The 106,625-nt window shown below is 39.4% G+C and overlaps 3 protein-coding genes across 5 annotated transcripts; all 3 read left to right on the forward strand.

The window, feature by feature from the left end:
- The first annotated feature begins 15,259 nt into the window (after nt 1-15,259).
- LOC108930555 (uncharacterized) lies at nt 15,260-19,010 on the forward strand. Its single transcript, XM_018745844.2, has 5 exons — nt 15,260-15,753; nt 16,435-16,531; nt 17,404-17,557; nt 17,878-18,005; nt 18,389-19,010. Coding segments are annotated over exons 1-5 (702 nt in total). The 5' UTR covers nt 15,260-15,432; the 3' UTR covers nt 18,391-19,010.
- Nucleotides 19,011-22,579: 3,569 nt separating this feature from the next.
- On the forward strand, nt 22,580-37,855 carry LOC108930606 (PWWP domain-containing DNA repair factor 3A). 3 transcript variants are annotated; one of them, XM_018745959.2, is made up of 16 exons: nt 22,580-22,611; nt 23,501-23,607; nt 24,341-24,414; nt 24,925-24,995; nt 26,117-27,792; nt 28,233-28,506; nt 31,324-31,467; nt 31,687-31,757; nt 32,070-32,155; nt 32,932-32,992; nt 35,997-36,072; nt 36,205-36,255; nt 36,719-36,960; nt 37,081-37,296; nt 37,542-37,630; nt 37,731-37,855. In XM_018745959.2, the coding sequence occupies exons 2-16, from the start codon at nt 23,551-23,553 to the stop codon at nt 37,798-37,800; spliced, it is 3,258 nt and encodes a 1,085-aa protein (XP_018601475.2). In that variant the 5' UTR covers nt 22,580-22,611; nt 23,501-23,550; the 3' UTR covers nt 37,801-37,855. The 3 variants fall into 3 exon arrangements, with proteins under 3 accessions (XP_018601475.2, XP_018601474.2, XP_018601477.2); XM_018745958.2 differs by having other exon boundaries at nt 22,608-22,741; XM_018745961.2 differs by lacking the exons at nt 35,997-36,072; nt 36,205-36,255; nt 36,719-36,960; ... (1 more) ...; nt 37,542-37,630; nt 37,731-37,855 and adding an exon at nt 34,303-34,713 and having other exon boundaries at nt 22,608-22,741.
- A 2,239-nt stretch (nt 37,856-40,094) lies between these two features.
- Nucleotides 40,095-96,955, forward strand: wdr18 (WD repeat domain 18). Its single transcript, XM_018745784.2, has 10 exons — nt 40,095-40,382; nt 41,232-41,342; nt 41,732-41,865; nt 54,223-54,364; nt 61,909-62,052; nt 67,523-67,587; nt 72,489-72,613; nt 92,635-92,801; nt 94,797-94,865; nt 96,551-96,955. The coding sequence occupies exons 1-10, from the start codon at nt 40,173-40,175 to the stop codon at nt 96,677-96,679; spliced, it is 1,296 nt and encodes a 431-aa protein (XP_018601300.1). The 5' UTR covers nt 40,095-40,172; the 3' UTR covers nt 96,680-96,955.
- The last annotated feature ends 9,670 nt before the right edge of the window (nt 96,956-106,625 follow it).

Here is a 106,625-nt window from a genome sequence, read left to right on the forward strand (position 1 = left end):
TCTTCTGCCACCCTTCTAACTACTCTACCTAAATAAAACTCACAGGTATACAAGCAGTATAGAAGTGATACAAACAAAGAAGCAAAAATATCAAAATACCAGTAGGAAAGTAAACAGGAAGAGAGGGCTTTCAAAATCACAGTAGAATGGTTTTCCACAAGGAAGCTCTTCTAAATGGCCTCCAGGAAGCTGCTTTTCAACTTGTGGGAAGTCCCACCTTTCCGGTCCAGCAAATCATGTTCATCACACCTAGATTCATAATGGACAGGTGTCACTTCCAAATCCAAGTCAGGAGAGAAACCAGTAAGAGAAAAAAAACGGAACACCCTGTGGACATAACATGTTCCCCCCTTATAAAACGACATTTTTTACGGTCTCAAAAAACAAATATAGTTTTACACCTGTGAAAAATCATTCGCTAACATTCTCCAATCTTTTTTTTGTGTCTTATCTAGTTTGTAGCTTTGAATGACAAGAGATCCTGTCATAACAATGATTTTGTTTTTACCACCCAAGTGTGCAGAGAATTTGTGATCATGGACTAATCTTAAAACATGCTGGCAATAAATATTTGGAGCAAAAATCTGATACGCAGTGTTCCATTCCAAGTTTGAAGAAGTGGTTGGTGCCCATTTTCTTTTGAGACATGTACAGATACCTTTTCCTACAGGCTTTTCCCCAGCAGTAGAAGAAAAGAAAATCAAGGTTCAAGAGAACCATCTGCCTTCTGAGAAGCAACAAATTGCTGTCAAGACACAGGTAGCAATGTATCAGTTTTAACACCATCTACCTGAACAGTAGACTTCCTCGTGCCTGGTGAGTAAATGAGTAAGATTCAAGTATAGGCTGTGAAACGGTTTCAAATTCTGGAACAGCCATAAATGAATCAAAGAGATAAAGGACACTGCGAAACTTGTAAGAGTGAGCACTTGTCACAATACAGGTAGGAAATCAAATCAGAAAATTGTTGTGCAAGACTATCCGAGTCTTTGAGTGGTTTCTCCAAAACTTCTAAAATAGGCAACACAAACCAACCAACCAATGTCTACAATTGCTTATCCCAAGCGAGGTCAACCCGGCAACACAGGGTGCAAAGCCAAAGGGGGATCCACACCTTGGACGGGACGCCAATCCAATGTGCAACACCTTACCATCATAAGATTTAAAAAAACACTCCCTGGACAGGCAAACTGACCTGAACACCCACTTTCACAACTCCAGACCGCATCTGACTGCACGTGCATTTCATGCAAGGGAACCTTCACCTAACTAATCTTCAATAAGGTCATTTCAACACCCTACACTAACACATGAATTACATGCAGTCTTTTCAGACAAAGGAAGAACACTAGGAACTAATATTGTGCAGCACCAGTATCTTGTAAAATTTTTACTGGTATCTTATCATTTACATTGCCAGAGAGTGATTCTAACCCATCTAGAATGAATGGCTGATAGGAAGATTCAGGATTCTGCACAGTACCCAGGGTTACACTCTTACTCTGACTCAAGTACTGGTTTTTCTGCTTAAGAATCATCCAGTCAACAATAGCGTGCCCGACTTTGTGGCAGTAGAAACTCATGACGCTCTTTCACTGTACAGAAACTGGTCCAGTACAGCTGTCAACCTTGCCTGGTGCCAAAACATTCAACTCCTTAACAGAGTTGTGGTAAAGATTAAGAGCTGAAGTAAAAACATTTTTATGAGTCAAGACAAACTCAGCCAAAACAGCAGCTTTAGACAAGAAAACAATCTGATGTTCATTAAGATACGCAACTATATGTTCCCGCAAACCACACTTAAAATTTTTGTCTTTCTGAATGGCAGAACTCTAAGAGACAGACATTTGGCAATATTAAATAGAGTAGAAATGGTAGAAAATGAACTTTGTGTGGGCTGTGAATGCATAACACAAGAGTTAAAGGCAACAGTAGCCTGTTGTTTCAATGCATCCAGTTCAAGTTGCCTCAGTCTAATCTGCTTATCACCTTCTGCTTCCATCTCCAGCACGTAAAGCTCTAGTTTCTTCAGCTACAGTGCACACTGATGTGCTTTTTCCTGCACCCGTCCCTGAATTCTGGCCAAATGAATCTTCTAATGAGCGCCATGAAGGCGATTGAAAGAGGCAGTGGACACGGGAGAAAACAAACTAAAAGGTGACAGCTGGGTTTTGACCTCACCCTCCACCAAATCCACATCTGTCTGCTCAAAATCTCGGTCCTCCACATCCTTGGGGGGGGCACAACAGAGTTAACCTTCACCACAGCAGCATCAGACAAGACCAGCAATACAATCACCCCTCCCCCACCAACTTCTCCAGGAGAATAGCCTTTATGTCATGTTTCAGTAACTGCCTCAAATCAGGGATATCAAAGTGATCCACTATTTTCAATAGAATTTTTTTCAACATTTATGTTTTTCCAGGGTAAGACCATCCAGGAACATCTGTAAGTCAAACAAAGCCACCCTTTCTACAACTGTCACGCCCCCAACCTCAACCCAGTCGAGTGCATCTAGTAGAAATCTGCAGGGGCAAGTATAAAGGAAGCCACACCGCTGCTTCTAGGTTGCGGAATCTCAGTTGAGACAACTGTTCCCTCTTGCTCGTCGTCCCTAAGTAATGCCAGCCTCGTCTACAACCTTCACCTCGTTCTTCAACTTTGACACTGGATCATCCCTCAGTACAATGTTCGCTCCTCGATTCTTCGACCCATGCCTGCCCCAAACCATGATTTTTGCTGTGCCTTTTGGACAATGAATAAAAGATCCCGCACTTGGGTCCACCCCCTGTCTCCTGCCCTTGTATGTGCGACAATGACAAGCAGCAAATTTACAAGAACACACACACACAGAGTAGATCAACTGAAACCACAAAGCAGAACACCACGCTAGTCAATTCACAACAAATACTGTAAGTGGTACTGAACCTTTTGGGAAACTTCCTGTGAAAAGAGATATCCCAGACAAGCCCCAAGTTATGTTATACCCCAAAGTTGTTTAGGGGTGTAGAGTAGTGTGTAACAAAGTTTTAGTACCAAGTTATTGGTTATGGCTTGACAAGACAACAAATAGTGTATGCGAACAGGAGTGTGTATTTAATGTTTTTGTGAAAGAAAAAATAACCAGAGTACAGAAAAAAGAGAAAAAAGAAAACCTTACAAAAGTGAACACAATGCAAAAGGTATTCAAAAACAAAGAAAAAGTCTAACTAACCTAACCCTTACAGACAAGTCACTTCGTAACTCAAACCCAGAAACAAAAACGGGTCAAAACCCAAAACAAAGTCTTCTGCCACTTTTCTAATTACTCCACTTTTATGCCACCTAAAGAAAACAACCAACTGAACAGGTGTACAAGCAGTGTAGAAGTGATATAGACAAAGAATGAAGCCAAAAAAACGAATTTAACTAAACTAAAGCACAACCAAAAAGGTAAACAGGATGCAAGCTCACACTAGATTGCTTTTTTTTTGACAGCAGCCATTTCCAAGCACAGGTCAGGGGAAGGGAAACCAAAAATAAAAAACAAAGCGGACACCCCTGTGGACATAACAATTACTAAATAAAAGAAGACTGAACCATTTTGTAAAACAATGCAATATTTTCAAAATCAGCAAGCAAATAATGATTCCAGAAAAAGGATTTAGATTTTATTGTGAACAATTTAAAATGCAGTAATCTGTTCACAAGACCCTCTCCTACAACAGCACAATTCACAGAAAGCAATCTTCCAGGTGTTAAACATGAATATTCATAAACTGGAATGAAAACTATTTTCATGATAAGAAAATATTACAGGAGAAAAGACATTACTTGTAGTGTCAAACTTTCAAAACAGACACACTGTCTTTACCCGCTCACAGTGTAGTTTGTTTTCATTTCTTGGAGATCGCTGCTGGACAGCAGACAGTAATAGACAGCTGTGTCATTTCTTGTAGTTGCCAATATTTCTAACTGTTGCTGTTGGGCATTATCCTCCTTGGTTTGAACAGTAAACCGACTAGAGTCGATTCCATTGCCATATGACAGACGTTCGATTCCATTGCCATAGGACAGACGTGAGATGTTCTTGAGCGTGTAACTGAGAATGAACTGTGGCCCATCTCCTTGTCTCTGCTTGTACCAGCTCACAGTTCTTGTTCTGTTGTCCAGGGTCAGGAGACAGTCCAGAGTGGCCTTCTGCCCTTCTCCTACGGCCACTATGTTGCCATTGGTATCCAGACACCACAGACCTGCAATGGGTTTCACAAACTCCTTTTGGGTATGCTCTGAAACAATATGCGTGTATATATTTTTCTTACATATCTGTATATTCACACATAGGTATATTCATTTCAAAGAGAAATTTATACACGTACAGTGGTGCAATGGCTGAAATGATCCTATAAACAAATTTAGTATGTGTATCTGTTAGAAACTAGCATGCTTTCTTATATCATCACAGCCCCTCTTCTCGCAGTCTTATGATCAAGAACTCAATTCTTATTTTGCCCCTTCAGCCAGAAGATGCACATGAACTCATGTCGGTGAAACGCACTCCTCTTCTAATGCATATGCTGTGGGCCACTGGCTTGACTCATTCTAAGGGCTGCTAGTTTCACCAGGCAGCACTCAAACTGGAGAAGAGTACAGTTTGCTCAGCTCCATCTGTCAGCCTTGCAGGTGCCTTGCCAACAACTGGTATTGATTTGAGGAAGGAGAGAGAAAACTCTCCCAGGGGAACATGAGCTAATTTATGTCCCTTGGGCTTGTCCTGACCACAAAAAACAAGCATGACACCACTGGGACTTGAACTGAGGATCCAGCAGCAGGGCATACAACAATTTGCCAACAGGCCATTCAGCAACTCAGCTTCTTGAAACAAACACAACCAAGTTCAGAAATAAAAACCATTCTACATATTAAAAATTTCACAATGTATTGGTAATTAGCTGTAAAAATACAAGCGAAACACATAATTCTTTTCAGCACAATAAAAAGCTAAATTATCTCATTACAAATGCTGCAACAAAACTGTTGTACAGAATTTATCCCCTAACACACACACACACACAGTTTGAAGCTGCTTGTCCCAAGTTTGGTCACAGCAAACCGGAGACTAACCCAGCAACAAAGGACACAAGGAACACAGCCAGGACAGGACGCCAGCCCGTTACAAGGCACTCCAAGCGGTACTTGAACCCCCGACCCACCAGAGAACACAACCCGGTCAAACCCACTGCACCACCACACCCCCCATCCCCTTACAGATTCTGTAAGGATTACAGATTAATGTTAACCAAATATATTACATATCTCTTTAAGCTGCATTTTAAACGGCAAGGAACGTGTTAAAAGACTTACAACTCAGCAAAACCGACACCCGGAAGAGGAATTTAATCTTTTCCATCATATCGGCCATAACGTGGAGTCCTGAGAAAAAGAAGGAAAGCTGATGGTGGTTATGACTGGCCTCTTCCGCTGCTTTTATGGAGTTTTATCTGTCAGGAAACAAGACATGCCATAAGAACACCTTCAGTGCCAGGGGTGACTGCACATTGTTGCTGTATATAGAAAATCAGCAAGGAAATGAGACAAGGCACATGGTGTGGAGGAACTAAAGAGCCACCTGCTTGTGAAATCTTGTGCTGTGTATTTATACCAACTCTGAAATTCTCCCTGAATAGCTGAGGGTGCTCCATGTCTCAGAAAAAAAAGTCTTTAGTTTTAAAACGTGAGAACTTTGGCACCACCAATACAGAAAGATTTACAACATTATTCAATGTACAAGTATCTCACTGCAGATACAGTAACAGTGATGAAGAACACAGCACTCTCACCTTAGGTCGCTGGTTTAAGTCTTGCATGAGTCCTGCTATAGTATCCTTGGGAAAACACCTAGCTTTATGAACAGGAGAAATTGTAAGCTCTTTTGCTCTGAATTGTCAGGGAAGCAATGAAATACATATTTCAACTGTCCATGTGACTTTCAGGTTACCAGATATCACAAGATAACTCAAATCAACATGCAAAGTAGGAAGAAATAGCTCAGCCACTGTTTTCCTGAGTACCACCTCATAGCTGAGACCATATCCGCTAATTGTGAGCAGGAGTTCCACAGGAGCAGAGCAAAACTGGAATATTTCCAAGCATTTGTTGCTCCAGTATCTTCACTGTATGTTAAGCCCTTAATAACCCTGAGCCCACATGAACATTGCATTGTCTGCAGCCTGTCATTTCAGCTTTTATGTAAAAACAATTTACATTACAAAGCATCAATGTTATTACATGCTATTGTTTATTCAAATGAAAGATGTTAACAGAAATAACATTTCACAAAACAGACACACTTCATCATAAAGGCAGTACTTCTGTATTTCCCAGTCTGATGAATCTTCCTTGCAAGTCTTTGACCAGAGTTCCTCCTCAACACTCATTAGCTTGTAACTGTTCAGAATTGAGCTCAGGGGTCACTTGCACAAACATTGCATTAATTTCAGCTGCTTGCATTAATTAATGTGGAAGTCAGAAATTCAGATGCATGAGACCTACATCGAAGCACAAAATTCAAATAGAATTTTCCTAATAACCATGTACTTTCAAGTAACTCTTATGCCTTATCTTACATAATCAGATGTTCATTCCGAACCTGCTGAGTAAGTTTAAATGTTAAAATGAAAACAGAATAAAATGAGTCTATAAATTAATGGTTTCAGAAGCCTCGTGTACAGCATCATAACAGACCACCACATCAGGAGCCGTTGCCAGACTCAACAAATGAAATCTAACAAACCTGTTAGATCCTGTCCTGTAAAAGATCAAATGTGTGCCTGTATATATCTCCTACTCAGATGCAACATAGGTGTATCAAGTACAGAAGAACTGAACCAGGACCCACCTGCATTTATCTTACATTACAATGCCGAACCATTCAAGTTATTTGCGAAGCTTGCGGTAGCTATGGTGGTACCATGTCCTCGGTTTGAGCGACTTCTTGTCCTGGGTTTTGTACTGTGCTGTAGAGTATTACTGAAACCACAGGGAGACTGCTGATTCCTTCAAGTGACAACCACACCCCCCCCCCCCAGCCCTGCCACTAGGGGGCAGTTTCACTAGGACTTCGTATGTGGCAGGATGAGACCAAGTGTGGGCAGGCAGATTTGTCTGCACTCCAACTTTAATAAGGTTACTATCGATATATACCCAGTATATGATGACATGATACATGAAGAGGTGTTACTAACTCTAAATCCATGGTGTCTGACTGAGTAACACTGCCGCTGAAGGTGCTCTTCAAAGAAATTCCAGCTGATGCACACCAAAAGGGGTATGTAAAGGGCAGTCTCATTTCCTTATTCTCAAGCTATTCCGAAGTTGTAATAATTTCTGCACCCTCCTTGCTTTTGGAGACTACAGCAAAAATTTTTTGTAGTTGATTATGTCAACTAAAATGTTAACAGTGGCTAGTTAAGAGTGTGATATTTAAACTATTCTAGAATTCAAAAACGCCAGCAGACTGTTAGCAGGAAATATTTTGCCATGAATAAAACTGAATGAGCTTAGAGCAGGTGGAATTCTTATTCCTAAGGAAAAGGATGCTGTTGGGGTAGGCCAGTTTAGGCCTATCAGCCTTCTGAAAGTTAAAGGGAAGATTTTCTTTAGTGTTGTGGCAAGGAGGTTAGTAGCGTACTTGAAAGCGTACTTTAAAACAGGCTGATTGATACCTCTGTGCAGAAGGCGGGGCTTCCAGGATGCTCAGGGTGCTTGGAGCACACCAGTATGATCTGGCATCAGATTCAGTCTGCCAAGACGGAGAAAAGAGATCTCCGGGTGGTGTTCTTGGATTTAGCGAATGCGTATGGGTCGGTTCCACACAGTTTGCTGTGGGAGGCGTTCAGGTTCCAGGTTCCTGGAAGTGTTACGAGGCTGGTGAAAGCCTACTTTGCAGATATCCAGTTTTGTTTTAGTACGGAAAGCTATACAACATCTTGGCATCGGTTGCAGGTTGGGATCATGGCTGGATGTACAATTTTGCCATTGGCTTCCAAATGGGTTGTTGGTGGTGAGAGGCTGCGGGATGGGACGTGCCTATCCCCATTAGAGCATTTATGGATGATGTGACGGCCATTACGGCTACGGCTCCTTGTACGCGTCGTTTGTTGTCTAAGCTCAATGAGAACTTGAAGTGGGCTAAGCTGAAAGTTAAGCCAAGTAAATCGAGGAGTCTCAATTGTTGGTGGGAAGGTGGTTAAAGAGAACTTTTGTATCGATGAGGAAGTAATTCCTTCTATTTTGGAGAAGCCAGTTAAGAGTTTGGGTAGATGGTATAGTTCTGTGTTAAGCGATAAGGAGCAGGTGGTTGCACTCAGGGAGGTGATTCTGGAAGGCATAAAGAGCATTGATGCGTCCCTCCTCCCTGGGAAGTTAAAATTGTGGTGTCTGCAGTTTGGACTCTTGCCATGTGTTAGGTGGCTGCTGTCAGTGTATGAGTTTTCTGCCCGGGAGGTGGAGAAGCTTGAGCGAGTTATTAGTGTGGCGATAAGGAGATGGCTGGGAGTGCCATGCTGTTTGAGTTGTGTAGCTCTATGTGGTAAGGGCATGTTGGAGCTGCTGGCATCAAGTTTGGTGGAGGAGTATAAGTGTTCAAAGGTGGGTTTGGAGCTGACTCTAGTGGAGTCAAAAGTGTGTGTGTGTGTGTGTGTGTGTGTGTGTGTGTGTGTGTGTGTGTGTGTGTGTGTGTGTGTGTGTGTGTGTGTGTGTGTGGGGAACCCTGGAGATGCTGTTCAGAGTGCAAAAGAGGCGCTGATGTTGCTGGATGTGGTTGGGCATGTGCAGAGTGGGAAGGCAAGGTGTGGCTCTGGCCATTTGCGGCAGTTGTGGAGTGCTGCCCTGGAGCCAGACAGATGCCGGTTGGTTGTGGAGCAGGTCCAAGGGCAGGAAGAGGGGGTGAGGCGTGCAAAGGCGGTCGCTTTTGGTGAAACAGGGTCAGTGGGTAAACTGGGAAGGTGTGGAGAGGAGGAAGTTGTGCTGGCAAGATGTGTGAGTGATGGAGGTGAGTTGCCTTAAGTTTGTTGGCGCAACTGATCTTTTACTAACGCTACAGAATGTTAAGCAATGGGCAGGTGGCGATGGTTCTTGTAAAATGTGTGGTGGAATGGTGATGCTGAGGCACATCTTGTCAGGGTGTAACATTAGTTTGGGGCAAGGGTGCTATATGTGGTGCCATAATCAGGTTCTTGGATGTTTAGTAGGTGTGTTTAAGAGTAAGCGGCAAGTTGTTAGTTCTCTGCCTGTTGGCAGGTTAGCTAGAGCAATTGGTTTTGTGCGGGCAAGAGAGTAGCACTATGCAAGGGCAGATGTGCCCTGGTAGGTGCAATAACGCACGGGACTGGAAGCTGTTGGTTGACGTGGGCAAGCAGCTCCAGGTTCCACAGGTCATTGCTGTTACTTCACTGCAGCCGGACATGCTGTTACATTCGGAGGGTGAGTGTACTTTGTAGAGTTAACAGTGCTGTTCAAGGATGCTATTGGGGAGGCATACGAGTGGAAACTGTTAAAGTATGCTGCTCTGGTGGCAGAGGCAAGGGACCGTGGTTGGCGGGCTCATGTGAGGCCAATAGAGGTTGGTGTTAGAGGGTTTGTGGCTAAATCAACTACAGCATTGTTGTGGGAGTCTGATATTAGAGGCTGCTTGTTAAAGGGGGCAGTGATGGAGCTGTCTGAGGCAGCTGAGAAGGCAAGTCAGTAGCTGTGGTTTTAAAGAGAGCAGGGTAGTTGGGGTTACAGGCTGGAGGGAGGTGTGTGATGGTGGAAGATTAGTGGCAGGTGGTGATTAAGGTGTGGCCTTGTTAATTAGGATAGTTTAAATTTGTGGAGTGGCATGGTTAGAGTTGGTTTGGTGGCAGGTATGGAGGTAAGGTTAGAAGGTAAGTATAGAGCTGTGGTTTCACTGGTTGAGGTTGCGGTAGTTGTTGAGGGTGAAGGGTATCGAACGTGTGTGGAGGAGGGTGCGTCTGGGATGCTGGATTGTACTGTTGAGCCTTTTGGAGGTGTTGTGGGCCTAATTCAACAAAACACCGATGAAGGGAGGTGCCTACTTGAGAAACTCAATGAAATACTTATGCTGGTGCCTGGCCAGTGTGGTGTGTTGGTTTGGTTGGTGAGTCAGGCTTGGTCTGTTGATTTGGCTTTGTTGGAGTTGGTTGTTGGCTTTTTTTTTTTTTTTTGTGGTGGATCAGATGTGGTATGTTGGTTTGGTTTTGTTGTTGGGTGAGTTAGGCTTGGTTTGTTGGTTGGGTGTTGTATGGGTGGATGGTTCTGAGTTGACATGTTAGACCTGGTCTGTGTAGTTTTAGTTTTTGTGTTGGTGGGAGTAGGCTTGGTTGGTTTCTAAGTGGTTTTGCTTTGGTCTGGTTTGGTGGTTGGTTATTAGTGGGTTGGCTGGATGGCTGACTTGTTGGGTTAGTCTTAAGGTGTTTTGGTGGTGGGGGTGGCTTGGTGTTTTGTATTAGCTGGTTAGGCTTGGTTTGTTGCATTAAGTCTGGTTTAGTGGTTTGGATTTTGTTGGGATTTTTGGTTTGGTGGGTGGGTTAAGTCAGTTAAGCGTCTTGGTTTCAGGGCAGGAAGATGTATTGGCTTGGGTGTTCTGTGTTTTCAGGGTGGTGGGTGAACTGGGTCCTTGTGTGCAGCTGTTGAAAACTATGCACTGGGTATAACATCATTTCCTGTGTATCGTGAATGAAAGAAAAAAAAAAGTGCAGAATTTTTCACCTAAATTTCAGAAATGGCAACCTTACAGCAAGTTAAATGTAAACTTCTATTTTTTATATATATTCATTTAGCAGACACTTCTCCAAAGTGATGTACATCTCAATGTTTTGCATTGCATTAGGAGAAAGACAGTTGCACATGTGATTCTTAAGTGCAGTTAGTTTCCTTCACCATATGCACCAGCGTTCATCACACAAGTAGCTGTATAAAACTTTACCAGAAAGTTGGTTAAGAGGATGAAATGCATAGATGTGTAATTTCTTCTTATAACACTTGTACAACATACTGCAAAGTGAAGCTTGTGCTGCTTTGTGAATTGGCTTGCTAGAAAGAGTGGTCTATAATTAGGAGGAACTCTGGTCAAAAACTTGCAAGGAAGATGTGGTTCTAAATGTTTAGATGTCAGTGGTTCTTATAGGCTTCAATGTATTGTCAGTAGTACATTTATTTACTTGGCAGACATTTTTTCTCCAAAGCAACTTCCAATGAACTCTAGTGTTATCACCCCACACACCTTATTCACCAAGGTGACTTACACTGCTAGATACAACAGGTCACTCATCCATACTTCATGTTTTTGGACTGTGGGAGGAAACCCATGTAGACAGAGCATGCAAACTCCATACAGCCTAAGCAGGAATCAAACCCATGTCCTTTTGCACCACCCAGGTGCTGTGAGACAGCAGCACTACTCCCTGTGCCACCATGTTGCCCGTTGAATGCATACACCCATCAGCCTAAATGTTAAAACCACCTGCCTAATATTGTGTAGGTCTCCCTCGTGCTGCCAAAACAGTCCTGACCTGTTAAGGCATGGACTCCGCAAGACCTCTGAAGGTGTCCTGTGGTATCTAGCACAAAGACATTAGCAGCAGATCCCGTAAGTTGCGAGCGGGGGCCACCACTTGTTTTTCCAGCACATCCCACAGATACTCTATTGGCTTGACATTTGGAGGCCAAATCAACACCTTGAACTTAACAATTTTTACAGTTTGGAGGGGCTCATTATCTTGCTGAAAGGGGCCACTGCCATCAGGGAATACCGTTGCCATGAAGGGGTATACGTTGTCTGCAACAATCTTTAGGCAGGGGGTACATGTCAAAGTAACATCCACATGGCTGCCAAGACCCAAAGTTTCCCAGCTGAACATTGTCCAGAGCATCAAACTGCCTTTGCATGAACTGGAGAACATGTATGCTGAACACACACCAAGTAGGATTCAAACTTATATGTGCACATACATATCAGGAACTAAGAGGCAAGAGTGCAACCATTGTGCTGCTTCAAGTCAGTTGCGGTTAATACTTATTACATGTACTGTATGCGAATAGAATTGGTGTAGAATTTCCCAAAATGTGCAATACATTTAATTCATTATGTAAGTCTAAGGTGGGGGCATGGTGGCACAGCAGGTTTGGCTGGGTCCTGCTCTCTGGTGGCTCCGGGGGTGCCTTGCCATGGACTGGCATCCCGTCATGGGTGTGGCCTCTCCCCTCCGGCCTTATGCCCTGCATTGCTGGGTTAGGCTCCGGTTTGCTGCAACCCTGTTTTGGACAAGCGATTTCAGCCTGTGTGTGTAAGTCTAAGGTAGATATTGATAGATTCAAAACCCCAGAATGATGCCAACAGCCTTGTTATCCTTATGACAATAAATTCAGCTGAAACTAAACACATTCATGACACTCACTCTTGTAGGTGGGAGTTCATTTGACATATCTGTGTTCACAATGGCACTTCTACATTATAGGTTCAAATCCAGTTCAGTATGTCCTTGTGGGTTTCCACTCACAGTCCGAAGACATGCAATCCAGGCAAACTGTTGACTCTAAATTGCCAGTACTGAGTGCTACATTGCTCTCGTGTATAAAGAGGTAAAGCCCATTTACCCATCTAGCTGAAGTCTCAGGCATTTACACTTTACATGGTGTACTTTCCATGCTGAGGGAGTACTCCACTATGTAAAGATATAAATTTTTCTCGGCACTAAAAACTTTACCTGATAAAGGGGACAATGTGTTTGTTCGCTCAAGTAACTGAAAGCAAGTGAATCTCATTTGTTTTAATTTGAACTGTTAAGCCAGTGGAATATACCAGGCTCACCTTAGAATGTTCATATTGGGGGGTTTCTCACACACACGTTCTGAACCGCTTCTCCCATGTGGGGAGCCGGAGCCTACCCGGCAACGCAGGGCGTAAGGCTGGAGGGGGTTCACTTAAGTTAAATAATTTTCAGTTTTTTAAAAAAATTTCAAATATATCAACAGATATCTAAAAATTGTAATTGCACAGTGTTTCCTAGATTTATTTACATATATTTAATTTGACTTTGCAACACAATACAATGGAAAAATCATGGGAGTGAATGGTTATTGAAGCAATTTTATATTTTCACTCTTGGCTTTTAATGCCCATTCATTCTGATTTACCATTCCAGAGTGCAGTGGTGCCTGGTACTGCAGCATATTTGTTGTACCACAAAGCCATCTAATGGTAAGGTAAGGCAGAATAGCTGGAATCCTAGCATTTTTTTTCTGTTAAGTTATTTCTCACAGTATGAAGTACTTCATCCACTCTCAAAGCATTGTTTTGTGATAAAGATCATAACTTTGCCATGTCCCCATGTTCTTTCAATGGAAGAATATTTCCAAGAGAATCCAAAGCCTTGCAGACTCAATGTAAGCAAAATCAGTACTGTGTATTAACACTGTCACAAAATATGGTGTAAAAAGTCAATATGCAGCCATTGGCATGCAACAACAATTGTGAAAAAGGGCAGCACTCAGAAAATCTGACAAAACAAAATACTGGGCAATTAATCAGAGAAATCCAGTTATGAAATCACCCCATTTCACTCTACATGGTCCTATTAGGTAATTCTTTTCCAGTGGTGCTTGAATTCTTTACATGAGAATCTTCTGATATGAATACAATTCAGTATAAAATTAAGAATGTTACATTTATGAATGTTTTGAAGAATGTTAGAACCATGAAAAACTTCAAGGACAACACTATTGTCTCTTAACGAAAGGGAATCTTTAAAAAAGTCTTTACACTGCACAAAATATGAATTTACTATAAATTATAAGGGGGGTGCGGTGGCGCTGTGGGTTGAACTGCAGTCCTGCTCTCCCGTGGGTCTAGGGTTCGAGTCCCGCTTGGGGTGCCTTGCGACGGACTGGCGTCCCATCCTGGGTGTGTCCCCTCCCCTTCCGGCCTTATGCCCTGTGTTACTGGGTAGGCTCCGGTTCCCCGCGACCCTGTATGGGACAAGCGGTTCTGAAAGTGTGTGTGTAAATTATAAGAAGAATGTACAGTGTTATTTTTCCTAAGTGCAAGAGAGCATTCATTGAAAAATACAGAATTTAATATTTTTAATATTCTGACAAGGGGTATGTGGTGGCATGGCAGGTTCAGTGGGTGCCCACTGTGTGGTCGGTCTGGGGTTCAAGTCCTGCTTGGGGTGCCTTGTGATGGACTGGCGTCCCGTCCTGGGTGTCCCCTCCCCATTTGGCTTTGTGCCCTATGTTGCCAGTTAAGGCTTCAGCTTGCCGTGACCCCTGCTTGAGATTAGTGCTTGTTGATGATTGATGTCAATTCTGACAGAGAAGATTTCATATGGTAGATTCCTTTCACCATCTTTCATTTGGTTGTTTCTGGACATCACATGCTTAAACTTTCCCAAAAGAAAATTGCAAAGCATGCACTGAGAAAAATCTCTCATTAGTCACACAGAGTGACTAAAAAGGAGACGAGGAGAATTGAATATTAAAAGAAATGATTCCATTAGTCCTGTTGGTTTATGCTTTTTTTTTTCCCACATTTTAAATAGATAAAGCATTTAGACAGATTTTTCTTTAAATAACTGTCTTATGTTCACGTTTAATGTTTAATCAATTGTCTCTGTTCCCAGAAAAAGAAAGAGGCATTCGGGACGGAGGGCTGGTCATTTCCTCGTTGCCATCTGAAAGTAAGAGCTGAAAGAATTAGTCACATAGCAGCAAGGTTGCAGGGTGGGAATGGGAACTCAGGACACGCCAGCCAGGGAGGCAGCGCCTCGCCTTCCCCGGCCCTGGCACCGCTTCAGGAAACACTGAGTCGCTGCTGCACTCAGCTTCTCGGGAAACTGTTTAAAGTAAGAAATAGCTGAAGAACCAAACAAGTTCTGCAAGTCCCCCTATGAAGCCACACTCAAGGCTAACTGTATCTGGTGCTGGGAGTTCTGCCAGGAGGACTCTCTGGGCTGAGAAATGGAAACAGAAACACAGACTGCACGCACTGCAGGGTTACCTAAAGTTTCTATTCCCCCCTAGTGCACCCTGGAACATTCAAAATGCAAATATATAGATCTATGTATATCTGTGCGTGAGGAAGCCTAATAGATGCGAGTGTCTCTCTTTAATTGTCACTTTTCATTAATACAAACTCCACAGGGCATCGCACTAGTGTGACGATGGAACGAAGCAGGCTCGGCTATTTGGCATTGCTGGGAAGTGGGCCACACCCCTGCTCTGCTGTTAAGATCGAGTCTTTGGGGGAAGTCCATCTGAAAAAAGGCTCAGCGCTCAGTCTGTGAAAACCTTGTTGCCTTCAGACAGAGAAGCCACACAGGCTGCAGGAAGCTCACCAACTGACATCTGAATTTATTTCCTTTTCTCTCATCACCACTGCCTTCTGCCTTCAGAATGGCCAGCGCCAAGTCCCAGACCACTCGGAATGTCATTATTGCACTTCTTGCTTTGTGGTTTGTAATTTCACTTATTGTTATTGTTGTTTGGGCAACCTCATCTGACATGAAGAGTGCGAACAAGTGCCGAGCAGAACTGGAAACCCTGACTGAGAAGCTGGAGGGAGCCAAGGTGGTGTGGGCAAAGGACAAGAAAGCACTGGAGGAGCACCTGGAGAAGAGCTGGGACAACCAGACCCTGCTGGGCAGACAGATTGAAGTGCTGATGGAAAACTTTCAAGTGACCAACGCCTCCCTCATTGACTATCAGCAACAAAATGTGAGTGTAGTTTCACAGAACTGTCTATGATCACAGATGTTTTTTTTTTGTACCTCAAAATTCAAATCATGATCATATTTTTTTAAGTGTGTGTGTGTGTGTGTGTGTGTAACAGAAGTGAGATAATGCTCTTCTCATTCAGTTTGCTAAGAAGGAAATTACATTTGCTGCTATATTTTTTTCAGCACAGGTTTACTCTCACATCCATAGTAAACAAATATCTATAGGTTAAGAAATAAGGACGTTTGAAGCGGCACGGATTTTTATCCTTTACATAAGAGGCACACACAAGGAACAGTATTCTTTAAGGATGTACGGTTATGCAAATCCACAAATCAAACTATTTAACTGCAAAGACAGATCTTTCCAGTTGGCTAAAAATACTTGGCTCCAAATGTTCCAGGAAAAAATATAGTGATAAAGCTTATCATGTCCATTACAGGTGAACAATATTCACATATTCTTAGTTTTCAGTTTGTAATTATGCATGGAGTTCACACTATTTACCATTTTGCAGTTTAAACAGCATAATCAGTAATAATGCATTGAAATGTCTTATACTGTGAGCATGTGTGCGAAGATAACAATTTTATATATCCAGCAATCCAGTCCTAATGTCCTGTGTTCTGTTGATTTTTTTTTTTTTTTTTTTTTACTAATACCGTTTATGCCTGCTTACAGATCATTCTACTAAGAAATGTTACAGCGCTGGAAAATGAAACCGATATGTTAAGAGACGCTGTGGCAAACCTCACTTCAGCGATCCAACAACGAGATGGTAGGAAAATTTAAGTTGTACTGGGCAGAGAGATGTTTGACTGGTATGAATTTTTTTTTTTTTCACCTAAGATATTCTTAGCAGTGTTTCCCCCTCAGTAACCATAGAAACTTGTAATTTAGGGAAAACAGATGCTCAGTTTGTTCATATGCTTTATAGGAAAGTATTTGTAAGAATAGAAGCCTGTGAGAGGCCTTGTGTAGGTAAATGGTTTAAAACATTTTAAGTATTTATTTCAAATTCATATTTGAAAGTCCCAGATTTCAACAGTTAGCCCCAAGATGTTACAACAGCACACTGAAAATACAATTGGAGTAATAACTGATATGTCTCATTTGGAACCACATCCTGAGGAAGCCAGAAACTTATCTGAAAAAGCAGCAAAAAAAATAAAAATATTGGTAGCATGGTAACTTTCTACTTGAATTAGCTGAAGTAGGTCAAGATCAAACCATTTTAATTTCAGGGAACACTGGTGAACAAAAAAACAGGATATGTATGTTGTTTGTGCTGAGTTACATTTAAATCATCTTACAAGCAACTCATAATGAAACATTGAAGAATTTGTAAAATCTCCGCACGGCTCTGCCATCTCCCAAAATAACATTGAGACGTCATGGAGCTCTGGATGCACTGCCAACTGATAAGCAGTTCCAAAGAGAGACATTGCCTTATAAGTTAACAGTACAATGGTAGTTAAGATCTTCCTTTTTAAATTAAAAAAATGTTTTTAAAAATCACCGTATGTTCCTGATATTAATGTATCAACAGTCACTTTTATATGCTATCAGTTTGGTTTAAATCATTTCTTTTTTGTAATTTTTTCTATGTTTACATTTTGTGAGTCTGACTGTCCAGGTGTGTGATTTCAGATCATATCAAATACCTGTCTCTCAACCTCACTCAAATGTCCCACCTGATGGAGTCATGTGAAGCTCTGCGTGTCGCTGCCGAAAGCCAGCAGAAAGCTGCAGAGAGCCAGAAGAAGGCCTGTGACAGTGTCAGTCAGCACCTGAGGGGCGAACTGTTAGTACTATTAATATTTACTCTCACTTAGTTAACACCGCTGTCCGAAGCAGCTTACAATGTGAGATAATCAACTTTACAATGACTTACCTGTGTAGACAGTATGGTATTCTTGCTGTATCAGTTTATACCTTAATCAGGGGTCCTGCAGCAGGACCATGGATTCAGACCAGGAACCCTGAGATTACAGGGCAACAATGTGAACCTGGACAGTACCTGTGGTCCCAGTACCTGTGGTCCCAGTACCACCTATATCAATGAGTATGGCATATGTAAATACTTGAAAGTAACGATTTATGAACTGATGTTAACATTTACAGATCACAGTGCAAAATTAAGGACAAAGGAAGCAGTGCCCAGGATCACTCTCAATGTAGTGGGTCAATGGGACAGCACAGCAGCGCCGTGGCGATGCTCCTCTTCGTCAGCCTCAGCTTCATTTTATCCTGTGAGTTGAACACCTTTAAAGTTCACACATAACATAAATTAAGCTTTGTTCACTTGTTGGACATTGTTTCTGCATGATAGTAATGACTGTGGCTGTGGACAAAGAATGAGGGTTGAATTCAACTTGAAATTATATTATGATGCTTGAATAATTCATCTTATCAGGCCTGGTGCTCTTATGTCTCAATTCATTGACTCATTAAGGTCATTTGCCATTCAGGCTTAATATATACAGTTTCACTGGAACTGAGAGTATGATGATGCTTAAATGATGATATTTATCTGAGATATACAGTACATGCAAATATTTTGACACTATTGGAAGTTTAGTTTTGCATGATTTTTTTTAACAATTTCTGTAATGTTTCCTGTCACCCAAAACAGGAGATAATCTGGACTCATAATCCAGTTCAACACTGTTCTTCAGCGTGGCAAGGTGATATATTGTCTACCTGGACTTGAAAGACATGTAAGAAACACTGCTGTAAAAATGCAATAGTTGTGCTTTAGAAGCAAAACAAGAAAAAAACTATCAATGATTCAATATATGCAAGAGCAGAACTGCTTGAAGATTCAGATGGTAAAGACTGTAAATTTTATCAATTTATTTCAGAAAAAGTTTAAATGTTGTCAATAATTTTTCCTACCGCATTGAGCATTAACTTCACCAGTAGTGTTATTAAATTTGTAGTTTTACAATAACAAACTGATACCCAATCAACCCATGCGTTTCTTTGTTGTATGTGATGAGCTGATATGTAGGATTGTGAATTATATTTCAACAATTTTGTTAAAATACATACAGGGTGAATTTATATCAAGCACATCATTTAAAGATCCTATCTGTAAAAGAAATTACAATATAGTGTCAACACTGTTTCAGGTAGTTGAGCCAGCAACTTTATTGCTCTTGCATTACATCATACTATACAATACAATTTAACTATTCACACACACTGTCTGAAACTGCTGGTCCTGAGCGGGGTCGCAGCAAACCAGAGCCTAACCCAGTAACACAAGGTGTAAGGCAAGAGGAGGAGGGGACACACCCAGGACGGGACGCCAGTCCATCACAAGGCACCTCAAGCGGGACTCAAACCCCCAGGCCTCCCAGAGAGTGGGACCTAGCCAAGCCCACTGCGTCACTGTGCCCTCCTTTAACTAATCATTCTCTACTTTATTTTGTGTCTCTAAATATGCATCATTCTTGGTAAGATACAGAATGTCAAAAATAAACTGCATTCCCCATATCTGAAACCAGTATTTAAAATAGTATGTTTAGAATATTTTGTAAACGTTTAAATGTTCACATTTCAGTAGATTTTAGTTTTTTAAGTTTACATTAATTTAATAAATTGTTCCCAAAAAAATTTAAGATATGAAAACTTTAGACAATACTGATTAATTCACCAGTGTGGTGCAATAAAGCTGTGTACCAGAATTTCCTTGGCTTTTCAAGTAATCAGTCAGGTCAAGACACTTAGTTTCAAGATTAAAAATGGGCTTTTAAACCTTCCCAACTTTCTTTTTCTTTATTAAAAGAATGAGTAACCCATGAAATATAAACTCTTCTAGACAACATACTTGGAAGTGATTTCAGGGTAAAAGTCAATGTGTTATTTTTAACCCAGGAGTTTAGCAATATTTCATTATTCATTTGGACTGCTGTGTTGTTCCAACTATTTCCGTTTCAGAAGAATGGAATTGCAGTATGGAGCATGGGTCAACAGTGGCTACTGAAGGAGTGGCATGTGGGAGATCTCTCACAATTCCCATATTGCATCTCCCACATGCCAAACCAGCCTATAAGATGTATTGATCTTTATACAATAGTGTAGATTTATCTGCCACAAACTTGAGGTGATGAATGATGCCAGCCATGTTTTGCTGCTGTAGAATTCCTTTTTCCTACTTGAGTGATATGGTGACTCACTGGGTAATAGTTACCACACAACTCCAAGGCTAGGGTTTTCTATATTTGCATGCTTATGTGTATTTACAAAGATTTCCTCCTATATGCCTCCACTCAGTGTTTTGAAGTATTTAAGACTCCTCTAGTTCTCTCAAGATTGACGGCATCAGCCAACTGTGATCGCCTCTCATTAATTAGGGCTACTATATTTGTTAAATTTCAGCTGACTATTGCTTCCTATTTTCTATGCCAATATTTTTTTTGCTTAAGACTAGATTAGATAACGTGACTTCACGTGAGTGAAGGTCTGTATGTGTGAATTCCATCCAGACTCTGCTGTGCCTTATGGCTTGAACTTCTTGGGACTGTCTCCAGATTACTGTGACCCTTACTCTATAAGCAATTACTATGAATTATTATGTTATTTGAGTTGTTCATTCCATTACCCAGAGCTGGTTTTGCTACATTACATTTGAAACTATAAAGTGAATTCCTTTACAAAGTGAATCATACTAGAAACTAAACATTAAAATAAGACAAGCAGGGTCACTAACTGGAATCAAAGGAATACCAAAAGAAGACCAGGATGCCTGTCATCAGAGATCCCCCTTATGAAAACATTTGGGAATAAATGGAAAAGAACAGCTGAAGAGGGGGAACTATGGAAACCTGCAGTGTGGGAGAAATCCAGACTGAAAGCATGGGTGAATTAAGAGATAGAGGGACTAGGTGAATTGATACACCTTACAGAATTAAATTTTTTCATAGAGACAGCAGTTAAGAAAAAAATAACACAAACAGCAGTGCAAGAAAAGACTGTAGGTACAAATTGTTTAAAAAGTACAGCATGAGGAGATGTTATATAGCCTAAAAGTCATTGGCAAGAATGACCTCAGGTAGCACTCTTTGGAACAGCCCAGTTAAGCTAGAAGTAGTAGAGTACTGGAGCTACAAAAACACTTCACACCAGCCCTATTATTACCTGCTAGAGCATTTCACACAGCAATGTAAATTTCTGCCAAGCATTGGGGCACAACATTGACAGGACAAATAAACTTACATGGAGAGTACAGTTCACTGGGAGGAAACTCTCAGCACTGTTAGAAGACTGACCTGTAACCGCACATGTCAAGACAGCTAACAGACTTTGACTAAAGATTTACGATTAAAGACTTCATGACTCATTAATATTCCTGTTTGCTGTTGTGACAGTTTTAAATTTACGATGTACCAATTTTAACATGCTTTAAAACATTTCATAACAGACAAAAAAAGCGATAACTTAGAAACTTACAAAAGTGAAGAATCGTATTTTAAAATAACAAAACTGCCTGTTCATGCCAAGTTAAAATATCACATCGACCAGTCAGTGCATGCAATATTAGACAATTGTTTTCACATTTGCTCAAAACTTCATTCTGAAGAGCTAATTAGGTCTTATTAAGGATTTCAGCTTTTCTTATCACTGCTTAATTTCTTGTATGATGCATGATTAGAAAGTAGAATAGTGTTCTTAAAATGTTTAATTTCTTACAAAAGGGAAAGAAAGACTTTGGGTTACTAAATTTAAACTTATTTATATAACATTTGGTTACTAAATAGACAAGATTAATTACATTACATAATTGCTACCTATTGTCATCTCTCGTATTTGTAAAATCCAAGCAAAACATGCTTAAAAGTAAAGGAGAAATGAGAGGAAAACCAGGTTTCCACTGCATTGAGAAGGTCCCACAAGAATTTTTGTGCATATCCACAGAATGAAAATAGGATAAGAGCTGTTTCTGAGGGACCTTCACAAAATGTGCTCCTGGTGTCTTTTTAAAGTGTTTAGATAAAGCACTTGGGTAAACTTTGTGAATTAGTTTATAGGAGACTTCTCTCACTTTATTAGTCAAAAGAAATTTCATGGGTAACGTCCAGACTTTTTCTTCCAAGGGATCTTATTGATACATTTATTTATGGAACACGACCATGATCGCTCTGTTATTTCTGTAAAAACTGGGTGGGAAAGAGATCTTGCCCCCCAGCAGAGGAACACAGATCTATGTCTGGAGTGGCAGGGGTTAAAGAAGGCTATTGGTTTCTTAACAGCATGATGATACCTGAAGGTATTGCATCAAAAACTATGGTAAATTCCTTTGGCGTAATAGGCATCTTATATTTAGTCAGGAATTCATCGTGCATTAGTTGTCCACTAGAATAAAGAGCTGTTTCACCAATAAAATGTCATTTTTACAAGGCTTTCAAGAAACAAAGACTTATGTTTATGATATATTCATGTGGAGAAAAGTTGTGCTTAGAAGACAATGGCCAGGCTAAGAGAACCTGTTTATGGAAATTTAACAGTTTGATGGAGATTTTACTAACACTGTAATTACACATTAGCCTAATTAGGCTAGCAGAAATCGACTGCCACCTATCTAAGGAAAAACATTATGAGGGATGAGATTCCACACAGAGGATGGAGTATTACGGAACTGTTTGAGCCAGTTTATTTTAAAGGCATTATTCAATATTGCAAAGTCAAGGAGAAACATAGGCCCACATGCAAGCAGTAACAGCCACATTACTACACCAAGGCTTCTAGATGCCGCGAAACGTGAATACGGTACTTCCGTTTACGCAAACACGTCGCCGGAAGTACGTTTGACGTTATGGGAGTGTGCGCGTGTGTGGAAATGAGCAAACTGAGGTAAACATGAGTAAGAGTGGTGGAGCGGGCTGTGTTTCGGAAATTGTTCCTTTTAAAAGCTGTGTTATCGCGAATCCATTTTCTAATGAAATTCTACACATCCTTTGTTGCCGACTGCAATACAGCAAAGGTCAGCCGCCTAACTCAGTAACTGCAAACTTTATATTCGACAGAAATTTTATTTTTGAAAAAAACACGACGACGACGTTAGTTAACTTAAGTAACATCCTCCTGACATGATTTCAGAGTGGAGTATGAACACGATTCTAGACTAAGAAGCTTGTCATCTGCGTTTTATTAAAGCAAAAGAAAACCGTGTGTGTCAGGAGCTGTGTATTACAAAAACTCAGTCAGTGTGTCATAACGTTTTCATCGCGTCATTGATTCGTCAGCGACTCTGCCGGTTTTTCACAGTCATTCGCATCTGAAACGCCACAACCAACGGGCATAAATAAATATAATATATAGTTCTCATGAAAACAACAACTTGCATACCTCGAAATCGAATGATGATGCCGAAAACGGTGTAGTTGAGGCTGTAGTAGTATATGCAGCAGCCAGGCCTGATAGTGTGAATGAGCTATATATCGTATCGCTGAGTAAGCGAGGATGATTCCTTTTTTCGTGTAGGTCTGTCTGGTATGAGGTGCGTGTGAAATGACAGTGCCGCCCGGCTTAGTTCAGAAGTGTCGTGCATGTTTGCCTAAACAAACATCCCTTTTCATTGTGGATCACTGGTCCACTTCCTGGGTTTGCGGTGTGCAGGCACAAGCCAAGGGGAGTTTGATGAGTGTAATTAAACATGTGAAAAAGAACTGACTTGTTCTGAACTGTTTAACTCTTTTTATGTTCAGTAGTTTTTTCTGCTTTGTTTATGGCCTGTGTGTAGTACCCCCCTTGGAGCCCAGGCTGTTGCTGCTAATACAAGGTCCCTGATGAATGATGGAGGAGCAGTTGTACTTCTGCAAATGGAAAGGTCGGCAGTGGCCGGCTAAGGTAAAAAAAAAAAAAAAAAGGCAAGATATATGAGCACTGGAAAATCTCATGTCAAGAAACAAAAGGAAAAGTGTGAGATTGATATAATCTCTGTTACTATTTTATTGTTTAGATCATTTGTTCCTAGACCTGGCCTTGGCTTGGTCAATAAAGTAAATCTAAATTTCTCTTGATTTTAAGTATCATGGGATTTACATTGCTTTCAGTCTAACTTGTTAGTTGTGGACTATAGCAGTAGCTGTGATACAAAAATGTTTTCATCATTATATTTATGGCATATGCTAGGGCATCTTTTTAGGTTGGCTGTCCAGTAATAATTACATGAATAGCATGCTGATTAGTTTTATACCCACATTACGAAGGTAGGTTCAAAATCATCCACAGTGATCTGCATTCAAATGGATACAGATTACTGCAGGCACTTTTTGACTTACCTTAATATATCCTGGCAGTGATTGGATGAACAGTGTATCTCTCAGTGATGGTGTCCTGTAAACACCTGAGAGGTTCATAAGAAGTACGTAAGCAAATGTATTTTCGGCAGTGCAGCTGAGTGCTGGCAGTTATTTTATGCCGATTTCCATGTGACACAACTCAGCCTGTAGGGCTCAGTCAGTTTACTGAAAGGTCTCTTTCCTTTTTGAGCAGCTCAGAAGTGTTAACTTATTACTTTGTGTACTGAATATCATTTTCCAGCTAAGTAAAGTGTTTTTGTATTGTTTTCTCATACAAGATTGTAAAGGAAGTTGCTTGCAACTCCAGAAGAAAGAAAAATGTTGAAGTGGAAATATTGGGTGAAAAGAAAAGGTAGGTTTAATTATTTAAATAGATATAAAATGCAATATAGAAAATGCAATATCATGTTTATGCAATATGAATCATAATAAAAATACTACTGTAGAATGGGTGAAAATTCTTGTTTTGAGTTAAGATTGATACATTATTGCACTAAGATTATCAAGTGATAAATTTCACATAGTAGTTTTACTTGACACCTGAGTTCAATCACATTGATTGGAGTGAAGACTTAGAATTGATGAGACTTTGATTCACTACTATAGTTATTATAATAGTATGTAATTATAATATATTATTATTATGTAATTGAGGACAAAATATATCAGGATTTAATCTTATTTGACAGAACAGTAGAAGCAGAAAAATATGAAGAATACCTATGTCTGAATTTGTGATAACCTGTACACAAATTTCTTGTACCATGTGATTAACTTGAGCCTAAAGTTGACAGGATAAAGAAAGCAGATAACTCCTGCCTTGATGTGGGTATGAAATGTAACAGTGTACTGCTGCTCACAGGGTGTGGGTGCAGCAGGGGCACATCTTGCCAGTAACAAAGCAGAGGATTGAGGATGTGGCTCTCCAGCTGGGTGAGTGCCATTCAAGGCTTCAGTGAAAGAATCCTTCAGAGTTTTAAGATTTGTGGCCATTTACCAAGGTGATGGTGACTCACCGGCTCAAACCGAAAAGACAGAAACATGGGTGTCAAAAATTGTTTTTGGCAGGCAGCTCTTGCTTTGACACACCTGCTCAAAATACGTTAAGCTTTGGAACTACTTATCTGTATGGCGCTGACAAAATACCTCTCTCTTTGCCAAGTTTCCTTCTTCTGTCAGTCCAGTGCACTAATTCTAATGTAAGCTTACTGGGCTTTTCAGTTTTGTCTACTGTAAATTTTTATATTTCATCTAAATTCTCTTGTGGGATTTAAGACATATTATTTAGTTAATGTTCAAAGAACTTAAGATCCTGGGCTCAGAACTTGGGCTCAACTTTGAATTAGTGGCAGTTTAAATGGCTGTATCAGCCTCAGATATACAAAATGCTAAGCATTTGTTTTTTGTTGGCACTTGCACGTTTTATGTTGTAGTTCCCCTTTTTAAACATTATATTGCTCTGTGCAGCTAGGATTATCTTATGATTGTGAAATGCTGCCATATGTCAGCTGTTCTTATTTTCCATTGGACACATGTCTCACCAGTCATGGTTTGCAATCAACGTAGATTTTCAGATAGTATATGTAATCTCAAGCTGGTGAAGGGTTTCTCTTTTACATTCATACCTTAGATGTTTTCACCCAGGCTTGTGTTTTGTAATTATGGAATCTTGTAGGGCCATGAAATCTTGTAGCAATGTCACATTTTGTATGCTCGTTTGTATACAAGATTCACTTGGTGTGATACAGAATGCACTTATAAGACAAGGGGGCTGAATTGATGGTTAAAGATTTTTTTATGCATAATTATATACGTGTTTTTTGTACGTTGAACCAAAAAAATTGATATTTTTCCCTAATGAAGAAAAACAATTTCAAATTAAGAAAAAAGGGACTTTTTACTCTAAAATATAAAAATGTAAACCTAAAGTATTTTCTCTACAAAAACATTAATAATCATAATACAGTGAGAATAGAATTTATACAGTCTTAAAATTTAAATGCTTTTTTTTTTTGTTATTACATTAATAAACTAAATTTTCCATGATTCTGCAGCTGGTCAAAGTGCTGTCGAAGTGAAAGATCCTGTAGAAGAGCTGAAGTATCGGAAGGTGTTGCGCATGGTAATCAACCTTTTACATATGACAGATGAGCCAGCTTTGTCCACATCAGCATCCCCACGGAGGTCTTTGCGGCTTTGTTCCAGCCCACTCCCAGCTTCCCCTTCATCAGCCATAACATCAAGGGTCAAATGTAAGGACAATGAGAAGGCAAGTGATGTGGGAAAACTTGCTCCTTGCACTTCCCGGAAGAATAAAGGGTTGTTATTGCAGGACTCTTTGAGCAAGCATGAGGTGGTATCGGGCCGGCTCAGGAAAAGAGACCAGTTGACACAAAGTGCCTTATCTGCAGAAACTGTCCAAAATGCTCATCCAGTGTCACCTTCAAGTCCAGTTCAACCAAGAAAAAGAACTAGCGGCAAAATGAAGGCCACTGGTGAATCTTTTTCATCGGAGAGTATTTCAAGCGAACATTGCTTATGGCCTAAACGTGGCCCAGCGGACATATCTAGAAGCCCTGAAAGGACAAAGAGCCAGTCAGATCAGGGAGCCAAGTCCTTGCCAAAGCCGACTTTTACCTCCATGCCAAACATGGACCCTCACAGTCTGTCCCCTGGCTCATCAAACACAGGAACATCTAGCAGTCCTAAGAGGAGGAAGAAGCAGTCAGGACCCCAGCATCCGACCACAGGGGCACAGCAAAATGAGGAGGGGATCACTGAGGAATGTGCTGATAGAGGAGATTTGGACAAGTTAACCAGACATGATGGCAAAGGCCTAATGACACTTCGTAATTTAAAAGCTGTGAAACTGCCAAAAGGATACGAGGGCAGAAAAACTCCATCCAAAACTAATCTCAGAAAAGACAGAGATTCTAGTAGAAAAATGCTGGTAGAAAATGCAGGAGGCTCCAGTGTAATGTTGTCACCCTCCACAAGGTCCAGGTCCAAAAACTGTATAATGTTGGGCAACAGTCTCTCCTCCCTCACCAGCTATGACTCCACTCCCTGTAGGAGTACACCAGTTACGAGCAAACAAAGAGTCAAGCCCTTGTCAAAGCGGACTTTTACTGTGTCAGGCATAGATTCTCACAGTTTGTCCTCTTCCTCATTTGACCTGGCCACACCTAGCAGCCCTAAAAGGACAAGGGGCCAATCAGATCCTCAGTGTCCAACTGTAGCTACACAGCAGAGTGACAACGGGAACACTAAGGAAAGTGCTGATGGCGGGGATATAGACAAGCTGGCTCGATGCAGTGCTAAAGACCTAACGCCACCTGGTAATTCAAAAACTGTGAAATTACCAAAGGGGGTCCAGAAGAAAAAAACCCCCACCAAAACCAGTCTCAAAAAGAACCAAGATTCCAGTATGGAAATGCTGGTAGATGAGGCGGGAGTGCCCAGTGCAAAGTCATCACCTTCCACAAGGTCCAAAAATAGTGTAATGTTGGATAACAGTTCCTCCTGCCTCACTAGCTCTGATCTCAGTCCCTGTGTGAACACGCTGATTTCGGGCAAGCGGAGATCCAGGTCCTTGCCAAAGCCCACTTTCACCTCTACGCCGCATGCAGAGCCTCACGATCAGTCCTCCACTTTTGACCTTGGAACACCACAGCGCAAGGTGATCAGAACGACACGCAAGTTGTTCAGATCCTCTGAACTGACAAAACAGGTACTGCTGCCCTCAGAAACTACCTTTTAAGATATTTTACACCAAGCTGTTAATGTTTTTGTTTACGTTAGCATGGTGTCTTTAACATATAGTCCTTTGCAGTTTTGCCTATTTGTATACTTTACATGTTAAATAGACTACAGTCGTAAATTAGGTATCTTGGAACAGGAACTAAGCTCCCTAGTTGCAAGTCTGTATGTTTCGCAGCGATGCTATCTTATGGCCAGGGTACTTTGTGGTTTCAGTATGAGAGCAGACATGATTCTTCTTTGAATTTCTCTGCAGCAATTAGTAAAATACCATCCCATCTTATTCCTATGATTTTGCTCTTTCCTAATAGTTATTAAAATACCTGGGAGATGATGCTTTACAGTGTCATGTTTTCACAGTCAAATAAGCTTTTTAATCATTAAGTTCTCAGTGTTGCTTATCACTTGCAGCTTCCATCAGAAGCAGTGCCAATTGAAAGGAAAGGCCATAACCGAGGCAGGCGGAGAAAGGCACAGGCAGTAGGAGAGGAGCGATCTTTTAAAGACGAGGACCAGGAGCAGGGCGAAGGTTTGTGCACTCCCTGCTCTAGGAAGTGCACAAGGTTGAAGGTGGACCAAAAGGAGGCAGGCAGCACTGAAAGGGAGCATATCCAGGAGAATGGTTTCAGTGCACAGGCTCCCTCCCATGACACACCCCAATCTGACTGCCAGGAGCTGCAGGCAGGTAGTAAAAGCTTTTATTTGTTTTCTCTTTTTTAGTACACAGATAATTTTTTCAATGCATTTTGATTGCCAGTGTTGGATCTATGGAAATAATTTGGGCATACAAGGAATAAGAAATGATTTCGAACTAAAGAAAATTCTCAGTCTGTTTAGACAGCACTTGCATGTTTTTTTTCTACATTGCCTTATTTAAGTACATGCTTGGCATTAACTTTTTGACCACTCATCTACCTCCTCTGGGTACACTTGGGTTCTGTCTTATGTAAAAGGTAGCTTAAAGAACTATAACACTTTTCTCTTTGTTGTCAAGAAGTAAGAAAAAAGTTTAAATGAATAAGAACTTGTCATTGAAAAATTCAGGGTATGTGCACTCTGGAATTATTGAGCAGACTCACAGAAACCTGTCTGGTTCCATATTTTTTCAGTGTTTGACTTAATATTGCTCAGTGGTTCAGTATTTTTTAATACTTTTTCAATCATTGTATGTGTTTCAAATGCATACTTTTAGATGATTAAAATTTCTTAATTTGTCTGATAGACCTAATACTCAAAGAATCTGGCCCTGACACTTCTTGCCGTTTAAGGAATTCTGAGTCTTCCACAAAGTGTGGTGAATTTCATGCTTCATTTCCAAATCTGTGATTAGATTCAGTCTTATTATCAGTCCTGGCTCTAGAACATAAAATCAGTCTCCCTTTGGAGGCAAATTTAATTTTATTAAAACTATTAAAAAAAAAAAAATCACTTGCAGGTAGCTAAGGATTATAAAAAAAATTGTCTGCATTCTCCCAATCTACCCTACAGCATATTAGTTTAAGAAGCAGATTTATCACGCTTCTGTAATACAACATTTGCTGCTGTTCTTTGTAGTGACATTCATAATTTTTAACATTTCAGTTATTATTTCTTAAAGAAAACTGTGCAAATGCCTGGTAAATCAGGCCCTAACTTTGGTTTTATTCATTCACGCGATTTCTCCGATATGGATATTGTTCATGGTTTTTTGCCATATCATTGTCACTTGTACAGTTTCCTTTTTATTCAGTCTTTCCTTGATCATTATAATCTGTCTGCTGTGAGATGGTATCCAAATGCTGTTTTCACCTTTTACGTCTTTCCTTTATCCCTTCTTTCTTGTCTTGTGGTAAAAGGGTAACATTGGGTTGTTTTATATGTCCATAATATGGTCACAGTATGGTCCCTTTTTCTGTGCTCCTGTCTTGATGGGGTTAGTTTTTTGCAAACCTATTCTTTTAACTACTCCCTCAGTACATATAGTTTCTGCCCATTCCAGTTTCATCATAGCACCACATTTCAGAAGAGGATATTCGTCTTTTTTTTATGGAGCACAATATATGGGCATGCAAGAAGACTGCCAGAACATAACATTTAAGGGTTCCAAGTCTTCTTGAAAAGCCTAATTGGCAATAGCAAAAAGTGCATTCAAAGTTATTAAAGTTTAATGTTACCAGTGCTATTCTTGACCTAATCTTGTTCCTAGATCTATCTTCAGTAGTTAAAACTAGCAAATATTCGTATAATTCACCTTCTTCTGTTATGATTCCATCAGTTCTTAAGATTATATTTTCGTTTAATAATTATTTGCATTTCAAATTTTGGAGTTTTAATTTGTTTTTTTTTTCTATTAGCATTTATAACCTCTGCTATTTCTCGAGTTTTTTTGCCTGATATATTTATGCATACAAGGTTATCTGCTTGTCTGATTATTGCTAATAAATTGATCATTTATTTTTATTCCTTGCTTACTGAATTGGATCTTTAAATTATGGCTTCAATATAGGCATGGTGATGATAAATGATAATCGCTTCAGGTGTGGTGCTAACGGGTACCACTGTACATCTTTTGTAGTTTCACAGCAACCAGTTTTATTGGGGTCGATGTGTGTATTTGCTTTTTGTTTAGTTTATAATAAAATTGAAATGCTTTTTAATACTCTATGTAGCCAGAAAAATTCTCCATAGACTTCTGCTGTTTCTTCACAAATAAATCTCACAACCATAATGACATCTCTTGTTCTTTTTTTTTTTGGGATAAAACAAAATCAAGTGTTACTTATTGTACTGTTGATCTTACTTTCTATTCTTTTGTAATAATTAAGAGCAATTTAAGAGTGTGGCTCATATTTCTGTACTGACTGCATTTATTGATGCTGTTTTTTGGCATATGAATAAAAGTAGGATCCGTGTACGTTGCATTCATTTGTTTTTTGATTTGAAATGGAAAAGCAAAATGCGAATTACGATTCCTTCATTCGTTTTTTTGTTTTAATATTGAAAGCAGAATAATAGGAAAACGGCTTTTATTGTTTCTGAGCACACACAAAAAAGGACTTGTTTATTCATTTTCTCTTTTCGTTTAATCATACAAAGATTTTGATTTTTAATCAAAATCTCACAATACCAAATATGTTGAATGCCCTAAAATGCACAATATTTCCAATCTAACAGGTAGCCTAACCTAGAACAGGCGGCACAGTGGCACAGTGAGTAGCGCTGCTGTCTCACAGTCAAAAAACGGCAAGAAACTATAAATGAGGCATATTTTAAATATTTTATATTTTGAGCAAAAAATTAAGATGGTTAATTCATAATTTTTCATTTTTAAAACAAAAACAAATCAAGGCATCGTAATTTGCATTTTGTTTTTCAATTTCAAATCAAAAAATGAATGCAATGTACTTGGACCAAGTGGATATAAAGTACTCTGAACTCTGTAGGTGATTATAAGCTAGGGGAATATGTTAAAAGCCATTAAATGAATTCAAATTGCCATCACAACTCAAAATATATCTGACAGGAGAGACTTCTTTATCCTCTGACCTGTCCATTGAGCTGAGCCTGCATGAAGACACCATTCCCATGATGTCTTCCTGGCTGCAGGAAGAAAATGAAGAGCAGGAGGAAGAGGAGCTGCCCAGTATCTTATTACAGGAAGAGAAAAGTAGGTGCACTCTGTTCTGCAGATGCCTGAAGCCATTTGACTAAGAATACATTTTATTCAATCTTGGGCTACTAGATCCGGACTTAATCTGTGTTATTGTCACTATTGTGTACTTAAATGCATCTCTCTGGTGTGGAGGGTAGTTGGTTTTCTGTTGGAGAGGATGCTTATGTAAAAAAAAAAAAAAAAAGTCTTACTTTTTTGTATCCCTACTTTCAGAGCCTTTATCCGTCAAAGAAGGAGCCTATGTCTGGTGCAAGTTCAAAAAATTTCCTTACTGGCCAGCTGTTGTAAGTGTAGTACACTTTTTTCCAGCTCTTATCTGTTCAGTATTTATGTTGAACATTTCCAGATGTTTGTGCAGCAGATGATCTTAAGTAGCCAATTTTTCACATTAGCATAAGGAAAATGTCTAGTTCTACTCTTGAATTTTTAACGGTAACATTCATATAATTTATATAAGACTTTTAAAGAACCATTCAGGTAGATATGACTTATTTCTTGTAATTACATTGTACTACAAAACTTACCTAATCTCGATGTTGAAAACCATCTGTATCTATGATCTATTTGTGTTTTACCTGGTCTCCCTTCCTTGACAGGTGAAAAGCGTGAATCGCAAGCAGAAAAAAGCTAGCATCTTTTTCATTGATGATATGCTTTTTGATCAGAAGAGATCTAAAAAAGGGTAAATACTCTGGATAATTTCTAATTTTGAAAACTCATCAATATGCCAGTTTGGAAGACTGTTGTAAGCCCCATTGTAGGAAACCTGCAATTTACAAGTGTCCCACATTAGAGTACATTGTCTAACATTCAGTTGAGGCACTTTGATGGGTTTGAAACTGTTTAACTCTTAGCTGAATGATGCCACTCATTTGAAATGCAACAGAACTGCACAGTCTAATTCTACATGATCAACCGAAGAGGTGTGACCTAAATAAAAGTGACTATCTTGCTTTAAGGAGGGGGCTTTGACTTCAGATACACACACACACACATTTTCAGAACCGCTTGTCCCATACATGGTCACGGGGAACTGGAGCCTACCCGATAACACAGGGCGTAAGGCCGGAGGGGGAGGGGACACACCCAGGACGGGACGCCAGTCCGTCGCAAGGCACCCCAAGCGGGACTCGAACCCCAGACCCACTCGAGAGCAGGACTGTGGTCCAACCCACTGCGCCACCGCACCCCCTCTGTTGACTTCAGATAATTAAGTTTAAAAAAAAAAAAAAAAAAAAGACTTCATCACTTTGGACTATAAGGCCATGTGTACATCAGCTTGTTAGGCTTTAAGCCACCAAAAGACAGTCATTGTTACTGCTTCTTTTCTTACTCCTTTTTGGCAAGGTTTTCAGGATTATGTGCTGGTATAATACTACTCATGGACAGGGCCATTTGTTGAGATGATTTAAACTACATCATATTGCTATTGTTTTACCTCTCTCTTTTTTTCCTTAGATTCAGTGTGTCCTGGAAAACTCTTAAGCCTTTTGACTGTGAAGAGAAAAACAAGTTGAAGGTATATCAGTAATATTTTCAATGGTTGTTTAGATTTAGATTAGCTTAAATCAAGGGATGTCTGTATATAATGAGCTGTCTTCATCCAAAATTTCGCTATAATGCCGTTTGGCTTTTGATGATCATTTTTTTATTTAAAAAAGCAAAAAAAAACAGTATAACAAACTCTATCCAAAGCGTCTCCAAAAAAATTGAAAATGACACTAGTGAAGTGGAATTAATTAAAATGTCATAAGATATTTTTATGAATGACCATGGTAACATCTAAATATTATACAATATTTCTAACAAAAATTATTATCCAAAGCAGGATTACGGTGTTCTGGAGTTTACCCTGCTTGCATAGGTTCTGTATACACCCTGGACAGTGGCATTTTGATCTTTTGGCTCACAGATGTTGTCATTGTAAAGAACCAGAAGTAATTCATGTTCTCACCCCAAATGTGTGGGGGAAAAATTGCAACAGTTGGGGGATTTACCCTCCAGAAAAAAACTGAAATAAAATGTGACAAGGTCAGCACTCATGATACTGACAGTATTTATTGTAAACACCAATATTAATAATTATAATTCTTAATGAATTATACCAATAGTGTTGAACCAGCTACTGCAGTTGTGATATTAGTTGCATTAATTGTTGTGATTTTAATTGGTTCAGATTTTCAGTGTAATAGAAAATATGAAATAGTGCTCAAGTGCTGCCTTCCACCAAGGAAAATTCTGTATACATCAGTTCCCGGGTGATGAACATCCGATTTACATACAGCCCGTAGTTACGAGCCACCCTCGTTTAAAAAGAAATATGTAGGAAGGTGATCAGCAATCGTGGATATTTTGATAAAGTTTTATGCAGCTACTTGTGTGATTGTACATTGGTTCATATGATGAAAGAAACTAACAAACTGCACTTAAGAATCCCACATTTGCATCTAAGTCTCTCTTTCTGCTAATGCACACATTTGATTTTCTCTGAGATGTACGTCGCTTTGGAGAAAAGCATCTGCTAAATGAATACATCTAAATGTAAAGCCAACTATATTACAAATTCAAATTACATACAATGTTTCTAATAACAAATGGGCACTACTTTGTGACGCGCATCAAAACGTTGCGCATCTACGGTGGTTTGTCAGATAGTGGGCGCGTCAGTCCGAGGTAGGACAAAGACTTTGTTCTTTTCAGTTGGACTGTCACGCCCACAGCTTTGCCCCAAATATCCACACCTTCCCGAAATCAGAGCAGCAGGGTATAAAGAAGCCGCACCTACAAACCCTGATTGCAGAATTTAATTTGAGAAACCTGTTTCTCCAGCGCTGTCGAGTGGACCCACGGCAACCTACCTTTCCTTCCAAGTCCCTCGTTCTTCTCAATCCCTTGTTCCCACTCGTGATGTCCGTGGCTCCCGACACTTGCATTGCCTCCTTGACTACGACATCAGATTCTCCCCCAGACCTGCTTTTGTGCATTGACCGACCCACGCCTGTCCCTGACCACGAATCTCGCATGCTTCGTTATGTACCAACAATAAAGATCTCGCAATTGGGTGCACACACCTACCTCAGTCTCCTGCCCGCTCAGTATGACACGGACCTTGTTGCTGTTAAGTGTCTCGTGTCTGGTACTGTAGTTGGCTTTAATATTTTTGTTTTCACATGATTTCAATGAAGCGATTGGTGGGGGCGCGGTGGTGCAGCGGGTTTGGCCAGGTCCTGCTTTCTGGCGGATCTGGGGTTTGAGTCCTGCTTGGGGTGCCTTGCGATGGACTGGCGTCCCATCCTGGGTGTGTCCCCTCCCCCTCCAGCCTTCCGCCCTGTGTTTGCTGGGTTAGGCTCTGGTTTGCCACGACCGCGCTCGGGACAAGTGGTTTCAGCTAGCGTGTGTCTGCGCACGCGTTTGGAAAAAGGTGAAACGCCAATGAACATTGGAAAAGCGAACATTAAAGTTTTTGTTTTTTATGCCCATTTTTATACCTCTATTATAAATACTGTAGTAACGTTTTTTTATTTCTCTCTCTCTGTATGATAAACACTGTGTAGTTGCATTTACTACTGTAGTTATCATTACATCATTGCATTGTACTGTTATTATTGTATTGTTATATTAAAGATGTTTTAGTATATTCCAAAGTGTTTCTTTAATATTTTTTTATGCATAGAAAGGTACACAATATATACTAAGGGAAACATTGTCTAATTTACGTTACACACGAACCTTACCTAACTTATCGACTTGCGTCAAAATCCGACCAAAAGACTTCGGAACGGAACTCGTTCATAATCTGGGGACTGCCTGTATGTTTAAATTGCTGTTTTGTGATTTTTTGATGTTCCCGTGAATGTTTCTTTGATGTATACTTTGTTGTCTTAAATGACTTCTCTGAATGGATAATTGGAGTCAGGATTGTTGACAGGAATCACCTACGCAGAATAGAGTGTTTACATGTGCTCCGCATCTTTCCCAGTATTTATTTTATTTATCGTATGATCAGAAACAGATCTTTAGCAACATAGGACAAGCTTTAAGCTGTAAAATTAGCTTCATGTAGCCAAAGTTTAACATCTGTATTGTAGATGTTCGTCAAATCCACTGGTGTGTGCGTGTACGTGGGGCAGTGATCCAGCAAATGTTTTGCAGTTTCTTGCTGCTCTGCATGGGCATTCAGGGTTTTCTGTTAATCTTTTCCAAGGTTGCAGTGTGGTGTTTTTCTTTTTTATGTAGGACTTAGATTGTGCATTCCTTTATTGAATTTGTGTTTCTTGAATGTTTATGAAAGTACAATGACCATTTATTAAAAAATTAAAATTGTACTAAATAATCAGCCCTTTGAATGATCGGTGAATGAATACTATTGCTTTCAGTAGCAGTTTGTTTTATACACAACCTGTTATATAATGGTTGGGTGTGTATGTGTATATATTGCATACCCATTGCGTACATGTAATGTATATAACTGAGCAGTTGTACGATTAATGAATTGATTTCGGATATTCTGCTTTTTGTTGCAGGCCACTGCTGGAGAAAAATACGCCACTGCTATCAAATGGTGTTTAGACTTGATTGAGGACTACAGAATCCGTATAGGTAGATTTGAAAAAACATACTCTTCTTTATATGTTTATAGTAACAAAGCTTACTAAAGCTGCATTTTAATTGATACTCCTACCTATTTTTTGATCTCATTGGCTAATTTATGTTTGTATTTTCACTATTCAGCATGTGGCTCATTCACTGGCACCTTCATGCAGTACTTTGCTGATGATATCAGTAAGTTATGGGTGAACCTGAGGCGCATGAAAATGTTTCCTTCATTTCAAATAATTTAAAATCCTGAAATTCATACCTAGATCTATGAGAGTCATTTATTATTTATTGTATTTAATTTGCTACTGGGTTACATTCCCACAACATTAATTGGGATAAAGGAATGAAACAGAAAAGAACCAGAAGCATATATACATATGAGCTCAAGGTTCTTGCAGCGAATGATTGTTTTGTTTGTTTTTTTTGTATTTTTTTTTATTATTAAATGCCAACCACAACCCAGCTGATGAAGATTCATGGACTGTGTGTAATCTGGTAGTCAGCCAAGGGCTTTTCAACTGCAGCAATGAAGCTGTTTAAAAACCATAACTGTAGAAAAATGAATCACTACAACATGTTTTAAAAGTGAGCACCAAGATTGTTTTGACAGCTCAAATATTTACTGTGATTATGCTGTAATATGTAGGTTGTCCAGTTCGGAGGATGTTCCTTCAAGATGCCTCTGACTTGGCCTTTCCCAGTAAACTTATCATGGAAGAGCACAGTGCCTTACTGGACAGTGAAAGTGAGGCCTGTAGTCCTGAAAAACAAAGTAGCCTTCCTTGCAGGAGGGTGCTCCCAGACCGCACCAGGGCTGCACGTAACAGAGCCAATGAGAAACTTGTGCAGTTCATTGTACATCAACGTGGTGTAGAAGAACATTTACAGGTGAGAGAAGTGCATAAATTAGATGGAAGATCTAATCAGGAAGAAATATAATTTGTATTATTATTGATGATTGTGGTAATAATAATAATACCACCACCTTCCCTTTTGCATGACACACAGGCCATTATCAGTGGTCAGGTGCCGTCCAAATGGCTAAGAGAGTTAATGAAATCCAGAAGAGAAGTTGGATTTTACAAGACTTACTTGGAGGATGAAGAACAAGTACACCAGGTGTACAAATACTTGGAAAATGTGTATAGAAAAGCATCCAGGACTGTTGCATGTCTCCCCAAAATGAATGAGGTTCGGTTAATCCTGGACGTATTGTTTCCTGAGGTAAGCTAAGAAAAGGATAGTAATGCTTTACGTTTTGTAGGTGTCCGCCGTCAGCTTCTCCATATTATGTTTATCATGTTTATCAACAGATGATTCTGATACCTTCTTTGTGTTCTTGTGGTAGTACCTTTTTTTTTTTTTTTTTTTTTTTAAAACTAAATACCAGCTTCTAAACTAAGGTATAGATATAAATGATGAAATCAATAACTGCTGTTCATGCTCTCCTGTTTACTTTTCCACTCCAGGCAGTTGTCCATGCCATTGCTGGAGTTGACAAGATATCACTAAAAAAAGCAGAAGATAAATACCTTGAGGGACCTTTATTTAGTAAAAGGTGAGAAGGTGTATGTGTATGCTCATTTATGAGCCTCCTTTGGAATTGATTACATTTCCCACAAAATAAGAAATATGCATTTTTTTTTTGTACATTTCAGAGAAAGAGATGAATTTGACATGATCATAGAACAGCAGACAAAGAGAGTCACTTATTGCCCAGCATCTTGAAGACAAAAGGCTAAAAGGTTCCCCTTGTTTTACCACTGTTAAATTGCTTTGTTTTCTGGAGTTAAGCTTGAATTTATTTCAAATGAATTATTTCTACAAGTTAAATGTTATTTTTTTACTTAAAAATAAAACTGTGATCTACACATATATGTATTTTCTGAATATAATGAACTGTGTAACAAGCTGATTTGCTGTCTTGTAACTCTAGGCTAACAGTGAGCCTAATAATGTTTCATGTTATTTGCTGTATTTACTTAATATAGGAATTTTAATAAAAGCCATTACATACATACACAATATTCCTCAGGTTCAGAGTTAAATGCTATGAAACAAGGGCTCTCATTCTGTATATGAATTTATTTAATTCTTTTCCGTTCTTTTAGAAATAACCTTGAGTCAAAATACGACTAATTGATTTACAAACTTCTCTTTAGCTTTATAATTTATGATGTTGTTAATGATTCTGCTTACTTTTACCAAAATGTTTTCATACTGAATTACAATCTAGGTACATTGAACATTCAGAGTTGTGATTATCATACTAACATTTACTTTACTTACCATAACCATTGCTCATAATTCTCCGTTTCCAAGCAGCTGCTAAGGTCTCCATGCTAATGAACTAACTTCCCTTAAGTTTTTTTGTTAATTATTTGTTGGTGTAATTTACAGAAGAGAATGTAAATGTTGATATTCTGAACGGAAAAGCATTAAGAAAAGATAATTTTCATTGTAACTAATTTAAAATCAGTTTTGTTTTATTAATTTTTGTGCTTTGTGAAAGGCAACACAAAATACTTCCATTTAAAAGTTTCTGTGGTTTTAATATTGAGTAATTAAGCTGAGGTAAGCTAATGTTGAACTGTTGCACAACACTTTTGTGGCGACATTGTATTTTTAAGTAGCTGTGATGTGAACAATGAACATCTGATTTTTTTTTTTGACTATGCTTTTGTTAATCATGTATGAGCTCAGCAATTTACTTTTATTATATCAGCATCATGAATTTCGGAGAATGTTGTGAATTTTGGCCATGCTTGCATTAAAGTTACAAATCATGGTAGCTTTTGCTTTACGTGCAATTAGATGTGTGCAAATGTTTTTGCATTAAAAGTTTGTCACAGTATAGATTTTGTACTTATTTGTAATTATTTGAAATTGCTACATTATAACTTAGTGGCTTTTTTTCCAGTTTGGGCTATTGGAAACGTGCATCTGAAACATATAAAGAATATGCACATTTTTTCAGGTTTTGTGACCACAGGCCAAAACTTATGCGGCAGTAGCAGTAGCTTTTGAACGGAGGACTGTTGAAACTCATTACCCTGCCCACTCAACTTCTGACTGCCCCTTAGTATGAAAAATCAGACAAAGTAACAACCAATGTCAAAGAACTAAACAATGGAAAAGACCATTCAGTTCAGATGCTTCACACCCAAAGAAAGGTAGAATCAGTCAAATTCTGGGTACTTGCTTTACTCAGTCAGTATAATTTGGTAAGTTTTCTACTTATGAAATGATTTATTTAGGAAATCAAAATTAGGCAGACAAGCTTTGGTATTCAATTTCTCATAGAGCACTCTTCTCACACAGTGACACAAAGCGCTGAACAAAGACATAAGATAACTTAGACAGTTGACTATATACTACAGTAATACATTAGCCATGCAGTTATTAAAGCTGTAAGTATTTCTACTGGCCACAGAGGAAAGGAACAAAAAAACTCCCGACTGAAAGTCAAGGGGGGAAAAAACCTCTGGGGTCCAAGTACCAGGGGCTGCTCAGCCCTCCTGGTCATTCTGGAGAAACAAAGGCTTTCAAGTCAATTTATGAATAATAACATTGTATTTGAGCGTTAACGTGATGTCCCAGTTCACATAGGTACGTCTTGTCCATCATGGCAGGCGGTCATCAGCTTAGTCAGCATGGGATGCTGGTATGATGGCCAGCTAGTCTCCTCTGGTTTTATCATAGGGAACTAATATCGTGACGTCAGGTTCCCTTAAACATTGGTACTATGGTAAATGGTTTAGTATACAGTAGATGTTTGTGTTTGGTGTTCTTTAGTTTACAATTTGGTCCATTTTTAATTTTCTCTGGATAATTTGTCTTGGTAACGTTTAATTTTTAGCACTGAGTTAAATCTCAGACATCGAAAACGCTGCATATCTTGCGCATGACACGTTTGCCTGTCATGTACCTTATTGCACTGAACTCCATATGCTTTACTGTGCTATGCTGCTTTGCCTCTAATTTGCATCGCGCGCTGTACTGAGTGCTATACTGATTCTTCCCACAATGCACCGCTGTGGGTATGGGAACGGCCAGTTCTGACGTCACCACGCAGGCTTCACTCTGAGTCAGAAGCCAAGATGGCGGCGCCCATGGAGGTGGTGGTGTGTGCCGATTCGGCCGGGCAGCTGTGGAACTGTGCCGTTTTTGACCTCCACTCCGGCACGAACCTTTTTTCTTATCGAGGCGGCAACAGCTCGGCGAGGTCTCTCACTGTACTCAACGGCGAGTTCATTCTTGGAGCCCAGCTGGGCAAGAACTTTATTAATGTTTGGGAGATACAAAGAAAGGTGATGAACGGTCCAATGAAATGAACTGAATAATCATGTTCTTATTCTGGGCTCATTACAAGTACTACATCTATGCACACTGACTATGTTCAGAACAGTTCCTCTAACTAAGTCTGCCTGTCTGTCTGCGTATCTCATGCTGCTGCATGAGATACGCATACAGACAGACTTAGGAACTAATTGTTATGCTTTGTCTTATGTTTCTCTTGAGCTAATTGAATTAGCTTCTGTTTTCAGTTTCGTGCTGTAATATTTTTGGGTCTTATTATGAAAATCAGATGAGCCTGTTCTCTTATGGAGTGTAATATTGAAGAGAAACTTAATAAATGTTTTTTTTTTTTTTTTCCTTTTCCTAAAATAGCTGTTTTTACGTACTCTGAAGGGTTTTTAACTTTTAGCCTTAAATTACCATGTAAAGGATCCAGAACATGATATATTCCCCAGTTTAATGTAACCCTCACATAACACTGTTCTTTTTAAAACCCAGATGAAAAATCTGCGTTAGTCGAATAATTCAGTATTGGGCTGTTCTGTTAGCACTCGTTGATCAGATAATAAAAGCTTGTTTTAAAAATCTCCTTTAAAGGCATTTACTAATATGCAGTGTGTTGAAGCTGAGAAACTGAAGGAGAAAGCTGGTGGATTTAGGCAACAAAATGTTTTTAAACTAAAAGGTACACCTTATGCCACATGTGTAACAAGGGGGTGTGTGTCCCCCAGTGCTGTTATCTGAAACAGATGCAGGTCAATTTATCCGTGGCTTTGGAAAAGGATGATATGTGTTTCAAAGGAGTTCTGGTTTCTTTGTTGTTCAGCATTTATTTTGTCTGTTTTGTTCTTTTGTTACAGGATCAGCTGCAGCAAAAAATAGTGTGTCCTGGGATTGTCACTTGCCTTACAGCTTCCCCAGATGGGCTTTATCTGCTGGCAGGAATTGCTGAAGCCATTTATGTGTGGGAGGTGAGGATAAACAAACTTTTCACATGCATTCCAAGGATGCGTTCTAATAAAAATTGTGTGTGGAGGGTTTGTTTTCAAGCAGGGGGTGCGGTGGCGCACCGGGTCGAACCACAGTCCTGCTCTCCGGTGGGTCTGGGGTTCGAGTCCCGCTTGGGGTGCCTTGCGACGGACTGGTGTCCCGTCCTGGGTGTGTCCCCTCCCCCTCCGGCCTTACTCCCTGTGTTGCCGGGTAGGCTCCGGTTCCCCGCGACCCCGTATGGGACCAGCGGTTCTGAGAATGTGTGTGTGTGGGTGGGTTTGTTTTCATGTCTGCTATGTTAGGAGTTATATTCGTTGTTTTTACTTTCAGCTTTATGGCGTTTATAATAATACTGGCGTATGGATTTCAGGTGTCGTCTGGGAGCTTGCTTGCGATCTTGAATCGGCATTACCAAGATTTGACCTGCCTGCGCTTCACTGATGACAGCAGCCACTTCATTTCTGGCGGCAAAGACAACCTAGTGTTGGTGTGGAGTCTCACCAGGTAAATTTTACCCCTCATACTCTGCAGTCTTGTTCCTTTAGTTCTTAAGTGTTTTATTACTGGTCATGTAGAGGTCATACTGTAGGTATAACAATGGAGTGGGTGACATGTCCATCAATATTCAAGCAAGCCTAATATGTCCCCACAATATTTTTGTGTAACTCTGATGAGGCCTATTTGTTATATTTTCTGGCTACCCTGTATCTGACAAATTTTTATGTTTGTGGTTAAGGAAGATGGATAGTGGATTCTTAGGTGCTCTTGCGGCATTTCAGCATCAGTTAAGATCTCATCAGTGTGAAGAAATTTAAAAAGGGGATAGTGTAAGCACTGTGTTTTCACTATCAGGGCGATCTTGATAGGTGGGCATTCGTGATTACCTGCTTGGTTTGTCACTAACCTTGACCCTTTGCTGCTGACCTCTTTGGGCTCCCTGGTGTTTTCATCTCGTCCGTCCCAGCTGATCCTGCTACTCAAACTCCTTACCTTTCACTGACTTGTGAACAGCTTTACATTGCCTACACCTTTTTTTTAAACTGTCTCCATGCTCAAGATGCCATCTCAAATGTGTTTAAACATCTGTGAAGGAATGGCTTAGCCTACAGGCACCAAAGAATCTTCCCCTCTGGGGCGACCAGTCTTCTCCCTTATCTTTAACATGGATAGTTGAATTTGGTCTTGTAAAAAAAAGTCTTAGGCTTTGATACATGAAAGGCCCATAAAGTTTTTTTTTTTTGCGTAAAACCTATATACACTTAAATATTTCCATCTAGAAATCTTTTCTTTTGGTGTGCTTTTAAAAATAATTTGATGATATTGAAGTTGATTATCGCCGATCAGTTGACTATGGTTACGTCTTGAGTTTTTACATTTTTTGTTTATAGTAGAATATTTAGGTATGAATAAATCACTCTTTGGTGAATGGTGTTTGTAAAATTATGAATGGCTGGAGCAGTTTCTGTAACTGTCAATGCACTAGTTCTCACCTTTGCCAGTAGGTGGTAGTCTTGGATTTGCTATTTATATAGTAACGGGGATGTGAAAACATCTTTGAACAAAGTGGAAATTTCCAGGTTGTAGTGAATAGGAAGATTTTAGGAAGGTAGTCCAGCCATGCTTTATATTTCCAGCATTAGTTTACATACAAAGAAGGCAAGATGAGCAAGAATTAGAGTGCCACCATGAGAATTTCTCCTGACAGCCGGGAATCTCATGTTATTTCGATAAATTTCTCAACGTCATTTGTTTTCTTGCTCTGTAACATTTTACTGACAATGCTTTTTGTCAGTATACTATGGCCAACAGTTCAAGTTTGGTGTGGAAATACCACAGAGTTATATAACTTGTGATTTGGTCTGTGTGTTTTAAGTTGTAACATATCTTTGCATAAAATTGTTTGGTTTTCCACTTCAAATGCAAAATGAAATGGGTTGCAGTGGGGTTTTATGAGTAAAGGTTGCAAGGGTGTTAATTAGGATATACTGTAATTGGTACAAAAACTGGAAGAACTGTCCTGCCTAATATTAGTGTCACCTGATTGCCCAACTGGCACAAGTCTATTAAAATGTTATCAACTTCATCTAATAGCTGAAACAGATTATAATTAATCTGATTCATGTACTGTGGCTGTATTTCTTAAACAATGATTTGATTTTAACAAAATAGATTGGAAGCAGCACGTGATGTCTATCACAGTGATATATATCAAATAGTGTGTAGTTGGCCTTATAGTTCATGAAAGAAAAAAAAATCAAGAAGCTTAAAAATCAGGATGAAATGTTCTGTGTTCTCAAAGTTTAATTTTACTTTAAAACTTTGTTTGTGGCCTTTCATCATGACATTTGAAGCACAGCAGTAAGTTTAGTTATCTTGGAATATTTACAGCCTTCCTTCACATTATAAAGGTAATGTGTTACTGAAAAACCCTTTGTAACATAAGCTTGAAACTATAATTAGTGTAATGTTAAAAGTTATCCATTCCTGAGTCCCAAAAGTAACATCCATTTATGTTAAAATATCACCAAATCCCATTGAAATGGACGAAATTACTTCAATAGTAAGCATTAGTTATCACTACGTTTACTTAGCAGATACTTTTCTTAAAAGCGACTTCCAGTGACCTCTATGTAGTGTTATCAGCCTGCACACCTTATTCACCAAGGTGACTTACACTGCTAGATACAGTAGGTCACTCATCCATACATCAGTGTAACACACTTTCTCTGTGACACTCACACAGTATGGGTGAACTTGAACAGCATGTCTTTGGAGTGTGGGAGGAAACCAGAGCACCCAGAGGAAACCCACACAGGCATGAGGAGAACATCCAAACTCCACACAAACTGAGCAGGGATCGAACCCATGTCCTTTTGCACCACCCCGGTGCTATGAGACAGCAGCACTACTCCCTTTGCCACCATGCTGCTGACCACAACAAAGTAGTTTCCCTTCAGTAATTGCTCTGTAATACTGTGTGGCTGTGTACCGGCACTCCTTTACTTCTTTCCAAGCTCTTACTAAATGTGCACTTAAATGCTCGCAAAAAACTTGTATGATCATAGATATTATACTCGGTGTTGATGTATGAATTCAACCTTTAATGCAAAAAACACCACAGGACAATAAAAACAAAAGATATATTTGAATACAGTGTAAATTAATTCTCACTCACTGATCAAGCTGATCTAGTGTCTAGAAGCACCTGGGCTGTTTGACTGGATGTGTGTTTCATCCCTGCTCAGTCTATATATAGTTTGCATTTTTACCCCATGTTAATGTAAGTTGTTTCTTAAAGACATATTTCAGGTGGATTTGTGACTCTAAATTGCCAGTTCTGTGTGCATGTGTGAGTGTTACATTTCTCCATATAGATAAGTGAGAGTGTAGGTAGTTTACTGTAATGTATTGGACACTAAGTCATCCTGGAGAAAGATGTTAGCTAAATGTATACAATAAACACAAGATGAATCAGTGTGAGACACCATGTCAGCTTGTTCAGTGAACATGGATTTGTTCCATTGCTTTTGCAGATTTCTTTTGTCTTTACTAAATACTTTCTAATAATCATTTTATGTGTCATTGTAGAAAGCATCTGCTGAATAAATAAAAGTAAATGCGTGCAAAAAGTTTGATTGCTCTAAATGCTGAAAAATGCTTCCTAAATGGCCAACTGGCAGTATAGTGGTTAGAACTGCTGTCTTTGGCTGCAGGATCAAATCCCACCTCCAGCTATAGTACGCTTAAGTCAGGTACTTAACCTAAATTGTTCCAATAAAATTCTCCAGCTGTATAAAAGGATAAATAATTGTAAATAGCTTAACATTATAAGTTGTTCTGGAGAAAAGCATCAGCTAATTGAATAAATGTAAATGAACCTACTTGTTAAATAAAATTCTTGTAACTTCAAAGTGTGTATCTTGAGGGTTTACTGTACATTGTTTTGCATCGGGCTTTTTTGATATATTTAATCATTTCATAGTTTTATAACAAGCTCAGATTTATATGACTTAGTGCTAATAAATGCTGTCATGGTGCATTTCACTGGTGTTTTTTTTTTTCAGGGCTCACTTTAGGCACCATGTGCTTTGCAGTAACGTAAAGAATTGTGTATACAGGAGTCTAATTAAACAATTTGGGACTAATTGTAACATGTTTGTGCAAAGTAGTGAGTTTTTATAAAAGTCATTTTCCGCTTCAGTGATAAGTAAATGCAGAGTAACATCTTAACGTAATATGTAACAGGATTGTTGTGTATGCTTAACCCAGGGTAAACAACAGCTGTAGCTCAACACTGGAAAGACCAAGGAGATGATTGTGGACTTCAGGAGGTTCAAGGGATTGTTGTGCCTAATGAGAATTGATGTAGTGGAGATGGTGGTAGGTGGGACATATTGAATCCCTGGGAGTGCACCTGGACAACAAGCTGGATTGGACATACAAGAGTGAGGCCCCATGCAGGAAAGGACAGACTCATCTGTACTTTTTGAAGAAGTTCATATGCTTTTGAATATGCAGGTCACTTGTTGATGTTTTCCCGGTTGGCTGTAGCTGGTGCAGTCCTTTTTTCATTGGAATATTGTGCATCATCACAGGCTATGCTAATAGATTGCAATAGTTAATCGGAATGGTTGGGTCAGCCCTAGAAGTAATGCTGGATTCTGTGAAAGAAGTTTCCTTTCTTTTCTGGAACCGATCAGCCGCAAGAGATCCGTACTAAAGACTCAGACCCATAGATACTTTTCACGACAACATCAGTTGACGGGAATGCTCAGTGCAGCTGGATGTCTCCCCAGTCGGTTTACGTTGCCTCCTTTTAATAACAAGCTCTTACACAATTCATCACAAGGCATGGCAACACTTTCGAAACTTCCTTTGTGCGCGACACAAAAGTGATCTACTCTAAACCAAAGAAGTGTGTCAGGACACATCCTAAAATTTCTTTGCGTCTCGTTTCCCTGCCAAAATTTCCCCACAACTCCCTGGTGGGAGTAACACAGAAACAGACACTGAACAAACTTTATTCCATCATGGGCAGTTTTTTTTTCCATTCTCCTCATGTCACCTTGACTGAATACAGGAGCACTTTCTGCTACAGGGTGGTCCAGTTGCGATGTTCCAAAGAGTGCTACCACGGCTCATTTCAACCAGCAGCATCAGGCTCTACAGTGAGTCCTCATGCTGCCAGTGGGGTGACTTCTTAATGACCGAGTGGCTCAGAGCTTGATTTGTGCTGTCTTATTATACCTTGCACCACCTTGCCACATTTTGCCATCTCGTGTGAATCATGGACTCAGGAAAACACATGATGTTTCAGCTGGCTGAAGGGAAGTATTTCAGAAAGCTTAATGGTAAAGAGGAGACACTGATGTGTACAAATGATCATTTAAAAAAGTGGATCACCCATAAAGTCTTGTACTGTTTTCATCCACCTCAAGAAAAATATAGTACAGCAGATAGTCTAGCTGATAAGGGCATAGCTTTGTAATGGAAAGGTTACCAGTAGAAGTCCCATTTCCTGCTCCTACTAGAGTACCCTTAAACAAGGTACCAAATTGCTCCAGTGGAATACATGGATGTACAAATGGGTCTAATACAGTAAATTGTTTTTGAACAAAGCAGCATCTAAGCAGCAAGTTAATAAATAAGGAATTCTAAGATCTAGTTATTACTTTTTTACGATGGTGTACCTGCTTAGCTACAACCACTCTTGTTTCAGTCACTTTTTTTTTTTTTGACTAAACTTTTTCCGTTCACCACCTACTTAAAGTTTTTTTTCATTGTCTTTATATGGATATATCAATTGTTGCTGCATTGTCTTAGATGGACAGTGTCAGTTGTCATTAGACATGTTTTGGTCTTGGTTTTATTTATATAATTAGTTTAATATTAGTGTGAGTTGAAGGATTCACTGGTACAAGGGCTTTAAAATAGTGGCCTCAAAACACTGGGACCTGTGTATACCTATGAGAGCAATTCATTAGAAATCCAACAGTTCTAGTGTATCTTCTTTTGACCTTATGGTTCTCTCTCACCTCTCAACTGGAGGCCTAGGAGGTTAATACTGCTGTCAATTTCATGAGCAAAAAGAACCTGAAAGAATATTTAAACAACAGTATAATATTGTATGATCTGGATATTCCAGGTCTACAGGACCAAGTCAGCATTTAAGGACCGTCGTTAGCTAGTGATATATGGGGAAAAGCTAAAACATCCATAACACGACCTTGAGATGGGAATAAATAATTCAGGATCACTCATTCAGTGCCACTTTGAAGGGGCAAAATGTGCATATTTATTCTGCCTCAGTGGCAGTCTCCGTGGAAGCCTTTCAGGCATGCAGTTCCAGAATCTAAATTCACTGCCGCCTTTGGAGAAGGAACACAAGCTTTGGCCCTGGATCGAAAACTGCGGGGCTGTAGTTTTTTTTCACTGGCTTGCTGCTGTGCATCAGAGCCCAAGTACAGTACATTTTTTTGACGATTCTTCGCTCTGTTCTCAAAAACGGTTGCTTTGGTTTCAAGGCTAGGAGATAAATGAGTTGTGCAGGGTTAACAACAAACATTATGGACCAGGAGGACTGATGGTGAACCCCCTAAGGTGTGGTGGTCTGTGAAGTGTTCTTTTCGCTTGGTTCCCAGCAGTGGCAACAGGCAGTTGGACAAGAGCACCCTGTCCTGTGGTTGGATGCCTGTGAAGTGTGTTACGATGTAGGCAAAGAAAGCGATTGAATGGAATGAGCTGTGCTACGCTTCAATTATAGCCATAAAGTAAAATGTTTGGCTTTTGGCCACTTATTTGTGAAGACATGAGGAAGGGTTTATTCTTCTTAGGATTCTGTATATAATCTGCCATAGCAGAAGCCTGCCTGAACAAATAAAAAATATGGATATTTTAAACCACATCTACTCAGTTCTTGTGGGGGGCATGGTGGCGCAGTGGGTTGAACCGGGTCCTACTCTCCGGTGGGTCTGGGGTTCGAGTCCCGCTTGGGGTGCCATGTGACGGATTGGCGTCCTGTCCTGGGTATGTCCCCTCCCCCTCCAGCCTTGCGCCCTGTGTTGCTGGGTTAGGCTCCGGCTCCCCACGACCCCTTATGGGACAAGCGGTTTAGACAATGTGTGTGTGTACGTGTACTCAGTTCTTCAACTCTGCAGGCTACAGTGCATGCAGACCTTTCCCCGCAGTGCTCTTCGTGAAATTTATTTCTGTTAATTACTTTGAATATTATGCACCACACTTCAGCAACAAAACAGTTCACCCCATGAATTTAAAAATTGCACGTTTCTGAAGAATTAAAATACACTGGTTCCTCATGTTACAAACACTTGGGTTACACATTTTAGAAGGTGCAAATATTTTCCAGTTTTTTTGTAAATTTTTCATTTACTGTTTCAAAAATGTATGTGTCTTGTGGAGCAAACGCAAACTGCATTTTCGTGCCAAACTCCTAGCTGCAAGTAAAACACACCAGAAACGGAACAGGAGAGTGAGATCCTGTCTGCCATCCGGGAGAAATTCAGAGTAGAGCCGCTACTCCTCCACGTTGAGAGGGGCCAGTTGAGGTGGTTTGGGCATCTGGTAAGGATGTCCCCTGGCCGCCTACCTTTGGATGTATACAAGGCATGGCCAACTGGGATGAGACCCTGAGGTCGGCCCAGGACCCGCTGGAGAGATGATATATCTCAGTTGGCCTGGGAGCGGCTGGGGTTGAGCTGGAGGAAGTTGCGAGGGACAGGGATGTCTAGGGTTCCCTACTCTCCCTATTGCCACCGCGACCCTAGAAGGACTAAGTGGCCAAGAAAATGGATGGATGGCTGGTGTCCTGTCCAGGCCGAACCCTGTCTTGTGCCCTGTGTTTCTGGGATAGGCTCCAAACCACCATGACGATGCTGACTTTGCTCAATGTTATGTCCTGGAGCTTCTTGAAATTGTTTTTGTGTGTTTTTTTGTGTGTGTTGAATTCAGGGGGCACGGTGGCGCAGCGGGTTTGATCGGGTCCTGCTTTCTGGTGGTTCTGGGGTTCAATACCCGCTTGGGGTGCCTTGTGACAGACTGGCATCCTGTCCTGGGTGTGTCCCCTCCCCTCTCCAGCCTTACTCCCTGTCATGCCAGGTTAGGCTCCGGTTCACCGCGACCCCACTTGGGACAAGCTGTTTCAGACTGTGAGTGTGTATTGAATTCAAAGACTGTCCAAGGTCTCTTTATGAAAGTGACAGAGAGAGCAGCCGTGTGTTGGGTGGATTCTGGGTCTGGAACCTTGTTTGTCATCATTTTATTGGAGAGACAGATTGTCTCTGAGCCCCTGGCATTTGCCCGGTGTAACTGACAGAATGAGGCTGGGCATTTTCCATACCTGATCACCATGTCAGACTTCCTTTTCTGTTCCATTATATCTTTGTCTTCAGCTTGCCTTATTTTCACGCCATCGTTTTCCTGTCTTTGTCCCTGCCTCTTTCTCACCTTTCTGAGCACAGAACTACACACGTTGAGCTTAGAACTTTTGCAACATTTCCCCTTGAAGGGGCGAGCCAGTAAACTGAAAACCCGTAGAAAGACAGGAAAAGGACAAAAAATTTTACACTGTAAAAATGACACTTTCATAAGATTTATTCATTTTATCTGTCTTGGCTGCAGCATTTTTATATTATTCTTTCATACTGCATGGTCAATATTTCTGTAATAGATAAAGGGCAAACTAAATTTTGTGACCAAAACCAGTTCTTCACAACCAACATATGCCTGTTTCAGATAGATAAAAACTTTATTAATCCCAAATGAAATTGCACACCATTGAAATATTGAACACCTCTTCATTGTGCTTCCTGCTTTAGTCATATTTTAGTTTTTGAAAAAGCTAGATAACAGATTGCATTCTAATTTTTTACATTATCATGATTGAATTTTCTGGAAGTGAAAAAGATCATGTGTACATTTTGATGTACACATTTGTCATACTTTTGGAATAAACAAATGTTCTACCTTATGGAAATTCCATGTCAACTGTTACATGTCAGTAAAGTGGTTTAAGAAATTTTTTTATTGGTTCTAGGTTCTTCTGTGGATAATCTTCTTCATTGTGTCATAACAAAAAATTAAATTATGGGGGTTATGATGTTGCTGAAATTTCTTTATGATTATTGCAAGTTGCACCACATATATGGCCATTAGTTTCATGCCAGGAAAGTGTGTGAAAGTCACCCCTGGGGAATCTGATTTCTAATTTTCAGCCAGTTGGTATTCCACAAGTGTGAAGGTTATCAAGTCTCATAAACTGCATACTCCCTTTTTCATATTTACTACATAGGCTCCCCGCTGTATGATGTGTTCTTATACGTTGTTACACAGATGCATAGCTCCTTTTTTATGACCATGTCCCCTTATAAGACATTCCTACCTTGCAAATAGGTTACTACATCTCAAGATGGAAAAAAAAATCTCGCAGTTGGATGGATTTTAATGTGGTGAAAAGATACAAAAACAAGTGTATATTTAGTTTAAAATTTGTCTTTATGATTACAGAATATGTTTTTGAAGAAAGTACTGTAGTGGTGCAGATTTTTTGCTGCAAACTACTGTACACTGATCCCTTGTTGTTCAGTGTTCCAATATCAGATTTTTTTCATGTATGTGGTCTGCAATTATTAATATCAAATAATTGTTAATAGGTCTGATTTTTACATATCCATTCTGTGACATCAGTTTTGGCCCCAGGACATTCTGTGTGGAGCAATTAGCTGAGACCGTATTGGGAAACTGTGCCAAACGGCTTGAGAGAGAGACTGTGACATGCTGCTTTTCGGGAATAATGTACCCACGCTCTCAGCTGCATTATGGTACTCTGTGAGTTCACTTCATTAGTCACATGGTTGTGTTGACATCTTCTGTTTTGCACCATTGGTTTGCTTCAGCTGCCTTATTAATAATGTACTTAAATGTGACACATAGCATTTGGCTTTTACAAACCAGTCCATGCACACTATCAGGGTAAGTATACAGAATTATTATTTCTTAGTTTATTTTATATACGTGACCTTGTAATATTATGCAATTTCCATGAGTAGCTTGGTGACCCTATAGAACAAATAAATGTTAAAGGAACTATAAAATAACAGATCTTTAAGTAATTTTTTTTCATTTATTTATAATTTACAATAGAAAGAAAAAGATGTTTAACAAGAAGAAATTTGTAGAATTCTTGCCTCTATTCAAATGTAGTCTAAAAAACTCTCAGCTCATAGAATGGTGATATGTAAAGGCCTATGGTTGCTATGACAACTGCACTTGCAATTCAAAAAGACTTAGCAAAATCAGGTGATTCCAAAAAATCTCGGCAGAGAAAAGCAGAATTAAAATGAAGCTAAGGGGACATGCGTAATTAAAAAAGCCTCACACTGGACAGAAAAAATAACATAATACACAATTTTTTCCTCTTGACATCCAAGTTAAGAATTTTTGAAGATGCAAACCTATTCTAGTTCGTTTTGTTTAACTGTGTTTTCTCCATCATTTGGTTTACTGAAATTTCTTTGTACAGTGAAAAATGGTGTTTCTGCCATTAATAGGCAGCAAAACAATCAAAGAAAATAGAAACTCAAATGGTTCTGTACAGGGGGACTTGGAGTTGGAGTGGGAGTTTCACCAATTGATTTGTCACTGTATTTCTAGTTTATCGTATGTTGTTGTTGAAGACTCTTACATAAAGTACCCAGCAAATAAATAGAGGTATGTTTCTATTACTACACTTTTTTGGCTGAAAACTTAACCACATGCTGTCAAACATGTTTATATTATGCATACTTATTTGCTTCCTGTGGCTTGTTTTGTTAAATATGTCATGAGGAATGTGGTTAGAGTTTAGGGTGAAACACAATACATTCTCCCAGCGCAATCCTCCATTACACTGTACCTGGCAGCATCAGTGGTGGTACCATAGTGGTTAGAGCCATTGCCTTTGAACCCAAAGGTTGCAGGTTTGAATTGCAGCTGTAGTACCCTTGAGTAAGGTACCTACCTTAAATTGCTCCAGCAACATTACACATAAATGGGTAGATAATTGTAAGTAGCTTAAGATTGTGAATTGCTCTGGAGGAAAGTCTCAGCTAAATGAATGAATGTAAATTTAACTCTTATTCTACTCTGTCACCTGATGTGTGGAAGCAATAGCTCTGTGCAATGCAAAACACAACACAGTGAATACATATGGGGACAGCTGGTAGTGTAGTGGTTAGTGATGCTGCCCTTGGATCCAAAGGTCATAGGTTCAATCCCACCTCTGGCTGTAGAATCTGTGAGCAAGGTACTTGCCCTAAATTGCTCCAGTAAAATTAGCCAGCTGTATAAATAGGTAAGTAGCTGAACATTATTAGTTGCTTTGGAGAAAAGCATCAACTAAATAAATGTAATACAGGGTCTGAGAACCTAGAAACCTGTAGTGTATAAGCTCTTTTCATAAAGAGAATAAGTCTTACAGTAAGTTTTTAATTCATTATAACTTTACCTGATGTTTTTCACTGAACCTAATTGTGAATACATTGAGGGATTAAGCTTTATTAAGCTTTTATTGATTGTGACATGGTGGGTGGACTTTTCCAAGTCAATTCCAAGTTATGCATGGATTTCTGGTCCTAAGTGTTGTCTGTAAGTTCATGTACAAATTTAATTAGAATTTAAGATAAGGAAGAAAATCTCAAGAAAAGCACTGGTTATATAAAAATGTCTTAAAAGTAACCCATGCTGTGTCAGACAGGGACAGGGCACACATTGGGTTAAAATCCAATCCAGTTTGACTGAGATGGCATTGCATCATAGATTATGTCTAACAACAAAGGCAACTGGACTTGACTTGAGTTTTCTTGAAAAACATTTCACCACTCATCCAAGTAGCTTCTTCAGTTCTGAAGGACTGGTGGGGAGTTTAGGTTTTTAATTTAGAACATCTGTGGGTGGTACCCACTTGAAACCCACATGACTAAGGTCTGTTAACGATCCAATAATCACCTGCAATTAGATGGATATTGTTCAAATTAACCTAGGTGATGTGCTGTTTTTTTCCACAATTAGTGGTACTCAAATGGCCCATTAATGGCCAGAAACTCCAGACTCAAGGTGTGAATGAGTATGAAACTTTTTGGGGACAGATGCTAAAACTGTGTTATATGTGGCTGATAAGTTATGTCTCAGTCCACCTCCACTGTTCAGAGATGGGTTTTCCAATTTTATATAGATCGCTTCCTTTACTCCTCTTTCAAACCATGGGTTATCATCAAAGGTCATTTCAAATCATAGGTTATGCTCAATCAGATGCACTGAACAATTAAAAAAGTAAACATAGAGCATTGATTTTAGTAATTCATCACTGAATCATTCTTTAAAATGAGTGCAGAGAAATGTTCTATGATATAGAGATAAGACATGTAATAGTAATGGCATAAAATCCAGAAAGCCAGGCTGTTCTGTCCCATATAGAATATGGTCTAGATTATTTTTAGTCCAGAATGTAATTTCTAAATTTAAGTAAATTTGTGGAAACAATAAAATAAAATATTAAAGGGATTACAGTTGTAGCACAGTTTTCATACTAAGTAGGAATGCTGCATATTATTATCCTGAAATCATGCAGTATTGACGTTGTCTCTTCAAATGAAATGGGATGTCTTTTGTCGGAGCACTTTACACGGAAGGTTTTTTACTTTTTGTAGAAATGCTTATTCACAAAATGAATTAAAATGTTTTGAAGGGTCTAAAAAGCAGAATACAAAGATTCCATTAAATGTATGTATAAAATGTAACACGTATGGATGCATCAGGTTACCTTTTCTTTCTATAAATTTTTGAACAGATTGATATTTTCTGTTCCAGTGTGGTGCAGCTGGACTCGTCTCATCCTCCTGAACCTCGTCACGTCTGGGCTCGTCACTCACTGCCTGTCACTGACATCCACTGTGGGCTGATGGGAGCTCAGGCCAGAGTCGCTACGGCCTCCCTCGATCAGACTGTTAAGGTATTCTGCAGTCATATGTTCTGAGATGAGCTGAAAGCTTTGCAGTACTTTCAATCATTACTTCAGTTAAGTTACACTAAATCATTACAGTTTTATTACAATTTTAATTTGTTTCTGGGGTGTCTTCCCAAATGAACGAAACTCCAGACAGCTAGACATTATATTAGGTTTCATCAACCTCTGATCAAATTTTATATGCGTGTTTGTTTGTGAATAGTATGAGTAATGCTTAGTCGAAGGAAATAAATTATTCCAATGGAAATTTAATTAAGCATATTTTAACTATACTATAATTCATCAAACTTCCCAATAAGTCTTAATATTTATGGAGCTGCAGATATAAAATAAAATTGTAATGTAAATATGTTAAATGTAAAATGAAATTATTTGATTTTTATGGTACGTACTAAGCCTGTATTCCTGGCAGTAAAAAGGTATTAAACTGATGAACTGAGCAATACGCTAAATTTTAATTTAAATTTTACACTTATCACTCACATAACAGGGTCGCCTACAATGAAAAATCACTATAACGGCTCGTGGTAATACAGGCATCCCTCAATTTATGAAATTAATCCATTCCTGAAAAAGGTGCAGATATCAAAATTTCAGATACCAAAAGCTTATTTTCCATTATTTCAAATGGGGGAAAAAATAATATTCTCTTCCCAGCCCATTTGAAAACTGCAAACACATTGTCCAAAATATCACTGGAACACTGCAAAACACCTCTATAAAATGAAAAGTGTATATTTTCTCATACAGCTGGATTTTTGTATCTTTAAGGATTCCAATTCAGGTTCAGCAATTTGCAATGGTAGTGAAAGGGATAGGAGAACATTTACAATTCCCTTACAGATCTTGACTTAATGGAAGGTCACCTTGAACCAGCTATTCCGTTTGACCATGAATGTTTAAATTGGATAACAAATAATCATATCCTCCTCTTATGCAAAGCATAGCAGCTTCTTTTCCTAGGTGATTTTTGGAGACATGACACCCTGATTGAAAGGAGTAGTCAGGGATCAATAAAAGAAGGAATCAGTGCTCCTGTCTCAAGTGGGTGGTGTTGCTTCCTGGATGATTGAGAGGTGAAGCACAGCTGGGGGGACTGAGGAGATTAGACTGGTCTGAAATGATCTCCCTCCCCAAAATAGACACCTGCACACAAGCTGACGTGATATGTGTGTACACACAGCAGCACTGAAAATAGTGGGTCATGTTATAATGTTAAATGCATCATTTTTCTTAGGCTGCATGACTTTGCTGATCTGTATTTTAATGAATCAAAGTGCAATTTAAACATTCTTTTCAAGGTGCTAAAAGTGTTTTTTTTTTTATGGTTTGTTTTTTCATTGTCTCAAATGACTTTACTTTTTTGTGAGTTATTTTGTTTTTGGCCTCTTTAACAAAAGAGCAAATGACAATGACGTGACATGCAAAAGGGCTTTCACAGTTATTTGACTTTGTTTTCATTATCATTGACTTTCGGATGACAGGATTTGTTGAAGTAATCAAGCTTATCAAATGAAAGGGCCATGACAGATCCAAGGGCTACTGAGTTGAACTGTTTCTTGTTGTCTCTAAGGGACTTGACAAAACAGAGGTTTGATGTCCAATCTCCTCATTTCATCCGGAGGCCAGGGGTTTGGACGTAGTGACGCTGATCAGCTCAATGTCACAGATGGTATTCTCACACTGGATTGGGCCTGCAGCGGCACCTCCGGGTCTTCAGCTTTCACTGCAGTGCAGAGCGGAGAAGAAAGTGACTGCTTTTGGGCAGGCATCATGGATAGGTGGATGATTCAGCTCATGCAATTTACTGTGACTGCAGGATAATGTTTAGTCACAGTTCTATAAATAACACACGGGTATAGATTCTGTTATTTCTAGAGGCTTGTGGTATAAATATCAGTGGTAATTGATTTTCCTAATTGTCATTTTCTGGAAGACATTAATAAATTTAGCTTATCTTGCAAATAACATTGGATAAAGATTATGCTGTTTAAATTTTTGTAGATTTTTCTAATGATTGAAAATATCGATATATAATACAGATATAATTCAGCTGACAAACTATTGGTTATTTGAATTTGCTTTTAATGTCATGTTTAGGTATTTTGATCAAAGTACTTAGATGCTGTTTGTGAAGACTGATACGGTTAGATCTGAAGTGGTGGTCATTACAGAGAAATACTGACTGATCATTAATCAGAATTGAATACTCAACAAAGCCATGAAATGAAAAGGAAGGGGGGGATACAGGGAGTGAATCAAACAATGGAAACGTGACATGAAAAAGGACTCTGGCTTGACAATAACAATGTCAAGTCACAAAGGAAGTGTGGTGGCAACTGATTTTATTAGCAGTATGCTCTACCACAGATGAAGGATTTTAAGTTTTTAGTGGTCTGGTAGAGTGAAGTTATTGCCAGGAGTGCTTTGTTTTTATGGTACCTCACTAGAATTCATGTTTTTTGGGCTATACAATGTAGGATAAAAGCATAGATGTTTTTATATCTATTAAGTCCACAGTCAACTAATCATCTGTAGCATTTGCTGTCATTACCAATATTTTAGTGAAATCCTGAAGTCTGTCTGATTCAACTCACTGGACACAAAGGTTGGGTTTAGAGTCATGGATCAAAGGTTTGATCGTGGCTCACATCCAAGCCACTCCGATATAAATGGTAGTCATTAAGTTTAAGTAGGCTTATAACAAAATTCTATTATTAACCTTGTCAAAAGTCGAAAGACTGACTGACAATTTCAAACCACATTTTTTGGTCATTTGTCTTAATGTGCACTTTTTAATGGTTGTAATAAAAAATCTATCATTGTAGATGCATTTTTTTTGGAAAAACACCCATCTTTCTTCTAGATGGATTCATTCACTCCATGAACGCAAACCGTTCCTGTTGTGAGGAATTTATGGGAATTGTTATTTCTTATGGGAAAAATAATAGGTTTCCAGACAAAAGCTGTGTCACCGAAAATTTCTTATAAACTAAGAAAGGGATTTTTATGCAGGACAGTGGGACACAGTAGCGTTACAGAGAAATCTTTAACTCTAGGTGGTCTTAACTTCTTCACAAGATTAATGCTGTATTTATACTGTTATAAGGGTATTCATGTTATTAAAGCTGTTTGACAGTGACACACCTGTGTGTTTCCACATGCACATAGCCATGAAAGCGCAGAGGGAAGAGGGAGAGGGGGACAGTGTACTCATCAGCCTTATTTAAACCTTTCCTGGCAGTAGGAAGGTGTGCTACCCTGAGAATGAGACCAGAGAGCACATCCCTGTCAGAAAGAATATGCTTCCCAGACCTTCTCATTGTCTAGCCCATCAATGTTATCGCTCACCAGTCACCATATTTATAAATAGCACCAATATAAGCACAATTTTTACATGCACCTTTAGTCCATGTTCAGTCCTTCTCCAGGGAGGAACAGTATGTCACAATAATTTAAGTAATTGAGTTAATAGTTACATTTTTTTTCTGTATAAGGACTCAAAGGACACACAGTTGAATCAAATTGTGCTGCATTACCCTTGAGCAAGGTTCTTCCCTTGAAATGACATAGTAAAAGTTACCCTGCTTTATAACTAAAATATTGTAAGAAGCTTAACAGTGAGAAGCATTGGCTAAATACATTAATAATAATATTGTATCTGTTGTTTAAGTCGTGAAAATACCCTTAACATTAATTGATGGTTGTGATTAATGGAGACTGTGTGATGGGACATTGTTCTGTACTGCTACCTTGCACTAAGCATAATACTTAAAAGCAATTATTGTATTCTGTCATTTTCTCAGATGTTCCCATGAGTGGCTTTTCCATGTTTACTTTGTTGTTGAAGTGTTGAATGACTGCCTTGAACCAATTACCAGGGAGAGGAGTTGTCCTTGCTAGTCATCTGTGGGGCAAAAATGCTATTGTACTGACTGTTAACCCATTTTATGAGAAAACATGTATTTTTGCAAGCTGTTGTACCATTTTTTTCATTGGGTGTACCCTGTTATACATTACAGGTGTATTTATTGATTCTTTTTTGGGGGGCAGAGGAGAGGTTAATTTGTATTGCCTCTTGTAAATTATTTTTGTAGCTTGTGTTGAGTTGCTTTGGAGAAACCCCCAGCTAACTAAATACCTTATTAAGCTGATAAGCAGAAATTTAAAGTCAGAGTCAGTGTGATTTTTAACAGACAGCTGAACAGCCTCATCACTCGTGTAGTATGTTGTGAAGGCAATGAATTGCAACTCCTGGATCAAGTCAGTATCGGAGCAGAGAGTCACTGACGCAGCCCGTAGTCTGAGTCACGCGCTCAAGTAACACGTCATTACCTCACGCAATTACGGACAGTATTTCCACTAGAATTTCAACAGTCAAACCCCAAGTCTCCTTTTTTTCTGTCTTGGCAGGTTTTATACCAGCATTTTCTCCCCTGGGTGTTTGAGCAAAGCAGCGCTTCATTAATGTGATGACAACTGTTCTCTGGCCAGGAATCCCAGAGCTTCCACACTGATCTGTCCACCCCTCCCCACCTTCCCTCTCCTGCAGCTCCTCAAGCACTCCTCTTTTAATTACAGACATGTTTTTGCCACAGTAAAGCCTGGACACTGCTTTCAGTTCCTTTGGTTCTGATAAACCTATCCCCCTTGTGTAACAATGGGTACCCAGGCTTTTAATTTTGATTCAGTTGAACATTATGCTTGGAGGGCAGGTATTGTGATGCGTTTAAGTGGCGCACTCGAGCAATTTGGAATAAGCGAGGCATCTGTTGCCTCAGCGATTAATTTGTGTTGCTCCGAGCTCCGGTTGAGGATTAACTGGCGGAGCATGGCTGTGTCAATTTTAACTCCATCCTTTTGCCTTGGCTTTCACAACACGGTTCAGTGTGTTAGTTTCCAATGTGGAATATCAGTTGTGGCTTCATTAAACAAGGCCGTAAGTCTGTTGCATGGCATTTAAATGATGTTTTACATTAGTGTGTTTTAAGCCATCGGGGCTTATAGTTTCTTCTGTGTAGAGGTAGGTTTTCCCTAAAGAAGGTTAAGTATCCTGCCACATGGGTAGCAGCCCTGGGGACTTGATCTTGTGACGTTTCGGCCCTGAGCTCCAGGATCACTGTTGTCTGCTCTGCGTGGAACCTAAACTGCTGATTTTTGTGAGCGTGTCATTTATTCCGAGGATTTTTGTTTTTGCAAACTCATTATTAGGGGAATTTTAGCATTATATTGTAGACTAAATGTTCATAGACTTTAAGTAATTTGTAGCATCCTTCAGCTTTGAATTTAGAATTCCTTTGCCACGTTTAACTTTTTTGTCAAAATGATTACTTGACTATCTTCTCCATCCATTTTCTTTAAATAGGTTGAGCTAAATAAGTAGAAGACCATTTTTTAAAGCACTTGATGAACTTCCAGATTAAATTTTATTTTTGCATCAAGGGCTAAATGTTGGATACTGAATATTGAATACTTTGTCCACTCCAAGACATTGTCTCTGGTTTGAATGTTCCTCTTTTTTCTACTGCTGCTGTAGTTGGTCCTCTGTAGCTCTTTAATCGCTCTTGCTCCTGCAGTGGCAGAGCAACATTTTTACTGCAGTGAATATTTGTGGTTTTCAGATTTCATTAACAAAAAAATTTTTATTATGTTGGAAATAGTGGGTGCGGTGGCGCAGTGGGTTGGACCACAGTCCTGCTTTTCGGTGGGTCTGGGGTTCAAGTCCCGCTTGGGGTGCCTTGTGACGGACTGGCGTCCCGTCCTGGGTGTGTCCCCTCCCCCTCCAGCCTTGCGCCCTGAGTTGCCGGGTTAGGCTCCGGTTCCCCGTGACCCCGTATGGGACAAGCGGTTCTGAAAATGTGTGTGTGTGTGTGGTTGTCACTGATTGTTACTGATTTATACACTTTACATTTTAGTTTTACTTATGTTTTGTCAAAGACAAGTTACAGGCAATGGAGATCTGGGAGCAAAGATCATAGTAAAACAAGAAAAAACTCAATGTGGTCTATCTGTTAGGTATTTTGCATGGTCTATGAATTCAGATGTTTTATGGATATAATGTTTTTGAGACTTGTCTCTTGTGTGGTTGTAGTTAGTTGCTTAGGCACATTTTCTCGTTATTTCTTTCCTCTGCGTGAGATTTGTCATTGGCTCATGGCATTTTATTCTGTATCATGTGCAGTTATGGATTAGGGGCTGCCAGTCTCTCCAGCGAAATTATTGAGCCCAGTGGTGGTGAGTCTAGGCTCAAGGAGAACGAAAGGTCAAAGCTTTGCTCCAGGCTGGTTAGCCAGAGGCCTGTATTATAACCGACAAGCACTTTCTTACCACTGACAGTCAGAATAGTATGCAGATTAATAAACATTCTTAATCTCTCAGCATCATCTGCTTAGTGTTAGTGCGCTTTGAACTTTCCATTTTTTTTTTTTTTTTTTTTTTTTTTTACTGCATTTGACCAAGGCCAATGACCAGTGCCAAATTTATCATTGTTTGGTGTACCCTATTATATATAAAATATGGTAATGTAATTGTGACATTAAAAGAAATTTTTATTGTTTTCATTTTCATCAATATACAAGACAATTTTAAACATAAGCAGGTAATTTTTTTCTTTAAGTATTCCTTGATTAAGAAAACAAGATAGACTTTTGTACAGTTTCTGATTAACATTGTCCTTTTAATTACAGTTGAAAAGAACATGTCCTGAATGTCATTTCCACACTTTTTTGTAATTTGTAAAACATTTTACAAAGGCATTGGTCTACTGTGTGAAAGTCACTAGCTCAAAATCTGTGACCATTTATTATAAAATGAGAAGGGCAGACTTCTGGAACATTCTGTGGGGGCAAGATTACCACGAAGGCTTGCCAAGTGTACATTTCCATATCTTTACTTCAGCATTTTGCTTTATTATGAGCTTGTATGGTTTAGCTATGGGCAAGAGTCCAGAGTTATTCTACAGTCAGGCCATGCCGTCTCTGAGGGAACATAAGCAGGAGAACATGGGAGTAATACTGATGCTGTCCATCTATCGAGTTTACATCTTTGTTAATATAACCTGCTGTTGTGGCTGCCCTTCTGGGTGGTGCCTTCTTGTCCCATGTTCTCTATGACATTTATAGATTCTCACACACAGAAGAATTCATCCAAGATGCATCTCTTTTAGCAGTGAAACTTCCCAGCCATTACACCTTAAACAGAGGGGTTCCACTCTGATCCAGTATTGAATGAGTTTCCCACATGCCAAAGTTTTATGTCTGCTTAGCAGCCAGTAAGTGATAGTTTAAGTTCCTTTGGCCAAAATGTTAAGTGTTCATATGAGGGAAATAATTGGATCTGTCAAGTAATTAATTTGGAGCTGGAACAAAAAAATTGCAGACACAGCTCACACGGAGGTGGATTTTAATGCTATGAACTGTTCACATTTTTGCCGATAGGCAGGGTTTTCTGGACATCTCTCCAGTGATGAGCTCATGTGTCATTCATCTCTTGCTCACTCTTTCTCTGTCTTTCTCCCCCCCCCTCTTTAGCTGTGGGAGATCTCCTCGGGCGAAATGCTTTTATCCATCCTCTTTGATGTGGGAATCATGTCTGTGACCCTTGACCCCTGCGAGTACTTCCTCTTCTGTGGTGGCAGTGATGGCAATATATTCCAGGTGTCCCTCTGCAGCACGGTAAGGCCTTGTCCTGTTCTATTGAAATCTGAGCTCTTACTGCACCAAAGTCAGAATAAGTTAACATTTAAAGCTGTGTTTGATGTATTTTTCCAGTTAGACCTAATACTTGATAAATCTGTCTTTAGTAGCCTAAGGTTTTATGTTTTTTGTTCCCCCCCCCCCCGATTGTAATAGTAAGGGAGCACTGTGTGCTTTATGAATTTCCTCATAATGGAAAACCTAGGTACAGGTATTTTCCAAATATGCCGCTATACCTAATAGGCAAAAATTTGCATCAAAACACATACAAAGTGTGTCTAGATTGGGCTGTTTGAAGTATGGGATCACGGTTCTTACATGCAGCACATTCCCATGAACTGGACCATTCTGGAATGACTCAGACCAACACAAATTCCTACAGGTATATTCTACTTCATGTAGTTATGCTCTTTTGTTAGGTCTAGGTGAACTGTATATATTGCTCCTGCTCATTTGTTGCTGTGATGTGAAGGTAAATATTTGTTTCTAGGTTCCTGGGATATTGTACATTGTGCCACAGTGGTCTGTCTGTTTTAAAAATACAAACTCAGCTGAGTAGTTTTACTTTTTCCATGATTTTGCTGTTAACTTTCACAGTGTGTACTTAGTCTTAAGACATCATTTTTATTTCATAAGGTGGTTCGTCTGATCATCTCCTTGATGTCTTATATCGGTGCTGTGAAGGGCCTCAGCGGTTGTGATTTGTTAGATGGGTATGGACTGTGAGTGATGTTCAAACCCAAAGCACTGACTTCATGGAGAGGTCAAGGCAGGGCACATATAAACTCACAAACAAACCCATATCTGATAGGATTGAGAGAGGAGATACAGTGCACCCTCTCCTGTACATTCCTGTCTACACAAGTACATATGATACAAGTTTAAATCAGGGCACAAAGTTCTTGTTACCTTCATAAACTATAAAGTCAGCTGGATCATTAATGGAGGAAGTATCGCATGCATGGTTCAGCTCTGCGTTTGCTCAAGGCATCCAACTGAGACTCTTGGAGAGGTTTCAGAGTGTTTAACGGTATTGCGCTCCCGGGAAGGAGTAAACCCTCAAGTGTAAACAACTCCGACACCCTGAAGGAAGCAGAATCTCCAGTAAGGTTACCCTGGTGATGTTTGTGTTGTAAATCAGCCATGTTCTTTATTGGTAATTAAAATCCCATCCCTGATGACTGTATCCTTTGCCCCATGTCCTGGGACACAGTGAGTGAGATGAGCAATGACAGCTCCCATACATCATTACCCTGGCAAGGTTCTTCTATTATGGGCTGTTCTCATCCAGGCAGACACTCACTTTCAGCTGCAGCACTATTGACAGACGCGTGTCAGGCAGGGTCTGAGCCTGACAGGTGACACATGTCTCTTTGCTCTCAGGTGATGAAGAAATGGCTTGCCTGCGATAGCCTGAGGAATGCTGGCAGTATGTGACGTTAACTTTACCCTTCTATGCACTGCACTGTAATATATTTCCCAAATGCTACCCTTGTAGTAATTACAATTTAAGATGGTTAAAATGCAGGAGAATGGGTTTGCACAGTTTTCCTAATGTGTACTTTTAAAATGGCATAATTATAGACTATTATGGTTTTTGTTTCTTTTTACCTTGAAAACAGGCATAGCGGTAACTCGGATGCCTGCACTTGGAGTTGATTTTATCCCCCTTGCTTTAAAACTGAAGAGCATGTGCCTGGATTTCTAGAAATTACTTTCAGCAGAGGATCTCAGTCCTGTTTTCCTTTTCATCAGTTGTTGACATGCTCTTCTTTTCATTTTTTCTCTTAAACCTTAAACCTTTTTTGTGGTGGTAGGTGTGGAATTATCTCCCCTTCAACATCCTTTATTTGCATATGCCCAAGTGAACCTTTTCATTAAGGCACTGAGTGCAGCCAGTTGGATTTGCACTACCTATAACTCACTCTGTGCCTGTCAGAGCACAAAGCTGTGATCGAGAAGAGAGCTGGATATGCATGTAAAGTGTCTGCCTTGTTGTAATGAAGAATTAGGGAGTTGGGTGCATTGTGGTGTTCTACACCAGATTTTCGATCTCCCCTCCACCAGCTGCGTCTCTCCACTCCCCTGCTTTCCACCCTCCCTCATCTGTCTTGCCTGACAGTTTGGGGCTCTCCCACACAGCCCTCACGTGTCAGCCTCCACAAAGGGAAGGAAGTTATTTCAGGGAATTGATCTATGTAAGAAAAAAAGGTTGAAATGGCAAGCTTACCTTTCAGCCTGCACAACAGCAATGGCTGTTACCTCTCTGTGTTTGCTGCCTGCGTCCTGTTTGGAATTCCCTTATTCTCATGAAATGACAGAAAGGTGTTATGGTTCTTGCATGTTTATTTGTTTCTCACAGATATGTTATTTGGCATTGAAGTGTTACGCAAGACGGTTTTTAAAATTTTATGTTTACCATTACTCCATTAGTCATTTAAACTGTAATTCTCTCTAGCCTTTCTGTGGAATGGATTTTTATCAAGGACGCTTGACTGAAAAAATGTTTGTCTGCTTTAGAAGAAGATAGTTTAATTTGCTTTTAACATCCCTAGCCATGTGTGTTCAAGGTGATTGAAAAGCATTTACCAGAAAGTGTTTTGCATTAACTTTTATGTCTTTCTGCCTCTGCTAGAATTAGACATTTTCTCATCCCACTCTGCAGCTATACCTGTCACATCCAAACTTCATATATATATATATAAGCATTTTTAGCTTCCCTTTTAAGGACTCTACCATCATTTTTTTTAACGCTTATTTTATCTAGGTAATCCAGTTTAAAGGTATTTTTAATTAGGATAATTATAGTAAGTAATTAAGTGGTTGATATTAAATGAAAAATGTTCGTATTGTTTCCCTCTCACTTTCTTGTACAAGAACTGGACAAGCCTGTTACTTCATGTTTGCAGTCAGTGTTCTTACAAGACACTGGACATTGTATTCTTACTTTTGACAACATCTGGAATAATCTGGAAAGATCCTACTCATCTGTCAGAGCGCTGATATTAATGAATGCTAGTGCTCATGACTATAGCAATGTACCAACTAGAATAACATTCATCTCCACAATCCCTCTTGCATCATATCTGCTTTTCTGACACATTATGAAATATTGAGTATACATCCAGTAATCTAACCAAGTGAATCATGACATGAAATTATTTTACTTCTAGCCTACATCGATTATCGAAAGAAAGAGAAAGTAAATTCTGTGTGTGTGTGTGTGTGTGTGTGTGTGTGTATTTTAAATTGGTAAGTAGAAAAGCAAAAGTGGTTTAAGGTTTAGGGTTGATGCCTTGTAATTTGAAAGTGTCCTCTTCAAATTTCACTCCTGCTGCAGTACACTTGACCAAGGTACATACCCAGGATTGATGCAGTAAGAATATCCTGCTGTATAAATTGGTTTGTTGTAAAATCTGCCATTCTAAGTCAACAGGTATTCATTGGCTAGACCTCTGGCATACTGGTGTCAGTATTGTACTCAAGAATTCATTATTTCTTATTGGCCACATCTCCTCTTCTGCTAAAATAACAGCCCTCCCCTGCATTTTATCCATTTCCCCTTTCAACCCTGGTCCTCGTAAAATATGATTGGTCCATTTCCCTCTGCAGTTCATTCAAAATGAAACAACTCATCTTTTTCCAGTTCGTGACAAACGGCTGCTGGTTTTTCCCAAAAATTTTAATTTTGGCCTTTCATCTGTTTGCTGTGTTTGCCTTAATCTTTAAAATTTCAGTTTGTGGATTTTGATAGTGGCACTGTAAGCCTCTTTGCTGTCTAACTACTAAGCAACCAATAGCTTTTAGGCAGACTGCTTCTGGCTTTGTTCAGCTGTTGCTGTGTGGTTCTCTGTCATCTTAGTGTATGTTTATTTTCCCCACACCCAACATTTAGTCTTGCAACAAAATTGACTTGCAAATATAATGCAAGTGGATTATGCGTTGACAGATCCTTAAATGTGGGGCTGAGACGTTGATTTGCTCATTGTATGTACCTGTGTGCATTGGGATGCAGCCCATCTCTTTAATTATGGAAACTGTAAAAGCCTCAGGTTCTGCATATGCTTCATATGTATCTCTCATCTAGTTACTCCTCATTCATTTGCTCCCTTTCTGTTATTGTTTATCTTTGGAAAGTTGAGTTAAGCTGTATCCCGCACAATTTTTCTGCCGTCTTAACGCTGTTGTTTATCTGACTGTTTTAATTTCCTAAACAGCTCTGAATGCAGATTTTTATTTTTATTTTTTTATTTTTAAAAAGAACTTAATATTGTAGTAGTATTATAGCAGAGTACCTATCCTTATGTTAAGTGAATAAAATTTGACAGAATTGTTCAAGACAACAGCAGCAGATGAGGATGCATTGGGAATGGTGGGGTGCTGTGGTCGGTGGTTGATTGCCTCGTTGCTCAAATGTTCTAGAGATGACCAAGCATGGAATTGCAGTATTAGTGAGAAAATTAGGTCCGCTGACTGAGGATTCCCCCCTGTGGAGAGCAAACAGTAACATATGTCCACCCCTTTTTGTAGTCTGTATGTATTGAAGTCCAATGCTGACATTTTTTCTGTCTTAGAAACTACTTAAGAAAAAATTGTATGTCGTCTTTGGGCAGTTTTCAGAAAAGAGCAGTTATTTTTTTTTATGCTTTTAACAAGCTGACACAAACATTTTTTTCCCCCCCTCAGCTGTCAGATAAATTACTCCCCTCCCCCCAGCTTATTTCTTCTCTATACATTTGAACAAATTATGGTTTCAATTCGCCGCCATATTCACCATGATGATTTCCATAAAAAGTTGGTCTGAGGTCTTAAGCTCTTGGATGTCCTCGTGGGCCTGGGAATGTATTCTATTTTTTTCCAGTCACATTTACATTTATTTAGCTGATGATTTTCTCCATGTTAAGGTTACAGTAATCACAAGCTTACAATTATTTACCCATTTATAAAGGTGGGTAATATTTTTTACTAGAGAAATTCAGAGTAAGTACCTTGCTCAAGGGTATTACAGCCAGGGGTGGGGATTGAACCTGCAACCTTTCGAGCCAAAGGTAGCAGCTCTAACCACTACCCTACCAGCTGCCCCCTCAATTTATACACAGTATGATACATTAAGGAACAACTGTCTTTCCCTTTAACACATTTATTGCTCAATCAGCATGTTTGAGACTGTTAAAGAGAAGTGTTAAAATGCAAAGGTAATGATCTGTTATTGATTTAGTTCAAATTCAGGAATTTTTGCTCCATCTTGCCTCTGTACTATTGTAATTCACCTACTATAATTCAAGCAGTGTTAACTGAATCAAATTATTCTGGAAGTGAATATAGCCAAAGAAATGGAGGAACACATCTATATATGTACACAACATGTGCAGTGTCTAAAGGAGTTGATTATTTAAGTTTTCTTTACCCTCATGAAATGACTCAACTTTTCCTTTCCTCTGATCTGCAGCACCTCAGCCGGGAAAAGACCTTCCAGTCTGACAATGAAGGCAATCAGGTTTTCAAAGGACACAGGTAGTCTTCCTTTTATTCATTATATTACACACACGTAACTTTTTCAGATTTAAAATTTCAAGAGGCTAGAAGTTCCTCTATTCCATAGAGAAGGTGCCACAAATTCTAGACCTTCATTCGGACATGGCCAAGGTGCATGAAGCAGTGTCGATGGCAGCTACCTGCAGACATTGTACACTTGTGCCAGAGACCGAAATGCTCATTGTATCACTTCAGAAGGTAGCATGGAGCAAGAGGACATGGAGCATTCGACTAGTATTGTTTGACATTGAAAGTACATTGAAAGTTCCCCATTGTTGTGCTTCAAGAGCAGATTCTTGGCAAATAGGTATCTGGTTGTATGAAAATCAAATCTAAGAACAATGTTGAAGTCTGATTAAAAAAAATTGTGGAGTTTGGGTTCATATGGAGAGAACTGTGAATAATTTCAGCACTACTGTTCTGTCTTCATGGGGGGCGCAGTGGCGCAGTGGGTTGGACTGGGTCCTGCTCTCTGGTGGGTCTGGGGTTCAAATCCTGCTTGGGGTGCCTTGCGATGGACTGGCGTCCCGTCCTGGGTGTGTATGGGACAAGCGGTTCAGAAAATGTGTGTGTGTGTGCATGCGTACGTGTGTGTTCTGTCTTCACAGTGAGTAAATCCAGTGACCCCCTTTGTTCTTTCAGTGGTAGTACATCTTAGCAAGATACCCAAGTTTACCCTTACTCAGCAGCTCACCATGAAATCACAACACTTGAGCTGCCATTGAGGAAAAGTTTGTCCAAGGTTCTGCAGCAATCACATGACAACTCAAGTTGCACGAACGGAAAGACCAGTGAAAGGTCCACATCTGATATGCAGGAAGTCATGTTAATGACTTTACATTAAAGATACGCAGGACAAGATGTTACAACCCATGTGCATATTACAATGGCTGTACACAAGGACCCAGTCCAACCGACTTCACCATGAAGCCACAGAGAAAAACATCCGGCATCACAATCATACATCTCCATGGCTGAAGACCAAGCGGCTAAATTTCCTCCCCCAACCACCACATCAACCACAGGGTGCCAATATGGGTATTTAATTGAGGGTGTCAAGTGGACACCTCCCTTTGTTGGTGTTTAGTTGAATTAGGCCCACAACACAACAGGAAGGCTCAACAGTGCAATCTAGCATCCCAGACCTTCCCCCTCCACATACATGTTAGATGCCCTTCATCCTCAAATGCAGCAACTCCACAACTCAACCCCCCCAAATTATACAATACCACACCTCAAATGCTGTAAGCACACCAACTCCACAAACTCAAACCATCCCAGATAATACCATATCTCCATACATTCCAACAAAAGCTACAAATGCACCAGTCCACAAACTTAAACCAACCCAGTTAACAAGGCCACGCCTCCTTACATACCAACAGCTGCTTCCCATTGCTAGCACCTGCCACTAATTTTAAGCGACCACTACACCTCCCTCTGACCTTTAACCGCAACTACTTTGCCCTCATGTTAACCATAACCACTGACTCACCTTCTTAGCAGCCTCAGACAGGTCCTTCACTGTCACCCTTAACAAATGGGCTCTAACACCAAATTCCCTCAACAACGACGTAACTTATTTGTTCACAAACCCCGTGACATCTACCTCTACCGGTCTTACGTGAGCCCGCCACCCCTGGTCTCTTGCCTGTGCCACCAAATCTGTATACTTTTAGATTTTCTGCTCATATGCCTCCCCAATACCATCCCCAAACGGCACTGTTAACTCTACAAAGTACACGATCCGCTCGCACTTTGAATATAACACCACGTCTGGACGTACTGAAGTAACCACAAGAACCTGGAGCTGTTTGCCCACATCAGCCAGCAGCTTCCAGTTCTGTGCATTACCCCACCTAAAAAGACATGTCCGCTCTTGCACAGTATTATTCTCTCCCACCCACACAAATCCAATCATATTAGTTATACTGCCAACAGGCAAAGAATTCACCAACATCATTTGCTTTCCAAAACACCTGCTAAACATTTAAGTACTTGATTATCACACCCCTGCACCAAGCTAACCTTATGTCCCAACAAAATGTGCCTCAGTTTTGCCAAACCACTACACAGCGTACAACAGTCACCACCTGCCCACTGCTTAACATTCTGTGGCGTTGGCAGGATATCATATGTTGCTCCAACAATGAACTTAATGCGACTCAATTCATAGCCCACACATCTTGCCAGCATAGCTTCCACTTCTCCACGCCCTGCCAGTTCACCCACTGACCCTGCTTTACCAGTGTGACTGCCTTTGCATGCCTCACCTCCTTTCCCTGTTCCCGAACAGGCTCAGCAACCAGCCTCCGTTTATCTGCTTCCAGGACAGCACTCCACAACTGCCACATGCGGTCAAAGCCAAAACCCGCCTTCCCCCTCTGCACTTCACCAACCACGTCCAACAGCTGCAGTGCCCCTTTAGCGCTTTGGACTGCATCTCTAGGGTTCCACCCCCTCCTCACCGGCGGGACCACTTTTTTCAAAACCCATCTTTTGACTCTGTCAATGCCATCTCCAAGCCCACTTTAGCACAATTACATTCTTCAACCTAACTTGTCACCATCAGCTCCAACATGCCCTTACCATACAACGCTACACTACTTTAACAGCATGGTACTCCCAACCACCTTCTTACTGCCTTACTGATAACCCCCTTCACCTTCTCAACCTCCTGGACATAAAACTCATATACCGTACGTGGCCATTTAATGCGTGGCAATAGCCCAAACTACAGACACCACAACTTCAATTTCCCAGGCAGGAGGGATCCATCAGTGCTCTGCATACCCTTCACAACCACTTCCTTTAGTGCCATAACCTGCTCCTTATCACTCAACATGGAATCATACCACCTTCCCAGGCTCTTAACTGGGTTTTCCAGAACAGATGGAATTACCTCCTCATTAATACAAAACCTTCCCTGCACCACTTTTTCACCAGCAAGTGAGGGCCTCCTGGACTTACACAGCTTAACCATCAACTTTGCCCACTTTCAAATTATCATTCAGACAACAAGTACAAGGAGCCGTAGCTCTAACTGTTGTCATGTCATTCATGAATGCTCTAATAGGGGGTAGACGCATCCCATCCCGCAGCCATTCACTGCCAACAACTCACTTGGAAGCCCTTATAATCACTTCCATTGCCATCATGAACACCAGTGGAGAAATTGTACATCCAGCCTTGTTTCCAGCCTCCAAAAGATGCAAGGCGTTAACGCAGGTTTCAGTACTGAAACCAAATATCCCCAAAGTAGGCTTAATTTAATAGTAAGCTTAATGTAATGGGTCTTCCTTACAGCTGTCAGGTTTCTTTTATTTACCTAGTTACAACTTACATATGAAATCCAATAACCTATTTTGCTGTAGCTTGATAATATAAAGAGAAGAATTTTGAAAGTGTAATATTGAGACCAGCAGAGTGAAAAGACAGAAAAATTATCTTGAATGTGAGGAAGCGTTGACTGCTGTTAGCTTTATTAGCAGGAATGGAACTTAAGAATTCTGGGTACTGCTCAACAATGTTAGCACAATATTTGTAGTCCTAGTTCAGGAAAAATGTTACTTGTTTTGTATACATAGTCATGTGCAAGATCTAGACACATGTTTTATTTTCAAATTAGTACATTTTGGATGAATCCCTCTGTAAATTCTCATTTAATGTCAGAAAAGCTCTGTTGGAAACTTTTGCAATTTTGTTTATGCTAGTGTAGAAATAAAATACCTGTTACATCAGCTTTTCACTGCATTTCAGGGTAGAAAGTGTTATGTTAATAGCAACAGTATGAACTGGTTAACTTGTAGGTTCCCTGAATTTGGACTTAAATTCAGAGAAAATTTTTAAAAAGCAGAAAAATTGAAAAATGCCAGAACTTCAAAAGATTTAGAAATGACTGATGCTTATCATTCTTATTAGTTCACAGAAGCTTTTTTGCAGATTGCTTCCAAACAGAACAGACTAATTTATTTTTAAGTTTGCCTCGAAATGTTTACCAATATGGCTTTATTACACTATGATGCAGTAGGCATCATGCAGTGTATTTCAGAAGGGAAAACTTATTGAATAGAAGTATAGTAATGGAAAACACATCATATCAGAAATTTTTAATAAATCTGTGATCATTTTTCTAATACTTTCCCAAGTTATAATCTTTTTCCAGGATCAGATCAGATTCTGCTTGTTTTTCTTGATATTGTTGCAGCAGCAGATATCTGTAATACACAATAAATGACCCATGCTAAGGTCCCTCTCACCGTTTCTGAGGACCAGAGCAGTATTGCTGGAAAATCCCAAGAGTGGAAAAGACTGAGTTGCGCCTAAAAATGATCAGCAGTCACCTCTGTTCTTACACTGATCAAATGTGACCTTTTTGCTTGACCTCTTACAATTTTCATTTAAGTATGTTGGCTTTATAGTGAAAATATAGCAGTCCTTAGGTCTGTTTTTTAATTTTCTTCTCAAGCTGCAGACAAATTATTTGGTCCTTACCTAACCTTTATTGTCACATTCTGTAAAGAATTAATTACACCATTAATATACCTTATGGCACCTGCATACTATAGATAAAAGTAAAATTACTGGTGCAATTTTTTAATGTTCAACTACTCGTTTATGTCACAACTGTAATTACAACTTTTTATGCTAGATTGCTCCGATACCTTTGTCTGAATATAACCTTTGGTACCTTCAGTTTCTGAATATACTTTATCTTGCTGGTATAAGATGGAATCATTTTATAAAATATATTTCCTCAAAAAATATATCCAAACACTAATGTCTTTAATTGCCTTAAATATTTTTGAATGTATTTTGTTCTGCATACATCACCAAACTGAAAATAAAAACATACTGAAACATGTTTTTGTTTTTCACAGAAACTTGGTGACATGTCTGTCTGTATCTATGGATGGCACACTCCTGCTCTCAGGCTCCCATGATGAGACCGCCCGTCTGTGGGACATCCAGAGCAAGCAAAGCATCCGGACTATCAACCATAAAGGTGAATAAAGAATAGGTGAATAGATGCTATTTCTCACATGAAGGTTGTCAGTCTTTGTCTCTGCATTCCAGTATCATTTGTACAGTTCTCTTGACCACTAGGGATCAAATAGTTTTCCTTCTAAATCACCACCAGACTTGTTATTTTTCATGGGGTTTTACTTTTTGTGTTTTGCGTTGGGAGCCAGGCTGGTTCAATGTATTGCTCTCTCACTTTCGAACCCTAAATCCAAAAGCTGCCTGAACTGTATTAGATGTCTGACATAACCTCGGCAGAAATGCGCTCACTCTCCAGCAGTGTTATTCTCCTTCTGTCTTGTCCAGCATGGGGTTCTTTGTCAAAACTGACAAACTGTCAGTTGTCTGGCATGCTGTTGATACAAAGCATTCATAATTAAATAAGGTATACCACTGTTTAGTGAAAATGCAGTGTTTCCTGGGAATATTCATTTGTTGTATAGAAATCCATGTTTTCGAGCTCAGTGCTTTACAATTAATGAATGTGTATCCTTTTGGGAATTCCAAAGAATATGTCACCAGAAACCGTACATATAGTCATGATATTTGTTCCCTTCGTTGACTGTAATACACAGTTATTTAACCAAAATGCATCTGTTCATTTATGTTGAAAGTTTTGGTATTAGTTTGTGATTGGTTGGTTTGGTGCTTCTCAAAGTAGCACTGTTGTTTCTGACACATCTCACCCACAGAGTAGCAGGTACTTTGAAATGGCCAGCCTTTACATGGAAATGTACTGTTGGAACTGAAATCCAGGATGCTGATGAAACCCATGGACTTGCTTACATCTTTATTTATTCATTTAGCAGACACATTTGTTGATCCTTTGGCTGCAGAGGGGAAGTCTTAGGAACACTGAGCAGCACCTTTTTCAAGGGAAAGGGGATTTGAAAAATGCTTGTTTGTGGGACTGAGGCTTTTGAACAAGATTCCAAGTTGTTGTTATTAGAAGCTCAAACTTAGTGTACTGACAGTTACATGTACAGTATTGTCCAATAGTAGCAGTGGTTTTTGTAGATTGTGAAAATGACACTGTTTAGAAACCTCTTTTTTTGCATGCGTACTCAAAAAGAGATACCTGAAGCATGAACGTATACTGCAGCACACCAACTAGAGTGAACCAAATTTTGACATTTTGATTGATAATGATGGGAAAATTGAGCAAGGGGCACAATCAGGCAGGACATCTTCTTAGTTTGAGAATTACTGGAGAAGTAAAATTTCCATTTTCTTTCTCTGTTCCTTGGACCAAAAAGATTGACTTATATAGGAAAAAATCCACATTAAAGTCTTTTAAATACATAGTACCTACAGCAATGCAAAATGTCTCTGTGTTCCTGCATGAACCCATTACTGTAGAGTTTGTATTGCACTTAGGCAGAAATATTATAATATATATATATATATATATATATATATATATATATATATATATATATATTATAGGGTTATATAGGTTAAATCCAGGGTTTTGTATCTTCTGAATACTAAAGTGTTGGATTCTTAGATGATATCATGGCCACTATCATGATTTCAAGTTACTTTCTGACATTTAGTTGTGCTGATTATTTTATCTTGGTGGGATTAGGATGAAAATAAAACTGTATTCTTGACCAACAAACTTTGGTATTTGTCAGTCAGGTAGACAAGTAAAGAGGAAAGGGTGACCTTGGGCTCTGAGCATTTGCAGGTATGTGGGAAACATATAAGACAAAACGTGTCAAGGGGTAATGGGATGAATGCCACCTGAATTGAATAACCAATGAAGGCAGATGTTGACTCTGTATACAGACATGTTTGTGGACTGCAATCAATTACTGAGAAAAGCAAGCAACTCATTCCGTGAAGAGAAAGTGCTGTTGGAGATGGGAAAATTGCTTTATTTTAAAGCAAGACTAAAAGTAATGGTGTATATTAATTCTAGTAATTTGTAAGGTTTCTAATGTCTTTCCTTTTTTGTATGTGTGGATTTTCTTTGACATTGTGGTCTTTGACAGTAACTGCAGTGTGGCCATTGTATTTGCTAAAGGGGAATAAAGGGAGGACATCAAAAATAGCTGGAAGAAGTAAGGACAGAGACCGAGGGCAGATGAATGGTGTGCAACATAGTTCAGTTCAGTTTTCTAACGTGGAACTAAGCTACTCGATTGGAGGGGGCAGGGCTTCCTATATCACCAAGGTGGCACGTAAGCACGGGAAACTATGTGTCAGCAATGAGTAAGGTAGAGGAATGACAATATTGGATTAAAAAGGAGAGAACCGTTACACAAGCTTCTTTCAGTTCAAATTTTTGACTGAAAATGATTTTTGTTGGCAATGGGAAATAGAGAAATCGGAATTATCCCGGATCAGTGAAACCCTGGGATTTCTGTGTTTTGTTTCTGCCAGAAGCATCCTCACTGTTTGCCCAAAGGCAACAAAACCCACTAGGTTGGTGCTGCTGGGGATGCACAGTAATGAGTTTTGGTTATACAAAGTGGGAAATTGTCCTAGTGGTTTCTTCATTGCCTAGGATGATACTGTAAGTAGTCTGGGTTTCCATTAACTCTGTTTCTTGTACAAGGATAGTCTTTTCAGTGATAAGGAATGAAGTAAAAGACAATTTATTAAATACCATAAAGTCAGACTAATTTCTGAATTTTTTTTTTATTTAAATGTTATTGTGATTTATGATGGTGTCATACAGCTTCAGCTTTCCCGTAAATAATTGCAGTGTAAAGATCACTGATGATGTAAAAACAAATATTATAATCTGTCCAATATTTATGCCAAATCATTTAACTTGTTTTTAAGGTTATGATCTATTGTATGTATCAGGCTACACTAGCAAAGTAATGGTGGTCCCTGGCTTATGACAGGTTCTATTCCAAAAACCCCATTGAAAACCCCATTGAAAATCCCATTATACAGAGGGTTCTCACTTTATGCCAGTGTTTTGTTCTGGAAAAATGCATATATTCCAAATTGTGCTATCTACGCAAATTTTTCCTATTAAAAATATTCCTAAATACTATAGCTCAGTTCAGAGTGCGTAATTATGACCTTACTTGCACCCTACAGATGCGAATGATTGAACCTGCCATACACCAAACACTTTCAGTATGTCAGCTGTCACATTAGAAGGATTTTGCACCAGTTGGCGGTATGCCAACTTTAAAACTGCTTTTTGTTGAATTTATTTAAACATGTTCTCACTCACCTTCAATGCCCTTTTTATGCATGCCATGTTCATACCATGTTATCTAAATTCATTTCTTAAGAAACTGACTTTCTTGCATTCTTTGAATCACTGAATATTCATATTAATATAGAGTGAAAATATAAATACAGAGCAGTATTATAATTGTATTTTCACTGTGCATTATTTTTTCACTTTCATTTCTAAACCTATTCCACATTTTCTTTTGAGCACCACTAGAACATTTACTCTTTTTCCTGCTAGCCATTTTAAATAAAAAATAACTTGAAAGGAATCACAAATTAAACACAATAGCTACTAATGACTGAGACTTACACTAAGAAATATGGGTGCATTGTGTTATGATCAAAAGTTTGGAGTGGAAAACAATATAATAAGATTAATGGGACTGCCACCCTAAGTCGGGGTCATTGTAAGTTGCATTTGTTGTAACTAGAGGACTACCTATACTGACTGATGATTTAAACTAACTGAACATTAGGAACTTTTACATATGGTTTTTATCTTGCTTATATTAACTGTACTTCCCTCGTACCCAAACTGCATTTAACTGTTTTATTTTATTTGAACTATTTTAGCTATTGTATTTCAAAGTATGTGCTTTTGTTGGTTTGTTGACTTCTATTGAAGTCTGTTTTGGAGCTTAATTGTAAATTTAATTTATTTATTCTCTAACAGTCTGTACTCTTACATGTATACGAGTACTGTATAATGTCAGATACAGTTTAAACAAGCTGATTCCACAGAGTGTGCTTCTCACGCTTGTAGATACCAGTCTTAGTTGACCACTAAAGCTCATTTGAGGAGAGAATGCCCTTCTCAGTGGCCCAGTTTTTTCACATCTATGTGATTAATAAATTAATACAGAACAAATGTATCACTAAAAAGTGCTGAAACTACTTTTCAAATAAAAGAGGAAGAGACCAGTGATAAAATGTCAAAAATAAGGTATTGAACTGTATTTTTTCTGATGAGTCTTATTATGTGTACTTAATTATAGAAAAACTAATGTATAAGGTCATTAAAGTAAAACTGACAGTGTGTGGTTCCTGTAAAAGTGTTCGGCCTACCAACTTGTGGAGGAAAAAGTGTTTCATATCAAGTTGACCTTAAAATACTGCTGTGCGTGAAATACCAATTTCTGTAGGGTGTTTTATAAAAGAAATTATGTTCTATGGATGGTCAAAAACCAGTAGGGGTTTGAGGTGTAATGTGATGTTTTGAAAAATATTTCACAAGTCTCTGGTGGCTGGCCACATCTATAATACAGTTGTCATATAATTCAGGCAGTTTTCATGAAGTGCTCATGGCTTTTGTGCCGTCATTCAGACATTGCTTTTGATAATGTGTAAGAGATTAAGGAAGAACCAAAGGACAAAAAAGTTGTAATGAATATGGCAGCATTTAGCAACATAAGTCTGCAGATCATGGGTGCGAAACATAGATATGGAAGCATTCCGAGTCCAGAAGACTCCACTGATAGGAGGACCACACAGGCTAAGATCAGTTATACTGCAAGAGCAGCTCTTTCCAGCTGGAATGTAATGTAGTTCAGAGCCATTTGTCTCTGCATCTCACCTGACAGTTTGATAACGCTTCTTACAGAGAGCCCCTGTGCTACAGAATTTCTTAAATTACTTAGCGAGAACTAAGTAACTACTTCTTGAAACAATAAAATCTTAGTCTTTAAACATGCAAATCTTGAACTTTAAACAAGTTGTATAGCAGCGATTTTAACATCGCTACAGTAGTAAAAAATAGAGATGCGGTGCTAAAACCAAGATTTCTTTTTCCTCTCTTAATAAATACAGTATTTTTGCATTAATTCCAAGATCTAAAATTGCTATGTATATTTGGGTTCACTTGTATGGCTTGCAATCCAAAGAACCTTAAAGAGCAAGTGATTTGGAAATGCCAAATTTGAACAATTTGCTTAGCTAACTAAATTAAGTGAAATAATGTCTATTGATTTATACATGCTTTTGGGGCTTAATCATCATCAGTTTTCTTAACAGATTTGTTTCAGGGGATTGTGGCTGAAGTTATTGTGAAAATTTCAGAAATTTACTGGGATTACAAAGAAAGACGAGTACAGTAGGGTCCCTAAATAGAGTCATGTCGGACATCATGCTTGAAAAATTAAAAAATAGATTTATAAAATGCAGTTATGAAGATAATTCAAATTCATTACTAATTATTTTTCCAGTGTTTTTAGGTACGAAAGTGTATTTCATAAGGTCATTCATGCAAGTATGCATATTTTCATAAAGTGCTGATTACATCTAGGAGGAAATCACATACAGTGTTGATACTAAGACAGTGTAGATGTGTGGCCATTTTTATTTTAGCTTTACTTCTGGCTTTTATTGGAATATTTTTTTTGTGCTGTGCTATACTCCCCCCCTTTTTTAGAGGTATAGGAGAGTCCAGCATGTAAGACAATGCTTTGTTGAGGACATCTAACACATCATCCACTGAGGAGTGAGTGAGTGAACTCCTCCATCCCTAGACAGAACTTCCAGTAGTTCATTGAAAAGATTTGCAGCAGTAGGGGAGCACATATAACAGCTAAGGTATACTAAGGCTTTGTGTTTAAGAGGTGTGCAACTGGAAATTGAAAAGTGGTCTGCAAACATTGGGCAGACTGTATGTGCCAGTGTAGTTGCATTTCTAAAGCAAGCAGACAGGGAAATATCTCAGTATAGATTATGATTTAAAAAAATTCTATTTATTTGTTTCTATAATGGACATTACTAATGAAAGAGATAAAAGTTTAGGACAGAAATTCCATCATTTACGTTAACATTTATTCATTTAGCTGATGCTTTTCTCCACAGTGACTTAGTGTTAATCTACCCAAAATTGCTTACCCATTTGTACAGCTGGGTAATTTTTACTGAAGCAATTTACGGTAAGTGCCTTGTGCAAGGATACCACAGTTGGAGGTGAGATATTTTCCAATAATGTTTATATTGCACATATAGTGTTTGGGAAACTTAAAACATATTCAGTCAGATATATTCATATAGTCCAGCTGGTTTGTAAACAAAAAATTATTGTTGTATTGAATGGTGCAAATACTCATCAACTCACTGGTAAACGTGAAATGTTCTCTCAGAAAGTAAATTCAGATTTCAGCGGTAAGAAGTTTTGTCTTGTCTCTTATATTGCAAAATAATCCTAACAACCTAAGCAACATGAATAAATGAAAACCCATTAAAGGTAGTTTGATAAAGTGTCATGTTTTCCTTGTGTCTGAGCCATGTTTCCATTACTTTAAGATTATCTGTCTTGTAGCATGTGATTGTTTTAATCGCTAAGACAGCCTTTAAGCCATAATAACCTGTTATTAATAATGGATTTAATAAATATGCTTCTTCTGTTATGGAAATGCTGGTTTTCCGGCATCATTGTGTCATTAACTCCTCCCATCCGTTCTTCTCAAGCTCTAACAGGACGACTTGCTTAAAGGCTTTTGACAGCAACACAATGTCAATGGTTTTTGACAGCAGCACAATGTCTAGCATCAGAGATGCCTTAGTAATGGTGACTGGAAGCCTTAAATGCCTACCTCTATCAGCCATCAATTGCCGGTCTCACACTGTCACCAGAACACTTGAACTGCCACCAGATGCCGATTCTCCTCTTTCACCTTCCTTGGCAAATACTATGGTCTGTTTTGCCAGCTGGCAGGTCCTACTGCGTACTGTGCTTACACTGATACATTCTCCCACTGCCCTGAATATCTGGATGTGGTGCTAAAGAAAACAGCCCCCAGTGCTCTTGACCACCACTTGAGGGCATACTGCAATGATTCTCTCTTTAAACGTAATAGGCATTCTGGAGAATCAAATTTTCATCACCTATACAGGTTAGATGGGCTAGGCAGCATAGCATAAACTGCTTGGACCAAAAACTTAATATGGTGAGGTTCTGCTCTCCAGAGCTCTGTTCACAAACCCTTAGATTCAAGCGCTTTTTTCCAACTAGTCCACACTTCCTGCTGCTGCATCCCAGCTATCCTACCCATACGTTCCTCCTCCATTGCTATATCAGTTTGTGTCTCTCCTTCCCCTCGACCTTGTTGTTTTGGAACATTGCCCAAACCTGCTTTTCCAGAAGCCTCTGTGCTCACTCCATTGTCCCACTGCAGCCACCACACTCCACTTCCTTCCTGAGCTTACCTCGATGGCTGCTCCAGCAACACTACAATCACTTGAATCCCTGTATTGCAGCACTTTCCTTGCCCACATTACCCTAAACACCTGCTCTAGGCTGCTAAAGGGTGACTTTAGCTTTTGATTCTGTCTGTATAAGACAATGCTTTTCAAACTTTGAGATACATCAAGCCACCCAAAAAATAAGATTATTTTTCACTTGAATGTCACAACTGTTGACACTGTGACTTTGTAAACTGGAATGGAACAGAGATCTCGTGGCAGCATGCCGTACTGATATTCTCATGCTTTAAATTTGTCTGAAGTCCTGACTTATTGGCTGCTGCTAGCCACCCCTCCAACTCTGTGCAAGTTGCCAAAATTGCTACTGTATCCTTCATCCAGTATCCTGCTGTCAGAACCACTTGCCTAAGCTCTTTGCTGTCTTCTCTAAACCGGATGGAATCAGTGCTTTCCCTGTGTTAAAGTGGAACTTTTCAGTAGGCCTTCCCTTCCTCGGCACGAGTGATCTGGACTTTTTTTGGCTTAAAACTCATCCTTGCCCTTGTACTAAGCCACTCTAGTCCCTGGTACGGATGATGTTGGCAGTGTCCAGTTGTCCATGAAGGCTCTGATGGGTGGTTGCTTGACACTAAACTTGGTGGGTGGATCTATGCAGTCATCTTCTGTGACTTCGCAAGCATGTTCGTGGCCAGCACAAACAGGACGATGAAGATAGTACAACTTGTAGAAACCTCATACAATATAATTATCCCCTTCTTCGGCATGTCACTCATCTGTTATTCCTCTCAAACTGACCCTTACACTGAAATTAGTTAGTAATCCATTCCACTGCATCAGAGTCAAAACTGAGATATACAGTACAGACTTTTGGTTTTGGATGCCTTTTGAAGTGCTCAGAGGTGGAGCAGTGCAGCTCTCTGCTTGGGATGTTGGGAGGGTTTTAGATATAACTGTGAATTTCGTCTCTAGTGAACATGATCTGTTCCTTCCATCTGTCAAAAATACATTTTTTTATCACAAGTATTTTGTTTGCAGTTGTAGTCCTAAGGGGGGCAATCTGTTCAGTTAAAGGACTGCATGTGTTGCATCGTGGAATATGATTAGCATTTCAGCTTCTTTTTTAATTGTTGAAGTAACTCTGAGCATCAGAACTTTGAGACTGTTGATGTACTGAGATGAAATCTAAGTTTTCATTGACTGGTTTTGGATGAGTCTTTTTGTGTGTGAGATCTTACCTGGAATTTTTAAGAAAGATATTAACCAAAAATTAATGTTTCAGGAAAACATTGGTTAACAACTACTATTTATAGTACTAAAAGTAGATGAGACCCTGCAACCAAACCAGAGTGGATTTAGAAGTTTAAACTTTGAATCTTCTAATTCATAGTGGTGACGATTCCTTCTGAGGTCTTTAGCCTTTGTTGTTATCTGAGGGCAATAGTGAACCAGGTCTACTGACTATTGAGCTTGGCTTGAGCTTCACACCATGAAGCTGACCCCAAGTTTTTATGCTTAGAAATAATTTTTGTCTATTGAAACAGGGAAGGTGAATTATGATGGCATGGGTATATCTGCTGATAATATAAGCCTGTTTCTCTGAGGTTTCTTGAATACAAAAGCAGTTAAACCTTGTTTCTCTCTTTTCTTCTGTTGAAGCTCCTACATTTTCAATGTGTTTATTTACCACTGCTGCTTCAGTGTAGCTAATCAGCATTGGGTTCTGGATAATTAAAATACAACAGCTTCTTGGCATTGAACATTTTGAGACCGTAGGATTTAGGCTGTTCAAAGAATGAGCTTGTTGGAGAAAAATGAGCTTGATATAACTGCTGACAACACAAAAACTCTAAATGCAGAGTGATTTTGATATTCTGCAAAAGCTTTGTGTTCACAAGAAAGATCCTTAAAATAGGGTGCACCTGGTAGTGTAGTGGTTAGAACTGTTGCCTTTAGACCCACAGGTTCAAGTCTCACCTCCAGTTGTTATACCCTTGAGCAAGGTACTTACCCTAAAGTTGCTCCAGTAAAAATTACCCAAATGTATACATGGGCATATGATTGTAAGTGTGTTAACACTGTAATTTGCTTTGGAGGAAAAAAGCATCAGGTAAATGAAGTTTGTAAAATAGTTTACCTGATCCAGTCACGTCATTCAGAATTGTTCTTTGTTTTCTTAATGTTTAACTGGAAAAGCACAAGTTAGTGGTTTGTGTGATAATTATCATATTATCATATATATATGATAGCTGTGTTTGTGCTGGTTGAGGAAATAGTACTCATAAATATTAAACATATGGAGATGAGTCGCATTGCTACAAACCATAATATGGTATTGTATGTATATATGATGTTGTATAATCATACAGATATAAAAGAATAGTTTAGTTTAAATAAAGCCTGTTTGTCCCTTTTGGAGATTTTGGGCTTTATCTTAAAATTTCCTCTGATAGAACTTTTGTCAACTATTTATATATATTTTTATTTGTTTTCTCCAAACGGAAATGAAATTAGCCTGAAAAACTTCTACAGTCTTCTGTTAGCTTTCCTGCAATTTTTCTCAAGTTTCATTAGAAAAGCTTCCATAATTAAACAAAAATATTTTCAGGTGAGTAAAGTTGCCCACATCTAAAATAATAAACTAGTTTTTACAAACGAATAATAATTTAGTACATCACTCTCTCACTGTTTACAAGACTGCTTTTTTCTTTGAAACCTTTTTTCTTTGAAAAACCAAAATATGAAGTGAGTCAGCATGTGTTGACAGTCATTTTATTCTATATTTACTGTATATAACCAGTGCAGTTTGCCTTCCACATTACAGTAAACTTCACTTTAATACTGTTCTCTACTTGTGCAAAATATTTAAATTGCATTTATGACTTCAGCAGATGCTTATCTTCAAAGCAACTTACAAAGCATACTATATTTTACATTAGTGCTTATTTACTCATTTCAGTGCTTTAATAATTTTTAACTTATTACCTAAAAAACTAATATATAAAGAGTGCATGCCCTTCATGAACTAATCTTTGCACCTCTGAGTCTGACTGTTGAGTCCAGACAAGATTAATAATTCCTGAGTGATTAAAAGAGGCAATTATTACTTTTATCTTCAGTCTGTAGAATTGCAATTGCAGTGACGGTCAGAGGGTTTCAAACTGTCCCAGACAGACTAAATTCAGCTCTGATTCAGACAATAAGCTTTTCTTTTACTTCTTTCATCCAGGTAGATTAATTATTTTTCATTATGTGGCTGCAGCGAAAACTGATACACATATGCAGAGACACATATACATAGAAGGGACTGCAAATGTATTTATACATAGTCAGATTGTGCTTTTATTTGACTTTCCTACGACCTGATGGACTTTTTGAGAAATGTCAGGTCACGTCCGAAGTCAGAAGGCTGCGAGTTGTTATGTGTATGGGGAAACCTGTATGACCACTTGATAATTGCTTCTCTGACCTCTGCCATCTTTGGACATAAAAATCGCCAGTGTTCTAGAACATTTCTGTCCTCAGTTACTACAAGAAAGTGCCCTGAGCTCATTGCTGTGTATTGTAGTGTCCCACACTGCCGAAGGGCGCCCCTAGGGGTAGGGCCATGGTAATGCAATGCTAATAGTTGTGACATGCATAGGGGTTGCTAGGTAATGTTACTAGGTGTTCCACTGTAAAGGGTACTCTGTGTGTGTGTGTACGTGTTTGTACCTGGGTGACTGTCTGTTCTGGTGACGTGTGAGGCTGGCTTTGACTGCAAGAGCAATGTTTTTCTAAGTTCTGGCGTTCTCTTCTTGCCGCTGTGTTGTGTGTTGTTTAATGCTGAGTTGTGACGACCATTCTGGTGTCTTTATTTCCCTCCTATGCACCCATGGCAGTGCTTGCTGTATTATCAGTAGTCAGTCATAATTAACAGAATTAGATGAAAAACAATGAGGCTTGCAGAATTTGAGCATGGGCAATAGTGGCATAATGTGCCAGTTTAACATAATCATGTGTGTAGTGTTAATTATGATGTTATAAAGTTAAAAATTTTTGCTTCATATGTTTACATGGCACTAATTTAAGAATGTGTATTTAATTCATTCTCCAACTGTCTCACTCCCCTGTTTGTATAATTTTTCCTACTCCATGTACCTCCAGCAAAATTATATTGCTGGCATCTCCATTGATAGAAGTTTAAAAAAAAAAAAAGAATTTGTGCTGCTTTCAAGTTTCCTCAGGCAGTCATCAAGAGTTCATCAGACAATACAGAGCACACTTCATGCCATCTGAAGAAAGCATAATTTAAAGGCATTATAATATTTAAATAATATAAAATTTATAATATGCAAATATTACTTGATCCTCTCGTAAGTTGCTTATTTTCTTGTTCTTAGACCGAGTTTGTGAATTAATGGAGCGTGAACTACTCAGTTCAGTCAAATAGTTTTTTGTGTTCAACTGTGCTAAGTATGTGTTATGATTTTCAAGAAAATAGATCTTGTGCTTTATTTGATGGTGCACATGGTTATGGAGTTCTGGCAACTAACAATGAAATGATTTCTTTAGAATCTGTAATATTAAGATTAGTTTTTTTTATTTAAATTTAGTTGTCTTGTTGACAAAGTGTAGATGATTCAGGTAAGTTGCCCCACCCCTGCTGCACTGTGACCCCATGTGATGCGCCAGTTCATCCACAATCTGCCAAACACCAACAACAATGAATGAATTTAGAGGTACTTTGTTTGATGACAACTTGGAGAACATTTGTAATTTTCTTTTATAAAAACTGTGTGGTTAATTTTTTTTTTCTTTTGTGATGGTTAGAGCCGCACATTAAGTACTCTTTTGTTTTTTTATTTTCTTTCTTTATCCTGCCCTTAGTCCCACTACTGTTTTTGTGTTTAAAAAAGGTTTGTGTACCTGTGACATTGAACCTATAACAACAGTTTTTCTTCGGAAGTATCGTTAGATTGGGCTAGACAGGCTAAATGTCTGGCTTTGGAGAATAGACACGATTCAGGTTTTAGTTTTTGGCTTATTTCCACAGCAGTTTCAATCAAGTTTAATTTTTAGATAGATTTTAGTTTCATACATTTAAAAAGCAAAAATCATTCATCAGTCTTATATTAAATTTCCACTCAGGCCTTAATTATTCCTGTCTTATTTATTTCAGTTTTGTGCTGACCCAGAAGAAAATAGAAATTGTGCTGCATTTAGATTATGGAGTGCTGTTGGCATTTTGTTCATAGATTTAAAAAAAAAAAAAAAAAAACACATATCCTTCAGCTGGGTTTCATTCTACGACATGTTTATCAATGAATACAGCCGAAAAACAAACAGTGCAATCAGGAATATGACAGTATGAAATTTTGATTCTTCCATTCAGGCTGGTTTATAAATTAAATCTAATTTCTGAAAGGGGAGTTAGAAGAATGCTAAACCTACAGCAGAACACCATTGCTATAGTCTTAATTGTTGTTGTGATTAAAGCAGTAAATCTGCCATTTTACTGCCTAACCCTAACCCAATCTAGTATTAGAGGTAAGACTTCCGTTTACCTAAGGTTCCTTTTGGGATCCAGTGGCAGGGGGAAGGAAAATCCTAACTATTTCCTCCTTCTCTGACTCCAGTGGAACTACCCAATACACCAAGAGGGCCCAACCTTTTTTGGCCAAGGGCCGCAATAATTTTTGTAAACTGGTTCAAGGACCACATGTGTTTAAAGAAAAAAAAAAAAGTAAGTAAATAAATTTAAAAAAAAAAAAAAAAAAAATGGTGACGTACTGAATATTTAAAAAAATGTTATTGTATAATCCAATAGTATTAAATACATTACTTGCTTTAACAAGACAAATCATGTAATTTATCTGATACATACTTTGTTATAGGATACTTTTCTTGCCAGACACAATTAATGTAAAAGTCCAACAAAGAGAAATTGGGGAACTTTAAGTCGGATGCATGCTGAAAATCATATTATTTTATTATATGAGCAGTTGGATGCCTGTCACTGGCAAGACTAGAATTCAACATTTTTCCTGGGTTCTTCATCATGATCGTCATAAGGCTATTGCCTTCACTAAATCCTGCATTTGCCACATGGAAAGATGAGTAACCAGAACACTGTAATTCCACTTAAAGTAAAAGTGTTCAGATGTATTTAAAAACATTTCCAGTAAACCATATTGCTGTTAGAACTCTGGCTGTAAGAAGTAAAGGAGTAAAGTGCGTGGCCTGGTGACTTTTATACTGTTGCTTTTATATGCTGCTGTTGTCTATATTTGTGTTGAGAGATTGTGTTTCTGCAGTGTGCTGGCATCATCCCCTCGTTCACCTGATCCTTCTTGGCAGAAAGTACAATTTATGAGCTCACAGTGGAGGAGCTGGGGCCATTAGTGTAATGCCAGTAGCTAGAGCCAGCTCTTAGGGATCAATATCTGTAATTGAGTGGGAGATAATTAGCCAGCCCTGATTACCCACAACAAGGAATAAATATACTCCAAGCTAGGTCTCTACACAAACTACATTTTAAATGCTGCGGTGGATGCTTTCATCCAGGTGTGCTTTTTTCCTGCTCTCTAGGTTAGCACTTGACTGCGTTGTTCATTGTGCAGAAATATGCATTTTTTTTCTTTAAGACAAAGGTACTATAAGCTGGTTAAATCTGTCTTTAGTATTTATTAGATGGAAAAGACGATGAATGGAGGGTTTTTTCTTTGTTCTAGTAAAGATTAGAGTGGAATTTAGTGTATTAAACATAATAATATTATGCCGTGTTCCTATTTTGAATTAGCTACAACAGAAAATTGAGTTGCAGAATTATTTTTTTTTTCTGTTCATAAACTGAAATCACACTTTGATTCAGTAATTCGAACCAGTATTTGTTCTCTTTCCTTTATCGCTCCTTCCATAGCTGTGACAAATAAGCAGCCCTGCTTAAGATAGTTGCTTGACACTAATACATAATTCAATTTCATTGCCAGTTTGCAAAAAACAAAAATTGAGAAATTAAGCAAAGTTCTTTCTGACACAGGAACATTACTGCATGTTGAATAATTGCAAAACCCTTGTGTATGCTTTTTTATGTTCAATAAACATTACAACTGACTATAAAATATTTACACTACATGGTTGTTTAGTCTCTGTTCTTGCACTTGGTTTTGATGAAGCTTCTCTTTCTCTTCTCATTTTCTGTGAAATGCTAGAATGATTTAAAAAATATTTTGTTTTTGTTTGAATATAATTATGTGGTAAATAATGATCCTGTTTATCACACGCTGCTGACTTGCAAAACTGACACATAGCTGAAATTTGTTGAATGAATCATCTGTTTAGGTGAATTCCTGTTCTGAGGGGATAGAGTTACCATTATTTCTTATGGAATAAAAGCTTTGATACTCAGAAGAGAAATATAATTTCTACCTATTCATTTAATGTTAGAGTTTTCTTTTCAAACTCTCTCCCTGATTTTGCAGTCCTTCCCTGTGCCTTTTTACCTTCTTTTCAAACTTTTTGGAGAAATTCTTATAATTTCATTCATGGATGTTTATGAAATAGAAAAATAAAGTTTACAAGATCACTGCCATTATCTTTCACTGTACAAAGCATGCAAACACTATGCCACTGGAGTCACTTTACACTGCACACTAGATTTATCCAGAAAATAGCAAAATTGACAATACTGACAGATGAACACTGCACAATGAGAAAATTGTATATATTTCACAAGGTATTGTAGTAGTTTTTTTGTACAAGAACCTGTTGTATAAGTGAGTATATGAGTGTATACCCTCTAGGAGAATTTATATCAGCATTTATCTCAAATGTTTTTTTAGTTGAAATGCCTTCATTGATCAGAGGCATAATTTAGAGATACACTAATTTCTGGAGATTGATAATCAGTACTGCTTGTGAACAAGCCACTGTCTAACTCCAACCCAGAAAGATAAGGGGTCAAAACCCAAAACAAAGTCTTCCGCCACCTGCCTAACTACACTACTTTCACACTATCTAAAGAAAGAAAACAACCAAATGAGTGTACAAGCTGTATAGAGGTGAAACAAAAAGGTAAACTGAAAGACCTAGCGCACTATCAAAATCACGCTATAACAGGTTCATAACCAGCGACCAAGGTCTGTATAAACATTACTTATGAGTTACTCTGAACCATGGTTTATATGTCATGTTTTTGTAAAACTTGAATGTGTGAGAGGGAGTGTGGTGGCGCAGTGGGTTTGACCAGGTCCCGCTCTCTGGTGGGTGTGGGGTTTGAGTCCTGCTTGAGGTGCCTTGTGATGGACTGGCGTCCCGCCCTGGGTGTGTCCCCTCCCCGTCCAGCCTTGCGCCCTGTGCTGCCGGGTTAGGCTCCGGCTCGCTGCGCCCCCCTCTCAGGACAAGCGGTTTCAGACAGTGTGTGTGTGTGTGTGTGTGTGTGTGTGTTCTACAAATGAACAGACATCCACTAACAGTCGACCAGGCTAAATTATCTAACTGACATTTTGATGTCCTGTCGCGTCGCAGTTTGATTCTGTTCGTCAGTGTCACCTTATGTATGTATAAGTTTCTATTTGAGAAATCTGATGATGCTGTAGTAAGCCATATTCATACCTTTTTTGTGGTTTGTAAGTTTAATCTTATTGTTTCTAAGTGCTGTCTATGTCAGTTTTTGATTGCTTTTATTTTAGTGCTCTAGTTGCTTGCATTGAGTTTTTCATTAGTGGTCAGATGATACTTTTTGATGGCATTCCCACTTATTAAACTAATCTTGCAAATAAGGTGCCCTGCATAGAAGTTAAATGTCTTTCAGTAAATTGGTTCGTTCTACATGCACTCATTATGATCACTTGTTCCCCAGTAGTATTGCTCTCCTGGGACATTTCAAACTGACAGTCTAAAAGAAGTGTATAATGCTAATGTTTGATGTCAGCAGTCCTTGTACTTTAATGAGTTACTGGGGGAGGCAGAGAGTGTCGTTGTTAAAGCCGCCACCTTTGGACTCAAAGGATCCGCATTAAAATCCCACCTCTGGATGTAATGCCCTTGAGCAAAGGTCTTGCCCTAAATTTTTATCCTAGTAAAACTACCCAGCTTTATAAATCTTAACATTGCAAGTTGCATTGGTGCAAAGGATCTGCTGAATAAATAAATCTAATTCAGTTTTTAGTTATGTACTGTTACCCTCTGTATCAGATATTGTGATCAAAAATGATCTGTAAATTAGGAATCTTTAATATAATAAGAAAAAGTACTCCTTATGTCCCTTGAGGATTGGGATGGCCCACTCGGATTGAAGACTTAGAGACAGGACTTGGTGAATTTACTGAGTCTTTAAAAGTGATAGCTCTTAAGTGTGTAGGGCTAAGCAAACTTGACTTGAGGCAAGGATTTAATGTTTAGTAATTTAGAAGAAATGTTATCAAACCATTACATTTACATTTAGCCACATTTGCAACACATAAATCAACGCCCACTTCCCCTCTTTCTACTTTCCTTGAAATGGGTTTCCTTGAAGTGTTTCTGGCTTGAAACTTAGCACACCAATAGAGAATTATAGGTCTATCATTCCTTCTGTAGTGTCAGTTCATCTGCTAACACTGAGATTTAGAATGTGCTCTAAGAAGCTCTAGTTAAGTCTCAACAACTGAATTGTTTCAGTGTTTTCCCCTTTGTCTAAATAGTCACAAAGCAAATTGTAGACTGTTTGACGAAGCCAGCAGAAGAGATTTACTGACCTGCACAGCCTCTGGTGGGGACTTTCTGCAATGTATTTTCAGTAATGTAGATGGGGGTACAGGGGGCAGTTGTCCTACAAGCCCGGGTTTGTACAGTACCATTGATTTATGCTCTCTAAATCAGAAGCTGCCCTGTTACATCCAACAGTCCTGTTTCCCTGGTCCTCGTTTTCGTTCTGTGTTCCCTCCGGTCTTCTTACTGATCCTTTCCTCACACAGTGCAGTGTCAGGGATTGATAATGTTTCTTTCTCTACATAAGGAGAAAAAAGCTTTTGAGAAACATATCATTTCAGTTTTAAACAATGCTTTAATACTGAATTGGCTCAACTGCATACTTGGTACTAGATATGGCCAAACAGAAAAAAAAAATGACATCCTTTGCAGGGAAGGGACGATAGAACATTAATAAATCATTCCAAATCTTCAAAAGCTTTTGGAAGAAATCAATCGTTGCAGAAAGTCTTTCGTTGCGAGTACGCATTTATCATTGGAAATAGACAAGGCCTTTCAACTTGATTTAAGTTGTGGGATGTTTGATGGCAAGGCCAGTCATCAGAATTCTACACTGTTAGCCTGGGATTAAGTGCAGCTCAGAGGATTGGAGCTCCACTTTTCGCATCTCCAAATTTGCTGTTGATTCGTAGTCACCAGTGATCCAGCCTTGGGCAGCAGTATGAAGTATGAGGACTCAAGTTAGTGGCTCAAAGCTACACATGAGGAGGTGGTGATGGAAGGGGGTGCTGGTTAAATTACTGCTTTTGAATTATGCGAGTGGTGACTAAAAATACGAGGTTTAAAAATATATAAATAAAAATTCAGAAAGGCAGAGAGATTTAGCATCATCTTTGTCAGATTCCTTTTCATGTGTTCTCTCCCATGTCCCTTCTATTTTGGGGACTGTGGCAGAATTGCCGCTCAAACTCCCCTGGAACCCATCAAGCTGTGTGGCCAGGGTTTTTGCTTGTAATTTCTGACCAGGAAAAAGCTCGTAAACAAACGAGAGTGCAAAGATAAAGAGCAAAGTGAAATAAATGTGCTTCTGAGGGCTGACCCTGAAAACAGTAACAACGTGTTGTGTAAAATACAGGTGTTTGAAGGATTGGTCAAGAACAGAGCATAGTGTCAGGATCTTCTAAACTACAACACTATCAGGGCTGTTTCATGCTAGTATCTCACGTGATGTCTGAAGTGACAGTGGGTTTCACTGAAGCTGGCGAACCTGAACCCAGCTTGAAACCAATGGTGGCTGCTGCTGATGACTTGCTGTCAGAGATTATCTGCTTGTTTTTTCACTGCTTTTCAGTGCATCGTTTTCTTTTTCTTCATACTCTGCTTCAGTTTTGCAGGTCAAACAGTCCCTGAAAACACCTATTAACTGGCCTGTTTTGAAGGTGAAAACAGAGGACAGTCCTGACACATTTTGTAATTTCTTCTGTGCTCTGGTTTTATGGATAATAGTCATTTTGGAGATGGATTTTTGAAGAAAGTAAGTGATGGACTGTTCTGCTTATGACCATCTTAATAACAGAAAATCTGAAGACGAACACAACAAATGCCACTGCTGCAACTAATGACTCTGCTCCATGCTGCTCCTCCCCGTCTTCTCTTACCCTCAGGGAAATGAATGTGATTGATCTGATGGGTTCCTGAGGCAGGGTTGAGATCGTTCATTTCCAAGGGAGTGGACAAAGCAGATTTATTTGCTTAAGTATTTCATACAAAGGACTTAAAATCAGAGATTACTTTGTTTGCTTTTCTTTAAAACTTCTCTGAAACGACGCACCCTTTGCAAGAATGAATTGCATATAAATTTTATTTGCATGAAGTAGCATCAGCATCATGAGTGCTATGTATAAGTGTATATACATCATACATTGCAACTGTTATTTTATGATAACATAAAAATGCAATAACTTTGGCAGTCATGGGCAATTGTCCCAGAGATTGATTTAATGCCAAAGAAATTTCTAAAATAATACAAGCATTACAGTGCCTGTGGCAACATTTAGTTGAACACAATCAGAAAGGTGTTTCAAAATTAAATACTGTAAGGTATTGTTAATCATCAGTTATCTTGGGCTATGATGAATTTTTTGCTGATTGCAGCCCTCCGGCATGTCATGTGATAGCATCACACTTTTTATATGAAGTGGGAATTGGCTCGAAAGCTCTACGGCTAGATGATTTGTGATATTGTCATGTCATGGAATATGATGGCTAGTGTACCTGAAGTGGAAATTAGTTCACAGTGTGAAGCATAGCTCAATAGAATTTAGATTTTGTACATTAATCTTTTGAAATACATGCTACACGGATGTACGAACGAAGCCTTCTCAACATCTCATCGTAATGTCTGCGAGATGGACAGTTAAATTAATTTGATGATGATGTTGCTTACTGGCAAACACATGCTTGTCTCATATAATATATATAACATTAAATTATTTAAAGTTTGAACTGTAAAAATTTTAGGTGTCCGTTTTTTCTTTAAAAACCTAAAATCCCCTTAAGTTTGGTTGCAAAGACCAGCAGTAATTGTAACATTGCACCTAGTTGAGCTTTAAGGACATTTTTGCTTTTTCTTTAATTTCTTTAATTAAAGGTGAGCTGATTATCCTAAATGTATCGTAGTATGTATCTGTGTATATGTGTCTTTCACTGCTCTAGTTAATAGATGGGTGAATAATTATAGGGCGTTTAGTGCAGAATATCTAGCATTATAAGTCACCTTGGATAAAGGAGACCGCTAAATACTACATAATAATCACTGTACATTGCTTTGGAGAAAAGTGTCTGCTAAATGAATAAATGTAAATGTAATTAAGTTAATGAAACTGTCAGATGGATTGGGATTTCTGAAGCCAATAACACCCCACTCCAATATCACTCCCCAATGTGCTCTTTCAGGCCCAGTCACCAACGCCTCCATTATTCTGGCCCCAGCCAACATGTTCCTGCCGGACAGCCGCCCTGCGGTTCCCCTGCCACGATTTAGCCGCCATCTGAACCCATCGGAGCAGGGTGAAGGCACTGAAAGCGGGGGTGTGTCCTTGCGTTTGGGGCCCAGCTCACAGGTAAGACATGCCATGCAGGCCTCAGTGCAGATCAGCAGACAGAGCCCTTGTCCTGCCAATTGTGACATCCCATGATGATTCATCTTTAGATATATTTAGCTGATCACCACTGTAATGCTCTTGATTGTGCTTAAAGGTCACAATAAAGCCTTGTGAAAACTGTACATACCATGTAAGCAGGTGTAGAGAAACTTAGAGTTCTGTTACATCTGAAGTTAATACCATGCAAGATTAAATCTTAATTTCAGGAAACGCAAATTTTCCTGACCCCAGACTACCTTTACTTTCGTTTGGTATTCTGAATGCCAGAAGTTCTGCATATTATCCATGTCATATCAGTTCTACACTACTGTGTTTCTGCTTTGCAGTTGTATTTGACCTTAACAAAAAATATAATGTGTTTTGGGCCATTATTGCTGAACACCTGTGTGGAACCTGCTGGTGGTTCTTCCAGAGTCCAAATCAATTACAGCACTGTAAATTAAATGGTAATACTGGGTCTTTCAATTACCCACCACCTGCTTACAGTTTTTACTCACCTTTACAACTGTGCTGGCACAATTCCCCTCCATATCGCTCTCTTCTTCCTCTTTGCCCTCTGAGGTTTCTTATTTACATAAGGATAATCTCAGCCGCTGGGAATACATTGTCAGAGCTTAGAATTTATCCAGGCTGAGGAAAAATGACAAATTTTATATCCTTTCACTGTCCCTGGCATTCTACATTTAACCTTTATAACACCTTTTCCCCCTTTGGAATGTTGATGACATTATTATTGTTGTTGTTGTTTGTTGTTAGTGTGCTTCCATAGTCGGCATTAATTCTAATGGCTAGATGAAAGAAGCTCAAGGCTTGTTCTGAATAGATGTGCCTTCCTCTTCATCTGTGTAGTAACAAAAGGGACATTAATAGCACGGCGGCTTTGTCCTGTCAGAGGTTGGGAGGCTGCCGGGAGGGAAGTGACCAGGCAGAGCTGTCTTGTTCTCAGAGAAGAGGTTCCCAAAGGAGCTGCTTGTCTTTGCAGAGTTTGCGCTAATTGAACGGCACAGGGCCATGGTTCGGGGACATAATTGGAACAAGTAGATAATATTAAGGCACAGTACAGATTTTTTCCTTTCTAAGGCTTTGAAAGTGCAGTGTAGGAGAAGGAAAAAGTACCTTAAAAACCTTTTTTCCTTAGACGTCTCAAAAGCCCATTTAAATAATGTGGTCTTTTCATCTGCATTGTGCTTGATAAATGGGACCTGATGCTGTTCACAGAAAACAAATCTATTTTCATAATTAAATTTTTTTTAGTATTTTTTTAATTGCAATTCACAGGCTAGGCATTTTTTTAAATATGTAAAAGCTGTACCACTCTGAAAAATAATCCAGAAGTAAGTGCCAGATGCTCAGGAATCTGGTATCCGCATGTATTGTACTATAGTAGCCACACGGTAACATTAGAGTGGCCGTGGTGTCCTGTCAGCTTGTCTGCTTCTGCAGGTATTGTATTTATTCCACTTCCCTCATGTAGCAGACCTCACAACTCTATTGGCTGTCTGGCAAGTAAACAAGAGATTCACTGCAGCAAGCTTGAGCTGAAAAGGCAGTAAATTTACAGGTGTCCCAGTATGTCGGAAAACATGATTGCAGCCTCTTTACTGGACAGCGCATTTTTTCGGTTGGTCATATTATCATTGGAAGTCAATACTCTTGTTGGCAGTCTCTTTATATAGTGAAGCTTTGTGATTTTGCGGAAGTAGTGATGCAATATTTCAATCATCTGTGTGCAAGATTCCCTTGACATGGTCGTGACTGACGTCATCCGGTATGGCTACATCACTCCTTGAAAAACACTGATTCACTCCTGGCTTCCCGTTATGCACAGGGGTTTTAGTAACACGCACATTCTCTCTCTCTCTCTCTCTCTCTCTCACACGCACACACACTCAAGGGGGGGTGAAAAATAATTCTGTAATTACCCAACTGAATAATTCCTTTTTTCTCTGATAGGCTTTAGAGGAGACCTACTTGGAGAAGGCTGAGAAGCTTTATTCCCTGATGTGTGCTGTGACAGACAAGGTGAGTGGGAGGGTAGATACCAGGGTCTGAACTGTGAACTGACTTTGATTGCTGTCTCTTTAAAAGTCTAAGGAGGCTTGCGACATATCGGAATATTTTACATCAAAAGAACGATTATCATGGGCGAGGTCAAAAGTTTTAATAGGCTCCTGGCTGAACTTAATCCAGTTTACAATGATCTCTGAACCATCCCTCTGCTGTTCATTCTCAACTTGTTTTTTTCTTACACTCTCAGAAGGACGCTTGAGAAAAAAGAACAAATACAGGCTGTTTTTCTACAGTGCATGCATTTCAGGGAGATTCCATACAGGGAATAGTTTCTAAAGTGTCCCATGGTGTTTCTGAGTGAGCAAAGGTAATGAGAATAACAGATGACATGAGTAGGCTGTAAAGTGATGGCTGTTGTAGTGACACATTGCCATTAGGGGTTTATTTAAAAATTGTGGGGTTTTTTCTGTACATGTGAAAATGTCCCTCCGGTATAATTTCTTAGAAAATAAGATTCCTCTGGATTTCCAGTCAGAACTGAAAAGTCATTCAAGTTCTCCTCTGTTTTTGTGGTATGTTACTAATATATAACCCTTGGAGCAGTGAGGTATGCGATTCATCATCGATTTTTAAATAGAATTTCTTGAGTCATGAAAATATGTTTTTCACCAGTTTACCAAGCACTGCTACTGTTTAACTCTAGGCTGAACGAGAGCAAACCCCATTGATGTGTAAAGAAATTCCAGATTTTTTAATCCAGCATTGGAAGAGACTAAAGAAAGCTGGCTGATGCTCAGCACCTCGTTGCTCCACCAGTACCCCAGTTTTAAGCTCTAGTGACCTTATAACCCCAGCCTCGGGGCCCTTCAGCAGTCTCAGAGAAACCGCCACGGCCAGCTCCTTCTGCCGCCTCATGTTTGTGCGTTGGGGGAGAGAGAAGGGATTAGTTTGAAAGCTGGACCGGGTCACCAGAGGCACCTTATCTACCCACTGATGGAAGGGCTTGTGGATCCAAAGCATTGGCCAAAGTTTTGATACACTGTTAAATGGATTAGACTCACTCTGTCAAAAAAAAGGTTCCTCCCCTCCAGTAAGCCAGAAGCCCAGTGTTCGTTTGGAATAAGTAAGAAAATAAATAAATTAACATAGGCTGAAGGATTTTTTTTTTTTTTTTTTTTGCCTTAATCTGTGGGAAATGTGCATCGCTGTCATCCCCTCGTTGCCTGTGCTGCGGAATTCGACAATGGGAATGTCAATATTTGCTCCAGAAGATTAGAAGAGATGTTTTAAAGTGGGTTTCAATGACCTCACTAAAATACTGTCTGGGATCTTGATTGTGTGGGTTTAGTATATTTACTCTAAATAATAGTATTTGAAATATTTTTTGTGCAATTTAGAATATTATGTCCTCCTACTTCATATTAACTCTTCAGCTTTTAGACTTACTTCCTTAAGCATCTATCTACTGTATCTAATACTTAAGTAATACTTAATGAAAATGAAGTAATGCATGAGAGGCAGAATTAAACTCCCCTAGTGAGCTACAATATTCACAGCATTGTTTTGTTTTCCTCTCGCTTCTTCCAAAATCCATCATTCTGGCACTTCTGTGAAACGACCTGTACGACAGTCTGAGCATCCACCTGGTCATGGCTGAACACTCCTTTCTCCCTTGTCTCTTGTCTCTCATTGTGCAGAGCGTGTTTGGAGATGGCGAGAACACCAAGGTGCGCGTGTCAGAGCTGGAGGAGGAAGTGCAGACACTGAAGAAGATTAACAAGGATTTGTATGACTTCTCAACACAGCTTCTTACCAAGCCTAGTTAGACGTGTCCTGGTGTAGGGCTCATCCTATGGACCTGGCTTTAGTTCAATGGAGGAGGCAACAGTCTTTGACGATGGGGTGTGCATTTGGGGAGTGAATATGTGTGTACAAAGATAACAAATATTTCTGTCATTTCTGTCTTTTCAAGTAAAGCTAAGAATTTTGGGTCTTGTGTCGTTCTTTGTCTGAATCGTAACAACTGTGTGCTTATGAATTTTTGCAAGTGGGCTGATAACGTTTGCTTTGATAAGAAAGTAAAGATTTCATAGTCTGCTTTTGTCTTGCTTTTTTTTTCTGGATGAGATATTGCAGCATGACAGCTGTAGCATGTGACAAGGCAATAGTTCTGAGAGGGTTTGTTTGCATCAGATGAACTGACTCGGAGCTCCTGGTCTTCAAGTCCTTTAGGACTTGTGTTCCCACATGCCTCTTCTGAGTGTACCACCTTGGCTCTTCCACTGCCTGCTGTCCACTTTACCATTTAAAGTGCTAATAGCTGGAACGTTCTGGGACTTGCTGTCTCCCCCCCAACCCCCGACTCCATCTGGCCTTTAACAACATGCGACTTTTACTAGCCCCCCCATCCGTTCCTCCCCCCTCGGTATCGACACAGCGCTATTTCAGCTAGTTAATCAGTATAATGGGTTCCCACCCCAACTTCATGCACATCAAGGCGAATTTCATGGTGTACGATGCTTTCTTTTTATTTCACGCAACTAAAAACAAAATATGCGCAGCTGACAAGGTTGCAATTTCTTTTATCTTGCACAACCACGTTCTATTAACAGTTCTAACTTGTTTCTCCTCCTGTCATCATTTAAGCTTTGTCATTGTACATTTGTGGTTTTCAGGTGTTTTCGTAATGTTTCAGAATGCCTTTTTTTTTCCCCCTCCTTTTTTGTTTGTCTTTTTTCCACAAGTATTCAGCAAGTTGCCTCTCGTCCTCGGTTCTGTACAGAGCATAAGAGGTTTCTTGGAGAATCTTCCGGAAGAACAGCAGAAAGTGTCTCAGACAGAAGAGGGATGGGGCTTTGAATTCTCTCTTGTTGCTATTAATTTACAACCCCTGGCAATCTGGAGACCCAGAAACAGCTGTTGATTTAATCAAATTTTCTCACTGGGCTCTTTGATGGTGATCTGAGGCGCTGAAGAAGAGAGCACTGATGGCACAAGGCAGTGTTTCTCACCACCATGCCAAGGTGGAGGAAGTGTGTGCTTGAGCTCTTCTGCTTGCGTGCACTTTCGATGCGGTACCATCATATGTGGCTTTCTGGCCTTTTGCCTGGGCCATGACGTGTTGTGATGAAAAATGACAGTAAAATGAATGTGGCTACACCTTCGTTTGATTATTATCCCATGTTCTTTTCTACGAGACTTGGGATGCACAAAACCTGTACCACCATGTACCTATTTTCCAGCTATGAGGTAAGTTTCTGTAAATCCATAGAACACTTATAATAGTCATAAAAATTGAATATCCCTTTTAAAATTGTAATATTAAACCTGCGTAACTGCTGTTTGAAAGATAAGGTGATTCACCCCCGTTGGATATGAAATGAAAAAATGATACACTTGACAGTGTAACAAAACTTGCCACTCTCAGAAATTACACTGAAGACCTTTTCCTGTGTTTAAACCCAGCTGACCCAGTTCCACAATAACAACTTGGTGCTACAAAATGTAGAAAATTGCTTTCAGAGGTGTCATCCCTATTTCTGTCTTCTGAAAAGGGGGTGTCCATGAAACTTGGATCAGTTTTGCAGTAATACCTGCCAGTACTGTCACCGTTCATAACAACCGGGGTCACGTAAGTTCTCTTAAGCAGAGAAACTGAAGCATTGCCTTCCCTTATGCAATCTAACAGAAAAAAAATGTGAAGTAGCATTATCGTGCATATTCCATCAAGAGAGTTGCACAGACCTATTGCCTTGAATCTATGGAAAAGACTATAATGAGTCGTAAAAATCCCTGGCTGACAGCTCTTTTGCAGTGGTGCTTAAAAATATATATTTTTTAGTGAAAAAATGGCCCTGTTCTGCACATTCTGAGCAGGTGCGACCGATTACCGTTAAATCTGTTGTCCAGATTTAACAGCGAACCTTTTATCCATTCGCCTGAAATAACTCACTCACTTTCCACATTTTCTCATTGCTATGTCTTCACCAGAGCTGGGCCAGAGACGCTTTATTGTTTCGGTGATTTGCTCTGCGGAAAGGAGATGGGTTTCTCTGTGATGCTTTGATTTCATTGTTTGCTGCTGTACTTGTAAGATCCGGTGATAAAGTACATTGCTGTTTTTCTTGTGGAATTTGACCCCTTTGTTGGCAGAACAATGAGACTTCCCTTGGAGAACTGCGGCTGGTGGTGGTGGCGGCGGCGGCTGCTGCAATCTCAGCCTTCCTTTCACTCACTGTCATGCCTTGCTGGACCTGGCGCCTGACTCTCCACAGGAGCTCCTCTCCTCCAGCCAGTCAGTTCAGCGACCTGGGCTTTGCCTGTGGCACCTCATGAAGAAGAATGTCATACCTGATTAGTTCATCACTTGTAAGAAAGAAAATTATGTGGTATGAAGTAAAGTACTCAGGTCTGCTCCTTTGCTGCTGATAAATCAGATCCAAGTGATCAAACAATACTTTCTTCTTGTTATTCCTTTCTTCACTGGGTCTTAAAGGAAAGTCAATACAGAATTTTCTATTATTACTGGTAAAGGGTGAAAGATGGGGTTTACTGAAAAGAAGGCATCAGTCAGAGGTGTACTGGATCAATGGAGGTAATGTTTATTTGTAACATGTCATTACAGTTAATGGAGAAGCCTGTAGACATTTGTTTTGATTACTAGTGGCCTTTCACACAGATCAACATTGTGAGCAGTGGAGAAACCTGGACTTTCAAGATAAACATGAAGCAAAACCAGCGTTGGCTGCATGTGAAAGAAAGGGAGCCGAATGAATTTATGTAACTTTCACATTTACATTCGTGACATCCATTTCCAACGACATTCTGTGTCTTAAGGATTTTAAGGAAAATACTGGTTGGGGGGCTGCAGTGTGATCATTGCAGACTAATGGCTTAAAATCACCTGGTTTGGAGAAGTAGTGTCAGACCAGCCGCTATATAATGTAGTAACCAGGGAGATGTTTCTGTTCATACCACCAGTCTGCTTTGACTTGTTAAGGAGGGGAAAGAATACGAACAGGTACTTTCTTAGTGAAACTGGGAAGTGTGATGTTGCTGGCATTTGCAAAGGGGAACTGCCCTCATTCTTTAACCCCATTTTAATCCCCCCCTTTACGATGAGTGACTGTAACGAGATGGAACTCATTAGCGTTTATCTGCGGAAGGAGAATATACCAGCGCGATAAAACCAAAACGGTGCACGGGACTGAGCACAACGAAGCAGGGATCGGCGAGGATGCCCTTCGGCGCCGGAGCTCCGCCGTGAGCCAGCCCCTCGCATTTCAAGAGGCTCTGATACACAGGGCCCTCTGATGCCAGCAGCAAAAACAAATCACACCCTGACAAGCTGGATTCAGATCTGTGTGTTTTTCCTACAGTGCATCTCAGAGGCAGATCAAAATAAAAGACTGATCAAAAAACGCTCGCGCTAATGTGGTGGCTCACCCTCCATGGACTGACAGTAATTAAACTCCTGCTTGGGAAAGCTGCCAGCACCAGGGATTAAGTAGTGAGCACTTTATGTGCTTGTGAGGTGTCTCGGAACAGGAATGTTGCATTGGGGGTGGGGGGCAGGGGGGTTGGGAACCCTTCAAGATTAATTACCCAAATGTCCCTGTTAACGTTTTGTGTTGAAACTGGAAAAATTTGCTTCTGAGTGTGGCTTCCCTCCCTGATGCTCCAAGGAGTTCCTGCTGTGAACCTTGTGAAGTGACACCATGCGTTGCCATGCCAATGATGTTTCGCATTTTAGTTACAGGATTCTTTTTAAGTGAAATCAGCCACAGAATTATACATAATTGAAGGATAGCTTAATTCTCTTAAAATCCTGTCCTCTTCAGCTCAGACCTCTCAGGAATTAAAATCACCTGCTGTTTTTGACTTCTTAATTTCCCAGTGTGGGTCTTTGCAGGATAGTGTGGAGATCTGAGATTGGATTTGTCAAGTCTTATTCCACGGGACAAATTTAGCAACAGCACTGTGTGGCTCCCAGCCATGTGGGTTAAACAAAACTTAAAAAGACTAATGTTTTTTCCACTGTTATTCTGTATTTTCATATTCTCTGACACCTTTTACCTTCCTCTCCTACACTGATACATGGAGCTCTGCAGTGACTTTGGATGGCTGCCTTCTGCTGTACACCTTGACCATTTCCCCATCATCCTGGATCTCAGCAAACATACTGCAATGGAGTTGATTGCTGCTTTTAAAGTCTTATCATGGCTTTTTAAATCACATTATTTCTGTCTAAGTAAATATTGTAATTGCATCTCAACCCTAATGGCAGGCAAGGCTTTAGGTGTACAGTGCCGTGAAAAAGTATTTGCCCCCATCCTGATTTCTTCTGTTTTTGTGTATATCTCATACTAAATAGTTTTAGATCTTCAGACGAAATACAACCTAAAACAAAAGCAACCAGAGTAAACAGTGAATACAGTTTTGAATTCTGAAGGGAAAAAAGTTATCCAACACCTATCACTCATGTGAAAAACTGATTGCCCCCTTGAACTTAAAATCTGATTGTACCACCTTCAGCAGCAATAACTGCAACCAAACGCCTCTGATAACTGGAGATCAGTCTTTCGCAGAGCAGGGGATGGAATTTTGGCCAACTCTTCTTTTGCAGAACTGCTTTACTTCAGCCACAGCCATCCCTTTTCCCAGTGTCTTTCTGATAGCGGAGTCATGAACAGTGACCTTTATTGATGCAAGTCAGGCCTGTCGTTCCTTCGATGTTGTCCTTGGCTCTTTTGTCACTTCCTGGATGAATCGTCGCTGTGCTCTTGGTGGAATTTCAGAAAGTCGTCCACTTCTGGGAAGGTTCACTACTGTGCCGAGTTGTTTCCATTTGGAGATACTGGCTCTCACTGCGGTTCTTTGGTGTCCCAGAGACTTTGAAATAGCTTTGTAACCCTTCCTCATCCCTTTGTATCTTCCTCATCATTTCTGGAATTTTTTTCAACTTCAGCATAGTGTATTACTGGGTAAGACTGTTTAACTTCATGCCATTGAGAAAGTTCTATTTAAGTGTTGATTTGAGTGAACAGGGCTGGCAATAATCAGGCCTAGTTGTGTCTAGTCCAGCTGAACCCCATTATGAATACACACATACACACTGTCTGAAGCCGCTTGTCACGGGGGGGGGGCAGAGCCTAACCCGGCAACACAGGGAACAAGGCTGGAGGGGGAGGGGACACACCCAGGACAGGATGCCAGTCCATCACAAGGCACCCCAAGCAGGACTCGAACCCCAGACCCCCGGAGAGCAGGACCCAGCTAAACCAGCTGCACCACCACACCCCCTCGTCATTATGAATGCAGTTTCATAGATTTTGGGAAATCTACTACGGGGGCAAGTACATTTTCACGCAGGCCCAGTTGGTATTGCATTATTTTTTTGCTTCAATAAATAACATTATTCTTTAAAAATTGTAATTAGTGTTTACTCAGGTTGCCTTTGTTTAATGTTAGATTTTGTTTTAATTCCTGAAACTATTTAGTATGAGATATACACAAAAAAGGAGAAATCAGGATGGGGCAAATACTCTTTAACAGCACTGTAAACTAAGTTTGATTTTCAAAATGCATGAAGGATCATTGACTGCAAACAACACATAAAGTGTACTTCCAGGTTAAAAGAATTAGTGTCCTTTAAATGCTTCTAAGGCAAATGACTCAGAATGAAAAAAAACCTTTTTTTAAGTTTTATAAAGTGCATGTTGCAGAATGCACTGCTGAGCAAGCTGAACAGGTCCCTCAAAGTCTGGTAGGACTACTGACCAGTTTCTCATAAGCAACTTGAAAATGTACTATGGGAAAAGATGTTTAAATAAGGGGAACAAAGGATTCTCAAAAATCCTTAATATTTGAGTTTTGTCAAAAACTTGCATATGAAATGTCTGGTACCATAGTCACAGCCCTGGTGTTTGAGAAATTCAGACACACACACACACACATCATCTGAACCGCTTGTCCCATGCGGGGTCATGGAGAGCCGGAGCCTAACCCTGCAACACAAGGTGTAAGGCTGGAGGTGGAGGGGACACACCCAGGATGGGATGCCAGCCCATTGCAAGGCACCCCAAGCAGGACCCAAACCACAGACCCCCCAGAGAGCAGGACCCAGTCCAACCCACTGTGCCACTGCACCACCGCACCCCCCTTGTCTGAGAAATGGAACATTATAATTTTGCTGTTATAGGTGTCCTAAAGTAAGATAATGTGATTTGTATTATGAAGCAAAAAAAGTTATAAAAATAATTTAAATAAGTCAGCAAAAGTGATGTCAAGTGTATACAGTTTCTAACCTGAAAAGTCTGTAGGTAGGCAATGTTTTCCTTTTTTCTTCCTCCTTTGAAATAATCAACATTTAATGAAGCAGAAACTATAAAATCAACATCAGACTGACTACAGGAGGCTGAGCGCAGCGACTTAGGAACTTATATCTGCATTTTTTTTTACTGGAAAAATCTATGGTGCAGAAGACAGTTTAGTCTCAAGTAGAGAAACCAATGACTTGAATATTGGTACTGTAAAGAGAAATATATATTTCTGGGACCAGATTCCTTGAAGACATGTCCAACAGCAAACCTGATTTGCTCCATCCGTCCATCCGTCCATCCATCCATCCATCCATTATAGCTTGTTTAACTTAGGGCAACTGTGGCATGGAGCCTATACTGAAAATATAAGGTGGGTGGTAGGGTACACACTGGATAGGCCACACACTTATCCACTCTCACATCCACACTCTGTGGGCTATTCAAAGCCACTAGTTCACCTGAAATACAGGTCTCAAGACTGTGGGAGGAAACCAGAGCACATGAAGGAAACTCCACCCAGATTGAGCTATATTTAAACCCCTGACTGACTCAATGAATGAATGAAAATTTATTTCCAGAAGGAGTTAATACACAAACCCATAGTTAAAGCTGTCAAGCAATAGAATTACCTGCTGTTTCACCTTAGTAAACTGAGTCCATCTAGAACCTTTTTCCATTTTTAAAATTTCATGTTCTTTTTTTAATTATTCTAAAGATCAAGCAACTAAACCTGTGCTCCTTGCATACACCGAATGAAACATGGAAACCCCTGGATAAATGAAGGGAACCACATAAATTGAACCCAGGGGTTTCGTGCAGATGGTCTGGAGGACGGGGGTCACCACTAATTGCTACTAAATGGTGATGAGTGGTCATTTACACCCCTTTTTGCAGCATTCCTCCAGAGAATGTTGACTTTCAGGATTACTATGTCCCCATCCACAGATTCACAGACATGTTCATGGTATTAAAACAGATATTTGATGCTCAAGACATAACAGTGAAGACTGAAAACCATGGAATATTCATTACTTGCTTTTTTCAGCTCTAAAGCCTGTAAGAACCTCAGGTGATCCAGTCATCCGACACTATTTATTAAGACTGTGAGCTGCCAACTGGTGCAAAAGAAAGATTTCAGGAGAAGCAAAAAAATTAGCCTGATATCTTTCCAGCACTAACTATGTGGGAGTCAATCCCAGTGCTTTCTGCAACAAATCAAACACAAGGTAAATGCTACGTGCTTTGCTAAGAAATCAATATGAAAAGAAGAAGGTGAATACCAACAGAGCAGATTTGGATATAATAATATAACAATGGATAATATAATATCATCAAATTTTTAAATACTATAATACTTCTAATAATAAGATCAGCCTACATATACACACACACACATTTTCTGAACCACTTGTCCTATATGGGGTCATGGAGCCTACCCAGCAACACAGGATGTAAGGCCAGAGGGGGAAGAAACACCCCCAGGACAGGACACCAGTCCATCACAAGGTACCCCAAGCGGGACTCGAACCCCAGACCCACTGGAGAGCAGGACCCAGGCCAACCCACTGCACCACCACACCTTCTCAGTCCACCTATATTTTTTTTTTCAAAAAACTAAGACATTATAGAAGCAGGAAAAGGAATTTAATTTAGGACAAATCAACACTGTATTCGATCAATTTATATTTTACACAAATTCTCCTTTGCTTTAATAGTTTCAAGGAAGGGTTAACTAACTTTCAATTTCTGTCCCACTTGCTTCCCTGGTTACACTTCCTATTCGCTCCTCCACCGCTGCCCACTTGGTGATCCCAGGTACAAGAGGTCCAAAGTCAAAATCACAAGGGTTTTTGGTTCTGGCTCTGATGTGGAGGAATTACCTCCCCCTCTCACTCAGAACTGCTGAATCTCTCTATACATTTAAGAAAGGTCTCAAAACTCACCTGTTTCTCATAAGTGCATGATAAACATATATTTTTTTAATCACTTGTTTAATAAAGAAAAAGCCTTTATGCAACTACTTGTGTGATGTACACTGGTTCATGTAGTGGAATGTGACAAATTGTACTCTAGAACCATGTTTCTGCAGCCAAATCTCTTGTTCTGTTGATGTATTGCACTTTTTGTATTGTTCTCTGGGATGTATTTTGCTATGGAGAAAAACATGAGGTAAATGAATAAATGTAATGTGAATGTCCCTCCCGAAATCCAAGCTGAGTGACATTTCGAATAGCCTTTGCCTGAGAGCAGGTGTGTTTTTCAGATGGACTTCTGAGCTCATTTGCTCCAGCCCAGTGATTTGCATGGACTGAGCTTCTTCCTCATACCCTTTCCTCCTTTCTTACATTTCACACACATACAGTGCAGTGAATGTACTAGGAATGTTCAAGTATCTCAGTGACATTTAGAAGCACAGATTTTCCTTGCACTGGTACTGCTACATAAAGAGAACGATTTTTTGTAATGTACCAGTTGGATGAGGAAAAAGACAGCCTTGAACTCACAAAAAAAAAATTATTCATAAAAAAAACCTTTAAAATTGTTGTGTATTGTTCAGCATGAAGTGCAGATATGAGACCATGTTTTTTCAAAGGTGCTGAAAGTGAAAACAGAGCCCATTTATTTCACTTAAAAGAGGAAGCAGTGTTCCTGATGCTTAATTATCATTTACTAGCAAAGGAGTTAAAAAGGAATTGAAGCGCTATTATCGCCAAATAGGATGTGTACTGAGAGCAAACAAAGTTAGTGATCCCTTGGAGATATATTTGCTTTCAGTCTGGTCTGTGATTAATGTAGTAGCCTCATTAGATCCTGTTATGTGCCACAGTAGAAATGTGAACCCTTGTTAGAGGTTGGACAGTGTAAACCTGTTTGTTTCTACTACTCTCTTTTGAATTATATTATATACAGTAGGAACTCAATGTTACTATTTAATGTATGTATGCTATATAATGTGTGTATATATAGTGTATATAATAATGTATGCATTACTATTATATCGGTAGCAGAGCGAGTAGCGCTGTTGTCTCACAGCACCTGGGTGGTGTGAGTGGACGTGGGTTTGAGTTCCACTCAGTCTGTGTGGCGTTTACATGTTCTCCCCGTGTCTGCGTGGGATTCCTCTGGGTGCTCTGGTTTCCTCCCACAGTCCAAAGACAGTATGCTGTTCAGGTTCCCCCATAGTGTGTGAGTGAGTGACAGAGAGAGTGTGTTCCACTGATGTATGGATGAGTGACGCATTGTAAGTAGTGTATCTAGCAGCGTAAGTCAGCTCGGTGAATAAGGTGTGTGGGCTAGTAACACTACATAGAGTTCATTGGAAGTCACTTTGGAGAAAAGCATCTGCAATATAAATAAATGTAAAGTAAATGTAACATAGGAAGTTTGATTAGGGTGCCCAAAATTGCATATTTATCAATACCTGTTCCCTGCCAGCAACCTGTTAAAAGAA

The sequence above is a fragment of the Scleropages formosus genome, chromosome 9, assembly GCF_900964775.1.
Source record: "Scleropages formosus chromosome 9, fSclFor1.1, whole genome shotgun sequence".
NCBI classification, from domain to species: domain Eukaryota; kingdom Metazoa; phylum Chordata; class Actinopteri; order Osteoglossiformes; family Osteoglossidae; genus Scleropages; species Scleropages formosus.

Bases quoted from the DNA above. Each gene is read 5' to 3' on its own strand.
- LOC108930555 (XM_018745844.2), top strand. From the start codon at position 15,433: ATGGCCAGCGCCAAGTCCCAGACCACTCGGAATGTCATTATTGCACTT. The intron at 16,532-17,403 runs GTAGGAAAATTT...GTGTGATTTCAG, and splicing joins AGCGATCCAACAACGAGATG to ATCATATCAAATACCTGTCT. The intron at 17,558-17,877 runs GTTAGTACTATT...TAACATTTACAG, and splicing joins CAGCACCTGAGGGGCGAACT to ATCACAGTGCAAAATTAAGG.
- LOC108930606 (XM_018745959.2), top strand. From the start codon at position 23,551: ATGATGGAGGAGCAGTTGTACTTCTGCAAATGGAAAGGTCGGCAGTGG. The intron at 36,961-37,080 runs GTGAGAGAAGTG...CATGACACACAG, and splicing joins GTGTAGAAGAACATTTACAG to GCCATTATCAGTGGTCAGGT. The intron at 37,297-37,541 runs GTAAGCTAAGAA...TTTCCACTCCAG, and splicing joins TGGACGTATTGTTTCCTGAG to GCAGTTGTCCATGCCATTGC.
- wdr18 (XM_018745784.2), top strand. From the start codon at position 40,173: ATGGCGGCGCCCATGGAGGTGGTGGTGTGTGCCGATTCGGCCGGGCAG. The intron at 41,343-41,731 runs GTGAGGATAAAC...TATGGATTTCAG, and splicing joins AAGCCATTTATGTGTGGGAG to GTGTCGTCTGGGAGCTTGCT. The intron at 62,053-67,522 runs GTAAGGCCTTGT...TCTGATCTGCAG, and splicing joins AGGTGTCCCTCTGCAGCACG to CACCTCAGCCGGGAAAAGAC.